The 143,368-nt window shown below is 35.3% G+C and overlaps 10 protein-coding genes across 17 annotated transcripts; 6 read left to right on the top strand and 4 right to left on the bottom strand.

Annotated features, from left to right (window-relative positions):
• The first annotated feature begins 2,496 nt into the window (after positions 1-2,496).
• On the top strand, positions 2,497-14,544 carry LOC126733062 (protein ecdysoneless homolog). Of its 3 annotated transcripts, XM_050436182.1 has the most exons (8): positions 2,497-2,887; positions 4,093-4,214; positions 6,141-6,192; positions 10,032-11,271; positions 11,480-11,812; positions 12,640-12,773; positions 13,561-13,727; positions 14,183-14,544. In XM_050436182.1, exons 4-8 carry the CDS (start codon positions 10,106-10,108, stop codon positions 14,363-14,365), a joined length of 1,983 nt encoding a protein of 660 aa, XP_050292139.1. In that variant the 5' UTR covers positions 2,497-2,887; positions 4,093-4,214; positions 6,141-6,192; positions 10,032-10,105; the 3' UTR covers positions 14,366-14,544. The 3 variants fall into 3 exon arrangements, with proteins under 3 accessions (XP_050292139.1, XP_050292138.1, XP_050292140.1); XM_050436181.1 differs by lacking the exon at positions 4,093-4,214; XM_050436183.1 differs by lacking the exons at positions 4,093-4,214; positions 6,141-6,192.
• A 5,408-nt stretch (positions 14,545-19,952) lies between these two features.
• On the top strand, positions 19,953-23,137 carry LOC126733063 (nicotinamidase 1). Its single transcript, XM_050436184.1, has 5 exons — positions 19,953-20,239; positions 20,755-20,938; positions 21,079-21,212; positions 21,368-21,553; positions 22,910-23,137. Exons 1-5 carry the CDS (start codon positions 20,099-20,101, stop codon positions 22,988-22,990), a joined length of 726 nt encoding a protein of 241 aa, XP_050292141.1. The 5' UTR covers positions 19,953-20,098; the 3' UTR covers positions 22,991-23,137.
• A 914-nt stretch (positions 23,138-24,051) lies between these two features.
• LOC126733064 (protein NETWORKED 2D-like) lies at positions 24,052-28,617 on the bottom strand. 2 transcript variants are annotated; one of them, XM_050436186.1, is made up of 3 exons: positions 28,277-28,617; positions 25,860-27,350; positions 24,052-25,709 (listed from the first exon to the last, which is right to left on the bottom strand). In XM_050436186.1, exons 1-3 carry the CDS (start codon positions 28,368-28,370, stop codon positions 24,295-24,297), a joined length of 3,000 nt encoding a protein of 999 aa, XP_050292143.1. In that variant the 5' UTR covers positions 28,371-28,617; the 3' UTR covers positions 24,052-24,294. The 2 variants fall into 2 exon arrangements, with proteins under 2 accessions (XP_050292143.1, XP_050292142.1); XM_050436185.1 differs by having other exon boundaries at positions 24,052-27,350; positions 28,277-28,615.
• A 3,439-nt stretch (positions 28,618-32,056) lies between these two features.
• On the bottom strand, positions 32,057-35,209 carry LOC126733066 (uncharacterized). The gene is made up of 2 exons (XM_050436187.1): positions 33,601-35,209; positions 32,057-32,644 (listed from the first exon to the last, which is right to left on the bottom strand). Exons 1-2 carry the CDS (start codon positions 34,082-34,084, stop codon positions 32,589-32,591), a joined length of 540 nt encoding a protein of 179 aa, XP_050292144.1. The 5' UTR covers positions 34,085-35,209; the 3' UTR covers positions 32,057-32,588.
• Positions 35,210-43,709: 8,500 nt separating this feature from the next.
• On the top strand, positions 43,710-49,140 carry LOC126733067 (uncharacterized protein At4g38062). Its single transcript, XM_050436188.1, has 2 exons — positions 43,710-43,908; positions 45,561-49,140. Exon 2 carries the CDS (start codon positions 45,598-45,600, stop codon positions 48,880-48,882), a length of 3,285 nt encoding a protein of 1,094 aa, XP_050292145.1. The 5' UTR covers positions 43,710-43,908; positions 45,561-45,597; the 3' UTR covers positions 48,883-49,140.
• An 11,015-nt stretch (positions 49,141-60,155) lies between these two features.
• LOC126733068 (mechanosensitive ion channel protein 2, chloroplastic) lies at positions 60,156-81,096 on the top strand. Of its 2 annotated transcripts, none has more exons than XM_050436190.1 (14): positions 60,156-60,438; positions 61,295-61,524; positions 61,802-61,861; positions 63,172-63,335; positions 64,013-64,136; positions 64,259-64,356; positions 64,460-64,573; positions 64,948-65,008; positions 65,261-65,410; positions 65,510-65,620; positions 65,863-66,030; positions 66,152-66,265; positions 78,453-78,509; positions 79,920-81,096. In XM_050436190.1, the coding sequence occupies exons 2-14, from the start codon at positions 61,447-61,449 to the stop codon at positions 80,853-80,855; spliced, it is 2,235 nt and encodes a 744-aa protein (XP_050292147.1). In that variant the 5' UTR covers positions 60,156-60,438; positions 61,295-61,446; the 3' UTR covers positions 80,856-81,096. The 2 variants fall into 2 exon arrangements, with proteins under 2 accessions (XP_050292147.1, XP_050292146.1); XM_050436189.1 differs by having other exon boundaries at positions 60,156-60,409.
• A 503-nt stretch (positions 81,097-81,599) lies between these two features.
• On the bottom strand, positions 81,600-88,818 carry LOC126733069 (O-fucosyltransferase 31). The gene is made up of 10 exons (XM_050436191.1): positions 88,525-88,818; positions 87,144-87,206; positions 86,969-87,050; positions 86,716-86,786; positions 86,476-86,564; positions 86,171-86,374; positions 84,900-85,155; positions 83,126-83,353; positions 82,822-83,019; positions 81,600-82,100 (listed from the first exon to the last, which is right to left on the bottom strand). Exons 1-10 carry the CDS (start codon positions 88,660-88,662, stop codon positions 81,891-81,893), a joined length of 1,539 nt encoding a protein of 512 aa, XP_050292148.1. The 5' UTR covers positions 88,663-88,818; the 3' UTR covers positions 81,600-81,890.
• A 5,097-nt stretch (positions 88,819-93,915) lies between these two features.
• Positions 93,916-97,223, top strand: LOC126733070 (very-long-chain (3R)-3-hydroxyacyl-CoA dehydratase PASTICCINO 2A). The gene is made up of 9 exons (XM_050436192.1): positions 93,916-94,406; positions 94,506-94,617; positions 94,750-94,768; positions 94,884-94,972; positions 95,082-95,135; positions 95,687-95,757; positions 95,838-95,919; positions 96,729-96,825; positions 96,933-97,223. The coding sequence occupies exons 1-9, from the start codon at positions 94,336-94,338 to the stop codon at positions 97,001-97,003; spliced, it is 666 nt and encodes a 221-aa protein (XP_050292149.1). The 5' UTR covers positions 93,916-94,335; the 3' UTR covers positions 97,004-97,223.
• Positions 97,224-108,279: 11,056 nt separating this feature from the next.
• On the top strand, positions 108,280-108,657 carry LOC126689932 (uncharacterized). The gene has a single exon (XM_050385087.1). It carries the CDS (start codon positions 108,280-108,282, stop codon positions 108,655-108,657), a length of 378 nt encoding a protein of 125 aa, XP_050241044.1.
• A 23,150-nt stretch (positions 108,658-131,807) lies between these two features.
• LOC126733072 (MADS-box protein SVP) lies at positions 131,808-142,916 on the bottom strand. Of its 4 annotated transcripts, XM_050436194.1 has the most exons (12): positions 142,720-142,916; positions 140,206-140,259; positions 140,078-140,139; positions 139,837-139,944; positions 139,496-139,719; positions 135,132-135,210; positions 134,069-134,133; positions 133,886-133,985; positions 133,749-133,790; positions 133,038-133,079; positions 132,803-132,957; positions 131,808-132,288 (listed from the first exon to the last, which is right to left on the bottom strand). In XM_050436194.1, exons 5-12 carry the CDS (start codon positions 139,675-139,677, stop codon positions 132,270-132,272), a joined length of 684 nt encoding a protein of 227 aa, XP_050292151.1. In that variant the 5' UTR covers positions 139,678-139,719; positions 139,837-139,944; positions 140,078-140,139; positions 140,206-140,259; positions 142,720-142,916; the 3' UTR covers positions 131,808-132,269. The 4 variants fall into 4 exon arrangements, with proteins under 4 accessions (XP_050292151.1, XP_050292150.1, XP_050292153.1 ...); XM_050436193.1 differs by lacking the exon at positions 139,837-139,944 and having other exon boundaries at positions 142,720-142,915; XM_050436196.1 differs by lacking the exons at positions 140,206-140,259; positions 142,720-142,916 and having other exon boundaries at positions 139,944-140,091.
• Positions 142,917-143,368: the final 452 nt, after the last annotated feature.

Raw genomic sequence — 143,368 nt, forward strand, 5'->3', positions numbered from 1 at the left:
TCTCTCTCCTTCATCAAAAAACCAAGCCCAGATCACTCTCTCTCTTCCTACTCCTTTGTTCTTCTTAAAACTTAGAAAACCCATAATCAACCCACCTGTGACCTACCCATATCAAACCCACAGCCCACTGTGACAAACATGGTCAAGTGGGTCGATGGTGAGAGCATGTGGTAAGACAGATTTGGAAGTTGTGGGTTCTTATTTTGGACAGTACCCAGATCCAAGTGGAATCAAGGAACCTGGGCCCCTAAAGAGTTTTGTACTTGTTGTTTGGTGGACTTGGCTTGGTCTACCGCAATTGTGTTGGGCTGATTACGAACTAAGTTGTGCACAAAATATGAATCCTATAACACATACACATTCATACATATATATATTGCAAAGCAAATGACTAAGGAACAGTAAAGAAATAAAGAAAAAGCAAATAAGGATGTTAGGGATCCTTAGAAAATAAATGATATTTCATTATTTTGAGTTTAAATACGTTGGGTCCTTCCTAGATAGCTCTTTGTAGGCTTCTAAGACTTGTGAGGTTTGAATCTCCTTGAATCCAAGTGTATCCTCTAGTGCCTATCTCAAGATTCCTCACGGTGTTTTCCCTCTTTTCTCCCTTTTTGAATTTTAAAAAAGTCTTTTAAAGGCTCTTTTGGCTCTGATTAATTATTGCTGAATGTTTTTTACTGATGGCTTCATCCCATTTTATAGTATCTTCTTAGGGTTTTTGATGTAGCATTGATTCCCTCTATTTACTGTCATGGGTACCAGAACCAATGTTGTATCAACAACATTGGTGGCTAGTCCCTTCCTTATTTTCTCACTATATTCTCCTTTTGAGATTTCCCCCTAAAAAGTCCTCAGCTGACCTTCCTCTTTTGGAGGGTCTTAAGGGCTGACTTTCAATCCTCTCTTCCCAAAGCTTTTAGATGCTCCTTTTTAAACCTACCTTTTGACGACTTCTCCTTTTGTAATTTTCTCTAAATGGGTAGATTTCTCCCTATTAAGCTAAAAGATCCTTAGTCACCTTCCTTCATAGTTCACCCTCCTGCGTTCCTCGAGGTACCAAGTTTTTTTTTATCAAGTGCTTATTCCTAAATCATCAGTCTTTTTTCTGAGCCATAGGTGGCTAATGAGACATGTCTATCTTCGTTCTTTATGTCCACGAGCATGCTCCCTTGAGCTGTCAAAGTCTTAGCTGATCCTTTCATGTATTTCCCAAGGATCCCATGGTTTTGGTAGTTCCAAGGTATTCTGGTCCAGTCCATTTCTAGACTCCTCAAGAAACTCTCCTTACAAATGCTGGGTTGAGCTTCCTTTTTCATTTTCCTTCCTTTTCTAAGGCCCAAAGCTTGCCCATTCTTGGGTTTGGGCCTCCTCTTACTCGTTTTAAGTGGGCTTTGGTTGGTGGATTGGGCTTCGCCTATTTTTGAGAGTCCCTTTAGTTTTAGATTTCAATACTTGTGATATTTTGCACCTCAACAGAAGATAAGATAGAATCTGATGATAGGGAAAGATGAGTTTTATGCTATGTTTGGAAGTTTGGAAGGAGAGGAGAGTAGAGGGAAAGGAGAGTATTAGGGAGGAGAGTAGAGGAGAATGGTTATTCTCCACATTGTTTGGATGTTTTTAAAATTAAGTAAGGGGAAAGAGAATAATTAACATCTTCATAGTTTGTAATTTTGTTAATATGGTAAGGGTAAATTTAGTAATTTATTTGGTTAAGTATTTTTATGCTCTACTCTCCCTTTAAATCTCTCCAATTTGGGGAATTAAAAATGAGGGGTTAGAAGTAATTAGAACCTCTCCAAATCTCTCCCCCTCCTCCCTTAAAAAATATCAAAATAAGGTGATTTAATTTACTCTCCCTACCTCAATTCTACTCTCCCTTCATCCAAACAAGTTATTAGTTTTTTTTTAGTCTAATGGGGTTTGCTTAAGGGTGTATTTGGATACTGCTTATTTTGCTGAAACTGAAAAATTATTACTGAAAGTACTGTAGATAAATGTAAAAGTTAGTTAAAATAGTACAGTGGGGTCTATGAATAGTACCAAAAAGTGTAGTGAGACCATGAATAGTAGTAAAAATAAACTGAATAATGAAATAATTTTTTATTTTTCATCCTAACCCAAACGCACACTAAGGTGAAGTTTGGATAACATTTTTGAGCTTGCATTGTGCATTTGTGTTGTTTTCTGTGGGTCCCGTGCACTGTTCATGGAACCTGTAAATATTTTTTTTTAGCAAAAACAACTTTAAAACTAGCTCCCATAGCATTATTCACACATTTAAATATTATTTTGCTATAATATTTTCAATTTTTAACAATAAGTGGTATCCAAACAGATCCTAAATGTGTGTTTAGATACCAATAAAAAATTAAAATTATTTCACAATTTAATTTATTTTTATCACTATTTATGATCTCATCACATTTTTTAATATTATTCATAACCTCGCTGTACAGTTTTAACTAATTTTTACTCTCGTCAATATCCAGACCCCACGGCATTTGACAGAGAAACGAGGAGACGTTAATGGAGAAATTTCACTCACAGCCTGAACACGTGTCACTTTAAAGTATGCAGCAGCAGCAGCAGCTCAGCTCCAGCAACTCTGTTTGCAGCGTCCACAACCGACAACCGTTATGTAGAAAAAAATAAAATATTGTAGTAAGTAAACGACAGCGTTCCACAGAGAGATTTAAAAAAAAACCCCAACATTCGCGAAAGCGATAGAAGAATCCAGTAGCCTCTTTCTTTCTCTTCCACCGACTCTACCTTCTCCGCTTCTCTGCTCTGCTCTCTCTCTCTCTCTCAATCTCGCCGTCGCCGTCGCCGGTTCTACCGCCGCTTTAAACCTGTCGAAAGTGCACTGTCCCTTGCCCTTTGTGTAAGTCTCTTTCAAAAATTGGCTCTCTCTCTCTCTCTCTCTTTGTTATTCTTTGTGCATGGGTTCTTGTATATATATTTTCTTTATTTTGCAGCTCAGGTGTTTGATGATTTGCTTCTTTGATCTTTTCCTCTTTTTGGCTTCTGGGTTCTGTAGAAATTGCCTTTTCTGTGAGTTTGATTAGTATTTATTTATTTTTTAGTTTTCAAATCATGCTAGTTTGTTGCGAATTAATTGAATGGAACTTTTTGATGCTAAAACCATCTGAGAATTTTATCATGTGATTGATGACTGAACTCAAATAGGCTTGCTATTGCTATTGGAATGTAATGTCATATTAGTGCTGATGATTCTGAAAGTGAATAGAGGGTTAGAGGCTTAGCATTTTGTTTCATTGAATGCTGTTAGAGGAAGTTTAGCAAATAAATTTTGCTTAAATGCCCTTTAATTAGTGGCTGTTCCAGTTTATTAGTATGAAGATGTTTTGGTTTTGGAGGATTCATTATCTTCATTGGCAACAGTTAGTCTTGTCATTCTGGGGTATGAGAGTAACACAATATGTGCACGGCAGAGTGGATGGTTTTTTTTTTTTCCTGTAATCCCTTGGTTCAGTGTTGGGTAGATCCAATATATGTTATATTTGACCTTTAATTTTTTTTTTAATAGGTGAATTTATTCACAATTAATCTTTTAAGGTGAGCCATGTACGTAACCAAGGGGATTGATCAATTTGAACAAACAGTTTCAAATGCCAGCTAAAGAACTAGGGGTAGGACTTCTGAAGTGTGGAATGATTTTGAAATATTACCTTTACATGATGATGGCCATTGAAGAGTCAAGTGTAGAAAATGTACTAACGTTTGTGGCAGATAGTGAGAATGGGACTAGTAATTTACAGAGTCATGTTTAGAAATGTCACCAAGATATTGGTACTGTCCTGGTTTTGGGCTTTTCCTTCTAGTACTTTAATTTAAAGTTTTGGTCTTTCTATTTTGTCTGTGTTATAGTATTTTTGACACCTTGAAGTTTTTTGGAAGGAGCTTGATTATGTCAAGCAGCTGTGAATAGAACTGTGGTGATTGAGGATGTTGGCATTGCTGTTTGCTGCTTTATTTTGACTAGAATGCTTTGCTTGGTTCTGTGCTAGTTATGTTCTGTTTTGTGTTATTAAAGCATATGCTTTTGTCCAAAATTTTTGTCTTTAGGTCCTGAAAATCCCCATGCTTGGTGCTGATTCCTTACAACTCTAGATGACAATTTCTAAATTCTGTTTTTCTGTTTCACTGCTTAGTGCTCATTCCAAGAAACCCTTGATGCTGATTCTAAGGTTCTATTTCTTTGCAATTTTCTCTCTCTTTTTTTTTTTTTTTTTCAACCCTTGGAGCTGATTGTCCTAGATCAAAGTGCTAGGCTTTTTTGTATCCATGTGCTTAGTGGCCTGGTGCCCCTCTATGGCTCTATGTTTGTCGTATTACTTCTGTTTCTGTTTTGACTTGCATGCGGGAGAGGCAATTAGATAGGTCCCCATTTTTGTTATTTATTGTGTATAATAAGCGTTTATACTTGTCTACTTGTTGCTTCAGCTGTTGCTACTCTCTTGGGCCAATGCCACCAAAAACTACCACCACCATGATATATAATGGTGGTCCTTGGGCCTAGAAAAATTACCTTTTGTAGTGATAACTATCAGGTTTTTACTTGCTGCATAAGGTGTCACTACTGTGATCCAAAGTGGTCTGGGAAATTTTTTTTGGCATTTAAGCAAAGCATACCAAAGCTCGCCAAACTTTAAAATTGAGTCCTTTCTATGAAGTTAATGCATGAATGCCCTTTCTAGAGTTTGCTGGTGGATTTCTTTAGGTTAGATTTTGTTCAACCAACTATCTGGTGAAGAAAAGGAACAGATGAACATTATATCTGGCTAAAATACCATCTAATAATATGCAATCATGCCAGTTATTTAATTATATGTAATATACTGGCCTAGAAGGTCGGTTGAGGGCATGTCTATTTCTATTAACTAAAAAAAAGTGAATAGCCTTAGGAATAGTGTTTTTGGTTTGGTCAAGTTTTAGTATTTTAGTGAGTCTAAACAGTGCGTTTCATTTTCATCTTAAGAGACAAACACAGGTCCACAAGCACAACACTGAGAGAGAGAGAGAGAGAGAGAGAGAGAGAGAGAGAGAGGACTTCTCTGCATAGCAGAGAGTGGGTGAGTCAGTAAGGGAACAACATAGTTGATGAGGGGTGAAAGAGGATGGAAATGACAAGTTTGGGCGTCTTCATGGTTTTGTATGGTAGGTCAAGAGAAGTCAGGCAGAAACAGATCAAAAGGTGAGATAGAAAAAAAAAAATCTAAGATTTAGAGGAAGTGTAATTCAGGTATTTATGTGTTAGAATTATTATTTGGGTTTTTAGATTTTGATTTGCCATATTTTTTCATGGAAAATCAAATAATCTAGACTTTTAATCAACAAAAGCGCACTCTCTGTTTCCATTTGAGAGAGAGAGGACTTCTCTGCATAGCAGAGAGTGGGTGAGTCAGTAAGGGAACAACATAGTCGATGAGGGGTGAAAGAGGATGGAAATGACAAGTATGGGCATCTTCATGGTTTTGTATGGTCAGGTCAAGAGAAGTCAGGCAGAAACAGATCAAAAGGTGAGATAGAAAAAAAAATCGAAGATTTAGAGGAAGTGTAATTCAGGTATTTATGTGTTAGAATTATTATTTGGGTTTTTGGATTTTGATTTGCCATATTTTTTCATGGAAAATCAAATAATATAGACTTTTAATCAACAAAAGCACACTCTCTGTTTCCATTTGGGTAAAAAAACCCAGCATTTGGGGGAGCAAAAAAAGCCTTTAAAACCCAGCCACACTTACTCTATCAAAACTCACCTTTTCACAAAGGCAAAAGGCCGAGTTTTCAGCGAGAAACTCAGCAATGTCCACAATTATCAACTCAAATATATTGAGTTCTGATATAAACCCAAAGATATTGAATTCTAATATGAATGTAGAAATTTGACGCATGAGAATATGTTTGTACAGAAAAAATTTGATGCAATATTTGAAACTCATGTCTATGCTTATGAAATTATAGGTTTTCTTGTCTTCACTTAATTTGAGTAGTTGGTTAGAGATTCAAGTATAGTAAATTATGTGGGTGATAAATTATGTCTGATATAGTGTTTTTATTGAGTTTACTAGATGAGTTTATGAGTTTATGCTGAGGTCATTGTATTATTGCAGAATTTGAGCCGCAAAAATACCTAAAGGTGCAATTCGCTTAGGGGTGGTCAAGGTAACTTTTTCATAGATATCTTTTGATAAATTTCACTTTTGATGATGGAAGAAATATTATTAAGAATTATACCATATGCATATCCATTCATAAATTTTGTTTAGTTTGTTTCCACCCTATTTTGGTTTCAGAGTTTTGCAACTAAGAATTTGGCACAATAACTTTTGGATTAAGAATTTATAAATTGAATTTAATAGGCTAACCACCTAATAAAGCTTAAACTGTATGCCAGTAATTCAGCTATCATAGTGCAATAAGAAGTTACTCCTTGATGCAATGACTTTAGCATGTATTATAAATAACTTTAATGTTGTTACGCCTGCTAGCTGTTCCCTTTGTACAGTTTCATGTATTATAAATAAGGGTTGGATATAAAGATCAATTATATTTTTGCCACGATCAAGGAAAGAAATATTATTTCTTTGTATGCATTTGCAGGCTGCTTTCTTTGGGCATGTGTTCATGTATCATAAATAATAATGATTTGAGTGTAGATACTAATTCAAATTTTGTACTTGCAGGCTTTTCCTTTAAAAGACTTTTATATTGAATTAATTAGTGTAGATATAAATGCTAGAGCTTGGTTAGGGCTTTGAATGATAAATTCTGAGTTAAAATAAATTTTTTTTACATGGTTAATCTTAGTTTGTTAAGTTTAGATATTCGAAGCTGTTGTATTGCGTTTGTTGTTGTTGTTGTAGTTTTCACTTTCATTGTCCTTGGATATACTCATTTTGTTATCTTGTTCTTTTTTATTCCTTTTCTTGCTTAAAAGGGCGTTCATCAAAAACTAAGCTAAACATTGTAGCTAGACGCATCAATTGTAAAATAAAGAAGAAAGTATAACAAAATTTTTATTGTGAATGGTTGAAGACTTGTAGGTATTTGATGAAGGGCATCAATTGTAGCATATGGCATCATTTGTTTCAAAATTTTAATTTAGTTGCTTATTGTTGGAAACTTGGAAGATAATGTTTGTTATTATTCTTAGAACTTATTAGCCTTTAGTAAATAAGTTCTAACTATTAGAAATCATAGTAATATAGATATTCATTGGTTCAATAGCTATTTTAAGTTTGCGTGCAATCAAAATTGTTATATTAATGAGATTAGCATTTTATGAAATATATTTTTTAGTACTTGGTTTTATGCTTCTTCAAATAAAAGATCTATTTTAATTTTTTTCACTAAAGGGGTTGCACGTGCCTTCTAAACTAGTAATGGAAAATAAGTCTAAAAATGCAGAAACTATACTAAACCAAAATCAGGAAAAAGAGAACTAAATGGATAACAATGATTCATTTATTTCCTCAATAACAGTGATCTTAATAAACAAATTGTAACATACATGAAAAGAAAAGGGAAAAAAAAAATGCCTTATTGATCTACCCATTAGGAAAAGGAAAAAAAATGCTATTCGTCACTAATCAAGTGTTATTGTTTGGGGATATTTTGGTAATTTTTGACATTTTAGTGTTTTTTGGGTAATTTTGGACATTCTAGGGGCATATTGGTAATTTTGGAGGTCAAGAGGGTATTCGGGCCATTTTGGTAGTTCTAGAGGTATTTGGGTTAGGTTAAATGGGTGCATTACTAAATTAAATGGGCTTGGTGGGTAATGGGTATTTAATTTATATATAAACGGTTATAAATGAGTAATTATGTACTGACCCATTTATAATCCAACCCAAAACCCGCCCGTTTGCCACCACTAGGATAGCAAAGCTTCTTTTTCAGGTAAATACAAAATTTTACTCTTTTGTTGGGTTAAGATAGCTTGACCTCGGTTAATTAATTCAATTATCCAAATTGATTAATTAGGTTCAATTGCATGCAAATCATGGAAGCACCAACAAATCATCAAAAATGCTAAATGCAGCAGAAAATAAATTGACACGGTGATTTGTTGACAAATGGTGAAAATCTCACAAGGCAAAAACCCTACCAAGTGATTTTAAGGTTACCACTTCCAAAAATCCACTAATCAACAATCAAGCAGTTACAAGTATAACGAATCTTACCAACTATCCAGCCATCCAGGCCTATCCCAAAATATCTACCTATAGTTGAACCTTCGCTCCAATACCCAATTGGACTTGATCTTGTAGTAGTCATTTTTCCCTTGATGCACAAATCTCCAATTTGTAACTAACTCTTTGCACGGATCCTAGTACGTGACTAACTCCAGTAACTTGAATGGTTGTTGGCTACAAAATTCTTCACTTCATCAACAATGAAAATCAAGAAAGCACTTGGTTACAAAATCCAACGGCGTACAAAACACAGTAGCTTTTTACAAAGAAAAATAAGACTCTTGGTCTCTGTATCTGTATCAATATATGACGATTTTTAAATTAAGCCTTATATATGCTTAGGGTTGTAAGAAAAGAAACCCTACACATAAGCTTGGGCTAGATTTCAAATTTGGAAATTTTGATATTGTAATTCTTGATAGATTGAGCTAGTGTCGAGCTATCTATTGAGCTTCGAATTAAGTCTCAATAGTGGTGTCGAGCTATCTGTCAATAATTAATGAGCATCTTTTCTTCACTTGTTTCTTAGACCAGTCTTCATGTTTTTAATACTTGACTTAAACAACATGTTTCTTGAAGCACTAAACCCATCTTAGATCTACCCAATTACAAGTAAAGTGCATTTTGTCAAAAGATTAGCCAATTACAAAAAATATGATCCTAACATCTTTCGTTGTTTGCTTGTTGAGGAATTGGTTTTATTTACTAGCTTTAGGCTTTGTTTGGTTACTGAGATAATTTAGGAAATGAAGAATATATTCTCTTCTTGAGTTACTTGTATTTGTTTTTAAGAATAGAGTGTTCACCAACGTGAACACGATATACTTTTTATGCAATAAATCTTTGATTACCTATATATAAAAAAGGAAATGAAGAATATAGAGTTTGTTTTGAGTTTCCCACTTTCCTTGCTGTTCAATTTTTACACATTGACCACTGCACACCCTTGGTGCGGTGGTCACTTCACCAGTATAAATGCTTGTGGGGTAAGGGCTGGGGTTAAGTTTTCAGGAGAAAGTTTCACACACATATACGCTTAGATTAGGCTAGAGTAAAAATTCTATCTTGTATAACCAAAAAAAAAATTTACACATTGAATATTTGGACTTAATAATTTAGCTAAAAAATTGAGCACGGCCATGTTTATTTCATATCTTTGAAGAAATGCATGGTTTATAATTTAAATTCCCGGAGACATAAATCAATTTAAATATGGAAGGATGTTTACAAAAATTGTATATTTATTTTATAGCTGAATTTTCAATGATTTTATTTATGTCTGCAAGAACTTTGGATACAAGTGATACAATGTGATAGATAAGCAAAATAGATTTCATTTATGCAATCTGGGATTGTTTGAGTTGTATCTAACATTACATTCACCATGCTTATGTTGTTAAGTACTTTCTGAATGCAAATATGTATTAGTAATTGCAGTGGCAGGTACATTTTCCCTCTCAATTGATCTCATATTTTTTGTGATCTTAGTTCAGTATTTGTGATTTTTTCCCCTTTTGTGGCCACTACTTAAATATATTTCATTTTGTTGAATTAGTGTGTGTTTTGTCTGAATGTGATCTTTAGCACAAACTGATTATAAACCATGGTTGATATGCTTTCATTGTGATTTGCTTAAACTATATGCGGTATGCTTCCTGCTCATGAGTTTTTACTTGTATTTTATTTTTGTGTGTGTGTGTTTGATTCTTTATTTGATTCTGAAATTTAGTACATTGCACCTAGACTTTGGGGTTTTAGTTGTATCATTTGGAACAGATCCTTATTTATATCATTTGTGATTCATAGGGACATCAATCCAGAAGAAGAAATAACTAGTAGCAACCTGTACAAAGAACTAAGAAATCCGTGAGCCGGAGACCATGGCTGGAGTTCCCGAATCCGACCTTGCATTCTCAGACATATTCTCCCAAAAGAACTCGAGGCTCCCAGATGACACCGTTTTCTATGCCATATTCCCTGACTTAACTCTAAATTCCAATCCCACCCCTACCTCTGAACCTTCACTCTCCTCCTCTCTCCAATCCCTCCACCTCCAAATCCTCCAAACCCTATCTCCCTTCACAACTGACTACCTATGGCAGCATGAGTCCTTCACTCTCTCTCTCTCTTCCCTCCCTAAACCCTCATGCCTCTGCTCCTCCCATCTTCCTCACCTCCATGGCAAGCTCCGCTTTGGTGACAATCTTGATGACGAGTGGTTCACTGTCTTCCTCCTCTTCAAAATCTCTACCACCTTCCCTTCCCTCTCTATTCGAGTATGGGACACTGATGGTGAGTTTCTCCTCATCGAAGCCGCTTTCCACCTCCCACGCTGGCTGAACCCTGAGAACAGTCTCAACCGCGTCTTCATTCGCCAAGGTCATATCCATGTAGTACCCAAAGACCGCCTTTCGAGCCCTAACTTATCCGATTCGTTGAGATTCATCATCAATCACAATGAGGAATCGCGAGCATCAGAGTCGATTCAGTCTGCAGTGAAGAAACGGATATTAGATTATCCCGAGAGAGCTCAAAGGAATATGCATCAAGTTAGGGTTAGGGTTCCGGTGTCGGTGGCACAAGTATTGAAACACGAGCCTTGCTTGATTTCATTGGCGGTGGAGAGTTTCTATGATCGAGACATCGATTCCATGAAGTACGCAGCAAAAATGGAAAAGTTCTTACCTAAAGGGAGAGAGGAAGAGTTGGTTTGTGTGGCAGTGAAGATGTCAAGGGCAATGTATGCACAATTGGTTCAACAGGCCTTTCAGGCGCCGAAGAATTATCCAATGCCAAATAGGAGTGATAAAGTGGCATATGGAGAGGCCGAATTGGGACTGAAAATCACATGCGGGTTAGAGATGATGTACCAGCTAAGAAAGCGAGAGGGTTTGGAAGGGAAGGGACGCACTTGGGAGGCCTATAAGGAGAGTTTGGAGAGGAGTGGATACTTTCAAGGACTGCTTCCAGGGTCTAAAGAGTACCAGAGGTTAATGCACAATGCTGAAGAGTATTACCGGAACAGTTCTTTGTTTTTGAGGACCAGGTATATGATTGTCATCAAGATATATTCAAAATCATAATGCTTCACTTACATAATTAGTGATTTCAAATATTCTGCACATGTTTCACTGTTTTTTATGTGGACCAATACATAGGAGTGATAAATATTTTCTCTTTCATCAAATTGTTCACTGTAAGGTTTTTATTTTTACCATTAGTGACTATTGCAAATGTATAAATTTTTGTCACAGTGAAATGTTGAGTGCTCCAGTGAAACGAATCGATGAGATTCTTGCTTTACCACATTCACCTGATGAATTTAGTGGTCAGGAAGTTCCTCCTTCTGATGATGATTCCTGGCTTTACAATGGAGAGGACGAGTTAAACTCTGCACTTCTTGAGAGACAAAAGGAGATGGACCTCTATAATTCAAAACATAAAAAGAAACAGAATGGCCAGGACGATACGGGTCCTTCGTCCAGTTCTAATGTTGATGAGGTTGGTCTTGGTGATATAGCTAAGACCATGCAGGATTTTGTCCATAAGGTGTCAAGCTACAAGGGAGCTGAGGTTCCTGAAAACAGGTTAGTGTACCTTTGTATGTGTGCGTGTATTTATGTGTTATACCTTTGTATTCATCTCATTCATTCATAAATTTATTCGCACATTTTACATTTTAGTTCTCATAAATGTGCACGCTGATGTGCATACATTTTCATAGGCATCCTGGCTGTTTTATTTTTGTTGGGTGGTGGGGGAGGAGGAATAGTTGTAAATATAAAAGATTCAGCCATGGGTGCATAATTCAACTCCTTTCCTTTCTTTACTGTATGCACACATGAATTCAGGTTAAATAACACTAACTAATCTGCATATCAATTAGTTAGCTGTGATTTATTCATTCTTCTAGCTAATCTCGTAGCTTTTGACATGGTTATTTTCCCTATTTTCACACTGGAGCCTCTGCCAATTTTAATTTTCGGTTTGAAGCCCATGCAATTCCTTGTATGCTCAAGCTCAACCTCGCTGATGTGGTTTTGAGTGAGCTGATCTGGGTTCTTTTTTGTCTTCCCACTGTCCTAAGTTGAACATTCTTGAGTTAGGAAACATTACTGTACACTTTTTGTGTTGAATGAAATATTTGGAGTAGGTTCTAGTTAGCTTAACTAGTAAAGTGTCTTGTCATCAAATAGAGACTTGAGTTTGAATCTGGCCTAATTACAAAAGAAACTAATCGGAGTCTTGGCTTAATGATAAAGAGAAATCACTATAGAGCGGATGTCATAAAGTCCAATTCTGTGGTTTTATTTTTATTTTTTATTTTTAAATAAAAAGAGTGAAATATTTGAAGGATAGAGACTTCAATTTTACCAGTTGAATTTAAATGTGTTTTGTTAACTGTCTCTTGAAGGAACCTAAAAGAAGTGGACCTTGATGTTGACCGTTTCATTAAAGACATGGAGTCAGTAATGAAGCGTCAAGGTTTTGAAGATGTGGGCAGTAATGTTGATATAGAAGATGGTTCATCATCGGACTTTGATTTGGGTAAGTCATACATAATCTTTATTCACTAGACAAATTTTTGTTGTATAAATTGTTTATATTAATGATTTTCATGATAGCCAGGAAAACTTTTTTCGTCTCTCTTTGTTTGTCAGTTCTTTATGATTTACTCATATACATTATTTTTACAATAATTCTCTTCTGAAGAACATAATTTTTTTTTTTTTTTTTAATAATATTTGTTACTTGGCTTATTGAATCTGCTTGACCTCTCTTTTCACCCCTTCTTCTTTGTGTGCGTGTCTATGTTTTGGATTATGTGCCAATTACATAAAGTGAATAAATGTAACAAATCCTAGACATTAATTGATTAGGCCTTAGGCCCAACTAATAGCAGGCTCCATCCATAAGGCCATTGGTTGGACCGTCTTTTTTTTGCATCTATGTAATTGGAGGCATTTATCTTGTGTCGGCACCATGGAACTCTCATAATGCGTAGTAATAGATGGAGGGTAAGGTCATGGATTCAAAACTTGTTGGGTGCTTATGTAACTTGACAACAAAAGAAAATATTTGTTGAAAATTTGCTCACCATAAGTGACTGATGCCTCTAATCTAGTATGCAAACATAAGCTAAGTTTTTTACTCAACATTTGAGCAGGTCATTAAATTCTGAAAGGTTCACATTTCATTTCGGTTTTGTTGGGGGGTGCTTATGAATACATTGATGATATTTATAGATGAGTCTGAAGATGAGAGTGATATAGCGGTCACATTGCATTTCTGTTTTGTTGGGGTGTGCTTATGATTACATTGATGATATTTATAGATGAGTCTGAAGATGAGAGTGATATAGCGGAACCTTCTGAGGATAATGAGGAAGAAAAAGATACTTTCATGCATTCCTATTCTGATGCTATGAATGAAGAGTTGAAGCCCACCAGCATTGCAAAAAGTTTTGTTCGTGCTAATGAGCAAGCAACAAAGAAGGATGAGGTACATTTCTCATTCTTGCTATGAAGAGAGTATACTACTGAGTTTTTTTCAATCATAAATAGTCTTTCTACCTTTTCAAACTGTTTTCATGGCCTATTTGGGAGAAAAATATAATACCTTTTTTTTGGAAGGTCCTTTGTGTGTTAAGAATATTGTATTGATTTTGATCTGGGCAGTTTTCTTTTCCTGGTAATTTACTTTCCTGTGGCCAAGATGTTGTGGAAATAATTTAGAATCTAATTATTTCCATCAATTGGTTGTACATGAACCAATAAATTCAACTTGTTTAATTATTGGTTGAAGCAAAAACATTTCTATAATTTCTGTAATAAGTGTCCGGTTTGCTTAGATATGCACTATTCTATTTATGCTTGCATGTGAGATTCCCTTCTTGTTCTTATTTCAATTTGTGTTCTGCTCAAATGATGAATTTGATTTAATGTTAATGCATGCAGGGAACATCAAATGCCACAGAAGATATGGATGAGGATTTCACTCCTGTGGATGTAGATGTGAACCTTGTAAAGAGCTTTCTTGATTCCTTTTCTTCCCAACAAGGGCTTCCCGGACCTGCTTCCAACTTGCTTGGGCTCATGGGTGTACAGCTCCCACATGATGACAAGAAGAAGGGCAAATGATTCTATGTGGATGGATCCTTTCTAGTTTTGTATCTATACTATCTACAAGGTCGGCCAAGATAGTTTAAGGCCTTAGGTGAAAATTTTATAGGGGACTTTTTATATTTCACTTAAATAAATTTAGTTTATGTTTTTATTATATATTTTTATTTCAATTTATTATTAATTCTTACTTATTATATAGGTTTTACAAACTGAAATATCACTAATAAAAAAAAAGTTATTCAAATATTTATTTATTATATTGTTTAAGTGACACTGATCATATTCATGTCATATCAATTTGTAAGTTTTTGTCGTAAAATTTGTATTAGTTTTAGCATTTTTCATTCACTTAATGGTGACTAGGTTGTATTTAAAATGCTAAATTTACTACAAATTTGACTACAAAAAGCTTACAAACTAATGTGACAGTGATGTGAGATTTCAACAACAAAATCAATTGAGTGTTGAATTACTAGCACATCAATTTATAGGGCCCATGTGTGTGTTTGCCTAGCACTGAAATTTGCGATTTGTCTTTTTTTGGGGTCCCACGACACTGTTTATGGATCACCAAACTTAGTAAAACGCAGATTTCTAGGTAAATTTGGCTCTTACAACACTATTTACACATTTAAAAATTATTTTGCTACAGTATTTTTAGTAATAAGCGGTATCCAAATAGACCCATAATCAAACTAGTAATATATTAGCATAACTCTAATATTTTAGGGCTTCTTAATAGTGGGAAAAAAAAAGGTACACATAACTCACATTTTTTATTTTTTCCTTAATTACCCAAAAAAAAAAAAAAAAAAAAAACTTACAGCCACCATACTTGGGGGCCTTTTATGTTAGGGGGCCTTAGGCTATGGCCTAGGCCAAGGGTCAGCCCTGATTATCTATTGTTGAATATAGTTTATGATTATATATGCTTTAGCAAATTACACCCGTAAAGTTTGGCGGCATTTGAATTTTACACCCTGAAATTTTAGAATTTAGATTTCATCTAAAATTTAGAAGTGTTTGGATTTTACACCCTAACGTTTTAAAATTTGGATTTTATCCTCTAAATTTTAGGGGTTTTTGGATTTTACTCCTTAAAGTTTGGAAGTGTTTGGATTTTATACCCTAAAGTTTCAAAATTTATGGGTGTAAAATTCAAACACTTCCAAACTTTAGGGGGTAAAATCTAAATTCTGAAATGTCAGGGTGTAAAATCCAAATATCCTAAACTTCAGGCGGTGAAATTCAAATTTTGAAACTTTAGGATGTTAAATCCAAATACTCCTAAACTTTAAGAGTGCAATTTACAATTTACTTTAGTTGTTTTGTATGCATCAAGGCTTGTACATGACTATTTGGTAAGAGTATAAAAAATTTTTACCACGCCAATGGCCCTTGACTATTGGCTCCTTTTACCTTGTGGTGGATAAACCTTTGGGGATTGATCCCTACAGAATTTTCTTATATGTAAAGTATTTTTTAGATATTCATTGATTTAGTTGATTAAAGTAATGGTTTTATTAACAAATGCTCTAAGCACATAGGCTTAAGAATTATAAATACATAATTATGAGTTGTAAATACATATTCTTAAAAGAAAAATACACTCGCCAATAATTCATTATTGATTTTTGTTTGAAATAAAAAGATAGGAGTTTGAAATAATTTATTAATTTATTGAAAATTTATTATTCTTATTTTTGAAATGCAAAATTAATATCACTGTATATGGGTTCATATGATACATGTCAAATTATCAATTAGTGTAATAGCTGATAACTTATAATAATTGATAGAGTAAAAAAAAAAAAAAAAAAGACTATTCATCCCTCCGTGTGTTACAGTTTGTACAGTGGGTGAGTGGTGGGGTGTTTGGTAAAGTAGTTTAAGAATTATTGTTTATATTTTCTTGAAATATTTGTAAATGAAAAAGTATGTAATATTATTTAAAATGTGAAAATGTGAGTTTGAGAGGGATGACAAACAGGCCAGAATATTGTCTTGCGGAAGTTAGTTAGATTGTTAGTGTGCGGAGCCGTGGGCCACGTGGCTGTGTGCGCTGCTATGTGCAGTGAGTTGTCAGCTTAGCTGTGCGTGTAGTGTTTAGTGGTGTGAACCATGTTTTTGTCAGCCGTGCAGTGTACCGATTAAAGAAATTTGAAATATTGAGTAAAAGCCTGTTTGGTTGATCATCTCATACACATTTTTGAATATTTTAAATAACATTTTACACATTTTCATATACATTTTTACTCACATTTATGTTAAAAATATCTAAATAACATTACTTAAACTCCTTTGTCAAACACCCCCAGATTTTACTCTCATTTCATGTTCATGTCAGCTGTGTAGTGTTTACTCTCATTTCATGTCTTCCATTTCAGAGAGAGAGAGAGAGAGAGAGAGGTTACCTCAGATGAAGCTCAAGCCTCAAAGCTGTTATGCCCACACACAGCACACCGTCCACCATTGTGAAACTATTGCAAAGAATGAAAGAAAGCTTATAAAAAAAGATCAAGATAAGGAAAGGTGAGAACATAGATGGAGAGACAATGAGATGACAGATTTTTTCTTTTGTTTTTTGTCTTTGGTTTTAGAAATTTATAATTTCCATTTTAACATATTTCAAGATATTTCCGTTGTATTATTAATGTATGGTATTAATTTCAAGATATTTCGAGTTCAAGCCCAACTAGACTTCCTAAATGGGAAATTTGATTAGTTTCCATTTTCTTTAATCCTATTTGGGCCAAAAATTTCACCATGCATTCTTATCTGGGCTGGGTTTAGATATATGTAAAAGATAGGGCCAGAATTTGGTTTATGTATATATTAATCGAAACAGGACGATGGAAAAGCTAGGCGATTTTGGCCCATTAGCATTGATTTTTAAAATATTTAGGCCCGAAATACTGTTTGGGAAATATATAGCAATATACCACTTTTTTAGGTACTCGAGCTTGCCAAGTTCGAGTACCATGTTTTTTTAATCCACTATCGAGCCATATTCAAGGAGTCCTATAGTGGCGTTTTTAAGCCCTATAGTGACATTTTCGGGCCCTATAGCGGCGTTTTTAAGCCCCCATACCAGGTTAAGGGGCCCTATAGTGACGTTTTCGGGCCCTATAGCGGCGTTTTCCTGCAAAATTTTTTTTATAAGTCTGGAAACAGGTTCAAGGGGCCCTATAGTGGCGTTTTTAATCCCTATAGTGACGTTTTTGGGCCCTATAGCGGCGTTTTCCTGCAAAATTTTTTTATAAGTCCCCATAACAGGTTCAAGGGCCCTATAGTGGCGTTTTTTGGCCCGAAAACGTCATTATAGGGTTTAAAAACGCCACTATAGGGATCCTTGAATATGGGGCGATAGTGGATTAAAAAAACATGGTACTCGAGCTTGCCAAGCTCGAGTACCTAAAAAAGTGGTATATTGCTATATATTTCCCAAACAGTGTTTCGGGCCTAAATATTTTAAAAATCAATGCTAATGGACCAAAATCGCCGAAAAGCTATGTAAATTATATTCACTTTTTCAGTAATACTTATTATGTTGTTGCATGGTAAATTTAGGGAACATAATAATTTGCAGAATTTGTTGTCCCTGCTATATACTAGTTTACACTTTGGGAAAATTTTTTGACACACTCGTTTGGCAGTATTTATCATTTGGATTTTTTAGGCTACGTTTGTTTTGGTGTAAAACCATTTCAGGAAATGATTTTATACCTTATCGCGTGTTTGGTTGCGCATGGAAAATAAAATTTTCCGGAAAACAATTTTAGTTGACCATGTGTTTTATGGCTTTTACCTAGAAAATATTTTACACTTCAATTTTCACTACAAATGATTTTCGGACTTAGACGCGCAAAGAGAGAGAGAGAGAGAGAGAGAGAGAGAGAGAGAGAGAGAGAGAGAGAGAGAGAGAGAGAAAGAGCACGAAGAGAGACTAGAGAGAGTGAGATCGGGCTCGCGCCATCGAGCTCAGACCACCGCCCCAAGCCCAGACGCGCCGGTGAGATCTAGCCGCGAGATTGCGCCATAGAGCTCGCGCAGCGAGATCGCGCTGGGGAGATCGTCCCGCCGAGATCGCACCGTGAGATCACACCCCTCTAGATCGCACCGTGAGATCGTCCCACCGCCCTCTAAATCGAACTCTTTTCGTCTCAATCTCAGCGCCGCCTGAAGCTTGCTGTCGTTGGACCGATCTCGTCGCCCATGACCCACCCACGACTGAACTCTCTCTTTCTCAATCTACCTCTCCCTTTCCCTTGATTTGCGATCACTCTCTCTTCCTCCTCCCTCTCTCAGTTTGACCGAATGGTTTTGTGTATTGAGAATGGTTTTGTTTTGATTTTTGTTTCTTTAAAAGTTTACATATTACAATTTTCTATTATAAAATTTGTTTGGTACCTGAGAAAATTGGTGAGAAAAATATGAGAAACTAGTAGGAAAATAGCATTTTCAGAATACAACCAAACACATGAAAACATTTTCTAGTACAATTTTCATAATGCAGCCAAACACTTGAAAATATTTTCCTTTCCCAAAAATATTTTACACCTGAAAATATTTTACACTTGGAAAATATTTTACACCCAACCAAACGCAGCCTTAATTTCTAAGAATTCTCAGTTCTGGTAATGTTTCAGAAATTGAAGGATGCTGGGAGACAATATGAAAGGATCACAATGGGATCCTGAGAACTCGTACATGATTGACTTTAGCAATTTCTAGAAATTTCTTAACTAGAACAATGTCCACTTTATGGAGTACTCAAATTGTGGTTAAACAAAATCAGATTGGGAGTTTTTCTTAATTCTTTTGGAGGTCATCTCAATGGTTAATGCTTCTTGCTTCTTTTCTTGAGGGCTTTGCTCATAGGGTCGTTGGCTTGCAAACTTCTCCATTGTTTAGGTGATTAAATTTGCAAAATGTCGTGAACCATAGTTTGTGTTATTTTACAATGCAGGTTCAAAGTGGGTGCAAGAGCATAAGAAGAAATTGAGAGTATGTAAAAATCATTTTATAAGTAGAAATTGACAATGGCCCTGGTTAGTGGTGGGTATATTTGAGTTTGGTGTTCAAGTTTGATGTGGATTGTTCTAGAGGGTTTATATAATGATTGAACAAAAACGTTCCTAGAATGCCTTTAGTAATGCTTTTGTTATATTTAATCTGTGGTTTGGGCATGACTGCTTCTTGAGTTGCTCGTTTATATGTTAACTTCTTTTTCTCTTCTCCACACATGCACATCAAAAAAATTAAAATTAAAATTAAAAACCTATGCCAGGAGGACAACATTTCCACTAGTTTTGCCAATCGATAGATGAAATCTCAGTTGTTTTTTTTTTTTGGTCTCTATCGAGAAAATAGTAAGATACTTCACTTTAAAGTGGGCCGTACCCTTTTTTTTTTTTTTTTTAAAGCCAGCACACATTTTGCGTAGTCATCACTCACTCCCATAGACCACAACTTCTTCTAGACTTCTTCCACCAATCAAATCCAAATGGGTTCCACAAAATAATGGAGAATCCAACGGCTCTAGCAATTTTACTGGCATTTCGGAATTTAGTGTACTTCTTATTCTTCTCTCTTTTACATCACAGTCCAAGTACGCACCCATTGGTCAAAGCCGAAACAGTATTTCCCCAGATAATAATAAACCAAAACAAATAGAGAGTCTGTCTCTTTTTAGATTGAAAACTGATCAGATAGCCACGATAAAAAAAAAAAAAAGAGAGAGAGAAAATGGCTTCGTCAACGATAGAGTTGTTGAAGGAGGAGCTTCCAGTGAATCAAGAATCTCTGGTTTTGTCTGAGGAAGTCAAGACTGGCCTCGTCCTTGTCGATATCGTTAATGGCTTTTGCACCGTCGGCTCTGGCAATTTGGTAATTTACAGGCTTTGATTTCAATCATGACAACAACAATACAGTCAAGTCAGTCCCAAACATCACATGATACCTCGTTCTTAATTTCATTAACAACCCTTTTTTGAGTTCGCTTTGTCTTGTCGAGATGTTCAATATCATCAGAAAACTAATACTACATGCGTTGTATAGATATTCTTGTCGTTTTCGGGTGTTTTTTTTTTAGTTTATGTTATTGTTTCTTGCGGTTTTAATTTCAATCGGCCTTTTCTGTTGGAAAATTACAATTCCTATAGTTTGGTTTTTTTTTTTTTTTTTAAAGAAAAAAGAAAAAGAAAAAGAAAGAACTCTTTTTTTACCCCAAGAAGACAGTAAAAAGAATAAGATGAAGAACAATCTTTACTTTTACTGTCCATTTATATATTTTTCCTGTGTTTCTATCTATGGTGGGATGGTTTTACATTCTTAATATTTGACTTGGTACTCGTAGGATGTATTATGCAAATATAATTGTATGGAATTGAATTTTTTTATAGGCTCCAACACAACCTGATGAACAAATTTCTGGGATGGTGGATGAGTCTGTGAAACTTGCCAGAGTTTTCTGTGAGAAGAAATGGCCTATTTTTGCTTTCCTTGATTCTCATCACCCAGATATTCCTGAACCTCCATATCCACCTCATTGTATAGCCGGAACAAATGAGTCCAAACTGGTTCCTGGTACTTGATTTTCTCTCTCTTTTTTTCTCATCCCTATCATTATCTATTATACTTTTCCTGTTGTAGCTGAACATATTTGCATTGCCTTGAACGGTTTACGAATTTCCTTACTCATTTTGCTTTCTTACTATAATCTGCAGCCCTGCAATGGTTAGAGAATGAACCAAATGCAACACTTAGATGCAAAGATTGCATTGATGGGTTTCTCGGTTCAATTGAAAAAGATGGCTCCAATTTGTTTATAGATTGGGTGAGAAATAACCAGATAAAAAAGGTAGGCTTTTCCCGTTCCCACAAAAAGATCATCTGCTTTGATTGAATAGTTTGAATGATTATTAAAGGGAATTTGTGGTGTGTATATGAGCTGTAATACTTTCAATTAATAGTGCGACGATCAAACTAATTTTGTAACTTTTCTTGTTTGTTGAGATTTTGGTGGTAGGGATATGCACCGATGTATGTGTGCTGGATTTTGTGTGTTCAACATTGTCTGCAAGAAATCGGGGTTTACTTGTTCCTTTGGAGGATGTGATTGTGTATTCAAATGGATGTGCCACTTTTGATCTTCCGATTCATGTTGCCAATACAATGAAGGATGCTATTGCTCATCCACAGGTAGTTTGACTTATATAATTCTCTTTTGGCTTGCAGTAAACTTTTGAGTTTCTTTTAAATCCTTATAACCATTCAAATTTGAATGCGGAGGACCTAGTTACTTGGATCTCAGAGTAAATGTTTGCTGTTAGGCCTAGGAATTTCTGTATGTTTAGTAAAGCACTTACATAAAAAGACAATCTGATCTATATATTCAATGAGGAAGGAAATAATAGTTTTATAAAGAAACAAGTTGCTGCATGACATATATTTTATTCACAGCTGGTCCCAAGCCAAAAAAAGAATGGGGATTGCAGTAGATTGATGCCCAACATATAATTTAGTCACTTTATTATAAATGAATCACTACAAATACAAGTTGGGACATTCCCTAATATATTTGACCGACCTTGATTAGTTTGTAGAGGATCCATAGCCTATCTCAATGTTTTGGGACTAAGGCGTGGTTGTCTTTATTGTTGTTATGTACAACTATTTCTGAATCTATGTGTATTGTTATCTTTCTTTTCATTGCTTAGATATAGAATGCAAACAGGAGCTTGAAATTCTCCAAACTATAATAATGGTTATCTTGGTCTGTAAGTAAACTATCCAATAAATGATAGTTAAACCATGCAGTTTGATGCAATTGATGAAGTTAAACCTGGATATTATCATGCCTGAGTTGTTGAACCTTCTTTGCAATTGATCATATTCTTGTTGCTTAGCCACCAAACAGGGGAAAAAAAAGATGGTTATATTGATGTTATTGTTTTGAGATTCTACATACAACCTTTGCAACACTAGTAAACTAAATTACAAGTGCTGGAGAGCTGTTCAGATAAGCTTGCATCAAGGGTTGGCATCAAGTTCTCTCCCTACCTCCGTGTTTACTCTATGGTTTAGGTTGCAGAATATTTTCAGAAAAATGCGGTTCCTTTGATACAAGTAGCTTTATTTTTGTTCTGTTGGTGAGACTTATAGTAGGGCTATTTCTAGGCACAACCATGAGGAGATGCTATAGATCAAAATATTCTTGAACACAACATAATATTAGCTGTTAGAATAATTGTAAAAATTGGTTTCTTTGGATTGCTAGTCAGAAAAAGATAGATTTTGATGGAGATGACTACTATGGACCCGCCTGAAGTGTTGTAGTGGTTAGAAGAACATGTGATTTAAAGAATTATTTCAAAATAGTCGTTTCTTCCTTTTGTGGTTGAACTTTGCAATCTCTTGTTCAGTCTGGGTAACAGTAATGTAGAGGTGCATAATTTCGAGTGATTTAGATTCAATTGTCAGTTTCAAAACTTAAACCTGACCTGCTTATGTATTTTATGAGATCCTTCTTGATTGTCGTTTTGTTTGTCATGGCAGGAGCTCATGCATCACATAGGGCTTTACATTGCCAAGGGAAGGGGAGCCAAGGTGGTATCAGAAGTATCATTTGGTGCATGAGAGAGTCATGATGTTGACATGAAATTGTATAGATCTAAGGGTTTGTTTGGATATCGTTTATTACTAAAAACTTATTGCTGAAAGTATTGTAGCAAAATAATTTTTAAATGTGTGAATAATGCTATGAGACCTAAATTTACCTAGAAATCTGCATTTTGCTAAGTTTGGTTGTCCATGAACAATGCCATGGGACCCCAAAAAAATGCAAAACACAGCTGAAATATAATTTCAGTGCTAGGCAAGCATATACTAAGGTTTTCATTTGGAATGATTTCCAACAATATTTCCTTAATAATTAACATTAAACTAAATAGAAAATTCCTCTCAAAAATAGCATTTGGTGAAGTCGTCAATTCCTCAATGCATGTAAATCGTTATTTTTAACTTTGTGGCCTTAAACAAGTGGGGGAAAAATCGAACTATTATTTCCTACTCATTTTTGGCAATTAGTTAGTGCATGATGCATCGCCTCTAGTGACAGCTTTATTTCCTACTCATTTTACTTTAAAAAAAATCTAAGTATCTATAAATAGATTAGTGACGACTCATATCCTGTTAATTTTAGTATTTTACTACAAAAGAAACAATATCCTTCACTCAATTTTATCATATATATCCAAAAAAAAAAATCAAGAAATATATACTTAATTTGATCAAATAAGAAAAAGCTTGATTTGAGCTTCTTCATGATTTTTTTTTCCCTCTTTTGGCTTAGGTGTATTTCTTATGTTATAAAAGAAATGGTATGTTGCATGTACTCGTATAAGAAATTTAAATCACACGAAAAGTATTTGATAAATAATATGTGTGATCAACATACCTTGGTTTTAGTTGTTTCTAGAATTAATAACTTGAAGGAATTTGTTTTAGTAGTTTCTCAAAAAAGAAAAAAAAGGAAAAAGAAAATCAACGAAACTTCATGGGAAGGCTTCCTTAATTACTATTAGCTACTCAACGAAACTTCTTTTTCTTATTTGATCGATTTGATTTAAGTAATGTGATATTTTTCTACCAAGTTTTTAAAATTACTCACTTATTAACCTCAATAAGAGAAATCAACCTCGGAAAATTAAAATTTTGCTTAAAATTCCATCTCAAATTTCCTTATCCAAAAAATAGATAGAAGGAATGTTCTCTATCGTTTTGATGTTACAGACTAACATTTAAAGCACACATAAAGCGTGCTTTCACCGATTCCAAATCAAAAGAAACAAAGAAATCCTTTATCTATTGTCAATAATACTCATAAAATTAAAAGGAAAGAAAAAGAACTTCTCAAACAAATATAAACGAATTAGAACAATTTACACATTGTGTTCTGCTCTCATACCAGGGTACTTCTTATTCATTGCTGGGGTCATGCAGGAAAAGATTGATGGCTTTTGTTTCTTTTGTTTCACACCAAAGATAAATGACCGCAAAGGAACCCGGTTCCTACTATTCTCTGTGTGTCTCAGCAGAGGATTTGATTGCTTCCTTGATCCAGCAAGCCCGAATTCCTCGTTCAACTTTGCCAAAGTCCTCTCAAGTTCAAGTTGGAGTGTAGTCACATGATCCAAACCTGCTTGCAATTCATCTCCAACCCTGTTATTCTCTTGTTTCATGTTCAATACCTCACCTTGGAACTTTGCAGCTTGATAGCTTGTAAACTTGAACTCGTCTTCTTCTGCGCTTTCCTTCAAAGCTGTTGTTATTTCTTCTTGAATGTTGCACAAAGATGAAAATCTGCAATGTAGTTCATCTTTGAGTAATGCACATTGCTCCAGCCACAAAATTAGTTCAGTCTGTATTTCTCTCATGTGTTTGTAGATTGGCCGTGCATCTGATTTCAGAGAATATCTTGCTGAACTTGCCTCTAGCTTCTTTCCTTTCTCCTCAAGCTTCAATATCTCAGCTTGTAAATCTTGGATTCCAGTCTCGAATTTCTGTATCTGATGGAATGAGGTGCTGAATTTTAACCAGAAACCCAAGTTCTCCTCTAGCAGTTCGTCAATGTTCATTCGGAGTTTTTCTTCAATTGCTGACATAGTTTCAGGAGGTTGGTCAAGTAGAGTCAACTTGAAGTTGTCTTTCTCTGTTACCAGAGTTGTTAAACCAGTTCCTGCTTTAGGATCAAAACTTAGATCATCCAACAAATTAGCCTTCTGTGGGAAGTCTGAGGCTTTGGAGTCTTCTGAATCCTTATTTTCATCCAAACATTTCAGCAGAAGGTTTACTTTCTGACGTAATGATTTAATCTCTTCATCCTTCATAGCATTAGAACTCTTTAATTCCTTTAGCTGCATCGACGTGTCAAAAGTGTTGTCTTGTGATTTCTTCTCCACTTCACTAAGCTTTTTCTTCACATCCTTGTAACTGCGGAGAGTTGTGGTGTACTCTGTTAGAAGCATTTTTTCTCTTTCTTCCAAGCCATTCAAGAACATTTTCTTCCAGTCTGGTTCATCCTCTTGGCCGTTTTCCTGTTCCTTTGGTTTAACAGTAAGAAGATTATCCACAGTCCGTGATGAAGTCTGTTTATCATCTTTGTGCTGCGATATCAAGTCCTGACCTTTCACTGATAGATTATCTGGGTCATTATTTGCCCCGGATTGATACACATCTTCATCTTCAGCAGAAGTACTAAGAGCATTGTCAGCTTTTGCAGAACCCTCATCAGGATTCAATGGATCATCTTTGTGCTGCGATATCAAGTCCTGACCTTTCACTGATAGATTATCAGGTTCATTATTTGCCCAGGATTGATACACTTCTTCATTTTTAGCAGAAGTACTGAGAGCATTGTCAGCTTTTGGAGAACCCTCACCAGGATTTAATGGATCATCTTTGTGCTGCAATATCAAGTCCTGGCCTTTCACTGATAGATTATCAGGGTCATTATTTGCCTGGGAGTGATATAGATCTTCATTTTCAGCAGAACTACTGAGAGCATTGTCAGATTTTGCAGAACCCTCACTAGGATTCAATGGATCCTCTTGTTCTATCAACCCATTTTGCAATCTTATTTCAGCTGGAGATCCCTCTTCTGTTTGTAATGGACCTGTCAACTCAAGCTCCTCATCAGGCTTCACGCTTTGCAATTTCTCAGTAAGGTGATTGAGATTTAAACGTGCTTCAGTGAAATGTGTCCGGAGATTGTTATTCTGGTTTTCAAAACTATAGTTTAGGTCCTGAACTGTGTGAAGCTTTTCTTCCATTTCCTTCAGCTTGTAGCTCAAATTGTTTGAACCATCAATAAGCATTGCCTTATCATCTTCCAAATTTCGAATTTGTGCTTGAAGTTCATCAGTTTCTGTTCTTAATCTCTTTACAAGAACAGTCTGTGATGAAACCGCAGTTTCTAAGCTAACCACTTTATTCACAAGCTCATCTATCTTCTCTGCCATCTCTGTCACAGTGAGAGATGCATTGGACCCAACCTCAAAGTGTTCCTTGATCTTCTCACGTAACACCTCCAATTCTTTTCTCTCTTGTGTCACACTGCTGACTTCTTGGTCTAAGCTTGTTAACTCTTCTATTTTCATAGACCTATCTCTGGCATGTGGCTTTTGCTGACTAGTCTGATCACCATGAAACGCACCTTTGAGACTCTCAAACTTCTCCCTGGCATCCTTTATCCTTTGGGACTCAACTCTTGCTTCCTTAGTGGATTTCTCCTGTTTCTCTTGCAACTGAGCCAATGTCTCTACGCATGATTTTAAAGCTGCTTCTGCCATCAATTTCCGAGCCTCATCATCTTCGATAACCATGCCCTCACCGAATTCATCTTGCAAACTGAAAACTCTCTCTTGCATTTCCTTAATCTGATTCTCAATTTCCCAGTATTTTGCTAGCCCATTCTCATAAGAGCTCTTTACAAACTCTTTCTCCGTTTGTAGAGTCAGAATTTGTTTCTGAATTTTGTCGATCTCTTGAAGTGCCTCAGCTTTGTTCAAACCAGATTTAGCAACCGTAGTAGTAGTAGTAGCTGCAGTTTTGAATGTCTTCCTATGTTGCAATTTCTTTGTAGCTGACGTAACGATGCTCTTTAAATCTTTGGTTGGAACCTTTGGAACAACTGGAATATTTGATTTTGGAACCTCTGGAGTCTTTTTTTGGAATCTTGGTGTGGTATCTTCTTCTTCTTCAGCCATTGCAAACTCAACCTCTTCTGGAAAAACAGAAGCAATGGTGGTGTTGGCATTTTGTAGCTCTGTTGATATGTGGTCGTACCTTTCAGCTAGAGCTCTATAAGCTCGATATGATTCTTCCACAAAGTGTATGATCTCTGGCCTCTTTTTGTAGTACATTTCTGCTCTCTTGGCAAAGGAGTCTCCATCCTCTTCGATGAGTTTAAGCACGATTTGCACCTGTTCCCCCATATCTGCAATTCCATAAAATTTATTAGCTCATCAGGCACACAAACTATTTTGATACTGTGAATATTAGAACATTTTGTTCGCAGATGAAGGTGTTCCAATTTCTACATCAATTTCAGCTTTCATTTTAGTGGAAACAATATTCTACCAATTCATTTATAACATTAAAAGTTTCAAACAAAAAAAATAAAATTCAGTTTGTCTATTTTAAGGATAAGAAGTCACATCTAAGTAGTATCAATGTAGTAGCTATGTAAAACCCTCGCACGTTTGTTTGAATTTCATATACTTTATACTCCAATAAACAACGAGAACAACAATGGTAGGATGCAGAGTGATCAAATGTTGTACAAAGGAACATAGGGAGCGGATTCAGATTTCAGATTGATCCAAAGGTTGGAGATCTGGATTGAATCAGAGCCGAGGCATGTAAATGTTCAATCCAAATCTTATGAATAGAGACTTTAATTTACAGCAAACCTTAATTAATTTCCAGACCCTTTTTTAGTTGGAATATGACAAACTTACATATGTATCCGGTAGATCATGAACACAAGATCTCACCCTCAACCTTACTCTTACAAGCGAAGAAGGTGCCATTTCACATAGAGGTCATCAGTGGCAATTAAATTCCAGACCAATAAAATGAACACCATATCTAACATAAACACCTAAACACTTTTTTTTGAGATGATTCCCAGAAAAGAACCTTAATCGAATTATGAATATGGCAGTAACATGGGAATCCAGATTCAATAATGTATCAGTTATCAAAAACCCATGTCACTGCAGATAACATTTTTTCCACTGCATTATACAAGAATTCAATGCTCAAACTACAACGCCACCTCAAACCAAAAAAAAAAAAAAAAACCAAATATGAATTCTTTCTAAGGAATATTACATAATTTTGAAGGAAAAAAAAAGGTACCTTGAAGGTTTTGCTCCAGCCATTTTGATTGCTTAGTCCTGATATGGCTTGCCCACCACCATGAATATGCATTGCTTGCAGCTCTCTGTAACATTTTTCTTTTTTCTGGATTTTCTTCTTCTTCTCTCTCTCTTTGTATATTTGTGTATCTCTCTATGCAAGAAGAGAACACATGAAACCAAATACAGATGAAAAGAAAAGAAAGGTTTAGATTTATAAAGACAGAGAGAAGGTGAAGGGAATATGTCAACAGAACACAACACAGCTTTGTGTGTTTTCAAGTTTTTGGTAGTTTTAAAGTTATGGGATCATGGAGGGGAGCAAACTTCGCTCGCTTTTATTGTTAACTCCGTTTCAAACCAAAATTAAGAATTTGCCAAAAAGGCCCCAAGCCTCACCCAATCACTCACTCACACGTTGCATGTCATGGTTGGCACTGACACAATGAAGAGGTACCTTTCTTTTCTTTCCATTTTTCTCTTTATGCTTTTTAAGCTAACTTTACTTCTTTTTATTTTGTGTTAAATTTCAGTGCAAAAGTTGTTCAAGTAACCTATCAATATCATCATTTCACACCGGCCACAGATCTTAAATTCTTAATATTATGTCCACAATTCCATAATTTTTTTTAAAATAAAATAAAATAAAAATTATGCCCACATGACATCCTAGAATTACCTGTGTTGTTACCTTTATGATATACGAAATTTTTTTATGTAATATAACTTTTTTTGTTTAAAATTTGTTAATTATTATATATAGAATGATTTAAATATAGAATAGGAATCTAAATTTTGATTAATATATCTAAATTACAATAATGACCTAAAATTGTGGGTCAAATTGGTCTGATTTTATATTGATTAGAAATGATACTTACCTTGCTCTAAAAAAGAAGAAGAAATGATAGTTACAAACTTTTTCAAAGCATATAATTTTGCGACTGGTAAGTCAGTCATTTTTTGTGCAGATTCTTCCTCTCTTTTTTGATGATCTGGAGGACCCTATTTTATTTCTGTACAATTGGAGGAATAGATTTCTCTGTTTTGATTTTTTTTCCCCTTCTTCTAAAATAGAATCCAAAATCTCTGTACCACTAGATGAAGATGCCATTGATGAGATTGACTCTTTTAATTGATAAAGGTTATCAAAACCAAGGTTCTATCCTAATGCTTGCTCGGTGCTCTTTAAACCTACATGTCATTAGTAGGGACCTTGTTCTAAGCATATGGTTGAGTGATTACTTATTAGTGATAGCTACCAGCAGACAAGTGAAGTAATTGCCTAGAGAATCCTACGTGAACGTGATGTTATCCATTTCAACTTTTTTTTGGGTATTATCCATTTCAACTTCAATTGCACTCTTTCGACGACCCAAATACGAGAGAGGAAACTAAGGGTTGGTCCGTGTTTAAACACATATTTTTATACACTTTTTCTTTCACATGTATTTTAAAAAAAATTGAAAATTGTTATTTAAACACATGTACCAAACAGACCCTAAATTTCTAAGTTGAAATATTAAGTATGACTATTTTTGATGTAGGTAAAATTTGAATCACTTCAATTTATGGTATCTGCTTTATAGTGGTTGTTCTTTATCATCAGAAAAAAAAAATCAATTTTTTTTAATATAAACTAAAATTGAACCACAATTCTTTTATTTAATATTAAAAAAATTTCTCAGTTAAATTAACTAGAATAACGTTTGCTACATTTTTTGAAGGTAGGAAATGGATTACAAGAAATGACAAAACTTCTTAATTTGATGCAAAGGACGATAGACCTCGAAATGGTCCTGCATAATGAGAATAGACAGCATCATTAAATTAATGTTCCATTTACAATTTCATTTCGGGAACCCAGCTAGACAGAGATATTTTCTAAAATATATCATTATTTTATCTCACTGACATCCTATGCTATAAAACAAATCAATAATCTCCTTACAAGTAACATCCGTCAAAATCATGGGTTCTGAAGATTAGCATCTCTGATCCTCACCCAGACTTAGGAATCTTCTAAATAATTAAGATAATAGCTCAACAACCAAATCAAAAAAAGAGAGAGATCCATATTTTAATTTCCTATCCACACTCATGTCACAACCGTGAATATATTAGTAGATGTCACGTCCTTAAGATATAAAAAATGAATTAATGAGAGGAGAGTTTTGAACACCTAGTGGAGTGGTTAAATGACATGGATGAGAAGTATGGGGCATTGATGAAGACCATTTGGCCGCATTACATATGATTGTTCAAGTTGAGATATAAATACAGCTAGCTGTTTGCTGAAGGAAATGCATAAAGTAAAGAGTACTACAAAAAAACTGAGCACAGAACATGGTATTACTATTAACCATCAGGGGACCCGAGCATGTACTATCACACATCCTGCCCACTAAAATTAGTAACAAAGGACATTCAGCAAAAAAAAAAAAAAAAAATTAGTAACAAAGGACGCTATAGAACCTTTTGGTTTTATTTTTTGGAACAGGAAAGAATTTTGAGTGATTAATCACATTCAGCTTCCCAACAACATAAGCCACATATGATACCTGAATGGACTAAAGGACTTTATCAGTGCACAAATTAAACAGCAACCAACCACACAAGTGGTCCTACGTACTTATCTTGACTCACTAACAACTTTGCATCTATCAATTTTGGCTGTGCCTTTACAATGGGAACATTGGGAAGTAGGAAAGAAATAGTCAGAGACACAGGAAATTATGTCCACCAAGTCTTTGCGCGCGCGCGTGTGTGTGTAACACTCAAAATGTATAGACTTTCCCTACCACCAAGTCTTAGCAAGGATCAGATTTTTTTTTTTTTTTTTTTCTTTTTTGGGCGAAGGTTCAGACGCGTTAAAGTCTTTTTTGAGTTTGTGTGGAAAGAGAAGATCAACATGAATGCAGGTCTTCAAAATTAAATCATGAAAATTGCATTATTAAGATAGAGCTAAATGGCAAAAGGGAGGGGAAAAAAGACCAAGCCAATCTCAAGGCTTTTATTTTATTTTTTTACAAGTCCTTCAAAGTACTAACAAAAAAATGGTTCAAGGATGGAAACACAACAAATGTAGATCATTAGATCATTCAAAATTTCAAAGTACTAACAAAATAATACTAAGTGCCAGAGAACAAAAAAATCCCAATCTTAGATAGAACTGTAAATGAACTAAGCCATTCATAAACAGATCGAGTTTGGCTCGATAAAAAAGCTCGTTCATATTTATTTGCTTATATTTATTTGTTTATAAGCAAGTCAAACTTAAACTTTAGTTTTAAGCTTATTTAATAAACGAGCCAAACCTGAGTAAAAAATATTGTTCATAAACAAGTTTGTGAATACGAAGGCTCAATACAAAAGTAACAAAACAAGTTGAACCTAAACTTATTTATGAGTTTGGTAATAAAATTGATATGAGCTTGACAAGTAAACTCATATCCTTCTAAGACTTTAATTAATTATAAGTTGAGACTACTCATCCAAACCAAATAGACTAGATAATAAACTTGATATATGCTTAATGTTATACTTGTGTTGGATCTCAAGCTCAAAAGCATGATATTGAACTTAAATTTGAGTTTGATATTGAGTTCAAGCTTTTATACTTTATAACGAACTCAAGTTTGAACATTATTTTTAGGCTCGTATCAATCTCAAGCCAAACTTGAACATTCTACCTTTGTTGTTAAGTTAAACTTGAACATTCACTACTTAACAAAGCTTGGCTCGTTTACCGCCCTTCTTAGACAAGAAAAAGAGGATGCAATGAGATATCAACAGGCTGGCCCTTGATCAACTAAGAGTAGAATTATTTACAGTACTAGCGAGTTAAAGCATAAATATATTTCACATATTCACAAAAGCTTGATAGTCAACAGGTTTAGGATATTCTTCAGTGCCTATATTTACAATAAAAGAAAATATCTCCATTATACTTCAAGTTTCTCCTAGTCCTTGAATCTCAGTGAATGCAGGTGCAACGAACCAATGGAAAGATGAATTACAGAACATGAAGTGTGCTGGAATGCATCTGTTGGAGCCTTTTTTCCAGTCCATGTGAGATTGATATTCCGCTCTCTTAACTGGATAATTTAGGGTCAAGTTCAATCGGTTATTAATCTGCACTTCTACACAAGATGCTGAGAGCCTAACAGGATCTTTTCTGCTCTAATTATTGCTTCTTTTTTCTTTTCATCTCTTTTTATAAACAAAATTTGGTACTGGAACAGGTCAGATTCTTCAAACGATCAAAGAATGAAGAACGCAAATAGGGCCACTCTAAGAAGGATCAGCTATTTCTAGATATTGAAGTTCTGAGGAGAAGAAAGCCATTGTGCCATACCGTTTGTGCCCTCTGCATAATCAATAAATTTGCAGTGATAAACTCAGCATAAATAACTTGGGGCATTTATCAATGTAAATGCAATACATGTGGAACATTCAAATATACAATTCAAGAAAAAAAGAGGGGGATGGGAAAAAAAGGATTTTTTTTTTTTTTTTTTTGAGAAACGGAAAAAAAGGAATTTGCAGAACATTTTTTTCAAGAATCAAAGCTATGTGTCTACTAGTTCACTAATCTGGGAGCTATGCAAGAGCCCAAATCAGTTAAATTGAGCTCAAACAACAACTGAAAATAAGAAGTATGACATCTATGACCAGTTTAGCCTTATTTAGGAATTACTATGACTTACTGGTGATAAAAGTTTGGCCGCTAATGAATGGCTGAACTCCAGGACTGGGAAGAGAGCTTACATAAGGTACATGACAATTTGAAGTAAAGCTATTCTCTATAACCCTATAAGGAGTTGCAAGATTGTATGAAGTAAATTTATTTATGTAATCTCCAATTCTGGTTAACAATTTAATAAATGTTGTTCTTCATTTCCCTCTCTTTTCTTCCTTCTTTAATTTTTTAAGAATTCACAGGATACCAGAGAAGCTGATCCTCTCTAATGCCCCTGGCCCCTTAGATGCGTGCACCAAGTGATGGAGGTCATCATGGTTAATAAACATCTGTAGAAAGAAGCTACTAGATATCTCCAGAGGTTGTTATAGTTATCTAGTTTAGAGTCTAAAACACCTCATTGCTCCTTGGACAGTACTACTCTACTGTTTTGATGCCATTAAAACTAAAAGGTTCAAAATGAGTTGAAGTGTGTTATATAAAACAGAGGAGGGGACCAATTTTAACCACTATTTAGAGTTCAAAAAAGCTAGTGCAGCATAGGAGCATAACAAGCACAACAAAATAAGAGAATGAATAATAGCAGCAAATGTAAAACTAAAGGCAAAAACAATAGTTCTTACCAGGAGAGAACTCATCTGCAAGGTTCTTGATAGCACTCAAAAGCTGGTTGTTTGCACCTTCCACCACCTTCTTGCAACCAGGTCTATAGCTTGGAACCAACACAGCTAAACCATCATTACTGTCAAAATCAGGTCCATGAGGCTCGAACCACCCAATGGACCAGTCTGGGTCATCAGATTCTGACCCCGACAAACAAACACCATCAGATGGCACCAACTCAGCATCAAACTCCCTATCAATTATGCTCTCTTCCCTATGCCCTTTCCCCTTAACCTCAATTCTCCTCTCTTCCCTACTAGGCCATTTCCTCTTAACCTTCCTTTGAGAAGAGGCTATCTTGGTTGAAGGAAATTTTACAGTATCAGGCTCCCACAAACCAAATCCCCACTCAAATGAAGAATTCATGGAAGACCCATTTGAGACAGGCTCTTTCTCATTCCCACCCCACAACCGCCAAGGGAAACCAGTAAAAGAGAAAGCCATAATTCGAACTCAGAATTCACAAGAAATCTTTAAAAATCAAAATTTTTGGATGAATCAACGAGTTCTGTTTTAAGGGAAAATGAAGAGGAATCCACAGACAATTGGGGAGCACAAGAGTTGGAACTTGGAAGTGGTTCCTGCCTATTGCAGTAACCACTATATTAGGAATTGATCAAATCCATCAATACAATATAGATCAAACAAATTAAGATATAATCAAATCCAATTCAATCTCAAAAACAAAATAATCCCATTAATCTCAATAATTCATTAAGAAAAGCCAGAGCTTGAAAAAGCTAATAGCAAGATTAAATGGGTTCAAAAGTTTCCATCTTTTTTCTCCATATATTACAACAATTACCACCAAAGTTGAAGAGTCATCTTATAATTATGAAGACACAAAAAAATTAAAAAATTTCTAGTCCAATGAATTTAGTCAGGATCATGACCCTTCTTCTCCAATCAAGTCAGCAAAGACTTTCCATAAAGGGAAACCTCTGAAATGAAGCTCCTAGCTTAATCAACCCCCCAAAAATATCACAATGGACCAACCAAGATTACCTTTTTTCCAAGACAAATAAGTACTTCAACTAACACAAAAAAACATGAAGCTCAATTCTTGGAAACTAGTAATTTTGTCTTCATTTACAAATCAAATTCTTTAATCCCACCTCGGGATGATAACCAATTACTCAGTCTTCTTAACAATAATGATAACAAATCAGCTCAAAAAATCTAATTATCCAAAGAAAGATAAAGAAGAAACACTTCAAAAAAAAATCAACCTTGAGAACAAAACCGTGATTTCAAAGTTTCAAAATGGTCCCATGGTCCCTCATATCACTGTGAAAAAACACAAAATCCGAAACCTCTCACCGGAAAAACCGAAACTTTTGGGTATAAAAAAACAGTTAAAACAAAAGTTCTCCGGAAAGAGTTAGAAATGAAAGATCAGTGAAATCACGGTGACAAAAAAAAAAAAAAGTGGGGTTTCGAAACCCTTCTCTCTCTCCCTCTCTCTCTCTCTCTCTCTACACTCTGTCTCTGCAAAGCTAACTGAAAGAGAGACTGAGCAAAGCTCGTCTTTACCGTACTTTACAAGCCTTCTCGTTTTTAATGTATGTGACTATGTTTTATGTTTTTGTTTTATTTTTTTTATGTTTTTGTTTCTTCTTATCTTAGTATTATTATTTATTTATTTATTTTAGAGTTGTGGATATTTTGATTTAGGATCAAGGTCATCGAAACATGCGGTTCTGATTGTACGATGTGTGGGGACGGTCTTACTGTGCACCTTCAATCATTGAATAAAAGTTGAAGCCTGGACCTGGTGGAGTCTACAACTTGGAAGTTGGGAAATGATTAACAAAATCAACGAGCAAATCTCCTGCGTTGATTTCATGACAAGTGGGGCATCACTACCGTCCAAATTTGCTAGCTTGGCTTTTTTCCACCTTCCAATCATTGCGTGCATATGCGGTTCGCCTCACTCACACGTGTGGATTATTATTAGGTTTTTTTTTTTTTGAAAGCGGATTATTATTAGGTTATAGATATACAATTGCTACAAGTATAAAACCTATGGTTTTTACTTTTTTTTTTTAATAAATTTTTTATAGCGGTCTAGCATCTTAGGGAAAATGACCCAGATAAAGTTTGGCCTTTTGAATTATTAATTTGGGGCAATAAAAACAATAGAGTTATTATTATTAATGGCATATAAAACAAAAGAGTGTTGAATGATTGAATTCGATCCGGGGCTTTTTGCTTTTCTCCTCTAATAACAAAGGTTGCATAATAATGTTCTATGTATTTTAAATATTTTTAAGTCCTTTAGTCATATGGTAAAAAATCAGTTTTGCACTTTGTTAAAAGAAGAGAGGAAAAAAATATTAACTTAGAAAATTTATGTGATTTGAGTATAAGTTTATGCTAACTTCAAAAGGTAACCGTTTAATAATTCATTATATGAAAAATTAGGATTACAGTATTTAACTATTTATATAACATGATTCTACTTGGTACAAATTCTTCGAATACCGTTATATTTTTCCTTTGATTAGTGGCCAATAATCAAATATAGGATAACTCCAACATTTATATTAGGGGTGTAATCTTTGAGAGTGATTACTTAATAAGGAAAAAAAAAATCCAATTTCATAAAAGAGAGATGCTAAAATATAATTATTATTTTTTTGGGTCTAAACCCATTTGCTTTCTCTACTTGTTTTTTGTTTGGGAATTTTCTCATATAAAGCAATATTTTCCATTGAAAAATTATCATCATTAGTAGATTTCGAAAGTTATGTTAGGATTTTTTGGGTTTTGTCAAAATCATGGAAATGGTCCTAATAGATTTGAATTATAATTAGCACAGAGGGGTATCTAAATTAAAACTTGGAACTCCAACTTTTTAAATCTTAGGAATTGGTAATACCACTTACAAATGCAATCAACAGTTCCCATATCTTATTTTCATTGAACAATTAATGCATTCAACTTCTTGTGAATATTGCAATTTGTTCAATTGAATCATTAATTAACGTACTTCCATCAACCATATTCATTTTTTAGGCTTTTAAGGCATTTGCTCATGTAATCTGCAATCACAATTTCCCTTGTGTTATCTTCAACCAACAAGGACACTTACCCCATAACTTGTTTCATAGGTTTGTCTTGGCAATTCATTGTTTTCTTATTGAAAACCTCTTTAGATTATACATATGGTGGAATTCTAACTTTCGAAGGTAAAAAGTTTTGTGCTATACAATTAACATGATGGTGCAAGACTCTCCTATCTCCATGATCTATATAGCTAGTGCAATGCACCTTATCATATTTGTGCGCTTCTAAACCACTTTTTCACTTCAAATGGTCGTCTGACCATAGAATCATGCTAGTGGAAAACTTTTGTCACTGCTTTATTTGGGTGGGAACAGAAACACAAGTATAATCTAAACTAGCTCTAGCTAGAGATTTTTTTTCATTTTTTTTTTTGGGTAACATCCAAGAGATTGTTGTTTCCTTGTCATGTTGTATATATAACTAAACACAATAGAGAGAGAGAGAGAGTCAAACACTTTCTCAATGAAAAAGAACAGAAGAAAACATAACAAAAAATAAAACTAAAATGAAGTATAATTTAATTGCAATACTCAGATAAGAAACCCCTCAAAAAAGATGAAAGGAATTGAAAAAGAAAAACCTGCAGTGCCTAGTGTTAATCATAAGGAAATTTCAGGTAAGAGAGATTAGCATGTGATGCAGTCAATGTCATTAACAAAGAAAAGGCAGGTAGGACCTTCAAAATTATGTATTATATATCAATGGTTTTCACATCCCATCTTTTTGTTGTTTTTAAAAGTAATACTTAGATTATCATTCAAATAGGATTTGATTATTGAAAATTGATTTCATTGGTCAAGATATTTTTTATTTTCTTAGTTTCAATAGTTTCTGAAGAGAATAACCATTGCTTGAGCGATACGGAAGAAGAGAATATTGGGAAGAGACAGGTGTTGTTGAAGTAGCACGCGTGGAAAATATGCAAAAGCAAATAAACAAAATCATCATGCATCTTTCTCAAAGTTTGTAAAAAAAAATCATATGGGATTGTGATCTGCAAGAGCATAATAGGTTAACGTTACGTGAGAAATGGTCTTAAAAGATTTTTAATTATAATTAGCAGGAGGTATCTAAAACTTGCTACTTTTTTCTTTTTTTAATCTTAATAGGTTATCACAAATGCAAACATCAATTCCTATGTTTTTTCTTCTTCTTCTTTTTTTTTTTTTTTTTTGGTTAATGAAAGTGTTCAAAATTCGTCAAGTAGTTGTAGCTGACCATTCTCCAAATGCCTGTAGTCTTCATTCGACACGTATACCAAGTAATCACCTGAAAGAATATTTTTGAAAGTTAGAATGGCCCTAGGATGTTGACTAAAAAATTTAAACTCAATACTTAATATATTATGACGCTTTAGTAATCACATAAAAGCATATTTTTCAAAATTGGAATGGCCTTAAAGAGGTAATTGACTAAAAAATTTTAAACCCAATACTTCATATATTATGAGGCTTTATAAATTATTAGAGCAAGGTAAACCAACCCTTTAAGGGTTATGTCTTATTTTCATTCAACAATCAACTATGCATTCAACTTCTCAAGAATTGAAAAAAAAAAAAAAAAAAAAAAAAAAAAAAAAAAAAACCTTTTCCTGAATATTGCAATTCATTTAAAACTGAATCATTGATGAACATCCATCACCCATTTTCATTTTTTGGGTCTTGAATGACACCCACCCTGTAACTTGTTTCTTGGGTTTGTCTAGGTAATTCATTGCTTTTTAATTGAGCACCTCCTCAGATTATAATATGGTGGAATTTATATTAAGGTACAAAAGTTTAGAACTTAGAAGGAAAATTTTTTTGGGCTAACAATTAAAATCTTGATGCTAAACCTCAGATTATTAATGATATAAGGTCCAAGGACAATGTTAACAAAAAAACAAAACCTGCAGTGCCTAGTGCTAATCATAAAGAATTTTCTTTTTCTTTTCTCCTGAAGGAATCTTATGGAAATTTGACGTAAAAGAAATTAGCATGTGGAGAAAAAAAAAACACGTGGAGCATTCATTTCCAAAGAGAAGGCTGGTAGGAGTAGGACCTTTCAAATTATGTACATTTACATTATATTAATTGTTTTCCTCAAGTGAAAGTTATTTCCCACTTCAAAAAAAAAAAAAAAAAAAAGTGAAAGTTATTTCCACGCTTGAAATAGTTTTCTCTGTTCCGGGCCATCACGTAAAGCAAATTCCACCGGACTTTCATATACTAAGCTTGCCATTTATTTATTTTTTTAAAAATAATTATTGTAAGCCTTATTTATTTTTATTTTAAATAATTATTGTAAGCCTTATTGTTATTATTCTTTCTTCTTAAAAAATATAATTATTATTATTATTATTTTTATGAATAGAATAACCAATACTTGACGAATAAGGAAGAAGGGAATATTGGGAGGAGAGTGAGGACTGAGGACTGAGGAGAGACAGGTGTCAAAATAACACGCGTGGAAAAAATGCACAGCCAAAAAAAAAAAAAAAAAAGAAGCATGCATCCTGCCTTTACCATTTTCAAAGTGCCCTTTCTAAGTTCTTTTCTTTTTCTTTTTCTCTGTTTGGAATCTCTTTGGCTTTAATCATGCTTTTACTATATTTCTTTGCGGAAATAAGCACAACCATGACTAAAATGCAATACATTGATGGGTTCAAGCTAATTTAATTGGTAAAGTTGGTCTGATGATAAAAAGCTATCATCAGGAACAAACGATATAGGTTGAAACTCTTTGAAAAAAAAAAAAAAAAAGAATATACGTACATTGAAGTTCTATAAAAAAAAAAAAAAAAAAAAAAATTTGGTGCTCAAAAAGAAAAAATAATCATTTAAATAAATAAAATACTGTACAAATATTATCAAAATTATCTTATTAATATTATCAAACAAAAATTTATCTTACTTGTAGTTGCACGATTTTCCTGGTCCAAACCCTATTGATCAGGCCTTGACCCAAGGCGCAACACACAATAAATATTTGTAGAGGATGAGTCAAAGAACTTAGCCTCAGTGAGCTTAGTCGGTCTGATGCATGGACAATATTATTGCAGGAACAAAAACACAAGAATGGATATCTAACAGAAAATTATATTTCCTGAGTGCCGAATACATTTTTTCGTCCCCCTCTTTGAGGGACTCCACTACATTATATAGTTCTCTCATTTTTATCTGAACCTTACACTTGTTGATCATCTAAGCCCCCACTTGAGCACTTGTCCTATCAGACACCCTTATCACTCCCTTGTGAGTTGCAGTGGCCAAGGTAGTACTGTTCAGGAGTCTTTTCCTCATTAATGCGGCCAAGAGGGTGGTTGTGACACATTTAATGTGGTGGTGACAGCTTTCCATGAGATATTTTGGGTTTTATTCTTTTTTATATGCTTGGAGGATGAACTGCAATGGTTGGGGCAAGCTCTTCATCCGAACTTCGTAATGTCCGAGGAGGAGTTACTCTTCAGACAGGTTTCTTTTACCGCAATTGGGTTTTGAATAAGGTTTTGGCTGTGACTTCTCCTCGGACAGGATGCTCCTCGGACGGGCCCGTAGTTTAACTAGCCTATTATTTTGGGCCGGGCCCCACATTACTAATTAACATACCACTTAAAAATCTAACAAAATTTTACTTAAATTAATTCAATACAAACATATATATTAAGTCACTTGACGCAAGGATAGTGTGATACATGTAATGTGTAAGTTTTACTATATAAAAAAACTATGATAAAATTTTATTTTAAAATTTCTTGAAATTTTTGGTAATTGAATTTTAATTTGAGTAAAATTTTAAATTTCTTGAAACTTAGATAATAACATTTTACCTAAAATAAACTATCATAGCAATTAATAAGATAAACTTTTTCGTAAAAAATAATAAGATAATCTATTTTAAAAATGAATGAGTCTAATCACTTGTCTAAGAGATGATTTTTTTGTTAGTTTTAATTGTTTAAATGACAATTCTAGGATCTCGATTTACAGTCCAAACCCAAAACGTATGAGATATTGGCCCAATGAGCCCAATATAATAAATTTGTAGAGAGTGGGTCAAAAAACTAGGCCCTAATGAGTTGAACAACAGCTAGTACTGAATTGAAGGGCAACTTTCCCCTAGATATTTTTGGGCTTCCTTCCTTCTTGTATGTTCATGAGGCATGTTCCTATTGCTGCAACTTCTTGGAAGGTCATTCTACTTGCTGGAATACATATTTGAGCTGCACACGCCACATTCGAGGAGTAATTCCTCCTCGGACTACCTTTCATTTGTTCCTTACTCATGAGACTTTAAATTGGGACCTTAAATGACTATTTGCCCCTTCTCGGACCATTCAACATCCTCGGACAAAAGCCCAAGGCCCAACATATTATCTTGAGCCTTTATCCCTACAACAAGTTTTTGTAGTTTAAAATTATATATAAAATATAAACTTATAAACCATAAAGTAAATAATATTCGATTAACACAAAATATGCAGTAATATTTATTTTATTGAGTAAGGTTATAACTTTAGGTTACAACTAATTTTGTAACTAAATTTTATCCTTTTTTTATTTTGTAATTCAATAGTTACAATTTTCAACAATGGAAGTTGTGGAGGTCAAAAACAACCAACACACAAACAATGGGAGTGATATTTGATCTACACAACTAATTTCTAAAAGATGGGAAGTAATCCACAATGAGAGGTTTAAGCAATAAGTTAAAATGGAAAGATGACTAAATCAAGCTTTCATATACCCGGGGGGGGGGGGGGGGGAGGGGGGGATGATGTTCTCGAGGTACATGGATGGGATTCAAAGATTAAAAACTATGTACAATAACTCTCTAGTTTATCTTTCTCTCTCTTATTCTTACCTAGACTTTCTCTCTCTAATTTTCTGAACCCTCTCTTCTGCTACCCCTCCCCTGTTTTTATAGCCATCTTCCCCATTCCCCTCTCTCTCTAACTGGATTGCCCCCAACTAGATCTGGGGGATACTTGTCCCATCAACCCCTACTCTGCCATCTTTTGATAATGAAGGAGGACTTTTTGGGGGTGCTTTCACTGTTCAAGCTAGGCACTTAGCATTTAATGTGGCTGACATTAGGTAAGGGACCTCATTAATGCGGAGGTGATTGTTTCATTGGGTTCTAAGTTTTTTATGTTATGTCTCTCGGGTTGAGCTAGGAAGTTGGAGGATCCTGATCTGAGAAGGGAGGTGTTATCCAAGGTCCCTTCACCATCTCGAGGAGAAGGTTTTATCTATCACCTCGGTTATGAGCCTTGAGAAAGGAAGCCAGCTCGAATTTCCTCGACAGTAGGCCCAAATGGCTTCCTCCTACTTAGCAAGTCATTTTACTTATTACCATACTTTGGGTTGGACCCGTCCCTTAAATTAGTTTCTTGGGCATTGGTCCTCAGATTGAGTTTACATTCATCCCCCCACAGAAGTGAAGACATTTAAACTCAATAAGGTACCAGTGTAATTACAAAGTTCTTAATTTAATTTTCAATATTTTATTTAAAACCAAAAGTCAAGTTATAACCTATCTCTTTATTTTATTTTTTATTTTTGTCATTACTAAGCCTTGAAGTGTTTTCTCTAGGCGGACGATAGTTACCATTGATCCAGGGAAGGTCCAAACTTAGTCCTATTTCTCATTCCTCTCTATTGGTGATGAGGGGAAAAAATCTTATTCCACTTCAAATCATTTCCCATTTAATTATGATTTATGAATGAATTGTTTAAGTGCTCCAATACAATAATTCGTGTCCTCCAATCATCCCAGCATATTGTATATCAGTCCAATGTTTCACCTTGGTATCCTAATTCCTATGTATTAGTGTCCAATAAAGCTCTTTTTCTAGCCTTTTTTTCCTGTGGCACAAAAGTAGCTTTTCACAAGAATAAAAAATCATCAACCAACAATTAATGCTCAACGTACAAACTTCTTTCTCTATATTCAAGCCATTCATTTTCCTTTCTTCTTTTTATTTCTCTCTATTAGGACTATAAATTTCATACAATATATTTTTTTTAATCTTTCTTTTTGGATCATCCCGGCACTAAATAAGTCTAATGTTGGTATTTTATAGTAGCTATTCAAATAGAATCATTAGCTTGCTAAGTTTAGTAGGACTTGTTTTATGGAATGATCTAAAAGCAAGGTGAACTTTGCAGTTTGCACAAAACTACCCCCCAAAAAAAAGTTAAAAAAACAAGGTGATCTGAGATCATTTTTTTATAATCAAAACAATGGTGCAAGGTTGATCAAAAGGTTAACTTAGGAATAAAAAGAGGTTAATCACTAGGTTGCTCAGTGTTTCTCAACAATCAAAGTGGAAATTGTTCGAATAGTCTCCTGGTTTTTTTTCTTTTCTTTTCTTTTTTCCTTTTTTTTTTTTTCAGGGAGTGTGGTTGATCACTACTCACCCATGATTAGTATTTGTTCTCAGCGTTCGTTTGGCTACCAACAACAACAACAACAACAACAAAAAATTCTCTTTGTTTTTTTTAAAATATAATTTATCAAAACTACTGTAGTTTTTTGGAAAATAAGTTAACTTTTATTAAAAGCTATAAAAAAAATAAAAATAAAAACTATATCTTTTGTAGTATTATACTTGGAGGAAAAAAAACTTTTTGTTTTGTTACCAAACAGACACTAAAGAATTGTGGATACCAATACCCGGATTTAGCCCCCATAAAATTATTAAAAGAAAAAAAGTGATCAAAATGCCAAGCTTTGTATTAGAAGTTGCCATTTGTAAGCAATCAATTAATCAAATATTATTTTATAAAAAAAAGAAAAAGAAAATTAATCAAATATTAGTACAGAACTTGCCATTTGAGAGCCCAACCCAACTCAACCACAATTGGGCCAAATTAAAGCAAAATTTCATTCACCTTAGCCCAACCCAAGCTCGACTCCTAACGGCTAGTAAATGGTGGATCCAAGACTAACGTCGTTAATGATAACGCTCTCTAACTGTCAATCTTCGTCAAATACAATTTCAAATCCAAAATAAGGCCCCCTCTTTCTCTAACGGCTCTCTTCTCCGAAACCACTTTTTCTCTCTTTTCTTTCTCTCTTTCTTTCTTTCTTTCTTTCTTTCTCGGACTCACATTCTCTCTCATAAATCTCATTCTTCACCAAGAACCAGAAAATCCCAAAGAAACCAATCAGCGTTAACTCATCGTATGATGTCGAATCTGTAATCTCACAACCAGGTACTCTTCTGGGTCTCCCTTCATTTTTCTTGAAAATTGTTTGTTTGCTTAGGAAAAGAAAAATGAAATCTTGGGATATCACTTTCACCAATTTCCTTTCTTTTGGTAACCAAAGACGGTGTATTGGTGGTTTCTTTAATTATGTTATTCGCATTTGAAGTTTTGGGTGATTTTCTTTTGGTATTTTCTTAGCATGTGAAAGTCAGTCTTTGGATCATTTACTTTATACACGCATCAAGGATTTTTGCATAAATTTGTGTATTTTATATGTGGGTTTAGTTGATTTTTTGTGTTAGTCTCTGTTTGATTCACTAGAAAATCTCAGGATTTCCATAGATTAATTTTATTTATATTGTTTTTGTTCTCAAATTACTAATTACTCAACCAGGTCATAGATCATAGTTTTCTGGTTCTTGATGATGCAAAAATGAAGAACCAAATTGTTTGTTTCATTCAAATTCTGCAAGTCGTGGATGTGAAATATTCAATATGAAATTCCATACTTTCTGCTAGTTATGAAATCTCCAAAATAAAAAGATTTAAACTTTATTTTCCTTCTTAACTATCGCAGATTAATTTAGAAATATTTTGTGCCTTTTCTTTTTCTTGGAGTTTGTTTGTACCTCCATTATGTGTCTCCCACTGATGTAAAAGCAATGCATAATTAAAAGACAAATCTTTGGACAAACAATCCTGCTCATTCCAAACTTTTCTCATTTAGTGAAGCTTTAACGTCAGCTCTCCCATTCTTTCGGAAGCATACAAATGTTCCACATGTTGTTAAACAAAATTTTTGTGGAATTTTAAGAATTATAGATTTTTTTTAATATAAAAATGAAAGTATAAAAAGAGCTAATTAGTTTACAAGGGTCTTTCACCTAAAGCAACAAGTCATGAGTTCAAATTCAGAAGTCGGCCTCTCCCAAACTCCCTAAACGTGGGAGCTTTGTGGATTAGAAATGACTTTTAAAAAGAGCCAATTAGTATAGAGCAAATTTTATTTAGTCCACTTTTCATTCTTCTGTCAAGATTATATTGAAAAAATTCAATGATTTTTGAATGCACAAGTTCATATTTTCCATTCTAAATCTGTCACTTGAGCTGTATTTATTTGTACAAAACTATTTACTTTCATGTTTTTTTGCCTTTGAATAATGGGATATGCAATACTATCTTGGGAATTGTATGATAAACTTTAGAAGGATTTAAGTACTGAGAAGATGCAATCTATTATCAAAATTATAGAATAAACTTTAGGAACACCGGTTGTGTCTGTGCTTAATGTTATATATTTTGTTCACAATCAGTCCAAGCCCAGAAAAAAAGAGGGCTGCTGTAGGTTGAGACTCGAGAGCCAGTATAAAATTTAGTCATTGTGAATAGAATAAACTTTAGGAGTGACACTTGTATAATGAATTCCTCAATTTTCTTATCAGCTATTGTATGACACAATAGCTGATAAGAAAATTGAGGAATTCATTTGACAATTATGACTCGTGAAGTTTCTGGTATAGTTAGAATTCTGATTCACATTTATGACTTAATGTTGTCTCTTCTGGTTACATGATGTTCTTCTGTATCTACCTAATGGAGTCATGGTACTCAAATCCACTTCAACTTATTTTCTTAGTTTGTTTTTTGCTTGCAATCAGGCAAATTTCGAGATTTTATTGCTGTGAAATAAAGAAAATGGACAGGGCTTATGAGGAGCTACATGATGCTAAAGCTGAGATTGAGAAGCTCAAGGCAGAATACAAAAGCAAAGCAGAATTGTGTGAGAACTTGAAGAAAGCCCACAATGAACAACTCATCAAACTACAGGAGGCAAGTCTGAAAATTGAGAAGCAATCTCAAGAATTAAATGACAAGACACAAGAAATCTCTGAGGTTAAGCAAATGTGTGAGGAACTTAAATGCAGTTTCAATGAAAAAGAGTTTATCATTAAACGTCTGAGTGCTGCAAATGATAAGCATCGAGCTGATTATGATGAGAAGTGCCTTAAATGGGAAAAAGAAAACAGAGATTTGATGTTAGCTTTAGATGAGGCCAATGAGAAGATCATGGATCAAGAGCAAAGCATTCGGGCACATAAGGAAGAGATTGAAGGCCTCAAAGGGTGTCTATCAGTTTCTCAGAAGAAGTGTTCAGAAGCAGAGAAAAGAGCTAAAGCATCTAAAGAACTGAGCGTAAGAGATGATATGTTGCTCAATCTAGAGGATGAGAACAGGAAGCTTAAAGATCAGCTAAAATGGAAAAAGGAGCATTTTGCACATCTAGAAGAAGCACATGAAAAGCTACGAAATCAGTTCAGGGCAAGTAAGAAGGAATGGGAGCAGGAGAAATCTTCATTGTTTGATGAGATTTGCTCTCTACAGACAAGCTTAGATTCTCAAACCAGAATCTCAGAAGATCTGAAAAACAAGTTACAAATGTGTAACCAAGCCCTGGCTCATGAAGAAAGCCGGAGGAAATATCTGGAAGTTCAAGTTTCTGAATTCCAGACACGGTTTGAGAATGCTTTTACAGAGTGCCAGGATGCAAAATCACTACTGGACTGCCTCACTACTGACAGGGACAATGAAATTTCAGCGCTAAGGCATTCGCTGGGCACAAAAGAGACCATTTATAAAGAAATGAAATATCAAGCGAGGAAACTAGAGCAAGAAAACAAGGAGTTGCGGATATCCCTCCGAGAACTTCAGGAAGCTCAAATACAAGAATCAGGAGCTTCCTCTTCTCTAGCTAAGCTACGAAACAAGCTCAAAAGCTTGGAGCAGATGCATAGAGAGTGTACTCCAAATCTTAGGGCTAAAGAAGCTGAGTTGAGTTCTCAACTAGAAAAACTGGGGGCAGAGCTGAATGACTGTCGGTCTGAGTTGGAGAATAAAGATGCTGCAATAAAAGAACTTAGGATGGAGTTTGAAGCTTGTCAGTCCTTGGCTATGCAGTTGAAGCTGGAGAATGAGGAGCTAAAGCTAGGAATTTATGAGGCTCAACTGGAAAAACTGGGGGCAGAGCTGAATGACTGCCGGTCTGAGTTGGAGAACAAAGATGCTGCAATAAAAGAGCTTATGATGGAGTTTGAAGCTTGTCAGTCCTTGGCTATGCAGTTGAAGCTGGAGAATGAGGAGCTAAAACTAGGAATTTCTGAGGCTCAATTGAAGCTTGCAAATGAAAAGGCTAAAATGGATGTACGTGACAAAGAGAGAGAAGAGAGTATTTCTCTATTGATGAAGCAGCTGGAGATGACGAATGCTGCCCTTTCTGAGGCTCAATTGAAGCTTGCAAAGGAAAAGGCTGAACTGATTGTAGGTGACAAAGAGAGAGAGGATAATGTTTCTTTATTGATGAAGCAGTTGGAGATGAAGAATGCCGCTCTGGTTAGAGCCCAGATAGATATCAGAGAAGAACGTGAGAAGGCAGAATCATTATTGAGGAAGGTTGAGTCCTTGGAAGTCATTGAAGAGCAGCAGCTTTTAATGCAGAAAGAACTTGAGAGTTACAGGGAGATGAAGAATACCGCTTTGGTTAGAGCCCAGACAGATATCATAGAAGAACGCAAGAAGGCAGAATTGTTATTGAGGAGGGTTGAGTCCTTGGAATTCATTGAAGAGCAGCAGCTTATAATGCAGAAAGAACTTGAGAGGTACAGGGAAATGCTTGAGGAATCGTCCAGGTGTCAACTTCTCTTGAAAGAACAAGTTTTGCAGATTGAGAGCAGCTCAAAGAAGAAACTTACAGAAGTTTGTGATGCCTTAGAGAGAGCAAATACTGAATTAGCTGAGAAAATATGTGAAGAAAATGAAATTGAATTTGAATTGCAGATTTGGAAATCAAAGGCAGAACATTTGAAAGGTGAACTTGAAGAAAATCATGAAGTGCGGAAAGAGCTAGAAGCTTCTCTTCTGGCACAAATAGATGTTGGGGAAACAATCAAGCAAGAGAAAAATGGCCTCGTACAGATGTTAGAAGAGAAAGACGTAAGAATGGATAATCTCCAGCAACAGATTTTGTTACAGGAACAAGAGCTCAAAAAAAGGGAAGCAGAAGCTGCTAGTTTTGCAGGAATGGAGACAGCAATGTCCTTCGAGTCAGAGAAAACAAGTTTTTTCCAAACTATGACAGAGAAGGACAAGATTCTAGAGCAACTCGAGAAAGAGGTTGGGTGGCTGGAGCAAGAATCACTGAGAAGAGAACTTGAAAGTGCTATTCTCTCACAAATTGTTGCAGAGAGAACATTTGAGCATGAGAAAGAGAAAATTATCCACCTCCTAGACGAGAAAAGCCAGAGAATAGATGATCTCTTGCAGTTTGTGAAGTCATTGGAACAAAAGTTTAATAGCTCATTAGTCTCTTTTTCTTCACAGCTTGCTGAGAAGCAGGCAGAGATTAATTTGGTCCATGAAGCTTGGGAGAGGATTGCTGCAGCTGAAATTTTGGCTCTACTAGAAGTTGAAGAGAAGAAGTTGATGGTTGAGGAACTTGAAGATGATCTCCATAATATACAACAGAAATTGGAATTGCAGGAAAGATCTTTATGTCATTCAAGACAGCAGGCACTGGAAATTGAAGCTGAACTGGATGCAAAACAATTGGAAATGAGGAATTTGACTACTCAAATGGAGACAAAGCTGCAAACTTCAGATGCCTTCATTAATGAACTAAAGAGCGAAAAAAGAAGTTTACTTGAAGATGTCATGAAATTGTCATCGGATAGAGAAAACTTATTGGGTTTTATTGCGGGCCTGAGTGACAGGATTAGTGAGTTGTCTGCTGCAGACTCACAAATGATGGGTGTTTTGAGCAATATGGTGCACTCTTTTGACAATAACAGTTCAGGGATGGTTCTGAAGGAGGATGATGAACTATTGCAGTCTGTAAAAGAGAACTTGAATATTCAATCGTCTCCTTCAACAAAGAAATATGAAGCCATTTGTGATGCAAGACCACCATTTAGAGAGCGCAACAACTAGCTGCAAAGAAGCTATGTAATATATAGCTTGTTTGACACAGTATTGATTCCTCATACATATGTTTTCGGTTAAGGCGTGGTCCATGATAAAGCTTTGATTCCTTTTAGCTTCTTTGTATATGACTAATTTGTGCATGTATAAGCATTTTGTTCTTGCATTGACAAATTACCACGAATTCAGATTTGTTTATTTGAAGGACCAGAATGTTTCTATAACTTGTAACTCAAACCTACTATTAACAGAAGTTGCTTTTACTTACATGACTGTGTGTGTATTTCCAATGAATCTTCAATTCTCTTTCAGGGTAATGTATGCTTTGGTAAACATGTCTGCAAATTGTTGAAAATTTCTTCTTATTCCTTTTCGGAGAAAAGGGTATTACTTTTTTTCCCCAAATGCAGCTCAAAAATTTAGAACAGTATATATTGATAATAGTTTTCATCAGTTTAGTGGTAATATTTTTAAAGTACTAATGTAATGCAAACATGGGATAGATGGCAGCATATAGTTAACTTGTAAAAACTGAAGATAGTCATACTCTCAGCAAATTGTTTGTGCGAGAGTACTAATATTCTTCAGACACGGGTCTATATAGGAACTTGCAAAGCATTAACTTGGTCAATTTCTCATTCTCAGCTAGATGGCTACAAAATAATCGTTTGATGGTATGAATAAATAATGTAGCAAAACAATACTTCTATTGTAATGGTTTGAGTTGATAACAATACATTCTCTCCCCTGCAGGCTGCAGTGCTCAGCTTTACACCACTATAAAGGTCATGCATGACTCTGAGAAAGAGGGTGATTCAATTCTGCAAGTCCCTGCCAGATGAACTTGACTTCTGAGAAAATTCTGATAATCCCTGCCTCAAAGCTCCAAGGTTTACCTCACTACAAACTAATATGCTTGTTACACCCATTTTTGATACCTGTAACTATAAAAAACATTACAGGTTTCAGATTATTCATTGAAAGTTCTGATACCTAACAAGAGACATGGAATGATTTTCTCCTCAATTACTTGTGTAGCACGAGAGGCATTAAAAATTTACATGAACCCAAGATGCTTCACATGCATAAATAAGGAACAAGGAAAACAGTTTTGAAAAATAAAGGAGTGAACAAGCTTTACCGCTTCAATGTTCCTATCCTCATCATCAAAGAGAAGCATAGAAGTGAAAGGTACCCCAGTCCTTCTATGAATTCTCTGGAAATGCTCTGTTTTGTGAGTCCAAGTCCAACTGAAAAAAATTTCCTGCATGATAATAATAATAAAATTAAAAAAAATAAATAAATAAAAAGACAACGCAGGATGCTGCCCAAAGGATTCATCTAATCAAACAATATCTTAACAAAGACTGTTGACATATAATCATTCATTCATTCAACTCTAAAAACTTTTTCCTTTTCCCACCTGATGATTGCTTTTGGCTTTTAGATGGGGTGGCTATGCCTTATTTATTGGTTGTTTGCTCAGGATCACATAGAGTTTCATGCAAAAACTTCCATAAATTATGTTGGTTTGCTTTTGAAATTTATTTGGTTATTGCCTGAAATCTGACACACTAACAAATGCGCAACTAGATTGCCAAAAAAAAAAAAAAGTCATGATATGTAAATTACTATATTTGGGCTCTTATGTTTATATTAGTGAGTGTTGAGGAATTTAGAATTTACTTCTCAATTTTTATTATATTTCTTACTCTATATTGTAAGATTCATTTTTTAGTGTTCCTTTGGGATCCTGCAATTTCTAGTAATTTATTTGCATAGTATTTATCAAAAGATATATAGTTTTTGGTAATTTTTATGTTAAATGTGTGACCAAAAAAAAAAAAAAAAAACACTAAAAGCTAGCTTATTTCCCAAAAAAGAAGAAGCTAAAAACTAGACTTCCAAATAGACACTTAGTGGGACTTGATCCAGAAGGCATCTATTCCTAGAAACTAGAATCTTAATCCCACACTTTTCTCAAAAAAAAAAAAAAAGAATCTTAATCCCACACAAGAACAAGTCATGGGTGGCTTCAGCTGAGAGTGAGGCTTTTTTCCTTTATCATTTGTAGAAATTTATATTATTAAGTAATATTACAAATTTAGGTCACCTTTTTTTGTTTTTGTTTTTTTTTTATGGGAACCTTTTTTTTGTTTTTATTGGTATGATAATTCAACTTTGGGCAACCCTACCTTCAAATTTTAAATTTATAAAACATGCGGGGGTTCATTGTATATCCTTTACCGTAACTTGCTTTGTAACGTTACTTTCATTGCATTTATCATTTTTTGGCTTATTATTGGAATAATGTCAAAGTTGACATAAAATCCAAATAGATCTTATATTGGAGTTTAATTTTTGTGCCATGTGTTCCATCCAATCTATATAATAACATTTATTATTGTTATGCTCTTTTTGAGGGATCCGGATCCTCTCCATTTCCCTTTGAAATGGAGAGTGTCTAGTTTACGAACAGGATTTGTTTGAAAACTATCAAGGGTAAAAAATGTGTCATGTCAATTAAAATGTTAAAAACTTAACTCAACAAATTCAAACTCTAGTTAAACCAAGGTTAAATCAACATATTCTTTTCTCTCACTAGCCCATCTGAAATTTCAAAGTTCAAACTCTCATCTCCAAGGATTTTCTCTCTCCATCCCACGGCCCTCATCGTCGCCAGTGCCACCAACCATCATGCCAAGCCACCGTTGTTGCGCGGGCTATGTCTCACACCAACCTAGCATCATTGGAAAGTGCCGCCCACCTATAGGCATAGGCATTACCCAGTAAGTTTTCTCTCTCTACCTGGTTTCATCCGCCAGAAGTTGCTTTGTGATAGTGCTTTCTTGGGGTTTTTAATTTTCTTTTGAATTGGGATTAGTTTATACGCTTAAAATTTTTATATATTATCTCTGTGTGTGTGTTTTATGCTGTGGTTATTAGAATGTTTGGTTACATTTTTTTGGTTTGTGGGTGTTTTTTTTGGTCTCATTGTTATATAAATGTTTGTGCTTTTGCATGGATTTTGATTTTATTTTTAATTGTTCACTTTATTATGAAAGGTTTTAGGGAATGTGTTGTGAATGTCTCTTTGTTTTCCCTGTCATGCCACTGATTGCAGAATTGGGTGTGTGTAAATTGTCCTTTGTAGGAATGGAATGCACATTATTGTATTTTGATGATGAACTGTAAAAGAAAACATTTAGCCTATGGCTAGATTTTTGTTTACTGGCTGCTAGCTGTTGATATACACTAGCTTTTAGGGTGAGGCAGATGAATTTTCGATTTTCAAAAATCTGAACTGTTGAGAACCCTTTTGTGGTTGGTCTTTGAACTTTAAAGCTCTTATAGGAAGAATAATTGAATTTTCTGACTGTTTTTTGTGCCTCTCTTTTTGTAGATTGGTTCTTGTATTAGCCTTTTGGTTATCCATTTGGAAAGTCTGCATAATTTTTTGGACAGGTTCTGTTATTGGTTTCTCTATAATTCTAAAGGATTGAGATTTGTTAATATTGCTTGTAGGTTTCATTGATCCTAATTATCAGTAATTTGGAAGGGCCTTTGGAGCTATGATACATCCCAAAGCTTTGATACCAAAGGAACTTACATAACAAAGAAGCATCATACATTCATACCAAGAGATGGGGCAAGTTGAAGTGATCAAGCTAAGATTGAAAATTGTAGACTTTGGATGGAATGTATAATCAAGAAGCAAGAGGTGGAATGTATAGACAAGCAATAAGCACACCAATTGTAAAAGTTTCATGTTATTATAATCAAAGTGTTTATTTCAATGGAATTCTTGTTATGTGATCAAAGTGTACATTTTAATAAAATTTGTTCATTTTTTTTAATTAAATTCTCTTATTGTCTACTCTGTTGGATTGAATTTTGATTGTAATGCCAAGTAACTCATAAGAGTGCAACCCAAGTACACAGATTAGGTGAGCAGTGTAAAAGAAAGTGATTAACTGGCTTCCTTACCAATTTGCAATGCAAGTACACAGAGTTCACATGAATGTGCATTTAACCAAAAACCAAGTGATTTGCATTTTGGCCTTAAATTGCTTTGCACATGTGTACTTGCCTTAGAAATTTAAATAGTGCTTTATTGCAAAATAGATTGCAATATATATTATATTCACTGACGACAACTAGATTGCAATAAAGCAAGATGACAACTAGATTGTTTTATTGCAAAATACATTATATTCACTGTCTACACAAACTGAACACTATCTACAGCAAATAGGGAAACTGATCCACTCCTAATACATCCAAAACCTTCTATAGAAAACAACAACTATGCAGAAACACAAACAGTAATTATGCAGAAATTACAAACAGTAATTATGCAGAAACACAAACAGTAATTATGCAGAAAAACATAAAAAATTTTGCAGCAACAAATAATTATGCAAAAATTAACACCATGCAGAGATACATCAAACATGCAAATCACTGTCAATTGGTAACAAAAGGAAATCTATGGATCATCATAACTTCAATCTTAAAGTAAGAAAATTACAAAACTAGAACACTTGGTCACAAATGTGACTAAATTTGAACATTTGAATGTGACCAAATGTGACTAAGTTTTAGACCATCAAAACTCCAGTCCTAAACTAGAAAAATTATAAAACAAGAGCACTTAATCTTAACATGTGCCATAGATTATAAAACATGATTCTAAACTAGAAAAATGGCTTGAATTTATGAACCATCTCATTCCATCCACTTGTAACACTTTCTTGAGTAAAGGGACCTCCACTTGCAACATTTCCTTGAGTCAAGAGACCTCCTGCACAATTAATTTTGTTGTTGGAGCCTACAACCCTTTGATATACTCTCTAAATATGATGCTAATGCAACACTTGCTGATAAGCCTCCCTAATGTGATGCAGAACTTGTAGAAGCTGACTACAAGAAAACCAATTACACATTACACATATCACAAGCTTAGCATTAAAATTATCAAATCATGCATCTAAACTATTATTAATATCAAAGTAAAATATATAATTGTAAATATCTTTACCATTAAAAGTTGTGTAGAACTAGTAATATTTCCAGAAGAGATATCCTCAATTTTCTTTTGTGTCATGACATCATGTGCATATATTTCCTGTAAAAATTGTACTAGTTTAACAACAATAATAGTATACTATATTAATGTGTAAAAATAAAATAGAATGGTGAAAATAAGGATAATTTAGAAAATTACTTCCTGCACTTTTCTTTTCTTTGTTTGCTTCTTTGATGTGCCTTCCTTTGGTTTCGGCATCTTTTCTATCCATGATTTTGTCCTATGTTTTTTATTACGATAAATCTCCCTTTTCTTTATCCCTTTTGGTACAATCATAATCGAAGCACATAATTATTCTTCTTTGTCTGCAAAATCGGTGGAAGGCCTAATGATATCTTCTTCTACATTAGCTTTGCAATTCCTAAGGTCATAAAGTTTTTTTTTTTTCAAATCTACAATTGCTAATCTTAGAATATTATGGCATTCTTTAGTTTCATATGCCTCATTCACCAATTGAATATATTTTGGACATAAATCTCGATACCGATCTACATATTCCAGTTGAGTATTCGGCTTAATGTTATGTGTTGTGCAATTTTTTCTGCTTCCATCTTTTGCATCTTTTCTCCACCTCTTCATGATATATCTATTAGGAATCAACTTAATATCCAATACATTAAGAACTTTCAAACCATGCCTACATAAAATACAGAATGACTCAAACTTTCTGCAACTACAAGATAGAGTCTCATCTAATGGATTCCACATGACTTCATATTTTTCCACATTGATTGAAAACTCCAACCACATAACTATGTGTTTGACTCACATTACGTCCTAGGATGGAGAGTGTCATTACCTCTTCAATTTTTGTCTGAAATAAATCAAACAACGTAAGCATGTACATTGTTGTTACTTGGTTAAGCATAGGAGAACTTTTGAGCTTCAATCTTGGAAATTTATGTCTAGAGTTGCATTCTGCTTCTAACTCTTTATCCTGCTTTTGATTGACAACTCTTTCAAAATGAATGAAAAACTCTACTATATTGAGATCAGTACGCAAGCAATCCTTCAAGCCAACATTGAAACTCTCACTAAGCTGGGTTGTCTTCATTCCTACAGTGAAAGTTCTCTTAACATATGATTGGGCCCATTTTTCCTTCAATTTAAATAGATCAATTAGCCATTTATTTTCACGAATATCGTACTTATCCAACATTTCATTCCAAAAACTGTAAGAAACTCATCTTCACCATCATACTCATAGATACATGCTAAGAAATCATCGTTAAATTAAAACTCATTTTGAGTAAATGACCCAAGTGTTTCTCAGCATTCTGCCACATATGCCAACTACACAATGCATGATATGTCTTAGGCATGACTACTTTTATTGCAGCTGACATTGCTGCATCTTGGTCTGTGAAATTAGTGATTGACTTCTTTTCAGACATTGCTTCTAAGAAGGTCTTAAATAACCATACAAAATATTCAATCGTTTCATCATATAAAAGTGCACCTCCAAATACAACAGTTTCTCTATGGTGATTGAGACCCAAAAATACGCCCAAGTGACCTTGCATCTCTATTTGTACTATACGTTGTATCAAACGTTATTACATCACCGAAGTGGTTATAGTCAATAATCATTCTTGCATCAGCCCAAAAGATATTAGTAATCAACTCTTCACAATCCAATTGAGTAGCGAAATAATATGAAGGATTTTCCTTTAGTTGACGATTGAAATATCTTCCCAAGCTAGCAGTTTCCCCATGCTCCATGTCTCTCTGTCGCTTAGTGCGTAAATAGTTTTTATGATCTTGCTTGGTAAAACCAAGATTATCATATCCACCAACTTGCTTACTAAAAAGCTCATAAGATTGCTTTAATCTTAATCCCGATTAATGTGCCAAATCAATTTCAATAGCATGAGTTGCAGCCACTTTCCGTTGTGATGGCATCATGTGCACAGTTGATGAGAGGTGGAGATAGTGGTTATGCTCAGCAATAAATTCAGTCACCACATATTTTTTACTATCTTGAGTAAGTACAATAACCAAACATGTTTCACAACCACATCTTGTTTCTACTCGTGGATTCTTTATATTATAATCTCTCTTGTCTTTGCCTCGAACTCCCTCCTTCACACACACAAATCTCCTTGAAGTAACCACTCTAGTCTTTTTACATTTATTTACATATTCTTTTCTAATACTAAAACCAGCCTTTCTGCCATATTCATTATAAAAATCATATGCAATCTCATCTGTTTCAAACTCCATCCCTTTAAATGGGTAGATTCCATGGGCACATTAGAAGGAACATGCATTCCCATCATTATCCATAGGAAAAAGTTGACCATAAATTTATTATAATTTTCACCTATCATTTGTTTTCAAAACAGAGATGATGTAAAAAAATGAGACAGAGTAAAAATGAAAGAGTCATTGGAAGCAAGGGAAAATTTGGCTGCTGAATGAGCAGTAGAGTTACGGCATCTACTAATCCAACTAAAATTGCAAGAAACAAAAGACATAGCCAAGTCTTGAATGTTAGCAATCAAATGGGAAATAGACCAGGCAGAACAGGGACCATTGGTGTCGATAAACCAGGCAATCAAATATGCCATATACTAATAAAGATTCAATCTTTATCTCAAAAAAATAAAAAAAGATACTCCAAGAATCATCCAGCCATTATAAAGATTCAATCTTTATCCAAAAAATTAAAAATAAAAGTTCAGATAGACTCTAACTTGCATCCATCCATCAAAACAACAATATACAACAATATAAATGCAAAAAAATGAGATGGACTCCAAGAATCATCCAGCCATTATAAAGATTCAATCTTTATCTCAAAAAATTAAAAATAAAAATTCAGATAGACTCTAACTTGCATCTAGCCACCAAAACAACAATATAAACTCACCAAGACAACAATATAAATGCAGAAAAATTATCAAACATCAAATAAGATAAGCATAAACAAGTTTTACGGATATACCTCTGTTTTGGCAAGATAGAAACAATGATGTGCTCTGAACTTGTTCTCTGATCCTTCTGTCTTTTTATTTTTGGTTAAAATCTGTGAAGATTTGAACGTGCACGGATATGCCTCTATTTCACTTTTCCCTCCTAAAAGGTTTTTTTTTGTCCGGTTGAGTTAAACAACCCTCTAGTTTAAGTGTTTAACCCCAGTTAAGTGTGAGTTTACATTTTAATTGACGTGGCACGTTTTTTACCCTTGATGGTTTTCAAACAAATCCTGTCCGTGAATTGGACACTATCCATTTCAAAGGGAAATGGAGAGGATCCATATCCCTTTTTGAACCATATTAGCATATCATTAATCCATTTTAGTTTACTTCGATCTATTTTGAACTAATTAGGTCTTAAATTGATTCTTTTTATAGGAAATATTGTTCATAGAGTATTGAATTATTTTCTTTTATTTCATTTATTCCAAATTGTTTGTTCACCTTAGAAAATTAAACTTTCCCCAAATATCATTTAATGCACTTAAAAAAAATAAAATTATAGTATAAAATATTAAAAGGTCACTAATTTCCAAAAATTCTAACGGTGAAAGCACTTTGTTAGGTCGACACTAACATTAAATATGGGACAAGACTTAGGTACAGTACTTAAGTATTGTTCTTTAGGTTCCCCTCTTAAGATTCTGTTATGTGAATTTTTTCTCTAAGGATGGAAGTATATTTTTTTGTTAAATAACCACATGGCTGAATCTAAAAGAAGAACCTAAGGAACAACCCCTAAGGTACAATACATAAGTTTTACCCTTAAATATGATACCCTCATGAATATGAATCAATAAGGCTGTGTTTGGTTGCCGTAAAACGTTTTCCGGAAAATACATATTTTCCGGAAATGTTAATTTCTGGAAAAGGAAAATATTTGTGTGTGTTTGGTTGCATTTCAAAAAATTTTCCGGAAAACATTTTCTAGTGTTTGGAAAAGAAGAAAGGAAAACACAAATCCAGGGGCAAAACCAAACCCAGAAAACCCAAATCCAGATCGCGCGATCGCGATCTCGCCGGCGCAATCTCGCGAAGGCGAGATCGCGCGATCGCGATCTCGCCGGCGCAATCTCGCGAAGGCGAGATCGCGATCAACGTCGCGATCTCGCGACGGCGCGATCTCGCGTTCGCGAGATCGCGATCGACGCTTCGCGAGATCGCGCCGTCGATCGCGATCTCGATCCGGCGCGATCTCGCGACGGCGCGATCTCGCGTTCGCGATCGACGCTTCGCGAGATCGCGCCGTCGATCGCGATCGCGATCCGGCGCGATCTCGCCTTCGCGAGATCGCGCCGTCGATCGCGCCGTCGGACTGGTCTTAGGACTGGAGATCGCGCCGTTACTGGTCTTCTCCCTCGCGCGCGCGCGCTCTCTCTCTCTCTCTCTCTCTCTTTTCCGGAAATCCTTTGAAGTGAAAATAGAGCCGGTAATTGATTTCCGTGGTCAAAGGCGTTTTTTTTCGGTCAACGGATTTCAATTTCCGGAAAATAGAATTTTCCGGACCAACCAAACACACTATTTTCCGGAAAATCATTTCCGGAATGCGTTTGAAGTCGATTCAAACGCACCCTAAAATAAATAAAAAGACAATATCATATTTTCAATTAAATTTATCTTTTTTTTTTTTTTTTTCAAATAAACCGAAGGATATATTGGAAAGTTATGAAAAAGAATCTATTGACTTTTTAAAATAGATAAATATTTTAGGGCAGCTGATAACAGAATAGTGAACAAACAAAATGGGATTGAGAGAGTAATTGTTTAAAATGAAAAATTTCAGCACAATAAATCACAATAAAGTCAAGTGCCTGTTCGTATTTTCAAAAGACTATAATTTTGCACATAGTTTTTAATTTGAGATGAATATTTATTTTGTTTTATATAATTTTTTGATATTTATTTGTTAAAAAAAGAAAGAAGATTAGCAAAATTTGTCAGGTGAAACCGTGAAAGTCAAAATTTTAAAGGGCTTTTTTTTGTGCTTGTTTGTCAATTTGAGGTGATTTTTTTTATTCAGTTAACATTTTGATACAAATATATGTTAATCTCAAATTTAATAATTTAAATATTTATTCTCTAAAAAAAGAATTTAAACATTTAATGAAGATGTTTTTCTTAAATTTTTTATCGAACACATTTGATAGATGAAACAATTGATTGTATTTTGTACATTCTGCTTTAAATATTTGTTTGAAGAAGCACATCTCTTTTTATTTTTCATCAAATGTAGACGAAACTGTGATTTGGATCTATTTATATTCATCTCTTCTTAGTTATATTGATTAAATATCCAAATATAGGAAGCTATTATGGGTTTTACCTACTCTAATTATCTCAGACTAAACACAATAAATGACAGCTTCCTACCTAAAGGCTAATTCTATTAGGTAAAATTGTTTGTTTTTTTTAATTAGGTAAAATTGTTTGTTAAAATCTATAAATCGCAACTAGCTTTTTTTTTAATGTTTTTAATAAAAACTTCAAATTCTCCCTTCCCCAGTGTCTCTCCAGTCGAAAAATTGTAAAACTTCGTTTGGGATGTCAATGTCATTGGCAATGCAAGACCTAAACAAAAAGTCCAGAATTACACATTTTGACACAACTTAAACGTATAGCAAGTATTGTATTACTTTTCATCAAGTATCAATGATGGTATGTGTGTAAATAATGTAATCCAATCATACATTGACATATGTGTAAGTTGTGTCAAAGTGTGTGTCCATAAAAGAACCGAGACCTAAGTCAAATAAATTCCTCTTTTGATACTACTACACCACTTAAAACTCTCGATATTGCATTATGAGGTGAGACCATCTAGGTACTAGTAGAGCTTGCCACATATTGACATATATACAAATTTTGTCAAAGTGTTTGTTCATAGAAGAACCGAGACCCAAGTCAAATAAATTTCTCTTTTGATGCCACTACACCACTTAAAACCCCTGATACTGCGTTATTTGGTGAGCCCATTTGGATATTAGTGGGGCTTGCCACTTTTCGAAACCACAAACTTGAACTCTCGTATCACATGTGTGTCCAATGGAAGAATTGAGAGCCAAGTCAAATAAATCTTTCTCACGTGTCAAAAAACAATGGTCTAAAATGAACAACTTTCATCCTTGTCCACCAAACATTTTATTTTTATTTTTTTCTGTAAGTTCGAAGGTTCCAACTAGGAAACATCAAACACGTATTGGCCCATTGAAAACTAGATGCCACATGTCCAGAACTACACCTTCCTTTGGCTTTGGCGAATATCCCTATTTTTTTTTTCTTCTTATTTTATTGACTAGCATTTATTTTTGCTAAAAAAACACTTTCCAGTCTTTTACAGTATTTGTACGTATAGCACAACAGGGAAAAATCAAAAACATTTTCCTTTTTCTCTTTCAATAAAAAGTCTCAATTTTTCAGAATCCGAGGCTCTAATAAATCCTGGGATTTTCGGATTTTTGTCCGTCACGAGGTAATTTCGAAGTTGAAGAATTTTTTAAGGTTGTTATTCATAGAATAGAGAAAAGTTTGTAGCATGGTTTCAATTTTTTTTAATTTGACATGGCAACAATATGTACAGAGCTTCCCCTCTTATTCTAATTTTGGCGGCGAGTATGAACTTTGAACTTTGAACTATGAACTATGAAGCTGATTTCGTTTTCTATTTATTTAAGTTTTTAGTTAATTTCCTGCTACTTTGGCTAGTTATATTTTGAATAGATTCGCATGCTTGTTTTTGTTGCTGTCTTTGAGAATTAGAATTGGGAAAAGCAGTATTGAATATACCAACCAACCCCATTTTCTTCGATTGAGGGAATTTGGGTGTCCTTTTAAATGGTGGGTTTTAATTTGTTTACTGTATGCATATTTGATTTGTGAGCTCTCATAGAAACTAGCTTTTCTAGGGATTTTTTTTTTAAGTGTCCTTATTAATTAGGAGTTGCGTATGTGTTTTTAATTTTAAATTTAGTGTCTTTTTTCGTGAATTGATGCAATGAATGGATTTGAAAGTGTTTTCAACACAATTCTGTGCTACTATTTGATGCATATGCATTGACTTTTTCAACATCAGTGTACTTTTTCTATGCATATTTTTTCATTTTCGGGTTATTTAACATCGATATAGTTTGAAGCCAATTAGCCCAACCTAGCTCAAATGGCATTTTCTCGTCTCAAAAGTGTGGGTGGCAAGGATAAAGGTTGAGGGGTCATGGGTTCAAAATTCTCTGGGTGTGTGTTAACTGTTAACTTACCAATATATATATAAAAGGATATCAATGTGTTAGGGTATTTGGCATGACTATACTGTTTTAACCTTTTGATGCCTACTGAAACAGTAAAACTTTTCATTTGCTAGGTTTTTGAGTTGTGAGGTGGTTGGGCTTTCTGGATTCTGTCCTGTTGATCAATATCAATATCCATCTGCGGTTAGAGGCTAAACAGAAGTGATAAGCCTTATGATCTTAGGCTACTAGTCTTGCCTTCTGGCTGATTGATTTCAATTCAATAATGGCTCTTGCTGCTTCTTTGCAATTGTCCTATGGATTGGGACTCTGCAAGAACCAGGGGTGCAATAAACGATATAAGGTACCTTTTTTTTTTTTTCCAGTTAGTCTAGTGACACAAAATATTTCAGCACTTTTTCACGAACTGCTAAGATGACATTTTATGATTGCTGCATCATAAAAGTGATGTGAGTGGTGGGTGGACTCATGTGAAAGCGAAGTTGCTCCAATCACAACTTGCCACCTTAACTAGTTGTGAAGAAAGTCGTGTCCCAAGAATTTCTCATATTATTCCGTTCCCTTTTTTGTTCAGCAACTATGTTTTTATCCCTGTTCTGAATTTATTTGTTTGTTTACAGAGTGTAATGGGAAGAGGCAAGTTACATTTATTAAGTTCTTCTCTTTCGTCACGCATATCGGTATGTTTTTTGGTTTAGAACTTTAGAACTGCTCCTTTTTCCCCCCTCCAATATTGTTTTCCTTTGAATGTAACCTGAAGCGTGCTGAAGCATTTAGATGTCAGTATTTAAGTATCATTATCATCTAAAACAAGGAAAAACAATTGCATGTTCAACATCAATTATGCATCATTTACATTATTAGATGCTTGACTTTACTTACTAGCTAATCTGGAAATCAGTGGGGCTAATTGGGGTGACTGGTATCATGATCATATGCTAACTTTAAATGCTATTCTTCTTCTGTGAATGTTAAACCTGATATTTACCATATTACCACTCAAGTTGGTACTTCCATTTCATAATTTGAAGTTTTAGAACTCTTGCTATTCTTATAAGCTCTAACTTATTGATGGCATATGGGTTTATTTACTGTTAAGGGTTAATGACTTAGGTCTAGTATAGTGTTTCTTACTGTATGTTTAACTCCCTGCCATAAATTAACTAATTAGTTTCTTTTTGCCTTAATCTACAACCACCACCAAGCCTTAATCTCAAAACTTTGGGGTCAGCTATGCATCTATAATAGACTAACCTCTACACCTGAGCGTTGATGTATCACGTTGCTGCTTCAAGGGAACACCCTAACTAATCCTTGCTCACTTTTCATTGCATCTGGGGTCTGATGCGGTGCTTCATTAGTAGGGGATGCCACCACTTGTATCTATAATGGATCCATTCATAATAAAATTACTGAATTTTACACTAGCCAACTAGCTGTCAACGTATTACAACCCTCATTTTTCTGAGCTCTAAACCAATTGTGAACAAAATATATGACATTAAGCATAGATATTGATGCATGTGTAACTTCTTCTTCTTCCTTTTTCCACTAGGTAAATTGGGGAGGGGGATTGAACCCCAATGCCCAGGCACCCTAAGAGGTGATGGTACCACTGGGTCCCTTGAACCCCATGGGTGCATGTGTAACTTACCCAAAAAAAAAGAAAAAGAGTTTCTCTTTGCCTTAGTTTCCCATTTTGAAGTTATTGTACTTTGTTAGGCAATACGTCCTTGCTGTTTTTGTCTGGTTTGTTACATGGTAGCTTCAATCTGTTAGGCAATGGATAGAATAGAAACCCTATATTCTTTATATAAATGCAGCAATTTAGACTTTTTTGTCATGCAAAATTTGAAATTCTAATCACCTCCTATTTGTTGCTTTTCCACCCTTAAGGTAGTTGCCTAGAAGTATTGTTCTAATTGATGGTATTGCATTGATGAATTCATAAATAAATGAAACAACTTTAAATATATATTTTCTGTGACAGTATCAGCAACAGGAATCTTGGAGTTTTCGCCTTTTGGACAATGCATACAGGCCAATACATTCTTTACCTAACAGATGCAATACTTTTAACTGTCATTCTTTTCTAAGACCAGGCCAACCATTTGAACTTCCTAGTATGAAGACAGCCACCATGGCATTGACAAGGTAATTTTTTCTTTGATTGACTAATTTTTGATTCAATAATCATATTTAAGGAACATTTGATTTCAATGAGTTTCTGCCTTTAGAATTTAGTTTTCTATTGATTCTATTTCGTTTTCTACCAATTCTTGTCATAAACCTTATTGGTTACTTCAAACTATGTGAACCATTAGTTTAAAATGCACCCAAAGGTAGGGCATTCACATTGCACAAGAAATTCTGTACCAGAAATTTTTTTATCTCCAATTCTAGCCCTTTCTGGGATGAAAATATATCTTTTCTCCTCTTTTTATTTTTTATTATTTTTTTTTATAAGTGTAAAATATATCTTTTCTCTTATTTGTAGGTTCAGTTTAATTAGGATTTCCCATAATATTATATGGACCTCTTGCAATAATGTGGATATGAAGAAACTACTCAAATATTTAAGCTAAAGTATGAAAAGCTAGATGGATATTGTGTTTGATTATAATTTTATTTTTGATTTTGAGTGTAACCTTTTTTAAAAGTTAATATTTTCTGCTTTCTATTCAGGTAGTCTGTATAAAATATGTGTTATGTTTCCACCTGGCGTATGTGAAATCATAAATTGTCTTGTCATCCCCAATACTCTTTATGTTTTTTATTTTATCACTTTGTTCTTGTTATGTAGAAATCATTTAATTTTTTGTATTATGCAGGTCATATAATGTTTTACAAGGTAGTCCACTTGTGCTAAAGTTGGTTCCGGCAGCTTGTATTATTATATTTGCTGTATGGGGCATTGGGCCACTTTTGCGTGAGAGCAGAAACATACTTCTTCATGTATGTTTTTTATTTTTAAGTTTTCCTTTTCATGTCATTTACCATAATGTGATTGATGCTTTGCCTTATGTTTCCAAATTGAGCACTGTTTATATTATTGAATTTTCTAATATATCCTGCAGAAGAATGATAGTAGCTGGAAAAAGAGTAGAACATATCATGTTATGACATCTTATCTACAACCTTTGCTGCTATGGACTGGAGCAACCCTCATTTGCAGGTGAATCCATCATGATATAATTGAACTAGAAGTTTTAAATTCTTATCCTTGAAAACAGATTTTTATTTTGCAGATTTACTGATCACAGTTCTGTTTCTTGCAGAGCACTAGATCCGGTAGTTTTACCTACAGAAGCTAGCCAGGTTGTTAAGCAACGTCTTTTGATTTTTGTTAGATCGTTGTCAACTGTGCTTGCCTTTGCCTACTGTTTATCAAGGTGGGTGTACTTTCTATATTTTTCTTGGTCTTTTGAAAAGCTTGATGAGGTCACTCAAACTTGTTTAATAAACTTAAACAACCATTGAGCTGCAGGTGGGGTTTTTGGCACTTATATTAAGGTTGAACAGTGAACTGGAATCACCATTACTTGAAATATATAATGGTTAAGCAGTTTACATATCCTCATGTTCTTTTTAGTGAAGATATCTTTGTGCTTCTTTTGAAGTTTCATCAAATTTTGCCACAATTTGATAACTATTGCTGCTTCTTTGGAGCCATTAATCATTAACTTTTGATAATGTTTTTGCAGTTATGGTGCTTACTGACAGTTACTTTCATGACAACTAAATTTAATTATGTTTCTTTGTGCAGCGTGATCCAACAAGCACAGAAATTCTTTATTGAGACTAATGACTCTGGTGACACAAGAAGTGTAAGTGTCAATGCTATATGGTACCACTTCCTGCTTTGGTTATGTAATTAGATATATTTGTAATATAGCAGTACCTTGAAGGGAAGTCTTCAATGGTCAGCTGGTGATATTAATTAAGAATCCAAACTCTTAAGCCATCACTGCATATCCTCATTTCTCCCTTTTTTCTTTTTCTTTTTTGACTGCTTGAGTTTATTAGAATTGCTAATGGAGATGCATGTCCTACAACCAAAATTACTTGCTTTTGGACAGATGGGATTCCAATTTGCGGGAAAAGCTGTATACTCTGCAGTATGGGTTGCAGCTATCTCATTGTTTATGGAGTTGCTGGGTTTCTCTACCCAGAAATGGCTTACTGCTGGAGGTCTTGGGACTGTCTTGTTGACTCTTGCCGGTCGTGAGGTACAACCTTAGTTATTTTTTTCATTTAATTATTGTTACTAATCTGTATTAATCTATTTATTGGAAAAAATTAACATCTTTTTTGCTTATTCTATCTAGATATTCACAAATTTCCTTTCAAGTGCGATAATTCATGCAACTCGGCCTTTTGTTGTGAATGAATGGATTCAAACAAAGATTGAAGGCTATGAAGTTTCTGGTACTGTTGAGGTTGGTATTTGAATGTTGAAGATCACCCTAAAGAACAAGAGGCTATAAAGAAATGGACTAAGTGAAAATTTTATATCTACGTGCAGATTCTGTTTTTTTATTTCCATTTCTTTTTATATAATTAATGAGTACACAAAAAAGCATAAAGTGTCTGAATGCACTCATTACCTATATAATTTGAAACAGAATAATTTATTCACAGGTTTTTCTTCTATGGATTTTGATCAATTTTATTCCTACAGCATGTGGGTTGGTGGTCACCTACAATTGTGAGAGGTGAAGATCGTGAAGCTGTTCACATTCCAAACCATAAGTTTACAGTGAACGTTGTGAGAAATCTCACTCAAAAATCTCATTGGCGTATCAAAACACATCTAGCCATTAGTCACTTGGATGTCAATAAGATTAATGTGAGGAATAAATCTAGATTATCTATCCTTTAATATGTATTAAATTTGCTTTTTTCTGCCATGAATTTTTTCTTGAATTTTCCTCTCTGATTGGTTGATTTGACTGCCTCTCTGTGTGTAGAATATTGTTGCTGACATGCGTAAAGTTTTGGCCAAGAATCCTCAAGTTGAGCAGCAGAGGTTACACAGAAGAGTGTTCCTGGACAATATTGATCCTGAAAATCAGGCTCTATTGGTTAGTGCTAAAATTCTTTTTTACAATTGATAATTTCATTCTTCTCCTTCTTCTTCTTCTTCTTCTTCTTTTATTTTATTTATTTTATTATATATATATATATATATATAAACTCTTTATTATCTTTTGAGTAACCAATTCTTTATTAAAACAGCTTTATTAAAAATATGATCATAGTAATTGAATTATTTGTGTAGTCAAGTGTGTGTGTGTGTGTATTTAGTTCTTTAAGTCTAGGTTCCGTTAATAAGGGAAAGGCACTTGTGTTCTCTATGTTATTTTGGATGCATTTTGAAGTCATGCCACTGCCATTGGATTGTGATGAGAACGTGCACTTGAGAATATTAACGGTTGGTTTTATAGTTCTATTTCTTTGGATTATATTTCAAATTATCATGTTAGCTTTAAATGTTATATTGTCTTATAATTTAGATATTTTATGGGCAATTTATAGTTTGAAATTTGAACCCTGAATTTTAAACCATCATTCCTCTCCCAAAATCCATCGCTATCGAAACCACATCTCCATGCCCCATCCATGGCTTTCCCTGGTGTGGACATGAGGTACAAGCCCCCAAATACACGCACGTATAGGAGGAAGAGTAAAAGGAAGACGGCCCAACCTGTGGCCTTATGGATGGAACCTATTAGTTATTGGGTTTGAGACTAAGCAAGCCCGAACATTTAATAATTAGGGTTTCTTTATGCATTTTTTATTGTTAGCTATTTAAACACTTTTTTTCGGATTATTGTAAGACAGTTTTGAGAATTATTAAAAACAATGTGTGTTTTCTTTCACTGGTGCTGACTTTAGTTTGCTTGGTGCTGACTCCAAGCAGCTTAGGTGCTAACTCCTAGGGTTTATCTTTTGTTCTATTATTAATTTGGTTGTCCTACGTCAGTTTTGGAATCAACCCTCAACCTTTTGGTAGCAGATCTAGACTTACCTTACCCCCTAAGGTAAACCCCAATAGCACCCCAATAGAAAAAGAGGACAAGGGAAAAGGTGTGGTCAGTGAGCCTTCAAGATTAAGCTCTCGCCTCCAATGCTTCAAATGCAATGGGGTTGGACACATCGCAGCCAGGTGTCCCTCTAGGGCCCTTGTCATTCAAGAGGACGATGAAAAGGTTGATGCTGTTGAGAAGCTGGTGTATGATCCAAATGTTGAAGGAACCCAAGATGTTAAGGTAGAATGGGAAGATGATCCTAGCTATCTCGCATGCATTAGAGCCATTTCTCCCTAGGTTGATGACTTCAAGGACTTTGGTGTCCCTAGGATGAATGTGGTAAGGTGTGCTTTGACAGAACAGAGAGACACTGATGATTGGCGAAGGAGTGTCATCTTCCAAACTTACACTAAGTGTGGAGACAAAGCTTGCAAGGTTATTATAGATAATGGGAGTTGCATTAATGCGGTGTCCTCTAACGTTGTTTCCTGCCTAGGCTTGAAATTGACCCCTCACCCTAACCCATATAAAGTTTCTTGGGTGGATACTTCCTCTATAGTCATAAAAGAAAGATGTGTTGTCCCACTTCAATTCCTCACCTACAAGGCTGAAATATGGTGTGACGTAATTCCCATGGATGTAGGGCATATTATCTTAGGTAGGCTTTGGCTTTATGATTTGGATGTCACCCTTCATGGGCGATCCAATTCTTGCTCATTTATGTTTGAAGGTAAGAAGATTGTGCTCAACCCTTTGAAACCCAAGCCAATTGACATGAGCAAGAAGACAGAAGCAACAAAGGCGAAAGGCCTGAACATCATAAGCCCAAAGGCATTTGAAAGGGTAGCAGTTTAAGAATCCATTGTGTTTGTCTTAGTTGCCAAGGAACTACATGGGGAGATCCATGAGGAGCAACCTGAAGAAGTGGGGTTAGTCCTCCAGGAATTTAAGGATGTTTTCCCTGAGGAACTCCCCGATCATTTACCACCCATGCGTGACATACAACACATGGAGGAGGGTGGTTAAGGTCCAAACTTAAATGACTTCCTCTTCTCATCCCACCCTCCCCCCTCCGCCCCACCACTCCTCTAGTCAACAACAACTTCCTCCACCTCCACCCCTAATACATACACAAGCCAATCCACCTTTTGTTAACTTCCCTAACCTTCCCTTTTTCTTCCCTCCTTCTCAAATCCCTTTCCCACAGCCCTGTTTGGGCCTAGTCAGTTTGGTCAATACATACCACACCATACGCCGACCCAACCATCCTTACCCCCTTTGAACCCTAATCCTCCTAAGCCGCCACCTTCTTCACAATCCAAGCCTTCACCTTCACATGGGGAAAGGGGAAATTCTGTTTTTTTTCGCATTGACACAAAGGCCTTCTTCTTGGCTTTTGATGGAGGACGTATGGATTCTTACTCCATTACAGAAAGACGGGGAAGGTACCATGGTTCTATCCGGGTAGGTAGATCAGGATTGGACTGGATCATTGCATGCTTGGCTGAGTTACGCAGTTGGGATTTTAGCAAGCAACATTTTTTCAAACGGTTTCATGAGAATTATAAAATTTTGGAGTGCTCTAGTAGGTTGAATAAGGGTGGCTGTTTTGTGGAAATTTCTGAGTATCACAATGGGGCTCGATGTGGCTGCTTGCGTGTTCCAGAAGGTTTTCATAAGGGTGGCTGGGCTTTTCTTGAAAGGAAGTTATGTGAAATTTTCCTTGGTAAACTTGTTTCTAGGCCAGGGAAGGAGGTGGTTGCCGGCGGTGGTAGGTTTGCAAAACCTACCGGTAATCCAAGAAACCAAGTTTGGAAGGACTTTAATGATCACGTGAAATTAGGAAGTGATTTAGATTTGGAGAAGCAGTTTCCTAAACTAGCTGGTACGTTAAACCAGAAGGAGAGATTTGGGGGATTTGATTTTATCCCAAAAACAAATATCTCAATTCACCTTGTTTTAGGAAGGCCAACACGTGTGTCTACTTTGAAGTGGACTAGAGCCCATTTTTCTCTACACATATCAGTGGATCTTGATGGAAGGGGTCAACGTGAGGTGAAGTGGGCCAATTTTGTTCAGCCCAAGTCTGGTTTAAATGATAAAACATCTACTGAACTTGGGCCTGTTAAGCAAGCAGATGGTGGCTCTTTTAAACAGGCCCAAGAGGCCCATTTTGGTGACTTAACCCAGCAGAAATCACAAGGATTGTCACGACACTGTGAGAGTGGAGAGGTATCGGGCTTACCAGTCAGCATCGAGAAGTCAAACTTAGGCTCTGGCGAGATGGGAGAGGAGTTTTCAACCTCCGATGGAGGTTCCGACACGGTGGTGCAGTTGGGTTTTGTTCAGAGGGGTGTTTCCGGCGAGATGGGAGGGGCTTCATTAATTCCTGGCGAACCCGATAGGGCAGTGCAGAAGGTGGTTGCTCCAACGGGCTGTTCAGGTAGTGGCGCCGAGGTGGGAGAGGAGTTTTCAACCTCTGATGGAGATTCTGACACGGTGGTGCAGTTGGGTTTTGTTCAAAGGGGTGTTTCCGGCGAGATGGGAGGGGTTTCATTAATTCCCGGCGAACCCAATAGGGAAGTGCAGAAGGTGGTTGCTCCAACGGGCTGTTCAGGTAGTGGCGCCGAGGTGGGGGCTACTTCTGGTGTATCAGTTGCCGGCGATCCAGTGACGGGGGGACCGATAAGTGGGGCTGTGGAGGTTTCGCCTGTTTTGAGCTCCGGTGATCACCCCAGATTAACTGAGGCTGTGTCGGAGTGTTTGACGATACCAGAAAAGAGGACTGAGGTGTCTTGCCATCAGCCTTTACTAGAACATAACAGGTTTTCTCCTATTTCTGAGATAGTTTCGGGTTCTTTTGATGAAGAGACGCTGGTGTTGAATTGGGTCAATCCCACGGAGTCAGATAGGGATGAGGAGGAGCTACAGTTGATGGAATATGTACCGTTGGCTCAATGGGATCCTAATGGGGGTTTAGCGTTAATGACTAAGGAAGTTGTCCCAGTTGATATCTCTATGGAGGATGATTTGGAACCTTCGGCGTGGGTAAGTAAGAAGGTCAAGGGCTTCGGTAAGTGGGTGGGCTTCCCTATAGATTCCTATGAGAGGCAGTGTGTTGAATTTTTTCAACGACTTGAGAAAGTATGGGAGAAACAAGCTGAGGCAGGCAGTTTTCGTCGTACTGCTTCTTCCTCTACAAAAGGTATGAGGGATTACGGAATTTAATTTCGACAGTTAATTATGATGGTCAAGCTGGTAAACAAAACAGGGAGATTGTGAAATTCAGTGGGTTGGGCTTTGATGGTTGTCCATGAATCTGAGACTTCTATCTTGGAATGTGAAAGGATTTAACAATCCTCATAAGAGGGATACTGTGAAGAACTTACTAAAAGAATGGAAGTGTGAGGTTGTGTGTTTTCAGGAAACCAAACTGGACTGTACTAATTCTGCTGCTGTGAAAAGTCTTTGGGGCAGCTCTTTTGTGGACTGGGTGGCTTTAGATGCCATTCACACAGCGGGAGGTATTCTTGTGGTCTGGGACACAAGGGTGTATGAAAAAATTGATTGTGTGGTGGGTAGCTTTTCTGTTTCGGTCTTGTTGAAAGGGGTGGGAGATGGTTTTGTTTGGATTTGCACGGGAGTTTATGGCCCAAATGATGCCGGTTTGAGGGATGCTTTTTGGGCAGAACTTGATAGTGTGAGAGTGAGGTGGAGTTCAGCGTGGTGTGTTTTGGGTGATTTCAATATTATTAGATACTCGACAGAGCGTCTTGGGTGTAATTCGTTTAGTCCAGCCATGTTCAATTTTTCAGACTTTATTGAGAGGAATTTTTTGGTTGATCTTCCTTTGGTTGGGGGTGAGTATACGTGGTTTAGAGATTCAGCGAACCCTGCTATGTCTCGCATAGATAGAGTTTTGGTTTCAGCTGATTGGGAGGAACACTTCTTGGATGTAATTCAAAGGCCTCTTCCTCGGGTGGTTTCCGATCATTGTCCTATTCTGGTGGAGGCAGGAGGCTTGGTTAGGGGGAAAAGTCCCTTTAAATTTGAGAACATGTGGCTAAAAGTGGAGGGTTTTGTGGATCGAGTTAGGGGCTGGTGGAACAGTTATCATTTTGTGGGATACCCTAGTTACGTTCTCGCCTGTAAATTCAAGGCTCTTAAAAAAGACTTGAAGCATTGGAATAAAAATATTTTTGGGGATGTGCATTTTAGAAAAAAATGTTTGTTGTCTGAGCTGTTGAATCTGGATTTGAGAGAAGGAATGCAAGTGCTGACTATGGCAGATAAAGCAAGAAAAAGTGAGATTAAGGCGGAGATCGAATCTTTAGCTTCTTTGGAGGAGATTTCTTGGAGGCAAAAATCAAGGGCTTTGTTCTTAAAGGAGGGGGACAATAACACTAGGTTTTTCCACAGGCTTGCTAATTCACATAGACGAGCCAATACCATGAGGGGTGTGGAGGTTGATGGCATTATGTATGAAGATGAATCAGATATTCAGGATCAAGTGGTGGGGTTTTATAAGAGTCTTTATCAGGAACCTGAGGATTGGAGACCCACTGTTGATGGGTTAGATTTTGCTAGCTTGGATGAGTTTGATAGGCTTTCTCTTGAAAGGGAGTTTGATAGGGAGGAGATCATTGTTGCTCTTCAGGAGGCCGAGGGTGATAAGGCTCCTGGTCCTGATGGCTTTACCATAGCTTTCTTCCAAAAGTGTTGGGGTGTGATAGAAGAGGATGTTATGGCTTTTTTTGCAGACTTTCATAGCCAATGCATCTTTGAAAAATCTTTGAATGCTACTTTTCTTTGTTTGATACCTAAGAAGTTTAAAGCTGTCAATATTAAAGATTTTCGGCCCATTAGCCTTGTGGGAAGTTTGTACAAACTTCTGTCTAAAGTTTTGGCTTCTAGGCTTCGAAGAGTTTTGGACAAACTTATTTCCAACTCCCAGAATGCATTTGTAGGGGGAAGACAGATTCTGGATTCTGTTCTTATAGCAAATGAATGTTTGGATAGTAGATTGAAGAGTGGTGTTCCGGGTGTGATCATTAAGTTGGATATAGAGAAGGCTTATGATCATGTAAATTGGAATGCTTTGTTTTACTTAATGGAGAGGATGGGTTTTGGGGAGAAATGGGGGAGGTGGATGAAGGCTTGTATCACTTCAGTTTGTTTCTCAGTGCTTATTAATGGGTCCCCGGCTGGCTTTTTTGGTAGCTCTTGTGGTCTTCGTCAAGGAGATCCTTTATCTCCTCTTTTGTTCTTGTTGGTGATGGAAGTGTTGAGCAGGTTATTGAGGAGGACAGAAGAGGGTGACTTTCTTAGGGGGTTTCAGGCAAGCCCCAATGCAAGAGGAGGTTTGCATATCTCTCATCTATTGTTTGCTGATGATACTATTATTTTCTGTGACGCGTCAAGGGAACAATTATTATATATAAGGATGGTGTTGATCTTTTTTGAAGCTATTACAGGCTTAAAAGTAAATGTTGGCAAGAGTGAAGTTGTGCCAGTTGGTGAGGTTGGGAATTTGGGTGCTTTGGCTCGCATTCTATGTTGTAAGGTTGGGCGTCTGCCTATGTCTTATTTGGGAATGCCTCTTGGGGCTCATTTTAAGGATGCTTCGATCTGGAATCCTATTTTAGAGAGGGTGGAGAAAAAGCTTGCTGGTTGGAAGAGGTTGTATTTGTCAAAAGGAGGTAGGCTTACTTTATTGAAGAGTACTTTGTCGAGTCTCCCAACTTATTATCTATCGCTGTTCACAATTCCGCAACACATAGCAAATAGATTGGAGAGGATTAAGAGGAATTTCCTGTGGGGGAGTTCTGATGATGTTTTCAGATATCCGCTTGTTGCTTGGGATAAGGTTGTTTGGCCGGTGGAGATAGGGGGTTTGGGGATTCGGAAGATTGGGCTTTTCAATCAAGCTCTACTTAGGAAATGGCTTTGGCGATTTTGGAAGGAAGTTACTCATTTATGGCGTCAGGTAATAGCCACCAAATATGGAGAGGATAGTGGAGGTTGGTGCACTAGACTTGTGAGAGGGACTCATGGTTGTGGGTTATGGAAGAATATCAAGAAAGGTGCAGGCAATTTTTTTAGTCATGTGGTGTATGAAGCAGGAGAGGGCAATCGTATTCGGTTTTGGCACGACCCTTGGAGCGGTCCTACTCCTTTGAAGGAATTATACCCGGAATTGTTTGCATGTGCTGTGGTTAAGGAAGCTCTGATTTCTGACATGTTAATCTTTGCACCAGACGGGGGAGGTAGGAGTTGGAACTTCCGTTTCCGTCGTAATTTTAATGAAGGGGAGTTGAGGAGGTTTTATTCTTTTTATGGGCATGTTTCTGCCAGGATTCCTAGTGGGGAGGGGGAGGACATTTTGATCTGGCAATTGAATCGTAATGGTGTTTTTGATGTGCGATCCTTTTATATTGCTTTATTGAAAGCCCCTTCTGGTTCTTTCCCTTGGCAGAGCATTTGGTGTGTAAAGGTACCTAAAAAGGTCTCTTTCTTTTTATGGACTGCTGCTAGGGGTGGGATTCTTACTATTGATAATCTAGTTAAGAAGACCTTGCCCCTTGTCAACTGGTGTTGTTTATGTAGGTGTGATGAGGAGACTGTGGATCACCTTTTGATCCATTGTAAGTTTGCATCTGCTTTGTGGAGTGAGGTCCTTAGTATGTTTGGGGTTCAGTGGGTGATGTCGGACACTATTGTTTCTCTTCTTTTTGCTTGGAGGAATTGGTTGGGAACTTACTCTTCAAAGGTTTGGAATTTGGTACCAGCTTGCCTTATGTGGTTAGTATGGAAGGAACGCAATACCCGAACTTTTGAGGACGTTGAGAGTTCTATAGATAAGTTGAAGACCTTGCTTGTTAGGACTTTGTTTGAGTGGTCTCGTATTTGGGGGCTTACGCATTGTAGTGCCTTGTCTGATTTCCGTAACTCTATTAGTCTTTCCTTATGATTTGACTGTATCTGTTTCAAGGGCAGTGTGTTTACAATCGTAAACACATTGTTCTTTTTCATCAATAAAACTCTTATTATCTATAAAAAAAAAAGACATACAACACAGCATAGATTTTGTGCCCGAAGTGACCCTACCTAACTTGCCTCATTATAGGATGAGCCCTGCAGAGCATGCCGAGTTGCAAAGGCAAGTAAAAGAACTACTTAGGAAGGATTTTGTTCGTGAAAGTATGAGTCCTTGTACAGTCCCTGCACTCTCAACTCCAAAAAAAGATGGAACCTGGAGGATGTGTGTTGATAGTCGTGCCATCAATAAGATCACTGTGAAATATCGTTTTCCTATCCCTCGGTTGGATGACATGTTGGATATGATGGCTGGTGCAACGATCTTCTCCAAGATAGACTTAAAAAGCAGCTATCATCAAATTAGGGTTCGTTCAAGTGATGAGTGGAAAACTGCCTTCAAGACAAAGGATGGTTTATATGAGTAGATGGTCATGCCTTTTGGATTGTCCAATGCTCCTAGTACCTTTATGAGAGTGATGACTCAAGTGCTCAAGCCTTTTATGGGGAAATTCTTGGTTGTGTACTTTGATGACATCCTCATCTATGGTAAGTCTAGGGAGCACCTAACTCAAGTTTGTACTACCCTTAGGAAGGAAAGTTTATATGGCAACTTCAAGAAGTGTTCTTTCTTCACTAATAGAGTCGTCTTCCTAGGTTTCATAGTATCCTCTGAGTGAGTTTCTGCCAACCCCCAAAAGGTTCAAGCGATTGTGGAGTGGCTCGAGCCCAAAAATATCCCTGAAATTCAAAGCTTTCATGGGCTCACTTCCTTTTATCGCCGATTCATCAAGGGGTTTAGTACCATTATGTCCCCCATCACTAACTACATGAAACAAGGGGAGTTTGTTTGGACTAAAGCTGCTGCTAAGGCTTTCAATGAGGTAAAGTAAAAGATGACTGAGGCACCTGTCATGTGTCTCCCTGATTTTACCAAGCCTTTTGAAGTGGAATGTGATGCCTCAGGTATTGGTATAGGGGGAGTACTTAGTCAAGAGCGTCACCCAATTGCTTATTTCAGTGAGAAGTTGAATGACACTAAGCAAAAGTACTCCACATATGACAAAGAGTTTTATGCCATTATTCGAGCTCTTTGGCATTGGCGCCATTACCTGTTGTCTTGAGAATTTGTTATCTACTCTGATCGTGAAGCTTTGCGCTATCTCCATTCCCAAAAGAAGCTGAATTTTAGGCACGGTAGTTGGGTTGAATTTCTGCAACGCTACCACTTTGTAGTGAAGCATAGGGCGGGAGTTGAGAATAAGGCTGCTGATGCACTAAGTTGAAGGGTGTCTTTGTTATCCATCATGAGTGTTAAGGTTACTGGGTTTGAACGACTCAAGGATGATTATGAGTCATGCCCAAATTTTGGGGAGCTCTACACTAGCCTAAGTAATGCCCCACGGCCAATCCTGGATGATTATACCGTTCAAGATGGTTACTTATTCAAGGCCAACAAGTTATGTATCTCTCGGTCTTCAGTGAGAGATTTCCTAGTTTGGGAGAAACATGAGAGAGGCCTTGCAGGTCATTTTGGCCGAGACAAGACAATTGAGGAAGTGGAACGTCAATTCTATTGGCCTGGTATTAAGAGGGGCGTTGCCAAGATAATTGGTCAGTGTCTTACATGTCAACTAGCCAAACATCGCAAGCAAAACACTAGCCTGTACACCTCTACCTGTGCCAGATCGCCTGTGGCAGGATGTGAGTATGGACTTTGTGTTAGGTTTGCCCCGCATCTTTAGGAAGCATGATTCCATTCTAGTAGTTGTTGATCGCTTCTCCAAGATGACTCATTTCCTACCATGTTCTAAGACTTCTGATGCTTCTAAGATTGCAAAGCTCTACTTCGATGAGATTGTCAAACTTTATGGTCTTCCCAAAACCATAGTGTCTGATAGGGATGTTCGCTTCATGAGTTATTTTTGGAAGACCTTGTGGCATTTAGTGGGCACCAAATTGAAATTTTCCATGGCATTTCATCCTCAAACTGATGGTCAAACTGAGGTAGTTAATCGTAGTCTAGGCAACCTCCTTTGGTGTCTAGTGGGTGAAGCCAATCGGAATTGGGATTCAATTCTTCCTGTAGCCCAACTTGCATATAATAGCTCTGTCAATAGGTCTATAGGCGTTAGTCCTTTTGAGGTTGTGCATAGATATACACCTAGGAAGCCCTTAGATCTTTTGCCCATGTCCCCATATGTTAGGAATTCTGAGTCTGCTGAGGCATTTGCACGACATATTCATGATTTGCATGATGAGATTCGCAAAAAAATTTAGGCGAGTAATTCTCAATATAAAATTCATGCTGACACTCATAGGCATCATGCAAAGTTTCAGGTAGGGGATTATGTCATGATTCGGATTCGACCTGAACGGTTTCCCTATAGAACCGTTAAGAAATTGCAGACTCGTAGTGCCAGACCATTCAAGGTATTGAAACGAATGGGCCTAAATGCATATGTCATTGACCTCCCTCATTATTATGGTATTAGCTCCTCCTTTAATATTGAGGATCTAGTTGCTTATAAAAGCCCCACAGCTATTCTTGATACCCCTTTTGATGAGTCTTTGCCTAATCCTATTGATGCCTCTATTCCCACCCCTTTACCCTTAAATTTGCCCTATGCACATAAAGAATTTATCGATGCTATTTTAGATGAGCAGATTGTTTCTACCAGGGATGGAGGAGTTCACCGTTTCTTAGTTCGGTGGCGAGGGCAACCAGATTCTAATTGCACATGGATTACTCGAGATGAGCTACTGCGACTAGATCTTGACTTGCTAGAATACTATCAGAGCTCTTCAGATTTCCACTTGACGGGGTCGAGTTCTTCTCACCCGGGGGGAGTTGGTGTGGACACGAGGTACAAGCCCCCAATTACACGCACGTATAGGAGGAAGAGCAAAAAGAAGATGGTCCAACCTGTGGCCTTTTGGATGGAACCTATTAGTTATTGGGCTTGAGACTAAGCAAGCCCGAACATTTAATAATTAGGATTTCTTTATGCATTTTTTATTGTTAACTATTTAAACACTTTTTTCGGATTATTATAAGACAGTTTTGAGAATTATTAAAAACGTGTGTTTTCTTTCACTGGTGCTGACTCCAGTTTGCTTGGTGCTGACTCCAAGCAGCCCTTAGGTACTGATTCCTAGGGTTTATCTTTTGTTCTATTGTTAGTGTGGTTGTCCTACGTCATTCCCACATCCCAATCTGGCCACCACTGAACCCCTTTCACCCATTCACCCCAAAGCCAAGCCATAAACCACCGTTGCATTGTTTCACCACCAATGCCCACCACCAGAAAACCCACCACCCCTACCACCTATTTAAAGCAATATACCCAGCTACACCCACTCACAAAACCAACCAAATCCAGCCAAACCCAACTACACCACGTTCTCCAAACCCATCTCAACTGCCACCATTGCTATTTAACCCAACATGGCTGAAACCCAATCAACCCAAATCACCTTCAGGCCACCGTTGTCCAATAGCAATCCTCCACCACCCCACAACAACCTAGAAAGTAGAAACTAATAGGAATAAGGGTAAACATCTTTTTTTAATGATTTTTTTAAGTATGTGGTGTCAAACTCTACTAAAACTTGGGCATTTTGTGTGTTTATGAACAGCATGAGAGGAAAAATAGATGGATGAGCAAATTGAAACATTTTCAAAAATCATGGTTTTAATTGTAACTTTTTAAAATTTAAGGTTTAATTTGAAATCAACCCTTTAACTTCAGGGTTTAAATGTGATTTTTCCTTAGTTTATTTAGTGTTTTCCGTGAGATTTACTTTATAAATTGATGGTATTGGTAGGTAATATTATTTCTCATACTGTGTTTTAATGTTTAGTATCTCAATGGCCAAGAGTCTTGTAGCTCAACAAGCATTGCGTAGTATTTCCAACATTGATGTCCAGGGTCAAATCCCACCCACCCCATTGTTGTAACTATTGAAAATATATATATATATATATATATATATGTATATATGTATATATGTGTGTGTGTGATCTCAACTGTGTCTTATGTCCACTTTATAAGATTGACCAATTACATTTATGGGAGAAAAAAGAAACAACTCAGTAACAATGGGCTTTAAATTTTTAATACTAAAATGCTCTAGTATCAGCTTTCTACACACATGCATATTTATATATTTGAAAAAATAATTTGTGTTTTTATGCTCACAGATCTTGGTATCCTGTTTCGTGAAGACTTCACATCATGAAGAGTATCTATGTGTTAAGGTAAGAGAATTTTTCTCTAGTATTGTCTGACCTGTGGAGAATTTGGATTGACTTGTAGGATATGAGAATGCTAGGGACACACCCAATTACACACCCATTCCTCAACATGCTTAAATGTCACCTTGTGATTAGTGCACTTAAATTTTTTTTCCCAGAAAATACCATGGTGGTCCGTGTGTAAGTACTAAAATCCAATCACAGATTGACACCAAAGCGGGTTATGAAATTGAGTGTGGGTCTGGGTGTGTCCATAGGCAGACTCATTGGATATGTTGTGAAATTGGGTTTGGGTGTGTCCGTAGGTGGACTCGTTGGAGATCAATGTGTATCTGGATCCATCATGCAATGGTAATATTTAGCAATGCAAGGAAACTGACAAATCATTAAAAAGAATTTAAAACCTGTTGGCAATTATGAGTTTTATGCTTAGGAGTTATCTTCTTCCTCCCTCCTTTTTGTTCTGTCACCAATGAGCTTTTGCTTGGCACTACAAAAGTTCTTGCTTTAAGAGTTTAGAATTTGAGTCTGATGCATGCTTTTTTCATTGCTGTATGAGGTGCGGATCAATCTATAATGTTAGTGTAATAAAAGAGGCTGGGGCTTCTGCACTTTATAGGTTATAACTTTTGGGTGCATGAACACGTTGAAGTATGGTAAATATGTCTGATTTTTGGGTGAGAAGTAATAAAGAAGCCTAGAGTGTCTTCCCTTCTTGGGTTCCGCTTTGCATACTTCCTTTGTACCAGGGTTGTGGCCCTTTTTGGGTTCTTTTAATAAATTTCATTTACTTAAAAAAAAAAAAAAGCTTTAAAGGGTATCTTCTTTGGGATAGGCAAGTAATCAAACACTATGTTTGGAAGGAAAGGGGAGGTGCTAGAGAACTGTGCCGTTGTTTAAGTGAGAGGATAAGAGGAAGAAAAGATGAGGGATGAGTCCCTCTGAGCCACAAAAGCTAATACCTCTAAAGTTAAATGCATAGGGTGGGAGGAGAGTTGGTATTTTAAGAATGATGTGAGAAATTATATATTTTTACCTCACATACCATGCAAATTAGGGTGTGACTGTAATAAAAATATATCTTTCTTTTGGCTGGGGAGCTGGAGGTAGTATCTTTACACTCCCTTTTCACCATTTCCTTCCAATCTACCAAACCAGATGAAAAAAAGATGGTCTCCTGCCCTTTTCCATTTATCCTTCCCAATCTGTGTATCCTGTCCATGTTTTCAATTCCTCTTAAAAAATAAGTGTAAAGATCCTGAAGGAAATGGTTGTTATTGCTGTATATAAAATGGAACTAATTCAGACTTATTCTTCTTAGAAAATTGAGCTCATTGTAAGTCTAATGTTGTTTGAAAAAACAACCATAATTAAAAATAAATATATAAATTCTAATGTTGTTTATAAAAACAGGAAGCTATATTGTTGGATCTCCTTAGAGTCATCAGTCATCACCGGGCTAGACTTGCTACACCAATCCGTACAGTGCAGAAAATATATAGCGATGCCGAGTTGGACAATTTTCCGTCTGCAGATACAGTATTAAACCGTGGTGGAGTGGCACCTAACCGTCCATTGCTAATTATCGAACCCCCTTACAGAATTAATGGAGAAGATAAGGCAAAAACTCAAAATCGTTCAGTGCGCACAGGTGGTGAACAAGATGGAAAGACCAATACACGACCGACATCTGACACCAAGGGCGATGCTAAGGTTGGAGTAACATCAGTTTCTGACTCCAAATCCAGAGAGAGACCAACTTCTGATACCAAGGTAGATACCAAGATTGGAGAGACACCAAATCCTGACAGCAAGGAGGACCGCAAGGCTGTAGCAGCATCAGTTTCAGATCCAAAAGGGCGTGAAAAGGCAACAGGAAAATTTTCAAAACCTGTCTCAACTTCTAAGATAGCAGAAATGTCATTCTCTGACACCAAAGGGATGGGTTCAGTGTCTGATAATTCAACCCAAAAGGTCACTGATGTTAAGCAAACTAAGAGTGCAGGGAAATCTAACAATCCATCAGTTTCCTCATCAGAAAGTAGTGTTGAGAAAGTAAGCAGAATTCCAACAAATCAATCTAGACAGGAAGGTGAACGGATGCCAACACCAGTGGCGCAACCCCAAACATCAAGGCCTGTGTTGGAAGATAATATAGTACTTGGTGTCGCTTTGGAGGGCTCTAAAAGAACCCTTCCTATTGATGAAGGAATGGATTCCCCGCCCAGTCCTGCAGAAGGAAAGGAAATGGCTGCAAGCCGGAATGGAAATGGGTCTCCTACTCCTGATAAGGATAAGAAAGATGGTCAGTTTCCAACTGCTCCTAGTTCAACATCTGGCAATCAGTAAGATCAACTATTTTGGTTAAGATGTCTTGTGTCTTGCTCCCGATCTTACTAACTTTCCTCCATAACTACACCATCAAAGCTGTATTTTTTCAAGCTGAAATGTACACTGTATATGTTCCTTATTTTTTACTTCACGTATATGGTCACGGTCAATTGTAGCATCCATCATTGGAAATATAGCTATACATAAATTGGAAATGTACCTTTCTGCCAGAGTTGAATGGTGTTGGATAACTGATCAACTTGACTAAAGGCCATGTAAGGCTGATCCTGTTTTGTTTATAGAATTGCAGATACGATAATACACAGCCCAGGAAACATCTTTTATTGTGAAAATTGGATTTGGAACTAATCAAGTTCTGCAAAGCTTAGAATTGAACATTTTCATACAAAGTGTTCATTTTAATTTAATTTAAAACTACAAAGCCGCAGTGTGATATAATCACCTAGTAATATCTTGTTCTACTGCTACAAGCCTACAATCACTCCCATTATATTTCATATTCATAATCTTCCATTTGATATGGGAAAATAAATTTTCTTCTTTGATACTGCAAGCCATTTTTACAAGGTAACGCGATTTTTTTTTCTTGCACTATGAGATCAGTGCAATTTCAAGATCAATCTTCCATGCAGATTTTTGAGTTATCTCGGCCAAGCAAAGGAGAAGAATCAAATCTCTCCACCAATGAATGGTACTTCGTGAAAATATGACAAGTAAAAACTTGAGCTTACATACTGCAGATGAATTGGAATGGTAAACTGATTAATCATAAAATTGTTCTATCTTGAAAAGTGTTGTCCAGTAACTTTAATCATTCAGAAGAAATTAATGATTACAAACTCATCCTTAACATCACTCTCCCATCCTTAATGACCACCGTAAACCTATACTGCAATCATTACATGAACAGGCCTATGAATAGGAGATGGGATTGTGACTTATTTGCCATTATATTACATGCTAGAAGCCACAAATAATAGTTGAAGTGATAAATCATAAAATAGAGACAGCTCACATCCTTAATTAAATAAATCAACTGTGGCATATGCAATCAGGAGCAGGATATGTATATATGGACTGCTTTGGTTTTCTTAATCTGATCTGCCCTTGTCTGTTTTCATGCCCTTCTAACACTGACTGCTGGAAATCTGACCAACTCATGCTTTTATTTAGGAAGAGTTGGCCCAACAATGCCATATTCGGCCTTATAGTTTTCAGGTTTTCATAAGTTCGATGTCCCACCTGTAAAAATCACAAATGTCATTGTCTTATGGATTCTGCAGTGCAGAATACTGAATAAGAATATATGGCACATTAAATTTGTAAAAAATTCTCTTAAACTTTTGATTAAGTCAGAAAATTATTGCAAGAGAACACCTTGAATAACTTTTGGCGCATGTTTTTTCAACTTCAATTCAATGGCTTCAGTTAATGACAATGAAATTCTGTGTTTTACAAATGAATCTACTAAAGTTTAGCAAAAGCAATCTGAAGAACTAGCAAGAAAAAAAATAGTGTAGATACCATGGCAAATTTCCGTCCTAACGAGTTCTTAATGGTTAAATGATTAAATTCATTCTTTCCAAACAACTAAAACTTTTAGAACAAATGGTAATTTATTATGGTATTAGAGCTTGTCCTAAGATGTGAGGAGGAGGTTAGAATAATGATTTAATTTACCATTTCCTAACAGCTTAAAATTTTGGGACAAGTGGTAATTTATCATTATAAAGTTTCCTAATTGATCTGATGTCTAAAAAATTGCCATATCCCAATTTCTCGCTCATATCATAAAGTGGTGCATCAAAGACCAACCATTGGATGGGAACATTATAGAATTTTATCTTCAACAAGCTAACTGGATGGGCCACTTTAAGTTGATTAAGAGCAGAGACAGCAGCATAACTTCCAACAATTTAACTGAATGTTTAGATCTATGATGACACCAGGTAGAAATACTCACCAATGCATTGTGCATATTTCCTGGAGAAGCAGATATAAAGATGTTGCTGTGCATACTAACATAGTAATCAACTGCAGCTAACAAGGATGCCTTTCCCTTTATCTGGGCCCGTTCCGCTTTGGAAGTTAAGCTCTTTTTGTCTTCCATCAGTGGGAATAACTTTTTCAAAGTTGAAATCCTAGCTTCTCCACCAAATACCTTGTGAAACATAACCATTTCACAGATCAAAACTCTGGGAGCAAAAAGATATATTTCACTTCTCAAAAAGTGGCGTAGACAAGAAAATAGTTGAGACATGATAAACCTTGTGGGAGGCAAGATAGAGCCTAGTATTGTTGTCAAAACCCAAAGCTGCAAGAAGCAATCCAATCTCTTCTGGAGTCAAGGGGCAACGACCCTGATTCCTCAACTCTTCATTCGTGAACTGGGAGTTAAGGACCCTTCCCTGCCAAATTGCTTGTCTATACTTGGCTAGAGCCTTCTTTTCAGCTTTGCCCCCACCAAAGTCACAGGCTGAATGGGCCGCCATATCCTGAATAATGACATGGTTAATGAACAAGAACGTGGAATCAAGGTTTAAAAACTTTATAAACTAAACTAAAAAATTCTGGACAATTCAAAAGATCATAAAACCAATGGTGTGGATTTCCTCAAATGACAACAATGACTCAATCACTGAGGTAGCTCTGTGAGACTAAACTAATTTATTAATTAATTTGGTGGCCCACATGATGAGGCACATGTGATAAGTTAGAGGTTTAATGGGATATAAAGACATATCCATTAGTGTCTTATCTGATTGGTCAATTAGAAAAGTGGTTTCCTGACTCCAACTTTGATGGTAAGGTGGAGATTAAAGTAAACTAGGAAACTAGTCCTCTCTCTATCCATTAAGGTATTCAATTTTTCCCATCATAGACTGAATCTTACTGAACTAAACGTATACAGCAAAAGGGTGAAGAAAGCGAAACCAATCCTACAGAGAATTATTATTATTCAAAGGATCTCAAGAGAATTGCATCAATGGATCCAGGTAAGTCTCATGACTATTTTATTGTGTTTTATATCAGTGTGAAATCCATGATAGTTCTAGATCCTAAAGTTAAGTAGTTGTTGAGTGCTTAACAATATAAAGACTTTTAAGTTTACAAGCTCAACCCAATGATGTACAGATTGAATGTCTTCAGATATTTGACCCAAAACATTTTAACAGTCACAAAAGGCATAAAATGTTGGCTTGTTTGATGGCTTGAACAGTGTTATTATCATTCTTTAATCATAATGCACTATGAAGTGCCTATTAGGGCTGTACACAAAGCCAACCAAACCAACAAAAAATGACCAAGCCCACAGCTTCTGCTGGTGGTTGGCAGCATTTATTTTCCAAAATGATAAGCTCATCTGGTGATCGGAAAAAAGTTTTGAAAACCGCCTATAAACCACACCAACTGACCCTTCTCCAGCTCTCCCTTAATTTCCTCAAATCCCCCCCTCCCCCACCTCCACAGTAAACCAAAATTTGATTTGCATTTTAAGAACTAAAACTATGCAATTCATTGGTGAGATTTTCAAATTTTTAATTCAAAAGAGAGTTTTAAGTTGTTAGGTGGTGTAATATTAAGGAAGAGTTACATTGGGGGTAACTTTTTTTTGATAGGAACATTGGGGGTAGCTTTAAGCAATGTTACATGATTTAATAACTTTTTATACTAGATTAATATATTGAAAGTGGATTATATGCTCTCTATGTTCTTAACATGCTTGCCAAATTTTGTGTTAATTGGATGTTATTTATTATTCTATCCATAAACTCATTTTTTATGCATAACTTTGAAATGAAAAAACTTGAAATTAAAATTTTGATAGATGACAAAGTTACTAATCTTTTGATCATTTTGAAATTTTGCAAACAATAAGAAGAAAATATATTACAACAATGGATTTGTCAAAATTCACATCAAGAAAAAATAAATAAAATAAAAAATTGAGTGGTGTAACATTGCTTAAAATTACATAACCCAACCCATATATATATATATATATATAGAGAGAGAGAGAGAGAGAGAGAAGTGGCATACTTTGTCAAATCGAAGGTGTAGCACCACAAAATTCCCTGCCCCCACTGTGCTCTCCTGCAGGTCGCTGGTGCCAAGTGCTCCATTTTTACCCAAAGGGTTGCGGAGACGGTTGACAAGAGCATCACCAAGCTGTCTAATATGAGGAACAAAAGCTAATGCTTGGAAGTTAACTTTACAACGTAGCTGTTGGATGTCCATAGGCAAGTTGTCGAAAGCCAAACGATGAGAGAATGGGGCAATTGCAGCAATTCCATAACTGAAACGTACAAACGTGTCTCAAATTTCAGAACACAATATGATTTAGAGATAAGGCCAAATCCAGAAAACAATTAAAAGTCCATATCTAAGCAATGTCATTGCATTATTGAAGGGTACAAATTGAATCTAACTACTTGGGTAGCATCCGCTTTGTTTCTTTTTTATAACTTGTCTGGAAACAAATAAAAACAATACCAGAGCATTCACAGACAATAAACTAGATAACCTTCTTCCATTCTTCATCAAGTAGAAAGTTACTTCATACACATAAACAAACAAGTGGCAACCATCTAAGATTATTAAATTAGAATTTATAAAGATTGCAGTAAGATTTCCATGTAGTTTGCATCGGAGCTGCCATGGGAATGGCATTCTAGTGTATGGGAGACCTCTGAACTAGAAAAATGATAGGTAGTTTCCGAATGCCATTCATTCTATGTAAATGTTACATATGTAGATGTTAAAATACTTAATCAAAAGCAGGCAGCTTTGTCCTTCGTCTCATATTCAAAATACAATTTCAGGTAATATAAATCAAGTAGTGTGTCTACTCTGGAATAAGAGGACTACTATTTGGCCTGTGGAAGATATAGCTGTTCTAACAATAAGCATGAAGAAACTTGGACGTAACATTTTATAATATTTGACCAGAAATTCTATTTAAATATTTCCATCATTTAAAGAAATAGAGTATATCAAATACCCAAAATCATTTATTGTGATATTTTTCTATCAGAAACTCTATATTTGCTTGAACCTTCGGTGCACTGAATTTAACATCTAAAAAGTACATTAAGTCATTAGATTCTAGATCTTCCATCGAAATAATGCATCTCAGTTCACAAATAAATTATGTGGTTTATGGAAAAAGATACAGTCTTTGAGCCTATAATTAGCCATGGATGTGATACTTTTATACATTTGAACCCTGTAATCAACAAAATTGCTTACAACCAGAGGATTTAAAGAAAATTCAGCAATAAATCTAACAAGAGGATTAGGAAACTACCAACCTCTGTAATACAGGCAATACGTTATCTAGATACCAGTTGGCCGATGCATGAACCGGTGCTGTCTTAATCCTAGTAGCTCGGATTGCTGTTGCATAATACTCCCTTGTGCTCCAGGAGAATTCATTAGGCAGCTCTTTAACTATAGAAATATCATCCTTCAATACATTAATAAAGTGATCCACATCAAATATATCCATGAATGAGCTGCAAAGGAAAAAATCATGCAACTTCATTAATAAGCCTCTCCCAAAATCCATAAGATAAAGAAATGAGAAAAACCAAAACAAAATGGTTCTTGCTAGTACCTTGAATCTTGCCAAACAGGATTCACTTCAAGATGTGGGATGACAAGTGTCGCATTCAGTATTTTAGCAACTGCAACTGCATCACATATCTTTAAAAGACACAAAATAACACTTAGCTTCTGATACTACTTTTTGAAACAGACAAGTTACTTCAAATTCTGATAAACTTAATGTTATCCATGATCTCTAGTCACCTCTAAACATATAATTAAATGTTCAAGAAAATCTTTTGGTACATACCCCCATTCTCTGCTGGTTCAAGCCTCCATCAAGAAATACCTGAATATAACCTTCAGATTTCTCTGGTAATGCTGCATGAAAGAAAGGGCCAATGGTGAAAAAAAGAAAAAAAAAGAAAAAGAAAGAACTAGATCATAATTAATGAAAAACAATACATGAGGTCACACACACACTGTCTCTATACTTCATACAGCACACAGTAGATTGAACACAAAGTAAACTTCTTATGGTTACTCTATTCCTGATCACTTACAAGGGGTTTTTGGAGATTCAACACAAGGCCTCCATCCTTGGTTGGCCAAAGGAATCCAGAGATCTGAATGCTGAGAATTTGTCTGATGAAAAGAATAAAATGTTTAACATGAAGAGGATTTTACAAAGAGAACTATAAATGTACTTAAAAAGCATGTTTGCAGCTGAACTCTTACAGTTTCGCGTTGTAAAGCACTCTTGAGAATACGTGAGTGCCTTGGTTTTGGAACATTCCATTCCTGTAAACACCATTATTTCATAAAACAATAAATTTATGACCTCAAAAGAGCAATTTATAGGCACGGTGCCATGTTAAAAACAGGCTGATTGTGTATGAGTTTACGCCATCCTTGGATTTGTATATCACAGAAGTAGCATAAATATTTATAGTACATAGAAGAGGCATAACAAATTACAAGAAAAGAGAGATCAATTCATGGTATTATAACAAAATCAATAATATAATTTATTGAGTACAAAAACGTTTTTCTTTCTCAGTCTAAGTGATAATTTAAGAAAAGAAACAGAAGTAAAAGGCTAAATTTTGTGATACCAATAGATTTAAAAATTGATTAGTGATTACCCTGAATGAATTTTCTTTCTTTGAATTTTATAAACCAAGAATTCAAATATATTGAGTTTTATGCATAAATGCCAACATCAGTGAGAGTTTTGTGTGGAGAGAAGATAACTTCCATATATATGTATGGATGAATTTTCTTAACAAACTATTATCATTGTTATTAATAGTCAAATTACTATTTAGAACAATTGTTATTAACTGTTATATCTTTTAACTTCAATAACCATTCAGAAATTTGCACCTTGTAGATATTAAAAAATTTGACCCCAAAAAAAAAAAAAAAAAAATCCCCGAAATCAGCAAATGGTCAGTACTAATCTTTCCAAACTTTCAATCATTGATGTGAAACTCATTAGCTCATCATTCAGGGTTTCCAACAATGTAAACCACAGACCGTTCTTGCTTCGATCCTTTCCTTTTTAGGTGACTATTCATAATAACAACATATCATTTAATTTAAATACAAATAATCTCTAAACTTCCTAAGGCCAGATGGGAAGTCCTTATATATCATAGATTCTCAGTTGGTTCGCAATCTGAGTAGAATCAACCGGTTCAAGTCAACAAATCCAAACACTTCCTAGTCAAATTTAACTTTATCTTCTCTTATTTATGACTTATTTCAACCTCATCCACTTAAAAATATAACAACCACCCAATCATTCTATTCACTTTTTGGCATAAATTAAACTCACTCCCTATTAATCCAAAAGAGTTAATCCATACCCTTTTCTGAAACATTACACACCCAGAATATTCACTCCCAGTAAACATTTTTTAGGGACTATAGAACAAAGACAGCTTTCCCGGGAAACTTTCAATGACCCACTTACTGTCACATTAAGAAGCATACTACAAAAGAAAAATTATTCCAATAAATAGTACTTTGCTTTTGTTTTTGTTAAAGAACAAAAAAAAGGGTCTTAAAATAAAGAAAAACATGATGATGAATGATCCAAAGAGTGTGAACTTACCGTGAACATGGAAGGCGAGGCATGGCCCAATGGGCTGAAGAAACTAGTCAAGAACACTGGAAAAATCAGAACAAAAAGTCCAGCCAGTGCTCCTCCTCTTCCTCTATGAGGCTGACACTGGAGCAGAAGCCTCATCATCCCAACTGGGTTTTTGCTTGGCTGTGGAAAAGAGCACCCTTTACCCTCTCTACAAAGTCACAGAACTTATAAATGTGGTTGTATCTGATCTAAAGTGAAGAGGCTTAGCTATAAAATTACAAAGCCATTAATAGTTTCTGTGTCTTGTCGGTCTCAGTCTGATAGAGAGAGTAAAAGGTTCACTCTTAGAAACCAGGACACGTGGACACTTCTTGGAAACGAATATGGGGTGTGTGTAAGTGTAATATCTGTGTCTTTTGTGAGTGGGACCCAGTGGATAAAAGAGAAAATGGGAATGAGGTTTTTCTTTTCCTGCTTTTGTTCTATAATTTGTACGGTTTTTTTTTTTTTTGAGATAATATAATTTGTACGTTAGAAAAGGAATCCGACAGTGCTGCTTTCTGTGAGTCACAGATCATTTTGGGAACAAAGTAAAAAAATAAAGGTTGATAGATTTGACCGTTGGAATGGGTGAAAGGTGTGTGTAAAACTGCGAACTTTATTGGATTCACTTTTATATATTTCTTGAACTACCGACACTACTACACTACAGCAACCTTTATTGAGATATCATTCTCCATGGGCCTCTCCTCCGCGCAAATTGGGAATAATGTTTGGTCACGTTGGGCTAAAAATTAAATATAAGAACGGTGAACAACAGGCCACAAAGGAAGAGTAAACTTTCACAGTTATACTATACTTTTATCCTTATTCCTTCCTTTTTAAAACAAAATAAACTAAAGAAATTAAGTTATACCAAACTCCACTTGAGTGAATTATCGAACAAGATTCTTTAAAGTTAGTTGGTAAGCACTAGCATTGGAAGGGTTAAAGATCACCAAATAGTTCATGGCCCATGGCCCAACCCAGTAGCCCGACTACTCACCAGGTTAATGAGCGGCTCGGCCCGTTGTTATTGAGGCCCATGGGTAGTCCACTAGCTTAGTGGGTCAGGTTTTGGACTAGTTTTTATGCCCATAGGCGCCCCGTGGGCTAACCCAGTAGCCCAGCGCCAGTTTGTTGGCCCAACCTGTTGCCTAGCCTAATTACTCAGAATTCTAGTAACTTAGTTTACTAAATATATATTTTTCTAGTAGTTTAGCAACTTTGAATTAACCATTTAAAAATTTTTTTATTAAAAGATAAAAAAAAACATTTAAAACCTTAATAAAAACAATTAAATAGGTTTCCATCAACAAAACAAAAAATTAAATAGATTTGACTGAAAAAAAAAATAATTATGAATTAAATTCTTTGTTGCTTTCCTTTATAAAAATATATTAATTATTTCCTTATAAAAAAAATTGATTCTTTCCTTATAAAAAAATATTAAAATAAGATACTAACACAAGCACATGGGTAGCCCATTAGGCCCAACCCGATAGCCCAGCTGGCTAAAGACAAAATGGGCATTGCTCATGGGTAGGGTCATGGGCCAGGGTTTTCTCTTCTGGCCCAACCTGACCCAGCCCATTAAGTAGTTAATAGCCCATTATACCAGTCCATTGTGCCCATGGATCAAGTAAAACTGGGCCAGGGGTGTAAACACCTCCTAATTGCTATTTTACAACCTAAGACACCCAAAACACACTATCAAGATTTGTAAATTAAAAAAAAAAAAAAAATTGCAACCTATGAACAGTTATATGCAACCTTACTGTTCATAGATTGTAAAGGAAAAAAATATTATTTTAATCTTGTAGTTATGTGTGAAGAGAAAATAGAGAGAGAATAATACTTTTTATTATTTTATTAGGTAGTTTATATATATATATATATATTTTTTTTTTTTTAAAACGGTAGTTTATATTATTTTATTGAGTTGTATGTAAAAATAAAATTTGGAATGTAAGGTGAGTTGTAAAATGGATGGGTAAAATAAATGAGGGAAATGCTAACGAATGCACTTAGGACAATGGCTAATAATCCATTTAAATAAAGTTTTTATGTGGGAAAAAAAGTAATTAATATTTCAACAGCTTTTTCTATTTCCCATAAAAGTTGTGTTAAAACATTCCTAAAATAGATTGTTAAACATTATCCTAAGGGCACCTATTAGTATGACCCAATAAATAAAGTAGTATTTAAGGATGCAAAATAAGTTTTTTTTTTTTTTTTTTTGGCATCCCCGGATAGCGCTCTAAGTATTTTATATTTAAAATAATAGATCTTTAACATTTCTTACCTATTGTGCCTCATTTGCAATGGTTGCCTCTATGCAAATATAGTTCTTTAGGCCGGGTCTAGACTTATGCCATTTATGCCCTAGCCTAAAGTTCCTAATTGCCCCCAAACTTTTATGATAATAAGTGGGCTATTTAATATTTTCCCAACTCCAAGGAGAAAAACAAATCTAATTAATTGTGAATTCACGGATTTACATTATTGATCAATTTCCCCTAACATCGTAAAACTTTTAATTTTTGTAAACCAATCTCCTAAGTAGTAGACAATAAACATTAGCCATCTAAGCTCTCACATAACCATACACCAAACAATCTCTCTCTCTCTCTCTCTCTCTCTCTCTCTCTCTCTCATTAAAAATAACAAAGTTTGACAACAAACTTAGTTGTAGCCTAAGGCTACAACTCAACTCAATATCATTTTTTTTTAATATGAATTTAAAAAAAAATCACTATTGGATCACATTTTCTTTTTATATCTTATATACTCGCAAAAAATTTTAGAAAATAAAAAATTAATAACTATGTTATCAATCAAATGATTTACTTTCAATTTTTTGTGATCTAAAAAATTATGAATAAAAAATAATTTAATGAATCAAATAGTAAATAATATCCAATCGACACGAAATTTAATATCCGTAACATACAATCCAACAATTAGATTTTCAAAATATATATAAACATATTAATTTTTTTAGCGGGAGCCAAGTGTGTAGCCAAACTTTTTCCAATTAACCCTTTGTTTGTTTCGCTGGAAAACCTTCTATAAAAATAGTTTTCCACATTTTTCAGTATTTGGTAGCATAAAAGAAGATTGGTCAACGGAAAACTATCTTTAGTCAATAGAAAACTCTTATAAAAATAGAGCTTATTTTCTATAGGTTGTTTTCCAAAAAAAAAAATTGGAAAACAATCTCTCTATCACACAGTGCATAGCTCCTGTAAATATTATCTTCTTCTGACCTAGGAAAAAATATTTTCTTTTACTCATTCAACCTTTCTCACAATAAACTCTCTCACTTCTTCTCCTCCCTTTGTTTTTGTCTATTCTCACACCCTCACTATCACTCCTTCTGGTCTCTTCTCTTCCCATAGATTTCTTTCTTTATTTTCCTCTCTTCTCTTTTTTCTCCCTATTTCTTCTCCCCTGTATAACACCGTTCTTTAATAAGGTTTTTATTTTATTTTTCTCCTCACAGATCGGTCAACAGTTCTATAACAATTTTTGGTATATTTATCAAACTATTTGTACTAGATTAGTTTGTCAATAAAACTATTTGGCCTATGTGGAATTTTGAACTATTTAAAATGGAACTTAAGGTTATAATAGTTATTTTGAATTATGAGAAGTATGGTTTATATATTATGTACGTTACTATTCATATACATAAGCAAGATGAGCATTTAAGATCGTGAAAATTGGATAGCTAATTTTGATTGTATCTGTTGTCAAGATTTTAGTTTGAAAACCAAATTTATTCTTAGTTTTTATTTATTTATTTATTTATTGCATTAGGTGGGTTTACACAATACACATATTATACATGTTTTAAATTATACAAGAAATATTATAAAAATTGTGGATACCAAACAACAGAAAACATTCTCAAGCCCATTTTCAAGGTTGTTACCGAACACCGGAAAATGTGATAGTTTTCCAGAGAGTGCTTTCTAAAAAATGAATCGTTTTCTAGAAAATGTTAATGCCAAAACAAACAGAGCGTAAAAATTAGAATATAACACTCTTAATCATAAATCTCCTTACTCAAGATAAAGTAAACCTCGCTTAAATAATACAATGAATCATACAATTTAATACATAAAAATTGTCTAATGAACCGCCACATGCACTTAAAAAAAATGTCACATAATTAATTGGAATAACCTACTCCATCTTAAAGCAAAAATCATTGTATGAATACATCATATAAAGGGTTGCAGGAGAATTCGATATGCCAAATTCCATCAAAATTATAATCAAATGAAAGCACGACAGATGGCCAATTTATCTCTCACATCTATTGTTATCAAAGAGAAGTTCTTTACTTACGATGCTTGTGGCGGCAAGAAATTATCATCTTAACTATCATACTCCATTTGTTTTGAAGAAAAATGTTTTCAGATATTTGGTATGACAAGTAAAAATTTTCAAAGTAAACCACCAAAATCGACAGTTTAGCTACAAAGCCACTGGTGCGGTAGTTCGGTGATCGGATTGCTAATACCAGTGGTTGGAATGGCAGTTTTGATTAGTAGACCTTCGACATTGGTCACTAGTGACCGGACCTCCAAAACGGTGGCTCTAGCAACCGCCTCCAAAGCGGTGTCTTCGGTGCACTAATGGCCAGAATGGCAACTTCAATTATCAAACCTTCAGGAATCGCAAGAACTGGTAGACAAAATAGTGTCTTTGGCAGCCATTGTAAAAGTAGTGTCTCCAGTGACCAAACTATAGCACCGATGGTCGAAACAACAACTTCGGTATTAGACCTCTAGCACCAATTATTGCAGTGGCGGCACCAGCTACCTCGATGACCTAACCACCAAATAGGGTTTTGGGCGAAATTGCCATAACATGGGCATTCTTTTTAGCAAGAATTATTGTAGTAGGATAATGGCTAGGAGGATTTGAAAGGCATTATGAAATTAAGATTTCCAAGGTTTAGCCCATGCTTAGCCCAGAATCCCACTACTTGCCATATTTGGTTTGGTATTGCTATCACACATGACTTCAAAATTCCACTACTGCACTCGTAGGTGCTTCCCTTTAAGGTAGAACGCTCCCCTACCGATGCCTTTTTCATCCCACATCTTCTGTAGATCACTTAGCCCCTCTACCATATGTTTTTGTAAAATGTTTTACCAAAAAAAAAAACGTTTTACAACTTTTTATAAAGAATTTTACAATTAACAAAAAATATTTTACAAATTTGACTATATTTTACATGCAAACAAACACCTCAAAAAAAGAACCATTTAAAAAATTATTTTACTTCAAAATAAATGGAACCTTAATATTAAAATGTCTACCTAGAATTACAGAAGTGAAGAAGATAATAAATTGGAGCGGAGAAAGAATGGAGTCCGGACTGGTCCCTCACCCTTTTAAAATCCGTTGGGTGTTGGACTGTTGGGAGTTGGAGGTTGCGACTTGCAACAACACAACACAAATGCAATTCAAAAACACACAAAACAACCCAAGAAGATAGAAAAGAAAGACACGTTTTTCAATTTTCAGTTTATAGATGAGATCCAATCCAAGTAGTTGAGCTACTCACCTATACCTCTTTAATTCTATGATTTTTTTAAAAGCCTCTTCAATTCTTGTTTTTTAGGGGTTAAGTACTAAATACTAAATAAACAAACTTCTTCAATTCCCTTCTCTTCTCTCTCTTTCTAACACTACCAATAATAAATACCACTTCTTCAATTTCCTTAAATTTTCAGACTTCAAACAACCCATCTCTCTCTTCTCTCTATCTCTCTAATGGCGGGTTTTTTATCTCTCCTCCGGCGCATTTACCTCTCTGTCTACAATTGGACCGTCTTCGTTGGATGGTATTTCCCAAAAATTTCCTCAGATCTCTCACACCCGTTTCTTTCTATCTGTTTCTCTTTTATATATAAATTTCATGTGTGTAATTGGAAATTGTGCAGGTTTCAAGTATTGTACCTTGCTGTGAAGACAGTGAGAGAGTCAGGGCATCAACACGTCTACTCTGCCGTTGAAAGACCCCTTCAGCTTGCTCAAACCGCCGCCATCTTGGAGGTTCTGTTCTACTATTTTAATTATTACTTTCCCAATTCAAATAGTCTCAGATTCACTCACTTCTGGTTTGCACATGTTTAAGTTTCTTAACTTCTTTTGGTTGTTGTTGTTTCGGATTCCCCGGTGAAACAGATTTTTCATAGTCTAGTAGGTGAGTTTTGTTCTGTTCATCAATAATGTTCCCTAAAGATCATGTTTTTATTTTAAACCAAAACCAAAACCAATACTTTTTGTTTTTGTTGTTACCAATTTTTTTTTAAAAACAGGTCTGGTGAGATCTCCAGTATCAGCAACATTGCCACAGATAGCTTCAAGGTTGTATTTGACTTGGTTCATCTTGTGGAGTTTCCCTCAGGTTTGAATCAATGAATGAATGAATGCATTTCTTTTGTAATACCCAATTGTCAAAATATTGTTTTTATTATTTTAGACTATATGTGATGTGTAGTTTATGATTTTGGCAGACTCAGACTCACATACTTGTGACCTCCCTAGTCATCAGCTGGTCCATCACGGAGGCAAGTGTTACATGATTTTCAGTTTTATTCCAACTGCATTCTTGGGTTCCTGTTTTGTTCTGTTTTTATGTATGTGTCAAACTGTTACCAATAAAAGGATTAGTGGTAAAGTGGTACAAATTTCTAAACACCACCTATATGAAAAAATTACTGTACCATTAGTGGTGACGTGGTACAAATAAAACCCCAGCTGTATGAAAAAATTACTGAGCATTGAACCCTATAAATATGTATGGCTGAGTTTGAATATCTGGGTTTTGTTTAGCACTTTAAAATTAGGAGAAGAAACTACAGTGATTTAGAATGAAGAAAATTCCAATCTTTCGTAAAATTTTATTTTTATAGCTAGGTGATGTGCAAGTAAATCTTGTAGACCAGAATCAAAATAGCATGACGGGGTTTTTATGTTGAATCAAATCTCAACTTTTGTTGGTTGATGCTGCAGTCTGATAATGAATGTATAGTGTAAGCCTGGTGTTCATTTTTCTTTATTGGAGCATATGGTATTATAGAAAGAATACTAGACACCTTTTTTTCTTTGGTTACTGCAGATTATTCGGTATTCTTTCTTTGGGCTGAAGGAGGCGCTTGGTTTTGCACCTTCATGGCTCTTGTGGCTCAGGTATAGACTGTAATTTATGCCAATTGGACGGAAAGGGAGTGATTGCTTTGTTTCATTAAAATATTATATATGACATGCAGGTATAGCACCTTTTTGTTGTTGTATCCAACTGGCATCACTAGTGAAGTCGGTCTTATATATGTTGCCCTGCCATTCATCAAGGTAACAATTTTAATGATGCAGAAAAGCAAGACTTCGTTTGCTAATGCATATGTTTCGGTAGAACTATATACCTCTTAAACTGAATTATATGATATCTACAACAACTTTAAATTACTAGTTCATGTATATATCAAAATGAAGTTGTCCTACTGAAGTGTTATTTAATTGTGTATTAATTAAACGCTGCAAAGTGCAGTAACAGTGGTTTTGGAGTGTGGGAAACAACTTCAGTGAAATCAATTAGCTCCTTGCATCATCTATTTTGTGAAGCTAAAAAGTATCTCTTAATGGTGAAACTGCTGCAACAGTTGATTGTGTCTGTAGAACTTTTTACATATTTCACGGTCTCTTTCTGGCCCCATATTCAGGACTTTTATGACTTATGAGTTATGAGAGTATGAGAGTTTCGATCAAATGCAGACCCCCTCCAAAAAAAGATAAAGAAAAGAGAAGAAGCAATCTCCTAGCCTGTTAGATATGCATTCCACAGTCCCATTTGGGTTATATTGCACAATTTAATGGATTGTTTGACAATCTTTTGACAAGCATTGACCTGGTTTTAAATGGGCTGATTTCATCATTTCTGTCATTCATTTTTAAAAGTAGGACACACACAAAGAATGGTCAACATGAGGAAAAAAAGATTGGAGTTGGGCTGGGAAAACTAAGTTTGGTGACTTTTTGATGATTATCTTCTGCTCTCTGCTTACAATGCTTTGAAAGGCATTTTCATTTCAACAATTAACTTGCAATTTCAATAAAACTATTTGTTAAGAATGTGATCACTGAACAAATTGAGGTGCTTGCAGGAATCTGAAAAGTATTGTATAAGGATGCCAAACAAATGGAACTTCTCTTTTGATTTCTTCTATGCTGCAATTCTTGTACTCGGAATCTATGTACCAGGCATGAACTCAGCATTCTTCTTTGAAAGATAATAACTCATTATCTAGTTGGCTAATTTCATTTGTTTGCAAACTTCTTAATTGATGAAATGACATTTTATATTGCAGGCAGTCCTCACTTGTATGGGTATATGCTTGGACAAAGGAAGAAAGCTCTCTCAAAGTCCAAGAAGGAGTAGAATGGCAGAAAGTTCTTTTAATGTCCTTGTGGGTGTGAAATGGAATTCTATTTATAAAAATGCTGTTTTTAGCTAGAATAATTTTTGGTTTAGTGCTCTCAAATTAAAGAAAAGAAGAAAATTTCCTTGTGTTGATTCAGAATCTGTTATCAAATTGATGATTTTCTAAATTGGGTTCCATGAGTACCGCAAATCTCAACATGAATTTGTCTTTGCCTAATCTTTTTCCGCAAATCTTAGCATGAATTTGTCTTTACTTAATCTTTTTCAGAAACAAATCCAGTGACCATAAGTCTATATAACATAGTGTTCACCATTTTATTGCAAAACATGTTTATAATCAAGAATCTTGGTGATTTTGTATGGCTATTTTTGGATGTAACATTGAAGTATTACAAAACTTTCCTTCGTTTCTTACTTTATCTCCAATGAAGAAAAAATTGGGGAGGGGAAATAATAACATAATCAGATGTAATAAAGACTATCTACAGTTTCGTAACAACAATATGCCTTCAGGATAATATAACAACTTAGGTACCAATAACTGGTGTTTACAATTCAATTTTTAAACACGCCAAAAGTCTTGTAGTTTAACCTTAACTCAATACCGTGCACCCTTAGTGCGATGATCATTTCACAAATATAAGTGCTTGTAAGGTGGAGCAAAAGTCGGGGTTCAAGTTTCTAGAAAAGAATTTCACACATATATACACTTAGATTAGATTAACTAGTTGAGATCCCATACGCTGTGAGGTACAATATATTATTAGTTTTCTCCAATATTTCAATAATTTTTGTCAAAAATCTTGTAGTTTAACTAGTTATTACCTCATAATATTTCCATCAGAGACATCAAGGTTTAAATTCCCACCCCCAACTATCGATGTATAAAAAATAAAAATAAAACATTTCAATAATTTTCCTAGTAAAAAATTACACTATTTGGTTATTTTATAGACAAAATAGAAAAACACTAAAAGTAGTGTAGTATATTGATCATCCTATATATATGTGTTTACAAATTGAAAATTGCATGATATAGTGGCTAATATTGATAGGCATGTTTCATGCCTACTAAAAAAATGTAAATATCTTTCAATTATTATTATTATTATTTTTTTTACATTTGTGAGAGACCTCGCCCCCGGCCCGTATTTTTATGGGATGTTGGGCCAAACCCACGTGAATGGGTGGAGTCGTATTATTGCCTCTCAAAATGGAGATTCGACTAGTTATATTTTCCCCTTTAGATTAAGGGTTTTACAATGGAGTCGCTACTTATTTAATTATTAGAATAAATAAGAAAACCAAAATTTGAAAAATTCTTCATTTTATTAATCTGTAATTGAATTTACATTGATCATAGGAAAATTACATGACTTTGGTCCTAGATACAATCTAAGATAAAGTACATGGTTTTGTTTCCTAATTACAATCTAAAAATCGAAAATTACATGGATAAGCATTTGATCTACTAACCCTTGATCTAAGTTCGGAGGCTATGTTACAAGGTGGAAAGGTGTTAGGCACCCACCTTGCCCGGTGAAACCGGTCTTCTAGACTATGGTGACCAACATTCATATCATATCATCCAATATGTCAATCAATTTACATGTTGAATTTAATGTGTGTGTATGTGATAAACCCTAATTCAATTTATTAAGTATTGTATTTGGATTAAAAAATGAATTCTAGTGAACTTGTGTGGATGGTGATAATCTAGATTCAAGGATTTGAAAGAATTATTAAACAAACATGTTTTTTCATATTTTTGATGTGGATTTAAGATTAAATCTAGTGATATGATTGAACATGTGATGAACAACCAAGAACATGTGAAGAACACATAAGAACAATTAAAAACATTTAAACATATTCAAGGAAATTATTATGCTTTAATCTTAAATTCTCATAATGACAACATAAACAAACAATTAGGGAAGGAGATTATACCTTCATGCAAGATCCATATGGTGGAAGAGGGGACTCTTGATGGAGGTTCTAAGGGTAGAGGAAAAGAAGAGCTAGGAGAGGGAAAGTGGGTCTCACTCAATACCTTGAGTCTCAGGAAGACCAAGATATGACAAAACTACTCAACTTCACTAGAACTCAAGAGAAGAGAAGAGAATGGGGTTTTTCTGTTTTGAAATGAAGGAGATGAGGGGTTTATATAGTAGTGGTGGAGGAAATATAAATGGAAGACCATTTAGTGAGGGTTGACAAAGAATCATGAACCTAGACCTCATTTTAGACTTTGGGGAAATTTGGTGCATTAAATGTGGAGATTGATAAGGGTGAGGAGCAAGCAAAGTTCAGTTTTCCCGTAGCTGCTGTAATAACCTGTAGAGTCAACTTCGAAAAATCATATCTGACTCAATTTTGATCGGAATTGTCTCATTCTTGTGCTCAAATTGAAGCCTCGAATGTCTAGTTTTTGGGAAAATTAACCTCATTCACAAATTCAAAATATTCTGAGAGATATTGATGAAATAGTGAGCAGAGGTCATTTGTTAGAAAATGGTTTTAGCACAATTAACATTAATAGGTCCCAAATTAGCTCCCAATTAACATTAAATGGCTCCAATCACTCCCATTTCAGACTTAACTGGTTCCAAATTTACTCTAATTAAAAGATAATTGCACAAATTACTCATTAAATAATTAATGTTTAACTATCTAGTTAATTAGGCGTGTGCAACCCTACCATATAATGAAATCCTAACCAATCAAATTATGACACATCATTGATCTCAAATTGATTATACTTATAACCAATCGAAATCAATTGTTTATAATCACATATAGTCGGACTCAATTTGTGATGGTGCATCTCAACTAAATAAACTTGATTTAATGATAACTTTCAATCTGGTGGTCTGATTCGGGCTTATGACCAGTCGATTTAATTGTTACAACATCAAGATCATTTTGGTGAAATGAGATTAAGGGTGTGTTTGGTTGCTGTAAAATGTTTTCCGGAAAATACATATTTTCCGGAAATGCTAATTTCCGGAAAAGGAAAATGTATTCAGGCTGTTTGGTTGTCTCGGAAATCGTTTTACGGAAAATCAATTCCGGTGTTTGGTTTGTCCAAACATTTTACTGAAATCATTTTACGGAAAATCAATTCCGGTGTTTGGTTCGTCCAAACATTTTACGGAAAATACTTTACGGAAAATCAATTCCCATGTTTGGTTCGGTCAAACATTTTACGAAAAATGAAATTCGTTTTTTACAGAAAATCAATTCCGGTGTTTAGTTTGTGGATCATTTTACGGAAAATATGAAATGTGTTACAAATTCAAGCACCTGCATTATCTAGACAAACCTGTAACAGTGCAAAACTAATCATCCACTTCAACATTAAAAATAATCATTCAAATTCAAGAACCTGCATTGCCTAGACATATCTGTAACAGTACAAAAATTATCATCCACTTCAACATCAAACATAATCATTTGAATATACCCATAATATTTATATAAAAACAGCCACATCAATCGTTCACCATTGGCATTACACCTCCATGGTGTACAAAAATGATACCTATTCGTGGTATCTGAACAGTACAAATACATAATTTGGGCAATTGTATCATCCCAATAATACAAAAGAGTACATATATAATACATTGGTAGGTCATTACTAATACTACAACAAAAGTTAATTCTTAAATCTACCATCACAGTCAACAAGAAATAAACAAATCAAATTTGTGAGACCAAATAACCATCTAACCACAGCTTCCTCAACCTAGCATTCTTGGCTAAAAATCCACGTGTCGTCTTCTCATTTTCACAAAGATGGTCGAAGGCAGTAGCGAGCATATCTTCGCTATATCCATCCGCCATCATAGCCATTACCTCATTGTACAAAGCTGTGTAATCCACCGGGCCCCGATTGATTTCTTTCAAAGTGACAGCTATTTCCTTCAGCTGATCAGACAGATCAATCAGCACACTATCATCAGTATTAGAAGGTGCACGCCCTCTTTTGCGGGACTTGGAAATTCCCGACCCAGTGGTAGATGATTCAACTGCATTCTTCCCTTTCTCAACCACACATTCCTCCATATTATCTGCAACAAACTCCGCATTATCCCCATTGTCTGGCTCATTTTCAATATCCACATAGGACTTAGAAAAGCCACCTGTGGCTATGTCCTTCCCCACAACAATCGCTAATTCATCATAAAAGTCAATTTTTTTGTTCAGATATTTTGCATGCTTTCAATGCGCCTGTAAGGGAAAAATGAACGTATATAACAATGCAATAATAACTTCACTCATAAATTCAATATAAAAGGCTATGAAATAACAATTAAAGCAAAGACTTCATACTTTTTCCTACATTTTCTTAGTAATCGAACAAGTAATGCAAGAAAACTCTCAAATAAGGATTGAACAAGTCAATACATTGTGTTACTATTATGCACACTTCACTGCTAAGAGAGCCCAATTAAAAAAAAAAAAAAAAAAATTACAACAGCAAGCACAAATCTTGTGGTCAAAAACTTTGTTTTCTTTCCTTCACTTTTTCCTAGCAACCAAATAGAAAGATCAAAGAAAACAGTGGGTCCTTTTAATTTCCTATTATTCCCAAGTCATTGCTGAAAAAAATCCACTAAAAAAATAACCTTAAAAAGAAAGTATCAATCTTTTCTTTACTTTTCCAACATTTTATTAGCAACCAAATAGAGAACCAAAGAAAATTGTAACTCAGACACATATACACATATAGATAGATGAAAACACATAGGTATGTATAGATATAATACATAGCTAAGGTGACATGAAAGTAATATTTGAAAAACCTTATAAAAGCAATGGAATCCTAAAAAGAATGACACTATAAATTTCATATAAAAGGCAAAAACATATATTATCATCTATATTAAGAAAATATAGTTGGAAGCCATACCATAACTTCTTCTTGGTATGTTTTAGCTTCGCAAGTTATCATTTTCAGATTATCGTCACAACCAAATCCACTCTTCTTTCTAAGAGTTTGAATAGTGGACCACATGGTCCTTAGAGTTCGCATCCGATTGTCAACATAGGACGGGTGGCACTCAACCCCGAATTGGGCCATTATCTCCTTCGCTACAAGAGCAAAGGAGCCAGCCCTAAAAGTACTAGAGGGCTTATTTCCCTTTGCAGCCTCCTCTGTAAGTATCCTAAGCATCATTTCATGCATGGGTGGCAGCCACCTAAATTGCTTGCTGCTGCTAACTTCCTTTTTGCCCTTTGACATTACTACATATGAAAATAGTATAGTGAGAGTAACATTTAAAAATGAGAGTAGCATTTAGTAATTACGCTCAGAACATGAACAACAAATCAAACACACATACAACCACGCTTATAAATGTGCTCAACAGAATGAAACATGCTAACACTAGAAATGACAATGTAATACCATCAAATAACAATGTAATGCTGAAAATACTTTTTCATTACACCACCAAAAGTCTATAGTAAATACATTGTCTTTACAAAAAACAAAAAGAAAAAACACATTACAATCATAGAAATCTAAATAAAGTACTACTCTCCACTCCTGGTATAATCAGACCACATGGCTTGGCATATCTCATCTCTCTTAGCATTCCATGATCTACTATCTTCGACGGACTCCCGACGTGATTGTGTTTCTTGTTGGTGGTCACTAAACTCTACTTGGTTCATTGCATCTTCCATAATATGGTCATTTGGTTCAACCCCCATAATGTGATTATGAACCACACAACACGCTAACACTACTTTCACTTGGGTTGGGAAAGACCAAAATGGTTCTGCATCCAACACTCGAAAACGTTTTTTCAACACTCCAAACCCTCACTCAATGGTAGTTCTCAATGAAGAGTGTCGAAGGTTGAACAATTCTTGCGCATTCTCAGGAGGACGATCACTAAACTCTTTCAAGTGATATCGCACACTCCAATAAAGTGACAATATTCCATTTTTATTACCATACCCAGCATCACCAAGATAATATTTACTTACATATATTAAAAAATAAAACCAAATCACTACTATGCTTAGAAAAACGCACAATATTTATTAAACTAATAAACCAAAAAGGTAAAGTAATCGTATAATACCATCGGGAATTGAAAATCCCCCTGGCCTAGCAAATGCATCATTTAACACACGTGAATCATGTGCACTGCCTTCCCATCCAGCCAATACATAAGTGAACTTTAAGTCAAAACTAATGGCAGCTAACACATTTTGCGTGGTTCCATCTTTGCGACCACGAAATCTTCCTTGTATTTCAAGTGGCACAGATGCACGAACATGTGTACCATCTATTACTCCAACACAATCCTAATTTTCGACAGACATAATGGTTTAAAATTACATAAATCTTCACAATTTACAAAAATACACAAGTCGCAATATTTACCTTAAAATATGGGTAAAACCTTCTGCTATTCCTTATCTCTGGGGGTGTATCTTCGCTACGCAGTCTTATTAGAGCTCTATATAATTTCAGGACCCCCCTAAAGACGACCTTGAAGTATCTATGAACAGTCTCAGTTGATCTATAGATCCGACTACCCATTACACGAAACCTCACATTATGACCAATAATGTGTAAGAAAATGAACACTTGCTCCGTAACAGACATGTGAATAGTCGGGCGTACATGCTCCCCCTTAGTGAGGATGTGACATAAGTGGTGGAAAGCTATAGGCTTCATCCTAAGTTGATTCACACAATGTCTCTCAGTTCCATGCAGAACACTATTTATGTATTCCTCTCTCTTGGCGGCATGGTTAACATAAGGCGCCCTAGGCAGTTGTCTACGTCTACGTCGCAATTTCCTTAACAATGCAACCCCCACAAGGAGGACAGATGCAAATGAGGCAAGAATTGGGCTTTGGTTTTTTTCTTCATCTAACAAAATCACAAACACTGTGGTCTAAGAGGTATGTAAACAAGCATGCTATTGATTACACAGTAAATAAAAACAGCCACAAACATAAAACATCCAAACCACATTGATAACGAGTACCAAATCACATTGCATTTTATTTACACTATCACAATACCATCACATTGATAATTGCACATTGATATATCACAATACCATCATATTGCATTCTATTTACAATCAATATTTACACTATCACAATACCATCACATTGATAACTGCACATTGATATATCACAATACCATCACATTGCATTTTATTTACAATCACCTATATACCCAAAGCACCTTCAATTAAGGTTTAAACACACACATATTCTACTGCAAGAACATAATAACACCAAGCATGGGTCAAGCTCCAAAATTTCTACACATAACCCAACTAGCCAAATTATAAAAAAAAAATAAATAAATAAATAAGTAAAAATTCACAGCAAAAGTTCTACACATAACCCAACTAGCCAAATTCTAAAAAAAATCATAGCAAAAGCCAATCATGCATAACCAGACAAGCTCCAAAATTCTAAAAAAAAATCAAACCGAAAACCAATCCTGAATAACCTGCAACCAGAAAAGCTCCAAAATTTCATATGCATAACCCATAAATACACAGTTTAATAAAAAATGGATAATTAAAAAAATTAATAAATAAAAAAAAGTAAATAATTATATAAATAAATATATATATATATATATATATAATGCAGAGATCGGATCGGGAGGTGGGTCGGGAGGATGGGTTGGACCGGTGAGGTGAGTGTGTGGATCGGACGTGTGTGGGTCGAAGGTGAGGTGAGTGTGTGGACGGTCAACCGGTTCCGGAAAACTCACCGTGAGCCTATGTTTGGCTCGATGATCGAAGTGGCTGGACCGGTGATCAACTAGCTGAGCTGGATCGAGTGCGTTGGTTTAGATCGGTGTGAGTTTGAGCTCTCACTCACCGTGGGTCTGCGGCGTTTGGCGTGGTGATTGTCTGGCTGACCTCAGCGTGACCGGCGTGAGGTAGATCGGTGTCGGTGGCTGGATCGGAGCTCTCGTTCTTTCTCTCGCTCGTTGGCTAGATCGGAGCTTTGGTTCTTTCTCTCACTCGTTGGTTGGATCGGAGCTCTTGTTCTTTCTCTCACTCTCTGTGTGTTGTTCTTTCTCTCGCTCTCTCTGCGTTCTTTCTCTCGCTCTTTCTGTGTTGTTCTTTCTCTCGCTCTCTCTGTGTTTTGCGTGACTCGGAAATGATTTGAAGTGAAAATGAGAGTGTAAAATCATTTCCGGGTCAAAGGCGTAAATTTCGGTCAACAGGAAGTGAATTTCCAAAAAAATTCATTTTCCGTTGCTGCCAAACATGCGGGATTGGGGGAAAATGATTTCAGGAAATCATTTTCCCCCAAACAAACGCACCAGGAAATCATTTTCCCCCAAAATAAACGCACCCTAAGGATCTAATGACCAAAATCAAGATGTATATTTCCAAGGTGAAATTACCCTTTTACCCTCCATGTGAGGTTAAATGCAGGTTGCAAAATAAGGTGTCAACAACATTCTTGATTGTGTGTTACTAAATTTATTTTTATTTTTCCTTTTTTTTGGACATTGTTTCAATTGTTGTAAAAACAACTCAATTTGAGTAAAAATACTATATTTCAAATAAATTATTTCTCACATACAAAAAAAAAAAAAAAAAAAAAAATTCTCATATAAATCTTGGAAAAATGATATTAAAATTTCATTATACTTAAAATAATTAATATAACAAAATAAACATATTCAATCTATTATTAAATAATTGAAAGGGGTTAGGAAAGTTAAAAGGTGAAGATTAATTTTAGTGAATTTATAAATATTTAATTTTTATGGCTTTGTATCAATTGTTGTCAAAGAAAATAAACATGAGGAAGAATGTCATATTCTAAATTTATTATTTTTATTCCAATTAAAAATTATTTCTTATACAGGGTTTATAAAAATAATCATAAAAAATTATTTAATATAAATAATTAATGCACAATGTAGGGATAAGGGCCCAAAATTGTATATTGGGTCTTGGGCTTTGGCCGAAGACGTTGATTGGTCTGAGGACGAATAAGTAGTTGTGAGGGTGTTAAGTTCAGAGTCCCATGAGTAACGTGCAAGCGGAAGGTTGGGAAAGGTGGTCCGAGGAGGATTGTCTCCTTGGATAAATGAAGCACAGATCGAATGTATGTTCTATCACTCAAAGTGACATTCCAAGAAATGTCATTGAGAAGGACATGCCTTATGAACGTACGGGAAGAATGGGAGCTTAGAAACATCTAAGGGAAAACTGCTACCACCGCATTAAATGCTCTGCAACTAACTTTCTGGCTGCATTACTGTGGAGAAGACCCCTGAACAGTGCTGACTTGACTACCTCAACTCACAGAAGGCCTGAAGGGGTGTCCAATGGAACAGACACTCAAGTAGTAGCTTAAATGATCAACAAGTGTAGGGTCAAGATCATCAAAAGGGAACTATATAATGTAAGAGACCCTCCATGGAAGGGAGATCGGAAAATAGAGAGAAAGAAGACGGTAGTAATCAAAATTGTATTAGTAATCTATTCAACTGATTTATATTAGAACTTACCTCCTCGAACCGTGCCGAGAGTGAATTTATTTGGGTTAATCCTTCTTGCTTCTATTTAATTATCTTTTAAACCCATTCTAGCCATTGTTCAGCTCTTTAGGACCTAGTTTTCTAACCCACTCTCTACAAATTTATTGTACTAGGCTCACTGGGCCAATATCCCTTTACATTTTGGGTTTGGGCTCCAAAATGTGTCCCTACAATTGGTGCCGTCTGTGGGGTGAACTTGTGTGATAGTGAGTGCAACGGTCAACTATGGTTGGATCAGGTTCCCATCAGAAAGAGTCCACGAGGTCCTAACGACGGGATGATTTCCTTAATCTTGAACATAGGAAAGATCGAGAGGGTAGCATGCATACTACACATACAAGCAGAAGCCAATCTTAAGTTGGAAGTCACGTCTCTCAAGAGCAACATAACAGAGCCATGCAACTAGAGATTGACCAGTTAAAAAGGAAGTTGCGCCATGCACGGCGAGAACGAACCCCCTCCAACTCTGACGTTTCCACTGAGGGTGAAGAAGAGGCTAGTTATAGGCGAAGGTCAAGAACTCCACCCAGCAAATCTTTTTCCTACAATGAAGAACACCATCACAAATGTAAATACAAGAGCCTGCCCCGCAGAGGCCTGGGAAATGACGCTATGAGCAAAGCATTGAACCAGATTTCCAAGTCGCCCTTTACGCGCAAGATTGACGGGGCAATACTTCCTCGGCGATTCTATCAGCCAACGTTCACCATCTACAATGGTCGAACGGACCCTATGGAGCATGTGAGACACTCCAATCAGAGAATGGCTGTCCATTCCAAAGACGAAAGCTTGATGTGCAAGGTGTTCCCATCCAGTCTGGGACCCGTGGCGATGAGATGGTTCGACGACCTAAGGGCAGATTTCATAGATTCCTTCAAGAAGCTCACCCAGGCATTTGGCTCTCATTTTATTACGTGTAGCAAGGTTCCTCAACCCTTGGATTCCCTACTATCCCTATCCATGCGAGAATGGGAGACTCTGAAGACATACTCAGATAGATACTGGGAGATGTTCAATGAAATAGATGGTGACTTTAATGACGTAGCCATCAGTACTTTCAAGGTCGGCCTTCCAGCCGAGCACAGTTTAAGGAAATCTCTGACTGGAAAACCGGTCACCAGTGTGCGCCAACTCATGGACTGGATTGATAAGTATAAAAGGGTTGAGGAAGACCAACAGTAGGGGAAAGGAAAGGCTAAGATTGTCCCTCAAGAGATGAGGGATTTCAAGTCAGACCAATACAATAACAACCTACTCGGAGGGACTTTACTGAGCAGTCGGGGTCTGCCAATACTCAGGCGATAAACGCGGTGTTTCGGGAATTGATGCATCAAGTTTTGGAGAAGATTAAGAATGAGTCAAGCTTCAAATAGCCAAATAAGATGGCAAGAAACCCCATAAGGCGCAATCAGAACCTTTATTGCCAATATCACCAGGACCAAGGACATACTATAGAAGACTGTAGAAATTTGTGGGACCATTTAGACCAGCTAGTCTGAGAGGGAAAGTTAAAGCAGTTTTTGCATCATTTCAGTGGCCACGGGAGCCAGACAGGTTCAAAACCCCGAAGAGATGCTTCTTCAAGACCTCTTTTAGGTACGATAAATGTCATCTTCGCCGCTCTAGGGAGGACCGGGTCCTGTCCCTCCAAAATAATTTATGTCGCTCGGCTGTCCGCCAAGGACTCAAATTTTGAGTCAAAGAGGGCTAAAATGAGTATCCAACCGGCATTAAGCTTTTCGGATGAAGATAAGGTTGAAACCATACAGCCCCATGATGATGCTTTGGTGATCACGCTAAGGATTGGGGGGTATGACGTGAAGAGGGTAATGGTGGACCAAGGCAGTGGTGTTGAGATTATGTATCCTGACTTGTACAAGGGGCTGAATTTGAGACCCAAAGACTTAATAGCCTACAATTCTCCTTTGGTGAGTTTTGATGGGAAAGTTGTCATTCCGAGGGGTCAGATTAGACTACCCATGCAAGCTAGTTCAGAAGTGGTGGAGGTGGACTTCATCATGGTGAACGCTTATTCCCCCTACACAGCCATTGTGGCTAGGCCCTGGCTTCATTCCGAGGGGTCAGATTAAACTATCCGTGCAAGCTAGTTCAGAAGTGGTGGAAGTGGACTTCATCGTGGTGGATGCTTATTCCCCCTACACGATCATTGTGGCCAGGCCCTAGTTTCATGCCCTAGAAGCCGTCTCTTCTACTCTGCATCAGAAGGTGAAATATTCAGCGGGGAGCTAGATTAAAGAGATTGTTGGGAGTCAATCCACGGCTAGGCATTACCTAGTGGCTGCCATCCTACATCAGCCTGAAGCTGAGTCCTCGGCCCTTGCTGAAAAGGGCTTATAGCAATTAAAGGCTCCGGAGTTGCCTATCAATGGATCAGCCGAGGAGGCAAAATATGAAGATTTAGAAACAGTTGTTGTTGGTGATGACTCGGAGAAGTTCTTTTCGAACCGAGCTCAACTATCTCCTCCAAAGAATGAAGAGCTGATAGAGTTTCTTAGGAGAAATGTTGATGTGTTTGCATGGAACGCTTACGAAGCCCCAGGGGTGGATCCGAGCTTCATCTGCCATCATTTAAACATTAATCCATCTGTCACCCCCAAAAAGCAACCACCTTGGCGCTCATCCAAGGATCATTCTGATGTTGTCAGAGACGAGGTGATGAAACTTAAGTAGGCAGGAGCTATCAAGGAGGTTTTCTACCCTGAGTGGCTGGCCAATACTGTGGTGGTGAAGAAGAAGAATGGGAAGTGGCAAATGTGTGTGGACTTCACAGATTTAAATAAGGCCTGCCCAAAGGATCCCTTCCCTATGCCTAGAACAGACCAGCTGGTGGATGTAACAGTAGGTCATCCCCGGATGATCTTCTTAGATGCTTTTCAAGGATACCACCAGATAGCACTAGCCCTGAGTGATCAAGAAAAGATAGCTTTTGTCACTCCAACTGGAAACTACCACTACAAAGTGATGCCTTTTGGTTTGAAAAACGCAAGGTCTACCTATCAAAGGATGATGACTAGGATGTTTGAACCACAGTTGGGCAAAAGTATTGAGGTCTATATAGATGATATGGTGGTGAAGATTAAGGTGGTGTCTGAGCATGTGAGAGACCTCAGGAACATTTTTGAAATTTTGAGGAAACACAAGTTGCGCCTTAATGCTTCCAAATGCTCTTTTGGTGTAGGATCAGGCAAGTTTCTGGGCTACATGGTGACTCACCGGGGAATTGAGGTAAACCCCGATTAGATCAAGGCAATTAACAGCTTACAACCACCTCGGAATCCCAAGGAAGTCCAGAAGTTAATCGGAATGACTGCTGCCTTAAACCAGTTTATCTCTCAGTCAGCGGATAGATGCAAACCCTTCTTCCTGTTGATGAATAAGTGGAAGGGATTTGAGTGGACCGAGGAATGTGCTTTGACCTTCCAAAGGCTTAAGGAATATCTCTCTCGGCCACTTATCATGTCCAATCTTGAGATGGATGAAGTCTTGTTTGCTTATATTGTCATGGCCCCTCATACTGTAAGCCTGGTGTTGGTACGAGTTGATAGCGGCATACCAAGGCCAGTTTATTATATGAGTAAGTCACTACATGAAGCTGAGGTCCGTTATCCACCACTAGAGAACGCCATTTTGGCGGTGGTACATGCTACACGTAAACTCCCCTATTACTTCCAGGCACACATGGTTGTAGTCCTAACTCAGCTTCCGCTCAGAGCTCTGCTCCGAAGTGCTAATTACACAGGGAGGATTGCCAAGTGCGATACGACCCTAGGGGCTTTTGACATCAAGTACATGCCTTGTACCTCCGTTAAGGGCCAGATCCTCGCGGATTTGGTGGCCGAGTTTGCTGAATCCTCATTTGAGAAAGAAGTAGAAACACAACACATAGATGAAAAATCAGTTGGCACAATCACCCTGCAAGAACCCTTATTCTGGAAGGTATATATTGATAACGCAACGAATCAGAGGGTATTTTTGCCATTTTTTAGGTTTAAGGTGTATTTTGGTCATTTTTTAGGTTTAAGGGGTATTTTGGTCAATTTATAGTTTTAAGGGGTATTTTGGTTATTTTTTTAGGTTTTAGGGGTATATTCGTCATTTCATAGGTTCTGGGAGGTATTTCGATCATTTTTTTAAGGTTTCAAGGGTATTTTGGTCATTGTTTTAGTTTTAGGGGATATTTTGGTCAATTTTTAGGTTTCAGGGAGTATTTTGGTCATTTTTTAGGCTTAGGAGGTATTTTCAGTTAATTTTTAGGTTTAGGGGGCATTTTGGTCATGTTTTAGGTTTCAGGGCTATTTCGGTAATTTTTTAGGTTTAGGGGGAATTTTGGTCATTTTTTTAGGTTTTGGGGGTATTTCGATCAATTTTTAGGTTTAGGGGTTATTTTGGTTATTTTTAGATTTTCGGTAATTTTTAGGTTTCTGGGGGTATTTTAGTGGTTTTTTTGGGAGTATTTTGGTCATTTTTTAGGTTTCGGGTGTATTTTGGTCAATTTTTAGGTTTAAGGGTTATTTTGGTCATTTTTATGTTTCGTGTGTATTTTGGTCATTTTTAGGTTTAGGGGGTATTTTGGTCATTTTTAGATTTCAGGATTATTTCAGTCAATTTTTTTTAGGTTTCGAGGGTATTTTAGTAATTTTTAGTGGTTTTTGTTCATATTTGTTGCAATGGCAATTTCTACCCGACTCACGAATACCCGCCCTAGCCCAACCCCAATAGGCTGGGTTTTACTTGGCCTGATATAAAAAAGGGTCGAGTTTGGGTTTTTTTTTAAAAACCCAAACAGGATCCGGGTCGGGTTCGGGTTTTTACAAAAACTCGGCCCGGCCTGACCCGATTTTATATATATATATATAGTTACTAAAATACCCTCATATATATATATATATATATATATAGTTATAACCCTAAAATTTTTTGCTCACAGTCTTACCTCACACTCACAATCTCACCGCCGGTTCCTCTTTTCTTCTCTTTTCCCAACATGTGTTGCTGCCATTGCCACCACCATTGTTAGCCACTCTTTCCTCTTGTTCCAAACAGTTGTTGTTACTGTATTAGTTAGCATAAGCATCTTTATGTCCTTCACCAATCTTCGTCAACTGCTAATCTCTAAAGTTTTCTATATTTCATTTTTCTTTTTCTTTTTTTATGGTATATATTTCTTTGTTCTTAAGCTTTATTTCCAAGGATCTACAAATGACATAAAAATATTTAAATCTATTTGATTAGTCTTCAAATATTTGAATGATTTTAGGTATATTTAGATCTTTTTTTTTTTAGTTTTTGCAAAGCCCAAAATCAATCTCTGTGGGATCATTGGTTTTTTTTTTTTTTTGCAAAAATCTTTGTTGGGTTTCTTACACCTAATCTCAGACTACTCCTATTAATAGAAAGGATTTGTGGTCAATGATCCAAATTTGAGAGAGAGTGTTCTCTACTTCTCTTCAATTTTTTTTTTTTTTTTTTAATATTACTCGATCTGTTCTGTTCTGTAGCTAAATCAAACATCTTTGATTTCTCTTTGCATTTGCCAAAGTATCTGAAAAGGGTTTAGTGAGTCTTTTTGCATTTTTTTTTTTTCCGGTTGGGCCTTGATTTGGGTTGTGGATTGGGCCCAAATCAGGCTGGGGTTAATGAGGCCCGTAGGGCAGGTTTGGGCCCCGAATTAAAAAACCGTTTAATAAACAGGCCGGGTCCGAGTATGAAATAACCTGGCCCGTTGCCATTCCTACATATTTGGTCTTTTTTAAGGTTTATTTTGTAGGCCTGTACACGGTGCGGTGCGGTTGGTTATGGGGGTGATTTTTGCACCACTCCTATAGGGTGCAGTTTTCCCTTGTGCTTGACCGCACCTCACCAATGGATGGGTAGAACCGGTCTACAAAAGTGGCGGTGCACAATACCGGTTCGATGCAGTTAGTTCGGTGAACTCCTCAATTGTCTCGTGATCCCAACAATGTAGTTAACACTCCCAAACCACAACATAATCATTAAATAACCCAAATATTCCAAACAAGGAGGGAAAACAAAAAAACAAACAAACAAACAAAAAATATCTAATTTCAAATAAAATAAAATAAACTAAACTAAACCTAAGTCATAAAAGATGAAAATAAAAACTATCAAAAATAAAATACATAAACAAACTTGTAGAAAGCATTGCAATAGGGAGCATTAAAAGTCAAAACCTTCTCTAAATACCCATGACAAAAAAAGGGAGTGGAGGGGAGAGAGGATGAAACTCCAAGAACAATGGCATCAAGCGGTAGACTATGGTGACAACAAGTGGCGGAGGCTGAGGAGTGAGGGGAGAGATAGAGAGTGGAGAGGCAAAGATGTTGTTTGGACATGGGAGCTTGGGCGAGAAAGATTAACGGAAAGAGAGAGAGGCAGGGAATAGGGAACTGAACTCAACTGAGGAACTCATCTAATATGTTTAGGGTTTATAATTGAAACGAAGTTGTTTTAGTTTTTTTTTTTTTTTTTTTTTTTTTTTATCTGATACTAAAACGACGTCATTTTGGAACTAACATTAAAATTTATATCAAGTTCCAACGACATCGTTTTGGTTTAGAGTTAAAATATTAAAACCCTACGTTTCCTATTTCTCATTCTCTAGCACCGTTAGTACCCTTCTTCCTTCTGCCTTCCTTCTGCCTTCCTTCTTCCTTCTATGCCTCTTTCAAACTCTCAAAGTCTCACATTCACACACAGACCTTCTCTTTACTAAAACTTAAGAGTAACTTTTTATATAAATTATACAACACTTTAAATTATAGCATATAGACATATATACTCCCTGGTGCAGTGTGATTTCTCGTCGGAATGCAAAATGACCGCCGATCGCCGCACCGGCCGCCTTCGGTATCCCCAGATTGCTGCCGACCACCACTCCGAGCACCTACGGTGGAGCTTTGAATGGTTCAGATCGGTTCAGCACCGGTCGGTTTCATCGATACCGGTCAGATCCTGAACAGGCCTAGTATTTTGGTAATTTTAAAGGATTTTAAAAGTAGTTTGTTCATTTTCAAGTTTTAGGGGCATTTTGGTAATTTTGATTATTGGGTAATTGGGTGGGTTGGGGTTTACCCATAATAATTGGATTGGGTTGGGTTTGGGTTAGAAGTAATTAGTTAAATGAGCAATAAATGAGTTTTATGTACCCTAATCCCACCCATTTGACACCCCTAGTTCTTTCAGACCTTTTGCATGAGGCCAGCCCATGCATGCTACCAAGTGGGGAAGGGACATTGGTAACACCTCAAGCTCATAGAGGAGGTCTTGTGCCCAAAAATTTCACCTCAAAAGAGTTTTAATGCTCTAGCTGACTGTGGCCCAACTTTTCTACTCTACACTTTTTTGCCTAAAACACATAACTGACCCTAAGTGGCTAACCTTGTTTGCTACAACAACCAAATGCATCCTTCAAAGACCTGTCATGTTTAGGAAACATTAGCCCATAAATTTAGGCTATTTCATTTCTCAAATTATGCAAAAAGCAAGCCAACCAATTGAAGCAAATCTGACCGTAACCTCTTTTATTGACCAAAAAAAATCAATCACTTTGAGCACCCTAAACACAATACAAAAGGGCCCAATCAAATTCAAAAGCAACCAACCATGTTTTACCTTGAGAATTGAAACTTTAAAGCAAAAGGTCAATTAGCCAGCAATGATTCTCACAATTTTGAAGCTTGAGAGTGGAAATATGGGTATAAGGGAACCATGGACGGAGATAGAGTTTGACTTGGGGGGTAATGGCCTACCACCCCCCCCCCCCAAATTTTTTTATAATTTTTTTTAAAAAAATATTACTAGTATATACATGGCTTTTTATTTTAGCAATTTTGTTATATAAAATTACACTTTGCTTCCTTAACATTATCGTTGATTCTTTTAAGAATAATGTTATAACCACAAACTTTTCTACAACATTTTTACAAATCTGTTAGGTTTTGAGTTTGTAATGTTGGCAAACCATGACAAAACATGACAAAAACTAAGTCTCATTAGTTTAGAATGGTCTACATTGAAGCCCAAGACAAAAAACTCAAGTTTGGGATAAAAACAAATGAGTTACAAGCTGGTTGGTCCAATCGATCGAAAGACAGGCTCGATCGATCCAAAATCGCATATCAGCAAAATCAGCAAACATAAAAAGGCCATAACTTATCCGTTTGAAGCCCAAATCGCGAGCCGTTTTTTCCAGTATTTAAAGGACATTATAAGCTAACCTTAGGTGGGGTTTTAAGAGTTTTTTAGGGAGATTAGAGTGCATCTTGTGCCTCTTTTGTAGATCTAGGGTTTTGTACCCAAAAGCTCTCTTATGTCTTCTACCAATGTTATTACTTGAAGAATCTCAAGATCCGATATTGTAGAAGTTGCTGCCTTCTCTTGTCATCAAAGGTGTTTATGATCTAAACCTTCAAGGGTGGTCTTGGAGTCACAAACAGGAGAGTTTGTGTTGCTAAACCTTTGAGTGGGATCTCAAAGTCACAAACGTGGGTGTTTGTGTTTTGCAAAGGCCAAAGAAAGAAGAAGTCCGTGGATTCGGAGCTTGCACGTGGTCGTGTCAGTAAGTTCTACTGGTAGGTAGTAATAAGAAGTCGAGTGTGGGGTCTTGTAAGTCTTATTGTATGAACTTCAATTCTTTCTAGTGGATTTGCTTTTTACCTTGAGGATAGCTAGGTTAAATCCTCCCCAGGTTTTTTACCGGTTTGGTTTTCCTAGGTGATCATATCTTTGTGTTATTTATCTTTCCGCTACTATGCATGATATGATTGTTTGATTGTGTTAACCTAGATTTGGAATTTGGACTAAGTAACAACTTGGCTCATTACCTAGGTTAATCCAATTGTGTTTTTAAGGGGTTTAAAAACTAACAAAATCGTTGAGATAGCAAATTTTATTGGTTAGCATTTGGCCCACCACATACACCACTTTTTTTACTTACCAATAATCATTCACCACATCAGCAATTTTAAAAAATTTGTAACTCTACCATTTCCTTCCATTTAAAGACCATAAAAAAAAAAAAAAAAAAAATCAATAAATCTAAAATCTAAAACAAAATATACAAGCCCAACAAAATTAGTCCAACAAAAAAATTTACCAATAATAAAGCTAAAAAAATTAAGTCCAATCAACCAATTCTACCTATATAATTTTGTCTTTATCCAACAGTAGTCGTATGCATCAAAGATTTAAAATAAAAATAAATTAAAAAAAAAAAAAAAAAAACAACAACAACAACAACAACTTAATAGGCCGAAAACCCACCACCAAAGAAACCCATCACCAAAATCCAAGAAACCCACACCAAAATCAATCACCACCACCAAACCCACGACCAAACCCACCAACAAAATCCAAGAAACCCACACCCAAAATCAATCACCACCACCAAACCCACGGCCAAACCCACCACCACCAAACCCACAACCAAACCCACCAACAAAATCCAAGAAACCCACACCCAAAATCAATCACCACCACCAAACCCACAGCCAAACCCACCACCACCAAAATCTAAGAAACCCATACCCAAAATCATTCACTACCACCAAACCCACCACAACCAAATCCAAGAAACCCATCACCAAAATCCAAGAAACTCACACCCAAAATCAAACCCCACCATAGCCAAAATCTACCAACCCCACGGAGATGGAGAGATAGAAAAAATAGGAAAGAAAAGTGAAGGAAAGAAAGAAAGAAAGAAAAAAAAAAAAAAAAAAGAACTGGTGAAAAAAGAAAAAGAAAAGAGTGAAAGGATAAACCAAAGAAAGAAAGAAAGAAAAAACAAAGAGAGAAAGATAAAATGGAGAAAGAAAGAAAAAAGAAAAAGTGGGAGAAGAAAGAGAAAGAGGGAAAAGTAAGAGAGAGAAATAAATAAATAAATAAATAAAACCTTTGAGCCACAGTGCACAGCCAAAGATTGCTGTACCCTGTAACTGAGAAGCCATAATTTTTGGCTTTGACTCCACTAATGGAGCCCTAATTTTGCAGTTAGTGGTGCTAAAAATAGCAATATGGCTTTTTAGCACCACCAATAATAATGTTTTAACAGTAACACACTATCGGTCTAGGGTTGCATGACATTTCAAATTCTTCTTGTACGATCTATTTCTCTAAAATTACACAATGGAGGTTTCTATTTCTATGGAGGATGTGGAGAAATTAAATCAATTAGCGGGAGAATTAGGTCAATTCTTGGAGGAATTAAATCGATTCATGGTGGAGACGGAGAATTATATAGGGGATCCAATTGCTATTTCTTTCCCAGTATGTACAAATTTATGCTTATTGATTAGGGCTTTTTTTTTTTTTTTTTTTTTTTTTTTTCATTTTGTCATGTAGTAATTGGATTTTGCTTTTTCTTCTTCCCCTAATCCAAACACTAATTTCGCCACTCATGCCTCTTTTTTTTTTTCTTTTTTTTTTTTTAAAGTTTATGATCTGGTACTTGGTGCTGTTGTTTATCATTCAGGAGATATAGTGAGAACGTGGCAAGTGCTATTGGTTTTTATTTAAATTTTTGGCTTTTACTGATTTGATACTGATTCATGTTGCATCTTGGTCGTTCAGGTTTGAAAGACGAGCAAAAAAAATCTGAGTATGTCTGCTTTTACAATGCTTTCATATAATTCATAGAAATCTCAACATGTTTTTGCATGTTCTAATTTATATATTCATGGTCCTATTTTGAGCTTATGTTGGAATTTTTTTGGTGCATAATATATCTGTTAGACCTTTCAGTTGGATTTTATAGCTTACCAATGTGGGACAAATTTGTCTGAGTAGTTATGGGTTTAGGTTTTGGAGAACTTGTGTATCCAGGGTCTAGGGTTTCTTAAAAAGGAGAAAACATAGGTTTTTTTTCTTACTGTGTTTAAGAAGCTGTATGAACTCTACGTGTGAATAGTAGAGAGAGGAGAGGAGGAGAAACTCTTTTCTTGTACTAGTAGTATATATTAGGACTCTTACTAGCTAGTACTAGTCCAAATACTAAATAAGACTTATTAACACAATAAAACCCATCGAATTTGCATTTGTTTATGCCTATTGGGTTGTTGATATTGTATGACTTTTATTACAAAGATTTTGCATTGACATGATGCTCCTTTTAGGCATCTTGGTATTTATTTAGAATCAATTTGATTAAATTTTGTTGTTTCAATTATTATTTTCATTATAATGAAAACAAATTTTTAACAGGTTAGCTAGAATCCATCACATACTTCGCAAGAAAGGACGGACAGCAAAATTTATGACTTTGGGGGAGTTGGCTAAGGACCTTAAGTAAGTCAATTTTAACAAATTTGCAATGCATGCATATTGAAGGACACCATAGTAACTTTAGAATTTGCTCACAAGAGTCTTTAAACTTGATCCGGTTAAACCAAACATAATATGCTTGTCCGACCGTAGAATTTTTCCTTTTAAGGTAAAATCAAATGCCATTTAATTAGGTGTGTTGTTTCATGAAATTTCTTTTTCTTTTTTTTTAAAGAAAAAAAATTCTTAATGATTTCCCAATTTACTTATGGCCTAGGTCTTACGGAGATACTTGGAGCAAATTTGCTGAATCTGAATGAAACTGAGGTGTGAAGACAGATTGACATGAATGCATAATATTCTATGTAGGGTCTCGATTTACAGTCCAAGCTCAAAACGTATGGGATATTGGCCCAATTGGCCCAATACAATAAATTTGTAGAGAGTGGGTCGAATAACTAGGCCCTAATGAATTGAACAACGGCTAGTACTGAATTATATGGCAATCAAACACTAAATAAAAGATTCTGATATCAATAGACTTTCAGTCCGAGGAGGTCACACTTGTATATATTGATCACAATTGAATACAAAGACAATTTAGATTGCTACAGTCTTGTTTTTCTCTTTTTCCCCCCTCTTTTTCTCAGGGAGGGTCTCTCACATTACATAGCTCCCCTTGGAATATCTTAATTCTACACTTGTTGATCATCTGAGCCTCCACTTGAGTACCTGTCCCATCAGACACCCTCTCTGGCTTTCTGTGAGTTATGGTAACCAAGGTAACACTGTTTAGAGATCTTCTCCACATAAATGAGGCCAGAAAAGTAGCTTCTATGCATTTAATGCGGTGGCAGTAGCTTTCCCCTAGATATTTTTGGGCTTCCTTCCTTCTTGTATGTTCATAAAGCATGTTCCTATCGTTGCAGCTTCTTGGAGGGTCATTCTATTTGCTGGAATACATACTTGAGCTGCACATGCCACATCCGAGGAGTAATTCCTCCTTGGACTACCTTTCATTCGTTCTTTACTCATGAGAATTTAAATTGAGACCCTAAATGACTATTTGCCCCACCTTGGACCATTCAACATCCTCAGACAAAAGCTCAAGGCCCAACATATTATCCTAGGCCTTTATCCCTACATTCTAGCTTCACAATTATTAAATATACTAGTTTATACCTCGCATGATGTGCTGCTCACATTTTGAATCTTTGACCGTTTTTATGTTATGTGTCATGTATAATAGTACTTATTATGGTTAATATTTTGGGAATGAACTTCAATTATATTAAATGTTATAATTAATATTATGAATTAATTGCTTGCTTTTATTGGTAATTAATTTAGTTTTTGGTGGTGGGGGATTTGAATTTTGCATATAATCATTTTTTTTTTTTTTTTTTTTTTTTTTTTTTTAGAAACAAACACATGCACACACAAGGAAGAGGGAAATGGATTCTAACACACAAAGGCACACCACAACTCCACTCAAAAGTCATGGTAACTTTTAAGGGAGAGTGAGGCAAATTATACTACACACAACACACTGTCATTGTTGGAAATACTCAGGAGTGTAAATTAACTTCTAAGACTCGTGATAAATGCGTGATCAATTGTATTAAATTTAATTGTTATCGAAAAGGATAAAATTATTTATGCTTAATTGATCAATGCAATTGCAACAATGTGTTGAATTTAGGCCAAAATATTGTTCTTGTGATCTTGTCTCTAATTTTTACATGAATTTTTATTTTTGTCCATAAATGTTAAAAATTTAATGAATTTATTTATTTTTTATTTTCAGTAATTTAGAGATGAAAATGAACTTTTGAAATTGACATTGCTTATGGATGAAAAAATTTGTGTTTTTTAAAGTTTAGAGACGTAGGACAAAATTTATGCAAATTTTAGGATTGAAAACAATATTTTTAGATTGAATTTAATCGCACCTAAAGAATTGTATTTAAGTTTTGTCTATTATCTTTGATTTTTTTTTTTACGTACTTTGCTTTAATATGTTGTCAAAATACTCAACTTTGTTGCTATAGAAACTCAATTTGAGCAATATTTCAAATTTCTTTTTTAAATATCTTATAAAAATAATTATTGAAAATTAGTTTATACAAATAATTATTGCAAAACTTATAAATAATTAATGAGATGAGTTCAAGTTGTATCTACCTTTTTTATGTTTTTTAAGAGATGGTTTCAACCTATAATATTCACTTATGATGATTGCTCTTTATCATTAAACCTAGACACTAATTGAATTTTTTGGTGTAGGCGAGAATTAAACTCTAATTAATCTCATATTTTAGAACATTGATTTCTATGAAATTTAATTGGGAAAAAATAATAATGTCATTAGATCAACTCTCTCTAAGTGTTACCACCTTGAGAGTCATGAGTTTCGAATCAAATTCCCAACTGTCTTGTGCTCCCAAGTCTCACTGTAGTCATTATTTTTTGAGAGTCTCAAAATTTATTAAGGGACATGATTTATTGGTCAGTTTCACATCAACATAATAAACAAATTCCTAATTAATTTTTAGTGATACTATAATTAGTACAAATTTTACCATATATATATCTAGATACTATATACTATATAATAAAAATTTAACTTTGAAGTTATGGTTGTACTAAGTGACTACATCAAATTTGCAACAATTTTTTAGATAAAAACTACAGTTTATTTGTTTTTATCAACTTCTTTTGATAAAGTAACAATATAAGTGTTACTTCCCAAATAATAATAATAATAATAACAATAAGTGTTTTAATAAAACATATTACCATATTTTGTTAATATCAATTTTTTTTTTCCTGATAAACATGCATCTTATTTCATAATAGCCCATTGAAATGTTGTTTGGGTAGTTAATAATTGTTAGAGACCAATAAAATTATGATTTCTCGCGTTTTTATATAAAGAATTCACACTTTTTGCAATGGTCTTGCTCGAGTGAGGGGTTCCCAAGTGCCCATCGAGCAAGCCTTTCAAAGACTCCACCTATACTCTCTCAAGCAAGCTCAAACTACCAACATCACCATCAATATTGCAGCTACCTTCATCACCACCTGTTAAAGGCAAAACAGAGCATAAACGACATGATGGACTAAATGGCAATGGTAAGAATAAAGAAAAGAAGAAAACGACAGAAGGAAGCTTAGTTATAGCACATGCTGAAAAGAAGAAGAAGTCCATAATAGCTGTCAAGCACTTATTGGAGAAAACAGGTGTCATGCCGTGATTGGTTGTGCAATTAGAAGTTTGTTAATTTGTTATTTTGGGCGGGAAGTGCAGCCCCTGTTTTCAATGTACATAAATAGGTAGTTTGTTAATTATTTGTAATCAATTTTCATTTCTGAAAACACTGAATCAATGAGAAATTTCTAGTTTCTTCAAGAACTTTCTTTCTTTACATGGTATCAAAGCATTTTCCTTTTGCCTCAGAAAATTTTTCTTTTTTGTTTCTCAGTTCCCAAACAAAGTTTGTTGAGCCTTTTGTTTCTTGATCATGGCTTATGATTCCACAAACAACACTCAATCACAGACTGGAAATTCAATACCTTCTTCCAGTATAGTAATGGCAAATGAATTTGCGAACAATCCATTTTCCTTCTAGAGAATGAGAATCCTGATCTTGTTCTCACTTCACAACCTCTGACTGGTCCAAAAAACTATATGAGTTGGGCACAGTCAGTGTTCTTGGCTTTGAGCTCCAGAAACTTGGCTTTGATCTCCAGGAACAAATTTGGCTTCGTGAATGGATCAATTCCTGAGCCAAATCCATCTTCTCCATTGTTCAATTCTTGGAGTAGATGCAACACCACAGTGCTTTCGTGGTTAACGAATTCTCTTAGCATGGAGCTTAAAGCAAGTGTCATTTACATCAACAATGCGGAGGATCTATGGATTGATCTTAAGGATAGGCTTTCTCAAGGCAATACTCCAAGGCTTTTTGAGCTTCAAAAGGAAATTTCACACCTTTCACAGGGATCATTCTCGATGAGCTCCTATTTCACAAAGTTCAAGACCTTGTGGGATGAATTTGCCAATTATCAACCTTTCACAGTATGTACCTGTGCTTGCACTTGTGGTTCCAAGAACTCTCAAATGGAAGCTTAGCACAAGGAGCATGCATTTCGTTTTTTGATGGGATTGAATGATAGCTATGGCAATGTGAGTAGTCAAATTTTGCTGATTGAGCCTTTTCCCTCTCTTAGTAAGGTATGTTATTTGATTTTACAAGAGGAAAAATGAAGGAGCATTGGTCATGGCTTCCACATAGTTCAGTCCTCAGATGCTATGGCTATGTATGCTAATAACAGCAGGGGTTTTCATGCCAATCAAGGTCATAATCATGGAGGAAAAGGAAATAACTCCAAGAAAGACAGACCAGTATGCACTTATTGTGGTCTCGCTGGTCACATAGCAAATAAATGTAATAAGCGTCATGGATATCCTCCAGGCTATAAGCCAAAAGGAGGTAACAAAGTCATGGCAAATCAAGTTTCTGCAATTTTTCCCTCAGGAACCTATGGTTCAAATGGTTTTCCTTCAACATTGAGTGTTGGTTTACCTACTGCTGGTGTTTTACCTAATGTCAATGCTCAATTTGACATGATTCCTACTTCACAGAATTTTCTTGGTCATGCTTTTGGGGGTTCTCTTTCACAAGTTAATCCATAAGCTTACTTGTCTCAATGCCCTCTTTCTCAGGCCCAATGTGAGCAATTCCTCAACTTTCTGAAAACTTATATGGCTCCTGGACCGAGCAATAGTGCACAAACTGGTCATCAAGTTGCTTCTATCATGGCAACAACCTCTTCCATTCCACAACCATCACCTTCTACTTCCACTTTACCTTCTTGTTCTACAAATTTTTCAGGTAATCCCTATTGGATTCCACCCAATTTCTCTTATTCCATCTTTTCTACTCAAGTTGTTTATAAGCATGCCTATAAATCTGATACTTGGATTCTTGATACTGGTGCAACTAATCATTTGGTGCACTCAGTCACTCAATTCATTGAAATTACTTCTATAGTCCAAACTTGTGTCTTTTTGCCAAATGGGGAACAAGATTTAGTTACACATGTAGGCACTGTGCAAGTTACTTCTACACTCACTCTCACTAGTGTTTTATGTGTTCCTTCTTTTAGCTTTAATCTAATTTCAGTTAGCAAACTCACCAAGAATCTTTCTTGTTGTCTTATTTTTCTTGGTGATTGTTGTTTTATTTAAGACCTTGCTCAAGGAAGCATGATTGGTCTGGGTAAGTGTTAGGTTCTAAATGTTTAGAACAATTGGCAAATCGTGAACACAAACTTGTCTAGATATAGATCTTAGAGTCTATATGTATTATTAGACAATGCTCAAGATGATTCAAGTCAAGATTCAATAACATACAAGCTGTAGGAAGAAGATTTCATAATCTGTCTGGTGCGATCGATCGAAAGACAGGCTCGATCGATCGAAAGTAGTATCTGCAGAATTTTAATTAAACTCAAACAGCAGTTCAAGCCCATTAAGAATTAGGGTTTCTAATCTACTTCTCCCAGTATATAAATGAAACCCTAAGCACGTTTTTATGAGGCTTTTCAGAGAGAAAAGAGTGTGCCTCTTTTGTATTTAGGGTTTTGTTCCTAAAAAACTCTCTTATGTCTTCTACCGGTGCTATTCCTTGAAGAATCTCAAAATCTGGTATTGTAGAAGTTGCTACCTTCTCTAGTCATCAAAGGTCCTTAAAGAGTTTATGTTGCTAAACCTTTGAGTGAGATCTCAAAGTCACAAACGGAGGTGTTTGTGTTTTGCAAAGGCCAAAGAAAGAAGGAGTCTGTGGATTCGGAGTTTGCACGTGGTCATGTCAGTAAGTTCTACTGGTTGGTAGCAATAAGAAGTCGAGCGTGGGGGCTTGTAAGTCTTATTGTATGAATTTCGATTCTTTCAAGATAGTGGATTCAAGTTTACCTTGAGGATAGCTAGGTCAAATCCTCCCTAGGTTTTTACCGGTTTGGTTTCCTAGGTGATCATATCTTGTGTTATTTATTTTCTGCTGCTTTGCATGATTTGATCTTTGTTATTGTGATAACCTAGACTTGTTAAATTGGACTAAATAACAACTTGGCTAATTACCTAGGTTAAATCAATTGGTTTTAAGGGGTCTAAAAACTATCGAGTGGTATCAGAGCGGACTGCTCTTTTGTTTTAAATCTTTTGATCTAAGAGCTGATCCTTGACCCCTGTTGTCATGGATAATTTGAAGTGTCTTTCTGATCATGTTTCTGCTCATGCTTCTGTTAATTTTATTGATGCCTGTGAAACTCTTCGTAAGGAATTATTGAAATCTATGAAAATTGCTAAGAAATTCAAGGAAGAGTTAAAATTGGCTAATCTTGAAAAAGAGGAATTGGTTGTTAGATTAGATGAATCTAATAAAAAGAATAAATTTTTGAGAAATCAAATTTCCTCTCAAGATGAGAAGATGAAAAGCTTGGAACAAGAGTTAGTTGAATTTAAAGCTAAAATTGAAAATTTAACTTGTACCAAGTCTGCTATTGATAACAGAAGTGTTTCTGTTTCTCTTAAGCCTAAAATTGAGAAAGTTTATATCCCTCATTTCAAGAGGAATAATAAAGAAAATGCTTATTTTGCTAGGTTAGACAAAAGTAAAAGTTCTGATGTTAACGCTGAAGCTTCTAAACCTAAGTCTAAACCTACTGTTAGAGAGCATAATAAATCTGTTTTTGTGCCTACCTATCACCTTTGTGGTGTTGTTGGTCATATTAGACCAAATTGTTCTTTGTTAAGGCAAAAACCAAAATCTGAGACTAGATTTGCTGTTAGGAATACTGATGTTCCTAAATTTGTTCCTATTTGCCACTTTTGTGATGTCTGTGGTCACATTCGTCCTAATTGTCATAAACTGAAATTTAAGCATTCTATGTTTCAAACTAGGATATGTGATGATATTTCTCCTGCCATAAGTCCATATAAATTGTTTCATATTCTTTTGAAAAATTTAAGCTTGTTAGCTTGTGAAAGGAATTTGCAGGATTTTAGTCTTTCTCAAAAGATTAGTATAATTCCTCAAATACACTCTGCTTCTCATGGATTTTCACCTACAAAGCCGAAGACTCGTGTTAGATGGGTGAGAAAAGATTCTCTAAGGTGAGTGCTGCTAACTTGTCCCTGATTTAATTCTTTCAATTAATTGTGGACATGTCTTGTTTCTGTTTTTGGTTGTTTTGTTTTTTTTAGGTTGTTTTTTATTAAAAAAAAAAATCCAAAAACATTAAAAATATTTCAAAAAGACAAAAATATTTTATTTTGTGTCTAGTTTTATTTTTCTTAAGGATTACATGAGTTATGATATCTCTCTCTTGATTTAGAACATGCTAGACATTGTGGAGAAACTTGAATAGAATGTGTTATATATGTGCTAAGCTATTTTTTGATTTTGTATGAGTATGTACTAGTTTGTCCATGTACTCATGGATTAATTAAGAAATTGATATTTCTTGTTTGTGTACCCTCTATAACTTAGTTAAGCACTGTCATGCATTGCATTTGCATTGTTCATTTAGCATAATGTGTGCTTTTTGTTTTTTGTCATAATTTTTTTTAAACCAAAAAGATTTATGTGTTTTGTATTTCACATCTTGAATTTATAATTAAGGATTGGTCATATTATCTTTACATAACAAGTTTATATACCTTGTTTAGCTTGGATGAGCCTCTTGTATTACACTTTACTAGTTTGAGCTTTGTAGTGCATATTGTATGGGAGATGTTTATAATTTTTGATCACTTTGTCTTGATCTTAAAGTCACATGTCTTTGACTGTCGGACTTGAACCTTTTGAGAAAGGCATAAATAACCATCTCACCACTGTTCACTAACCAATCATGAACACCTTAGTGCATATCATAAGATTTTGAACTCGAGAAAGTGTAGCACATGCACAAAAAGAATATAAGGTGAAGCCTCGGTTTAAATTGCTTAATTCTTAAAATTAAAATTGGTGTATACTATTAGGCTTGATGCCAAACTCACATGACTTAAAATTGGTATGTATATTATGAGGCATAAATTCAAAAAACTTATATGATTGCAAGCTTATGATTTAGGAGATGTGGGAGTTATATAATGTAACTCTTTAGGTGATAGTCTCGTTTAAATTCTTTGTGATGAATTTTGTAGACTTTGTGATTGATTGCTATTCACATATCACCTCACATGTATCTCAAGTTTTTGCTAGTTGCACACACTACACAAGTTACTCTTTGTTAAACTTGATACATTATATTGTGTGTGATCTTGTTGTGGTCATCTAAGATTAAAAGTTCCTTGATTTTAATACAAAATGTGTTTAATGTTTGCGCTTTGAGGACAAATTGATTGAAAATCTTGATTTTGGAAGATCTAGGTTGAAGTCAAGTGTTTTTGAAAAAATTTTCGTCTCATACTCATGCATTTTTTTTACAAAATATTATGCTTTGAGGAGTTTTTGCATTAAATTGCTCTGTTTTTCAAAAATTTGATTTTTCCATGCATCATTTATGTTTAGGATTCACATGTATTGCATTGATTTTTTGTATCCATCTTGCAGTTTTACAGTCATATCTCTCATTGTTTTCACACATAACATGCATACACTTTGCTAAATTGGGTACTCAACTTGATTTAAAAATTGATTGATTAATTTTTCAATTATGTACTTTCTAGTATATGCTATTTTTATGTGTGAATTGTAGAAAATTATTTTCTTAAGAGATATAATGGATAATCAATGTGCAAATATTTTCTCTACTCATGCAACTGTTTATGGGTCACATAGTGCCATGTTTGCATTTTATTGAAAGAGAGCATATTTTTTCTTCATATGTATCCTCAACTTAGTTTTTTTTTAAAAACTTAGTTTGTGTCTTTTTATTTATCCCCACCCCTTTATTTTTCCCCAAAATTGTTTTTCCCAAAACTTGTTTTATTTTTCCTTTTTTTATAGGGGGAGAAATGTTTTTTAACCTTTGTGGTTCTTCGGGGGAGTTGTTGCTCTTCATAGGGGGAGTCGTCTCTATTTTCTCTTACTCTGTTGCGTATGTTTTCTGTCTACCTTCTGATTAGGTAGACTTTGTCAATACGTGACAAAAAGGGGGAGACATTAATGACCTGTTTGTTTTGTTTAGGGGGAGAATATAAAAACTTTTTGATGTATCTAACTTAGGGGGAGAGTTAGAATTTATTTTTGTTTTTTATATTCTGTTTCATATTATTGTTTATATGTTTTTCTTTCCACACATGCGGTAATGTGTTTGTTGAGTGTTTCAAGAAAGACAAGTGCATTTTGATCAAGACCTTCTACCTCTTCTTGCAACTTCTAGGTTAGGAGTCTTAGATTGGGATTTGTGATGTAAATGGGCATTTTATTGTATTGGGTTGTTCTTGTATTTGAGCATTTTATTTTGTATGGAAGTTTTGTCACGAATTGCCAAATGGGGAGTTTGTTAGGTTCTAAATGTTTAGAACAATTGGCAAATCGTGAACACAAACTTGTCTAGATATAAATCTTAGAGTCTATAGGTATTATTAGACAATGTTCAAGATGATTCAAATCAAGATTCAAGAACATACAAGTTGCAGGAAGAAGATTTCATAATCTGTCTGATTCGATCGATCGAAAGTCGTATTTGCAGAATTTTAATTAAACCCAAATAACAGTTCAAGCCCATTAAAGATTAGGGTTTCTAATCTACTTCTCTCAGTATATAAAGGAAACCCTAAGCACGTTTTATGAGGCTTTTCAGAGAGAAAAGAGTGTGCCCCTTTTGTATTTAGGGTTTTGTTTCTAAAAAGTTCTCTTATGTCTTCTACTGGTGCTATTCCTTGAAGAATCTCAAGATCCGGTATTGTAGAAGTTGCTGCCTTCTCTAATCATCAAAGGTGCTGATGATCTAAACCTTCAAGGGTGGTCTTGGAGTCACAAAGTCACAAAGTCAGTTGCTAAACCTTTGAGTAAGATCTCAAAGTCACAAATGGGGGTGTTTGTGTTTTGCAAAGGCCAAAGAAAGGATGGGGGTAATAAGAAGTCAATCATGGGGGCTTGTAATTCTTATTGCATGAACTTCGATTCTTTCAAGATAGTGGATTCAAGTTTACCTTGAGAATAGCTAAGTTAAATCCTCCCCAGGTTTTTACTGGTTTGATTTCCTGGGTGATCATATCTTGTGTTATTTATTTTCCGCTGCTTTGCATGATTTGATCTTTATTATTGTGATAACCTAGACTTGTTAAATTGGACTAAGTAACAACTTGGCTAATTGCCTAAGTTAAATCAATTGGTTTTAAGGGGTCTAAAAACTATCAATAAGGAATACAATGGCTTGTATTTACTGCAAGATTCAGATTCTAAACCAACTGCTTCTGCTCTTACTGCTGCTATCAGTCACATTTCTTCTTCAAATTTATGGCACATTAGATCAGGTCATCCATCTTATTCAAAACTTGATTTGTTGAAGCAAGTTGTACATACTGATGTTTCGAATAAAACACTTTGCTGTGATGTTTGTCATTTTTCAAAGCAAAAGAGACTTCCTTTTACTCTTGGTACTAATGTATCTTCTAAGCCTTTTGAATTGATTCATTGTAATCTCTGGGGTCCTTTTACAACTAGTACTATTGATGGTTTTAAGTACTTTATGACTATTGTAGATGATTACAGTAGATGCACATGGGTTTACCTTCTTAAACATAAATTTGAAACTCTTTGCAATTATGGTGAATACTCAATTTAATAGCAAAATTCAGACTATTAGGAGTGATAATGATACTGAATTTTTCTTAAATGATTTCTTTCACTCCAATGGGATTTTGCATCAATTAGCATGTGTTGATAGTCCTCAACAAAATGCAATTGTTGAAAGAAAGCATCAACACTTTCTTAATGTTGCAAGAGCTTTGATATTTCAATCCAAAGTTCCTTTGTGCTTTTGAGGGGATTGTGTTTTGACTGCAGTTCACTTGATTAACAGAATTCCCTTAAAATCACTAGGAAATAAGAGTCCTTATAAAATGCTTTTTCACTCTCCACCTTCCTATCATCATCTCAAATGCTTTGGCTGTTTGTGTTTTGTTTCTACATTGCCTCACAATAGAAATAAATTTGCACCTAGGGCCAGAAAGTGTGTTTTCTTAGGCTACCCCTATGGCATTAAAGGTTACAAGGTATTGAACCTTGAATCCAATTTAGTGTACATTTCTAGAGATGTTATTTTTTATGAACATATCTTTCCCTATGTCACCTCATCTCAGCCCTCAACTTCTTAGATGATTTTGTCTTCCCCCATTGTACCTCAAACTATACTGAACCTTCCTCACCTTCTTTTCCCAATATTCCTGCTAATATCAGTACTGCTGTTCCAGATACTACTATTGCCATTTCTACAGACCCTATTGACACTACTCTTGCAATTTCTGCTGACCCTATTGTCTCCACTGACATCAATTCCTAATCTGAACCCATCATTTCTAATTCACTTACTTCATCTTCATCTAGTCCTTCCTTACTTGTCTTAAGAAGATCAACTAGACCTCATAATCTTTCACCCTCCCTTTCAAACTATGCCTGCCAATCTGTCAGCACTAAACCTGGTTCTGGTTTTCCCTATGATGTTTTAACTAGTTTGGATTATTCTCATCTTGGCCCTGCCTTTCACTCTTTTGTTATGTCAGTCACCAATACTCCTCCAAAACCTATCTCTTTCCATTAGACAATTCAATTTCCTGAATGGAGGGCTGCCACCAAGTAAGACTCCAATTAGTTGTAAATGGGTTTATATGATTAAGTATCTTCTTGATGGTACTATTGAGAGGTATAAGGCACGTTTAGTTGCTAAAGGGTTTACACAGAAACTTGGTTTGGCCTATTCAGAGACCTTTTCCCCAGTCTCTAAATCAATTTCAGTCAGGATTGTTCTTTCTTTAGCTGTTGTGAAAGGGTGGTTTCTCCATCAAATGGATGCTAATAATGCATTCTTGCATGGTGATTTAATTAAGGACGTTTACACGTGTCTACCACTTGGCTTTCATAGCAAGGGGGAGAAGAATTTAGTTTGTAAGTTAAATAAAAGTCTCTATGGCCTTAAGCAAGCTTCAAGGCAATGGTTTGATAAATTTTCAAACACTATTATGCAAATGGGGTTTGTACAATCTAAGTCAAACTATTCTTTGTTCACTCACACTCAAGGGTCTTCTTTCACAGTGTTATCGGTTTATGTGGTTGATATATTACTCACTGGAAATAACCTTGATTGTGTTGCTAGTTTGAAGAAGCTGCTTGATGACAAGTTTGGTTTGAAAGACCTTGGTTCACTAAGATATTTCTTAGGACTTGAGGTAACAAGAACTTATGAAGGTATAAGTTTAGACCAAAGAAAATATGCCCTAGAGATCCTAGAGGATACTAGTTTTATTGGTTCTAAGCCTATAAAGTTTCCAATGGAGCAAAATTTGAGATTGTCCAAGTATGAAGGCAAGCCACTTACAGAACCGGGTTAGTATAGGAGATTAATTGGAAGACTGTTGTATTTGACTCTAACAAGACCTAATATTACCTATGTTGTGCATAGGTTAAGTCAATTTGTCTCACAGCCAAGGGAACCTCACTTATTTGCAGCCCACAGAGTACTTTCAATACATAAAAGGGTCACCGGGAAAAGGGATTTTCTTTCCTAGCAAGTCTAATTTGCATATTAAATCTTTTTGTGATGCAAATTGGGCTGGATGCCCTGACACAAGAAGATCATTGACAAACTATGCTATTTATCTAGGAGAATCATTGATATCATGGAGATCAAAGAAACAAGGAGTGGTCTCAAGGTCTTCAGTAGAAGCTGAGTACAGAGCAATAGCTAGTGTGGCATGTGAGATAACTTGGGTGTTGCAATTGCTCAAGGATTTGAAGGTTGAACATTCTAAACCAGCCATGTTGTTCTGTGACAATCAAGTAGCATTGTATATAGCTACTAATCCAATATTCCATGAGAGGACCAAGCACATTGAAGTGAACTGCCATTTGGTTCGAGATAAGATCTTAAAAGGAATGATTAAAACATTTCATGTAGTAACAAATGCTCTAGTGGCTAACTTTTTCACCAAAGCTTTAGGCTATAACTCCTTTGCAATATTATCTGAAAAGTTAGGATTAAAAGACATTTTTGTGCCATAGCAAATGAAGGAATCATCTTCAGTTCAACTGAGTTTACAACTCATAACTTGAGGGAGAGTAAGGCAAAATAGAGCATAAACAACATGATAGACTAAACGGCAATGAGAAGAATAAAGAAGAGAAGAAAATGACGGAAGCTTAGTTATAGCACGTGCCAGAAAGAAGAAGTCCATAACAACTGTCAAGCACTGATTGGAGAAAACAGGTGTCATGCCGTGACTGGTTGTGTAGTTAGAAGTTCGTTAATTTGTTATTTTGGGCAGGAAGTGCAACCCCTATTTTCAGTGTATATAAATAGGTAGTTTGTTAATTATTTGTAATCAATTTTCATTTCTGTAAACACTGAATAAATTTCTAGTTTCTTCAAAAACCTTCTTTCTTTACACCACCATTGCCATTTTCATATTCACTCATTATATTAATTATTCAGTCTTCTTATTATTATTTTTTGTGAAACTTCACTCAAATGTTTTCATCCAAATTATAGAAATATATATTGATAAATTTGAAATTTCCATATTTAAATCTCATTATTTTTAAAAGTATAAAAATTAGGTACAAATTCCTTATTACATTATTTTTCTCAATAAAAATCAAATGCATAATCATTGTTAATTTAATTTTCTCAAAATATATAACACCATTTGTGCTTCAATGACCAATGCGTTTAAAATTAAATTAAAAACTATACTACACCTAGAAAATTGCATCTAAATTTTGCAAGAATTTCAAATTTTCTAAGGTATTTTAAATTTATGCCCAAATACATTCTAATAACGCATACACAACATAATCTCTTGTTCAGAATAACGGGCAAGGTTTGCTGGAACGACACTTCATATGTCATAAGAACTTCATCAATGTACTGGGTTACACCCCTTACCATCCCAAACTTTAAGGACTAGGCTGTGATACTATACCATGCTTGTGGCAACAAAGCATTCCGTAGTGCAGAGGAGAGACTCTTATGTAATTCATAGCTTCAGTATGAAAATATTTGAACAATGAACATCTAGGTTCTCATCGTTCTTCAACAAAAATGGTACTCATCATTCAAGTACCATTAACAAAGCATGGGTTGGATATAATTCCTTTGATACAAGTAAAACGGACCTGCATTTGTATTGATCAGATATTTGTTTTGCTTCGTAAGCTCCTCCAAACGTTCACCCAGAGTAGGGTAGCCTGCAATAATTAGATGCAAGAAAGTCATTAAAGTAGCATACATGTGGGGAAGGAAGATAACATATAAGGCATATGCTTAAGTATTTTTAAGGAAAAAAAAAAAAGTCGAGAATGGCTAGCTTTGTAAATAAGCTTCAATGTGCAAGCTATGTTTGGAAATATTGGTACAATTATTTTCATGACCATCCCCAAGAAAATTAAACACTGCCTTTTCTCTAAGTAAATCTTGCCCAAGACTCGTTGCACACGAAGCTCAAGGCAGAATATAAAATGGAAATGATAAATTTTGTAATCCTGAAGCTTATGCACGCAGACATACCTGCTACATGAGGTTTTTTCACTCAAAAGTACATTCACTGAGCAGCCAAATTCACAACAAAATTCTGGTTCTATCATTTACATATATTAAAATTTCCATTTAGGAAGTGTAGTCAGGCTTGGACTCGATTTAATTTGGGTTTTAGTGCAAAGATTGATTGGTTGTCAGTGTGCTTATTAAGTGTGCTGAACTCACCCTAACTTGAGGGATGTATCTGAGCTTTCATAGTCATGAGGGGCACCAGTTGAGTTGCAGACATTAGTGACAGACTCTGATGACTGGCCTTCCTCAGCAATCAGATTCTCTGACTCAGTGCCAATGTGTCTTCGGCCATTAGATATATCTACCACCTTAGTCAAACATATCACTTTCAATTAGCAATCGAAGAAGAAGAAGAAGAAGAAGAAGAAGGGAGAGAGAGATTCCATACTTGCTGTCTTAATCGCTCATTCTCTTCCATCAATTGCATCCCCTGTATGATTCATGAATTCAAATAAAAATATGACAAGAGGATATCAGGCATGTAAGTACAGAAGTTTAACAATCTAGATAATCATGGAATATTCTTACAATTACATGTATGTTCTATCAGAATTGCTTTTTGCTTATGTGCATGCCCATGTCAAAACGTAAGTACAAGGGTCTGCAACTTAATTATATTTCAAGCCTAAAGTACTCTAGCCTGTACCTCCCAGATGCTATGATGTCTTTAGGATAGTTCACCAAAAGAAAAAGATTCAGCTGCAGGAACTAATCAGCTCGACAAAACGTAGAAAACTATTTAACATACAAACGAGATGTGCATTAATTTATTGTTTATGCCTAAATTTTTCTACATAGAGAAAATGAGTGATAGAAAAGTTACAAATTAAACAAAGGACAAAGATCTTATTAACATTTTTTTTTTTTTTTTTGTGGTTGAGCTATTATACCTAATACGCATGGTATACCACTTTGCATGCATGAACTGTTTTTCCATTTCTTTTTCTTTTTTTTATTCCTTTCTTTGTTTTCTTTTTATAATGGAGAACTTTTGAAGGGTTTTCACAGTGCAATAAGAAAGATAATTCATTTTCCTTTATTTATGGTGAACCAGAACTCCTCCACTTGTCTAACAATTTTGAAAAAGTTAGTTTCTAACCTTTCTTTGAAGATCATTTATCTCTTTCATAATCTTCTCACCCTGAAATGCATAGAGAGTTCAATTATACCAAGAGACAAGCTAGAGTCAAGCCCATGATTATACCAAAAAGACTATTAAATAAAATAAGCATAGACCTTTCTTTCTATCACACGGCTCAATCCAGATTCCAGTGACCTCTCTAGCTGCTGCAGTTCTTCTACATTTAATCCTTGAAGCTCCTCTCCTCTCATCTGCCTATTTTATACAGAATATAACGCCTCCATATATATTAATGTATAGCATCACTATTTTTAGATTTTGTTTTTAAAGACTTATACCTCAGCTGATGGCTTTTCTCTCCAATTTCCTTGCTCAATCTGGAGTGGTTGCTGTTCTCTACTAGCTACAGTACACATTTGATTATATATTTAGTACGTAAACGAAAAATAATGATGGGTCAGAAATGTAAGTTAAATGTTTTTGTCAAGTATATAGAGTTATATTGTAGCTTTCAAAAACAAGATAAGTATTCATCTTCTAAATATTTAAAGACCATAAAATAATTATGAAAGCAATTAGCAACTGAGAGTACTTGGGGAATTATATTTGACAAAATTTCATTTATCCCAAAATCTTAAACTCACGTATAGAGCACATAGGTTTTTTAATGGAAGGTGAAGTTGAGGCACAATTCAAACTCATGACCACCTATTCTAATATCATAACTAAAATAACACCCATCCAAAAGTTTGGGTGATTAAAAATAATAAACTTAATCATTTAACTATTATAAGATGGAAGTTTAGGATTCGATCCTCCTAAATAGAGGGGTTGGTGTAGGTTTAAAAGGAACTGAGGGGGAGGGTTGTTCACTCAAAAAGAGATACCATCCAGAGATATTATAAATGAATTTCTTGATTCACAATCTTTTCAACAAAGTCCATAAATAAAGGCTTTAATAATCAGGGCCAAAGTCATTTAATACTCCATCTGTCCCAATTTGTTTGTCCTGTTTGAAAAATCAAACTTTTTAAAAGAACATCATTTGTTGTCTTGTTTGCCTTATAAAAATGTATAAGTTTACAAAACTACCCTTAAATAAATTTATTAGTTTTTTTTTTAAAAAAGAGTTATTCTTAACGAGGCAACTTAAAAGGTGCCCCAATTAAATTGATTTTTTAAATATTTGTTAATTTTCTTTTCAAATAGTTTTGAAAATAAAGTAAGGTTATAATAGAAACATTAGTAAATTAATAACTTTTACTTTTAGAAACAAGACAATATTTTGGAACATTCCAAAATGGAATAGAGGACAAACAAACTAAAACAGTGGGAGTAACACATTCTGTAATTCAAATGCTTTACCATAAAGATAGATATATAAACACTAAAACAACTGACCTGCAACTCAAGAGATGGTTGATCCAGTTTCTCAAGGTTCTTTGAGTGCAAATTATGTCTCTCTAGTATTTCCTTCATGCTTCAAAAGTATACAAAGTCACTTGTGTGAATGCAGTCGAGTCCCAAACAAAAAAGCATAAATGCTTTTGCATTCGTTGAGTTTTGAATGCATTAATAGAAATTACAATCATTAAAGATTTAAAAATGCTTTTGGTCCTTGACCATTAGGGGTGGTTTCATTTTAATTCTCATACCACCCCAAAAATTGAGGACCAAAAGCATGTTTAAGCCTTTATTAAAATATAGCCTTGGCAGTTTCAAAAAAAAATACACATATATAGCCTTGGCTGAAAGTTTAGGTTTGGAATCTGTGAGAAATTCTTTACTGCTCCACCCAGGTTGGTAATGAGTAAGAAGGAAAAACAATTTTACATAAAGAATGTCATTTGAATTAAAACTCGTTCAAACCAGTCAAGGCCAGCTCAATGTATTGTAAGACCTAAGGCGACAACTTTAAGTGAGGTCTATTCTTATACTTTGAATATTAATAAAATATTTATTTAACTTTTGGTTTTTTTTTTTTCAATTTAAAATCTAATTTTTTAGAAAAAATTACAAATTAGAACTCATCACATTATTCAATGACTATACAACTAAAATAAACACTATTTATTGAATGAAGTAACCAAACACTAAAAAATTATGATTGAAAATTTTAATAAAGTTATATATTTGATATTTCTAAATAGAATTTGAGCATAAATTTATTTACTAGTGTAAGATTAATGAGTTTTTTTAACATTTATGTGTGAAAGATTAAATGATTGACCCATCCAATGAAAATATTTGTCTTTAACTGGTTTTTCTTTAATAAAAAACAACTATTTTTTATTTATTGGTGAATATATTTAGGGCTTAATGAATACTTCTATTGGTACATGAATATCTCTATTGGTAAAAATTTAGGAGCCTTTTTTCATTGGGGGGCCTTGCCTATTTGGCTCACCTATTGAGCTGGCCCTGAAACCAGTAAGAAGCATCTTTGAAGCTCGAATCATGATACAAAAACCAACTGATGTAGGACAAAACCAAAATTCATCATCAAAATGATTCGTCTCCGTAAGAGTACATTATTGTGCTTACTTTAAAAAATAATAATAAATAGCAAATTATTTTGCTACTATGAAAAGACGTCTGATGATAACTCTTTATTATCATACCAAAACACCAGTCAATTTTTGGTGTAGGTAGTATTGAATCCCAAATCTCTTATTCAACTATCAGAGGAGAAATTATTAGATCAATTGGAAAGATTGCTAATGTGGTCCTCCCAACCAATTAAATAGTCATTTATGCAAATGTGTCAGACAAATTCCTTAGCAGCACAAAAATTAAAAATTAAAAACCACCAGGTGATATCACATTTGCATAAATTGCAGTGTTTTATTAGTTAAAAAGACTAAGATGACCACATTAGCAATCCTCCCGATGGACTTAATAACTTCTTCCGTCAAAGACTTAATCAGTTAAGCTAACTAGAACCTACTAAATGGCTTCACTCTAAAGCATTAAATTATAATTATAATGAATCAAATATACTACTATGACCTATAATAAAAATACAATTAACTCCAAAATTAAATCAAGCTATATTAGAGTAAATATTTTCTTGCATCATTAGCAAGATGAGTTTTCACAGCTGAACTAATAATACAAAATTTTTTTTTTTTTTTAAATGTCAATCTAGTCAAAAAATTCATTTTTAATGGTGGGAATTAATGATTATCATTAAAGGGGACCGTTTTCACAATGGAAAGGAACTAAAAACCACCGAAGACTAATACTCAGAGAACGAGAAAACCAATAAACAAAGTAAAACATTTAATCCAAGCATCATTGCTTATATTTGCACAATGTAATAAATAGCAAGCATCACCAGTTATTTTAGCTAAAATAGCAAACGTAATTAATCAAATACCACACTTCTCTTCATGCTAAACCATTATCAAAACAAAGACGATCTTTCCCTCATTTAAGAATTAACCTTGAACTGTCCCATCACCATTAGGGGATATTTGTGGCCTTTACAAAGTACCGGTTCCTAAAAAAAGATTTATATCATGCAAAATTCTAGCTAAATCATATAACAGATTTACAAGTCTACATTTCTTATGCTTGTTAAAAATTCAAAGAAACCATTAAGGTATGTTTGAAATAAAGGGAGACGAGAGTGTAGTAGACTAGAAGATGGCTAGAATAACTCAACTTTAGTGCATGAGAGCATTAGCTACACTGAAGCTAAATAGCTATTTTAGCTTCACCAAAACACAAAAATGCATGTTAGAATATCGGAGTCATAGCTAAAATTTTTTAGCTTCTTGCTATAGTGCACAACAAATATGGCTGTGCACTGTAGCAAGAAGCTAAAAACAAATAATAATATTTTATTAAACTTCTCTCATTAAAAAATATTTTCTCTTTTTCTTTCTTTCTCTCTCTCCGGCATCCCTCATCTCCTCTCTGCTTCACCGGCCAACTTGCCAACGGTGGTGCTCATAAAATCCATATAAAAACCCATCAAATCAGACACCCGGCCACTAGAAAAATACCGGATCGGACCAATGCCATTGAAGCAACGCCAATCCACCAAACCAACATCACAAAACACCACAAAACACAAACCCACAGAGATAGAGTAGAGAGAAAGATCGAAGCATTGCCAGTCCAAATTCCATACAACCACCACAAAACACAAACCCACGTCACAAATCACAAACCCATTGTAGATCGGTTAGAGTAGAGAGAAAGATCACAAACCCATGGCACAACCCACAAACCCGCACCGGCAAGGAGGCCAGAGCTTCGAAGAGTTCGTCTCTAGCCATGGCACAACCCACAAACCCGCGCCAGCACAACCCACAACCCGCAAGATCCTCGAAAGCTTCAACGATTTCGTCTCTAGCGTCGGCAAGGAAGGTTTCAAGATGGTGATGGGTGGGAAGGAGAGAGCGGCAACAAGATAGAGAGAAGTAAGAGGGAGACTGAAGAGGAGAGAAATGAGAAGTTTTTTTTGACAGTGGAGAGTGAGGCACGCACAAAGATAGAGAGAGAAATTTTTTTTTTTCCTTTTTTGAGAGAGAGAAATAAATTAATAAAATAATGTAGTAGATATATTATTTTATTGTAATATTTATATTATTTTAATGTGTTGAAAGCTAAAATAGATCTACTGTTGTTGGATGTTTTGTAAAGTAAGTAAAATAGATAAAGTAACTTTTTGTAGTGTCAAATAGCTAAATTTTTAGCTCCACTGCTATGAATGCTCTTAGTCATCTTCTCTTCTCATCTCCCCCCTATATTCCCTCCATCCAAACAAATGTTTAATTCTCATAAACCAAGCATTTCAAGATACAAATGTTCTAACATAACAACATGGTCATCGATAACAAGTTCTCTTATTAAAGCATTGTTCTTCTAGTAAACTATGTAGTAACCGATTATTCCAATCTCACTGGTCCACTTGCTCAAACATGGAGAGGCACAAGGGAATGCACTAACTGCAATTAGTTCTATAATTTCCTTTTGCCCACACTTTGGTCCTTTTTGGACCACATCAAATCAAAGTGTAGAGGAAAAGGACGAGGGAAAAAGATGGCAACACAAATCCTTTTTAACATTTTCATACTAAAGAATTTATTTAAAGATTCCCATATAGCTTCTACAAAAGCTGAGATGAAAGCCGCTTGTGTATGTTTACCATAAAACTCCCACTAAAACCAACCTTTTCTTTAGCAATATTACTTCAATCCACAAGTCTATTGAACTGCACTCTTATTCAATAACACCTATCTTATCAAGTCAATCAGACCCCAGTTTAGAGTCCCAACAAGAACAACATCCAAGTTACAGTCCCTGTTAATAATTCATTTTTTGTTTAAATAAAAACTAGAATTTTATTATTCTCATTGACGTGGTCTTCTTAAGTTCTTTAACTCATTCTACCAGAGATTACTGTAAGAAACATTCTAAAATATAAACCGCCAACCCAAAGAGAAGGCTCTAAAACTATCATCCTTGTCCAAGACAAAAGCATTTAAGTTGCAGACCCTTCACTACCCCAATAGTTTAATACCATTTTCTCTTTCTTAACAAATAAATAAAAAGTACAGCTTTATTACTTTCATTGACGTGGGGGTTCTTAGTTCTGACCTCCCATTCTTCCAGGAATTTTAGCATGAAACAATCTAACACACAAACTGTTAAGCCAAAAAGGACTAAAACTATTACTATTAAAGTGTCAAAGTTTCTGTATTTTATCATGTGTGCACAACGAGAGAGAGAGTGAGAGAGAGAGAGAGAGACACCTTGAGCTGGAGTACTCAAAGAGCTTTCCAGTAGAAGAAAAGATAATGAGAGCGACATCAGCATCACAAAGCACGGATAGCTCCTCAGCTTTCTTAAAAAGCCCTCTTCGCCTCTTCGAGAAAGTGACTTGCCTAGCTGTGGCGTTGTCAATCTTCTTGATCTGAATCTTCTCTCTCGCCATTCTTCTTCTTCTCCTCCAACTTTTTCCTAGAAGAAAGCTTTACTGTATATACCAAAAAGGAAACAAAAAAAAAGACTTAAGTGTAAGAATCTAATTTTTTTTTTAGTTTCACACTTTCAAAGACATGGAATAAACCAGAATATAATCAACAAAACCCACCACAAAAGGCAAGGTAGTTGCTATATATAGAGCGCTTGTGTGAGGCAAAAGCAAAGGTTAAACTGGCAGTAAAGTTGCCAAATTTAGCCTAGAATCTGAGCACTAACCCTAGTTTGATGAAAGCAGAGAGAAACCCATCTCAGATCCAGAAGAGGAGTGCTAAAAATTTCCACCAATTACAGGAACATTAAAGAGGACGAGAGAGGAGATTGGTTGTGATGAAATTATTGCTTAAACTTACCAGTTTTGGGGTTGGTTTCGGTAATGGTGCTGTTGTTCCTTCTGGAAGACTTCTACTGAGCTCTGAAAAGTCACCAATGAGAGTTGGAGAGAGAGAGAGTGTATTCAAAATTGTGAAAACGAAAGTACCTTTTTCTGGTGAAGCAATGTCTTTGCTCTTGCTCACCTATTTGGCCTTTCTTGCTGTAAAAGGTTAAGAAGGAACTGTTATAGAAAATAGAAATGATGACAGAGAAGGGCACGAGTGATATTTAGACAATTTTAGGGGCTTCACTAACTTTTTCAAATATTTGCAACATAAATAGATCTTTTCCTATTATGGAAGCGTATTTTTTTTATGAACTATTATAGCAAGGTGTTTGAATTATAAAGAGCGGTTATTTTCATGAAAACATTAAAATTTTTTTTTTAATATAAAATAGAAATTTTTCTCTAATTTAATTTAAGTGTATATATATATAAAATTTTTTCTTAAAAACTTAAACCAAAGCCCTTATCACCCACATCTCATAAATATTTATACTTGTAAAGTGAGTATCGCGTTTGTAAAGTGAGTATCGCATCAATAATAACGTGGTCCATAAACACTATCGCATCAATATACTGAAAACATCAAAATGCTTAAAAAGCTTTTTTCCATTGTCTTATGGCCCTTATTAAATAACGTGGCCGTTTTTTATTATCTTTTTAAAGAGAGGGTTGCAAATTGCAATAAATAAAGTCATAAACTAATCGCCAAGGAGTAAAAAGTACCAATTGTTTTCTCAAAAAAAAAAAAAAAAAAGAAGTACCAATTGAAAAAACAGAAGTACCAATTGAAAAGTACAAGCATTTATAGAAAAAATTTTAAAAAAATAGTTGAAAAGTACAAGCTTGGCGGTCTAAGTCTTTTTTTTTTTTTTTTTTACTCAACTGGTTGTCTAAGTCGACATTAAGGATTTAATATGGTAGCATAGTGCATCGTTTGGTATCCGTAATTTTCGGATAACTTATTTGTTAAATATTAATAAAAATATACTGTTTTTTTTGTAGTTTTTTATGCTAAAGGTAAAATGTGCGACAAAAAGATGAAATTTAAGTTAAGTTCTGGTTAAATATCGTTTATTTTGCTTAAAATTGAAAATTTATTATTAAAAATATTATAACAAAATAATTTTTAATACACTAAATACCGTAGTTGGTCCATAAACACTATCGTGGGACCAAAAAAAAAAAAGCAAAATGCAACTTAAATCCTAGGCAAATGCACCGCTTATATTTTTTTTTTTTTTTAAATTGCCAAACTATTTGCATAATATTTACATAAAAATAAATTAGTTACTTTTATATGTTAGAGTCATGTTAACATGTACTTTTGAGACAATCGTTAATAAACTATAATAGAAAAATTTTAGCACCATTTTCATAAAAAATATAAAAAGTTGTCAATAAAATTAATAATTTTATTATTTTCTTATAAAATATTTTTAAAAATAATTTCTAAATTAATGTTTTTAAGGTATTAATTAATATTTTCTCATACATTAAATATATCCTTAAAAACAAAAGGATAAAGCTAACTTTGTTAAATATTTAAATCTGTCCTTAAAAAAAATTAAAAAAAAAAGGATAAAGCTAACTTGGTTAAATATTTAAAACTTGAAAAACAAAATTTGTTACAATTACACTACGGTTATGTTTGGATTGGGCTCACGTCTGCGTCTGCGTTTTTCTTTTTTTTTTTCTTTTTTTTTGTGAGACTTACGGTTACTATTCATGCAAGACTTGCAGCTAATATTCATACACAGTTCAATAAACAATAACCGCAAAGTTTGACTTTTCTTTTTTATCAACACATTATATACTGTTCACAGACCCACAAAATTCACTTTTCAACAACTTTTTCATTAAAAATAAGATCTCACAGTATTATTCACACATTTAAAAATTATTTTGCTACAATATTTTTCAGTTTCAATTTTCAGCAGTATCCAAACGAACCCTACATGTCAATCTTAGAACCATCTTATTCTATTTTATCATCCAAAAAACTACTCTATTAAAAACAAAAAAATTATACCATACTATTTTATAACACAACCAACATCCCAAAATTCCTTTTTTTTTTCTCATTTTATTTAAATATTCTTCTTTTTTTTTTTCTCTATTTCTCTTCCTTTTCCTCTCTTTCTCCCTTATCCTCTAGCACCGCCCACAACAGATAAAACCAAAACAGTTCAACACAGTCACCCCCATAGCCACCACGAACACACAGTCACCCCCCACATATCCCAGCACCACCCACCGGACCATCAAACCAAAACAAAATCACATTAAAAAAAAAAAAAAAAAATCATCAAAGCATCAGTTCAAACCAAGCCGAAACCCCACATATCCCAGCAAACCCATTTTTAAAAAAATCACCATTGGAGCCACCATCGGAGCTACCGACAAACCACACACACAGCACACATCACAGCACGATCTCTGATCTCCGCCGATCCAAACCCAAGCCACCACAATCTCCACCGATCCAAACCCACGCACACGTCACAACACACATCCAGCTCCGGTCATGCCTAGATCAACCCAGAAACCCGCTGAGAAACCCACCACCCAACAAATACCAAATTAGAACAATCACTTACCCAAACCACAACTTACCGATTTGTTTTCCGTTTCACTCAATGGAGACATCTCACAATCCACACCGATCTAAGCCCCGTGCCGATCTGAAAGTGAAGACCGTTTGGTTCTCCAAAAAAAAAAAAAAAGAACTAAGCTCCGATTTGAGAATGAGGAAGGATAGAGAGATTGAGACAGAGTGGGTGGGAAGAGAGTGAGGGAGGGAGGCTGAGATGAGCTGAGCTGAGATGAGATGAGATGAGATGGAAGTGAGAGACAGAGAGAGATGAGAGAGAAAAACAGGAATTAAATATTAATATTACTTTGGGCAGAGGGCTACATTACCAATTTACCATCATACATTTACAATAATACTGTACGATGGCACTAGGTAAAAAAAATTTACAATTTTCCATGTTTCAACTTTTAGTTGTTAAGACAAATTAGACTTTAATGCTAAAATATGTTCACATTTGACATTTGGCAACTCAGATGTGAATGCTCCCGACTAGAATCATTTGCAATCAAAAAAAAAATATATATATATATATATATATCGTTGCTTTCGAAAATTCGACACTCCAGACAAAAATCCATTGAAGATCTTCAAGAGTTACATTTTCTCTCACCGGCCCGTAGGATGTTATTTATTAGTCCTATATCTATCATCCTATGCTCACGAAAGCAA

Source organism: Quercus robur, chromosome 6 (genome assembly GCF_932294415.1).
Source record: "Quercus robur chromosome 6, dhQueRobu3.1, whole genome shotgun sequence".
NCBI classification, from domain to species: Eukaryota; Viridiplantae; Streptophyta; class Magnoliopsida; order Fagales; family Fagaceae; genus Quercus; species Quercus robur.

Coding starts and splice junctions, on each gene's coding strand:
- LOC126733069 (XM_050436191.1), bottom strand. CDS start 88,662: ATGATGAGGCTTCTGCTCCAGTGTCAGCCTCATAGAGGAAGAGGAGGA. Junction 87,051..87,143: donor GTGCTTTACAACGCGAAACT/GTAAGAGTTCAG, acceptor TCTTTTCATCAG/ACAAATTCTCAGCATTCAGA. Junction 82,101..82,821: donor GAAATATGCACAATGCATTG/GTGAGTATTTCT, acceptor TGATTTTTACAG/GTGGGACATCGAACTTATGA.
- LOC126733072 (XM_050436194.1), bottom strand. CDS start 139,677: ATGGCGAGAGAGAAGATTCAGATCAAGAAGATTGACAACGCCACAGCT. Junction 133,986..134,068: donor GAGAAAAGCCATCAGCTGAG/GTATAAGTCTTT, acceptor TGTATAAAATAG/GCAGATGAGAGGAGAGGAGC. Junction 133,080..133,748: donor TAAATGATCTTCAAAGAAAG/GTTAGAAACTAA, acceptor TGAATCATACAG/GGGATGCAATTGATGGAAGA.
- LOC126733068 (XM_050436190.1), top strand. CDS start 61,447: ATGGCTCTTGCTGCTTCTTTGCAATTGTCCTATGGATTGGGACTCTGC. Junction 64,137..64,258: donor GCAGAAACATACTTCTTCAT/GTATGTTTTTTA, acceptor TATATCCTGCAG/AAGAATGATAGTAGCTGGAA. Junction 65,411..65,509: donor TGACTCTTGCCGGTCGTGAG/GTACAACCTTAG, acceptor TATTCTATCTAG/ATATTCACAAATTTCCTTTC.
- LOC126733066 (XM_050436187.1), bottom strand. CDS start 34,084: ATGGCTTTCTCTTTTACTGGTTTCCCTTGGCGGTTGTGGGGTGGGAAT. Junction 32,645..33,600: donor TGCAGATGAGTTCTCTCCTG/GTAAGAACTATT, acceptor TTGATTATGCAG/AGGGCACAAACGGTATGGCA.
- LOC126733064 (XM_050436185.1), bottom strand. CDS start 28,370: ATGTTACAGAGAGCTGCAAGCAATGCATATTCATGGTGGTGGGCAAGC. Junction 27,351..28,276: donor GCTGGAGCAAAACCTTCAAG/GTACCTTTTTTT, acceptor ATGGAATTGCAG/ATATGGGGGAACAGGTGCAA.
- LOC126689932 (XM_050385087.1), top strand. CDS start 108,280: ATGAGTATCCAACCGGCATTAAGCTTTTCGGATGAAGATAAGGTTGAA.
- LOC126733067 (XM_050436188.1), top strand. CDS start 45,598: ATGGACAGGGCTTATGAGGAGCTACATGATGCTAAAGCTGAGATTGAG.
- LOC126733062 (XM_050436182.1), top strand. CDS start 10,106: ATGGCTGGAGTTCCCGAATCCGACCTTGCATTCTCAGACATATTCTCC. Junction 11,813..12,639: donor GCTGAGGTTCCTGAAAACAG/GTTAGTGTACCT, acceptor TGTCTCTTGAAG/GAACCTAAAAGAAGTGGACC. Junction 12,774..13,560: donor ATCATCGGACTTTGATTTGG/GTAAGTCATACA, acceptor TGATATTTATAG/ATGAGTCTGAAGATGAGAGT.
- LOC126733070 (XM_050436192.1), top strand. CDS start 94,336: ATGGCGGGTTTTTTATCTCTCCTCCGGCGCATTTACCTCTCTGTCTAC. Junction 94,973..95,081: donor TCTTGTGGAGTTTCCCTCAG/GTTTGAATCAAT, acceptor TGATTTTGGCAG/ACTCAGACTCACATACTTGT. Junction 96,826..96,932: donor ACTCGGAATCTATGTACCAG/GCATGAACTCAG, acceptor TTTATATTGCAG/GCAGTCCTCACTTGTATGGG.
- LOC126733063 (XM_050436184.1), top strand. CDS start 20,099: ATGGCTTCGTCAACGATAGAGTTGTTGAAGGAGGAGCTTCCAGTGAAT. Junction 20,240..20,754: donor CCGTCGGCTCTGGCAATTTG/GTAATTTACAGG, acceptor ATTTTTTTATAG/GCTCCAACACAACCTGATGA. Junction 21,554..22,909: donor ATGCTATTGCTCATCCACAG/GTAGTTTGACTT, acceptor TTGTCATGGCAG/GAGCTCATGCATCACATAGG.